Source organism: Mustela erminea, chromosome 2 (genome assembly GCF_009829155.1).
Source record: "Mustela erminea isolate mMusErm1 chromosome 2, mMusErm1.Pri, whole genome shotgun sequence".
Classification (NCBI taxonomy): domain Eukaryota; kingdom Metazoa; phylum Chordata; class Mammalia; order Carnivora; family Mustelidae; genus Mustela; species Mustela erminea.
In genome coordinates this window covers 97875270-98011869 of record NC_045615.1, presented here as the reverse complement: position 1 = coordinate 98011869, position 136600 = coordinate 97875270, and the positions used below count along the sequence as shown (strand labels likewise).

The following is a 136600-nucleotide window of genomic DNA, read 5'->3' as shown; positions in this document are numbered from 1 at the left end:
CTGCTGGGCCAGGCCCGGAAAACTGGGTCAGAGCAAGGCTGGGCAGGCTCCCCACACCCGTCCCAGCACGCACCCTGTGAAGGCAGGGGGTTCAGATCCCAGCACTCCCTGGGCCCAGGCCAAGTCTGGGTGCACACGTTTCCACGTGTGCATGGGCGCTCACATGTGCATGCCCGGGGAACACAAGCAGGACCAGAGGCTTCGGCAGACAGCCTCTGCTCAGGGCTCTGGGCCCCCGTCTGGGCCCCCTGGAGACCTGACTTGGCTGAGGGAAACCTTGGGCCAGTGTGCACTACAGGCTAGTCCAAGTCCCAGGCTAGCCTACTAAAGCTGGGTCCTCTGGTGACCCTGGCCAACCCTGGCCAGCTGGGAAAGGGCTCCCTCTCCCAGCCCCTTGGGTCTTTGGGGTGAAGGAGATGACTGAGCTCAAGTAGACAGATGAGGAATCTGCTTTGATTCAAAGAAGTTTGCCACCTGCCCTGGGCCACACAGCAGATCTAGAACCGCTACTCCTCCTCGGCATGCCTCTGGCCATGACTTTCTGGGTCCTGGTTCCTCTTGGCTCGCTGCCGTCACAGGCACCCTACCCCGATTTGCACTGACCATGTCCCCTCCTCCCCCTCTTGGCTTCTGAGAAACTTCCAGGGGTTCAATAATGGGCCTCATTAGTGCTCAAGGTTTTTCCTTCCTGTGGTAGGGGCCTACAGGCCCAGCCCATAGAGGATGGGGATACAGAGGAAGAAGGCCTGTGGCAGTCCCTCCCCCACGGCTGCCAGGCATCCAGTCCATTCCCCGGCCCATCCCTGGGCTGCTTTCTGCCTTCACATTCAAGAGTGGCTGGGGGACAGAACTCTCCATGCGAGCAGAAGAGTGGGGCCATTCACAAGACACACCGGGCTGGGGGCCTGTTCCCTAATTCCCGGTCTGGCCATGCTCTCATGCCCCCTTGGTGTGTCCATCCTGCTGGGCAAGGGGAAGCCGCCAGTCTCTGAAACCAGGAGCTGGGCGAGACTTTGCTGTTTCTGTATTCCCATGTCCCCATCCCACCCCAGCCCCATCTGGCACGGGTGGGCACGCACACGAAGCCTGGTGTATTCTCGTAAAGAGCTTACAGGTTCTGGGCCCCGCGCTGCCATGAGCTCACGGAACTGGTAGCGCCAGAAACCTGGCTGGCTGGGCAGGTGGAGACTGGATGGGGGCGGGCCCACTCTTTGGAGGCCTGCCCACTCAGGCTCTCCCCAACCTGCCCAGCCCTCCACCCCTGAAGATGTCCCTCAGAAGTGGGGAGCAAGGCAAGTGAGCCCCCTTTCCTGTGACCCCTCTGCTCTCCTGACCTCTGAATGCGCCTGTGCCCTTGGGACTTCTGTATCCACAGCCCTGGCCGCCCAGAGCCTCCACCCGGAACCCCCCATCATTCCCGCCCCAGAAGTGGGCTTAGCCCAGAAGGCATTGGGTGCAGGGGTCCCAGCTCAGCTGGTACTTGCTGGGTGGTCTCTGGCATGTTTGTAAGATGGGGACAGTAAAGTTGCCTCCCCATGGATGAGATGACGGGACTCTGGACATCAGAGCACATGGGACGGGCAGGGGAGGGGCTGACTGCAAACCCTTCATGCAGCTCTGTTCTCTCCAGTCCTGAAAGAGTCAGCCCCCTGAAGTCAGGCCCTGCCCACTGTCCCCCACCAAGACCCCTGAAAAGACCCCTGAGGGGGTGGCCCCGAGGCCCCGAGGCCACGGGGAGGAGTCACCCACCACCCCCAGCCTAGCTGATGCACAGACTCTGGGCCAGTGAGACCAAGGGGAAGGGCTGCCTGGGGTGGGGTCTTGAGGTCTCAGGGGTGCTAGAGCTGGGTGGGGGTCACCTCTGTGGTCTGTGGGCTACAACATGCCAGTCTGCTGCGTGGCAGACATCTCTGGTCAATCCCAGCCCTACCCTCCTGCTGTCGCCTGGGACGTGGTCCTCTCCATGCAGCTCGCTCCACCACCAGGTAGCCAAGAGGACTCCCTGAGCCCCCTGAGACCTGGCCCAGGCCCACATTCATGGAGGGGCTCTGTTGTTAATGGAGGGAGCTTCAAGGTGGGATTAGGAGGATTCTGTCCCCTGAAAGTCAAGACCTGTGTCCCCAGAAAAAGACTCCGGCTGCCCAGGCTGGGAAGAGCTGTGTTGGACTGCACCGGGGGCTGTTGGGGGCGAGTGTGGTCTTGAGGACAGCTGGCTCAGGCAGGGTGAGCATAGGCTCACTCTCCACTTGGGCGGGACTCCCAGAGGTCCCGGGATGCACACTAGCCCCTGACCACGGCACCCCACATTTGGGCTGTGCACGGCAGCTCGCTGGAGCCAGTGGGGACACATCTGTCCTGCCAGGTGGGCAGGTTTAGGGACTCTCGAGGAGCACAGTGGCCCATTGACACTGGCCCGAACGTAGCTGTCTTCACCAGGGATGCCTGCCAGTCCCTAGGCCCACCGAGCCCCCCACCAGTTCCCTCAAACCCAGGGCCCTGCCCTTTTGAAACGTCTTGCAGGCTGACCTTGGAGAGAAATGGGAGGCCAGGGGCTAGGGCTTGACTCCCTTCCCATTCCGCACTCAGGACGGGACTTGTCACAGAGCCCAGCGCCTGCCATCTCAACTCTACTGCCGTCTGGACATGGATGGCATCGGCTAGAGCCCTTGGGAACAGGAAACTCACCCCCGCTCAGGACTCCCCTTCCACCCGGGAGGCGGCTTAGGACTCAAGTGAGTCCCCGGTCTTGGGCCAAGGAGAGGCAGGTGAGAGAGGCGTGTGTTTATGTGGGTACAAGAAGGGCTCTGGGCCCTCCTGGGGGCCTGAGAACTAGCTTTCCCTGATGACCTGGGCCCTATCCACCCCTCGGGCCGGTTTTGGCCAGGGCCAGGGCTGTAGGTGCAGGAGGGGCTTTGGCGAGGCCCCTACCCCATCTGGGCCCCGGAATAGAGATGGAAGGAAAGCACATCCTTGGGCGCCTGGGTGGCTCAGTGGGTTAAGCCTCTGCCTTCGGCTCGGGTCGTGATCTCAGGGTCCTGGGATCGAGCCCCACATCGGGCTCTCTGCTTGGCGGGGAGCCTGCTTCTCCCTCTCTCTCTCTGCCTGCCTCTCTGCCTACTTGTGATCTCTCTGTCAAATAAATAAATAAAATCTTTTAAAAAAAAATAAATAAATAAAAAAGGAAAGCACATCCTTGTCTCTGAGCAGTAGACCCCCCACACTTGTGCTGTGTGGGTTTGAGCTCTAAGCTGCTGAGAAAACACAGCTTTTTCACCCTAGACTTCCTTAGGCCGAGAAAACAGAAACACTCCAGAACCTAGGGACGGATGGTCATTGCTTGATCCTGAGCTCCCTGGAAGCCAGGGCAAAGAGAGAAAGCAGGTACTGCTGCTCTCCATGTCCAGGAAAGACCAGCATAGGAGGTTCAGCTGGGGGGACAGCTCGGCATTCTATGCCCCCAGCCTGCAGCTATGTCCTGCTGAGAGCCTTGATTTCACTCCAGGCAAGGGATAGCTGAGGGGCGCCAAGACAGGACATCTGGGGCTCAAGGAGCTAGCCCATGCTGCCTGGGCATAAGGTGGGGCCATGGCTGGAGTGGGACCTCTGGGATGGGCCCAGCCCTGCTGGCTACTGTATCTTTCCAGGGTCACCAACCTCAGACACCTACATGGCTGCTCGAGCTTGACCTTGGGCCCTGCCCCGGGTCCTGCCTCACAGGCCACCAGGGGTCCTGCCCAAGTCTGCACAGGACCACACCACTCTCTACTCAGGAGCCCTGTGGCTCTGGGGCCCCAGGGCCCCTGACTGACTCTCGGCACAGCCAGGGACTCACAGATCAAGCTCTCTAACCACCCCTGTGCCAGTCAGTCCTTGGACCCAGGGCTCATCTCTACATCGGGGGCTTTGCACAAGGCTCCCTCTCTGTGGAGCTCTGCCCCTCCTCCCCCTCCCAGCGCCCCACCATAGCCACTCACCGCTCCTTGGGTGCCACTTCCTCCGCAAATCCATCCTTGTCCACTTGCAGCCACGGGCAAGGGCCTCTCAAGACAGCCTCCCCCCAGGGGACCTGAAGCCCCAGCTCCAACCAGGACACAGGCTGGGACCTTGGGGACCTTGAGGCAGCTGGGCAGCGGGGGGCTTAGGGTGTGCGGGCCCTTGACAGCCAAGGCCCAGCCACCACCCCTGTTCCTGCCCTGCCCCAGGAGTGTGGAAGATGGGGGCCTGCAGGGGACCCTGAGGGGTGACTTCTTGGTGGCTCACCCCCTACTCTCTAGGCCAGCTGGCCCAGGGCTTCCCCTCCAAAGTGAAGAAGTGAGGGGTCCCTGCCCCCGCAAAGCCAGAGAGGAGCGCCCTTCTCAAGGGACTCAGGTCCCCTGCCAGACTGCCTGGGCAGGGTGAGGGTGGAGGGGGCCTACTGTGGGCCTGGGTTTCTCTGGATAGTGGGACAGGGTGGGGGGTAGGCCTGGGCCCCCAGCTCTCCCCTTTATTCCCCTTTACTCCCTGCTGTGAATCAGGCATGCATTCAGTCCACAACTATCTTCCTAGCACCCCCAGTTGCCAGGTCATCTAAGGGCACTAGGGGCTCCCATGCGCCCCACGCACCAGGTCTTGCCCCCTAGGCCACAGCCCTGGGAGCTCTCAGTAAGCCCAGACCTGGCCCTCAGCACTGCGACACCTCACTTGTCTGGTGTTCCCTGGGTCCTGCCTGGGGGAGGTGGGCTGCTGTGCCTGCTTGGGGGACATTTCCAGACCTGGCAGGCTGTTGACCCTGGCCAAGGCTGCCCCCCCACCAGCACTCTTTCTCCTCCCAGCCAGGTGCACCCAGGAGACAGGCGGGTGAGCTCATCTTCCCAAGCAGGATGGAAGGAGGTATCCTCATGGGGACACACGCCGCCCATGGGCACTGAGCCAGCCCCCCTCCCGTCCCCCAGTTCTCTCCCGAGTGGGGGCCCTGGCACCCAGGGCTTTATGTCTCCCAATCAGCCACTACCCCCTGGGACTACCCTCCCTGGGCTCAGGTTCCCTGGCATCTTGCCTGACATCCTCCTATCCTGGCCTGAAACAGGGCCACTGACATGGCCACAGAGGGCCACGAAGCCTGGGGTCCTGTCCAGGTGATCCGTCTGGGTGAGGACAGATAACAGTGCGCACAGTGTCAGCCAGTCGCTGGCCTGAGGCTGGCTCTGTGAGCAGAGTGACTCCTTGGTGTCCTTGGACTCCGTGACTTCTTGGTGGCTCACCCCCTACTCTCTAGGCCAGCTGGCCCAGGGCTTCCCCTCCAAAGTGAAGGAGTGAGAGATCCCTGACCCTGCAAAGCCAGCGAGGAGCGCCCTTCTCAAGGGACTCAGGTCCCCTTGAGGGTCAAGTTCTTGGGCCATGGGCTGTCTCATGGGATGGGCCTCTACCTTTAGGGGCCCTGTGGGGAAGAACACACCTGCAACCAAGTGTCCTTCATCCCTCCAATGGGGTTTCCATGAAGGTACTGTGCTCTTTCTGGGGTGCGGGAGACCTGTCCTGGCCATGCTTGTGGGCATTAAAACCCTGATGGGTCCATCCATGTGGAGCCCCCGAAGACCAGGCCTGGGGCTGACAGGATCCTGACTCCGTGGGGCTGATGGTGTGGACAGTGAAGAGTGCACAGGGGGAAAGGTAAGGCTGGATGAGAGCTGGTGGCAGGGTGGGTGGGGGCCACCAGGCAGGGTGAGGGAGGTGGAGAGCAAGGGTGGGTGAGGGGAGGAGAGGTCAGCTGGCCCAGCTGTTGGAGGAGGGGCTCAGCCTTCAGTTTCTGCAGGCACTGGTAGCACCAAGGGCTATAGTATAGGCAGGAGTGTGACATGATCCGATTACAATTTGGCTGTGGCAAGAGGGGTAAGAGGAGAGAGGCTGTGTGGTCACTTGGTCCACCGAGAGGACCCAGGTCTGCCTGTGCCTGCTCTGGACCCAGGAAGGCCTGCACAGGGTCCCCCTAACAGCTGACATTGGGAACACTGGGGGGCGGGTGGGACAGAGGAGGGGGGCTCCTGAGCAGAGGGGCAATGACGGCTCAATCCGGCCCGTCACCGCTCAATGGGCCCTTGTCCCTGGCCATTGAGTGCTGCATTCCCGGCCCCCTGGCGACGGCCTGGCCATGGCCATCTCCGGGGAGGCAGGAATGTGGCGGGCGGGGCTCAGGCTGGGGGTGGGGGCTCCCGTTCTCACGCCCGAGGCCACTCAGGCCGACTCAATTGGAATTTAAATGCTGGCCATTGTTGTCCCCAGAATAGCCAGGAGTCAGCACTGCCCTGGGGGCTGGACCAGGCCTGGACTGGAGCAGCAGCCAATCAAGCAGACCAGCCCCTTCTCTCCTGTAGGCAATACCCCAGTCCCTTCCTCCAGGCAGCCCTCCTGGACCCTTCCATTCCTCTCTACTTGAGTCTGACTGACAAAGACAGTTAGGGCAGGGGGTTTGCTGGCCTCTGCGGGCCCTTGAGCCTCGGCTAGAGGGAGCACAGAACCCTCAGGGAGGCCTGACCTGGGCAGAGGGAATTCCCAGAGCTGGGAGGGGGCTCAGTATCAGGGGACCCTAGAAAGCAGCAGGTGGGGACCCTGCCTGCCTGCCTGCCTTTCAAGGAGCTCAGATCCTCCAGGAGGCTAAGAGTTGACTGTGGGTCCCTGCTGGGACCCCAGGAAGGTACACAGTGAGGGTGGGACTGGGCTCACAAGGGCACAGGGGAACCCATGCAGGCCTGCCGCCCCCCAGCACCCAGGCTTGGGGCCTCTGATCCTGTCTCCCCCAGAGGGCCCATGATGCATCGTGGGACAAACCAAATGCCAGACTGAGCCAGCCCCCAGCCTTTGTGGGAGCCCTTAGTGTGACACTTGATTCCTGGGCCTCATTGCCCTGAACCACCCCCATCCAGGGCAGCTCACAGCCCCCAGGCTGGGGAGGCCTGTCCCCTGGTCCCCCCACCGTCCACTCTGGCCCTAGTCTGTGTGCTCTCCAAGGGCCAGGACAGCTGATGGGAGGATGCCTGTCTGCCCCCACCCCCAGCCCGGCCCCTTCCCACCACCTCTTCCTCTCGGAGACTTCATTCATTTATTTATTTGCTGAACCTCTGACGTCCCTGAAAGGGGCCTTTGTCCGCACAGACAATCAGTGTGGCACAAATGGAAATGGACTTGTGTTTGAGGAAAGTCTAGTGTGTGTTTCTGTGGGGGTGGGGGCTATGGCCTAGGCTGGAGGTGGGGGAGACAGCCAGCCGGGGGCACCATGAGCTTCCCACCCCAGGCCACAGACACCCATGGGCAAAGGACACAGACCCAGATCCAGCCCTAGAAGCCCTGTGGGGAAGTCAAGAAGAACAAACTCTTAGCTCTCATGGCCAGCAGTCTTCCTCACAGAGGCAGAGCTGGGGGTGGGTAGAGGGGCACCGAGTAAACAGCCTGAGGCCACAGGACCCTGATGTGCAGGGAACAGTGCCTCAGGCCCAGGGAACAGCCTCACAGGATCCCTGAGGGTGGGCCCTGCTGGCAAGTATGAGGGCTTAAGGGGACTGAGGGGGCAGAGGCCAGCCAGGGGGTTGCTGCAAAGCCTTACTAAGGTGAGTCCTGGGGACCTGGCCAAGGGGTATTAGGCCAGGTTCTCCACAGGCTATGAGGGAGGAGGTGAATGCAGGGGCCCAGCGGGAGGGGCGAGGCCTTGGGGAGGGTGAGAGGGGTCAAGTGTGGTAGGTCCCCCTGACAGCAGCAGCTGCTGCGTCGCTCTGTGGGAGGCTCCCCACACGAGTGACCCCGAGGAGAGCAGGGTTAGAGGGTGGAGGATTCAGGGTTAGGCTGCCGATCCCTCAGGGCGTGAGGTCTGGCAAGGTCAGGACACTCTACCACATCCCTGCCCTGTGCTGCTAATACGTGGCCCAGCCCATCCTAGAGGATCCACCCTGAGCAGGATGGTGGAGGCTGTCCTCTTCCCAGATGGCTTCTTGGTGGAAGTGTTTGTGACTGGAGGGAGAAACAGCCAGAGCAGCACAGCTCATAGGCTGGATGGGCACCTATTCCCTCCTGAGCCCGGCCAGGGCCCTCGGCAAGCCCCCCTGCCCCAGCACCCACCACCTCATCTCAGGTGCTGCTCCAGCCAGCCCCAGCCTCCAACTGAACATGGCCCCTCACGGGCAGGAGAGGCCAAGAGTCAACAGGCATTGGTGTGGCCAGCTGGCCTGGAGGAGTGTGTGGGCCACTGAGCTGGCCGGGTGTCTGTCTGGCGGCCATTTGTCTGTCTTGCCCACTTGAGGTTGGCTGTGCTCACCTGGTTGAGGGAGGTGGGACCCCCGGCATCAGCTGCGGCCCCTGGGACTGCTGTCTCCAAAGTAGGGGCGGGAGGGCCGGGCAGGAAGCCAAGGGAAGAACCTCTCTGTCCAGGGCCAGGCAGGTCATGCGCAGGGTCCCCAGATCCCTGTGGAGGGGCTGCCTCATAAGGGGCGCTGAGGGCCTGAGGTGTGGGCACAGCTTAGGACTCAGGTCTCCACGGGTATGTCAACTGGCAGCTGGGAGCCTGTAGGTAGCTCCCTCCGGGGACAAGCTCTGGGGCTATGGATGCCTCAGTCAGCCCCTCATGGACCAAGTCCCCTGGACCTGAGCGCTCAGCAGTCTATCCTCCCAGGGAGCACCTGCTGACCTGACAAGTTGACACATGGGACTGTTGGCCACGCTGACTTGGGCCCCTGCCAACCTGTCTCAGGCCTCAGGTTGCAGAGGCCAGCGTAGAAGGCAGGCACTGTCCCTCGGGTGATCTGCATGGGGCCCCAGGGCCGGGGGACTCCTGGCAGGAGCAAGGGGCAAGCATGGAGCTCATGGAATCCCATGAGCCTTCCCCTGCCCAGCCCCCACTGCTCCACCCAAAAGCCCACAGCCACCCTCTGCCATGGCCCAGGGCATGCCTTCCTGAGAGCAAAGCCATGTGGCTGGGATGTGCTCAGACCAGCACCTGGGGACAGCGTCCATGTGGGATAGGGTCGTGGGGGATGTTGGAACTGGACTCAGTGGCCATAGGGGCTGCCCTGGGCCCAAGGGAGCAGGTCTGGAAAGCTGTCGAGGTCCAGGAGTGGCCTTTGGTCAGCCTAGGGTTGGTGTCCAGAAAGTGCCCACTGTGTGTGTGGCCCAGTTAGGGGTATAGAAGACTAGCAGGGGTATGAATGGCCCAGGACTTGCAGGCAAATCCCCAAGATGTGGGGACAAAGTGGCGGCAAGGGACAGTCTCCCCAAGCAGAAGGCCTCGCTGGCGCCAAGACCCCAGGGAGAGGCCCGGCTGGGCCCATGGCCATCAGACAGCAGCTTCTGCAGAGACAGCAGTCCTCATCAGCTGGGGGAGGCAGAGAAGGAGGAGGCTGGGCAGTGAGGCCAGCCCTGCAGAGCTATGGAGGGCACCCATGAGGTGGGGGGACCTGGTGGCCAGTGGGAGGGCTGTAGACGCAGTGTGAATGGAAAGCTGTTCTAGAGGACTCGCAGAGAGCTCCAGGCAGTCTGGCCCTGGGGAGGGCTGTGCCTAGGGCTAGAGAACAGGCTGAGCCCTCGGGGGGTTTAAAGCCCCAGAAATATGAGTCCCTCCCATGTCCACCTCACCCCCTTCCTAGAGCCCAGCACCCCACTACCCATGTCAGCTCTGGGGGATCAGAGCAGATGGGCCCTCCAGGCAGAGACGCACACCTCCATAGAACCCCCAGGAGGAGCCGCCCTCCCTGGGAACCCCCTCCCCAGCAGGGAGGGCTAGGAGGGGCAGAGTCTGGAGTCAGGGGCTCCCCAGAGCAGACCCAGCAAGTCTGTGGCCTGAGAAAGGAGGATATGTGTGCTTGGTGAGGAAGCCCAGCTGTTTGGGCAAGGAAGTACACAGGACCCTGAAGGCCCGCAGTGAGAACCCCAAGGGGGAGAGACCCCACAGGCCAAGAACGAGGAGCTGTCCTGTTGTGGTCACCCCCTGGGGACTGTGTGGGCCCAGGGTGCCCAAGGGAGGGTGCTGTGAGAGCGGTAAGCCCACACCCGTGTGCACACTCTTCCCAGCCCCCGACCTGACCTAGATCTCCTGGCCACCTGAGCAGGAAGGGAGTTGGGATGTGAGATTAAGCCTCCCCCAGCTCGGGTCCTGAAAGACCAAGCCAGGAGGGCCTCCTCCTGTCCTGTTGTCCTGCGTCCTGCCCGCCCCCACCCCCACTGCCCCGCTCACCCGCCCTGGAACCCACCTTATCTGGGGCAGATCGATCGGGGAGGGGCTGGGACAAGGGTCCTGCTAATCTCTCTCTCTCTCTCAGGGGAAGGCCTGCCAGGTTTGCAGCGGGTGGGGGTAGGGGGGTGGGTTGGGTTTCTAGTTGGCCCTGTCCCAGGCGCCGACACCTGCCCTGGGTGCGACGGGCTCATTCTGCTGCTGTCACGGATAGCACCTGTGGCGCTCACCGGCTGTCCCGGGGACAAGGGCTGGCACCAGCCCTGGCCCAGTAGGGGGGTGGGCTCGAAGGGGCAGGCCCCAAGGGAGGGGTAAGTGGAAGCGAGAAGCTGCCCCCCTTCCCATCAGCTTCTCTCAGGGGCTCAAACTGCCCCATGCTCCTTTGTGGCTGCCAGGCACCTCCCTGCCCCCAGAGAGGCAAAAGCCAGTGCCCCAAGGGGACAGCAGGGCGGGGGGACTCCTGGCAGGAGCAAGGGGCAAGCATGGAGCACACTCGGGGGTCCAAGGGGACCCCCTTCCTCCAAGAACACAAATGGCCCTTGTACCTGACTGGCCTCAAGGCCTGGGTCAGATGAAGTAGCCAGAGCTGAGGAGGCGGAAGTTGGCCAAGGGGGGCTGCCAGCTGCAGTGCAGCCATCGGACCAACACAGGCTTGGCCTCACCCCATCCCAGCCTGGCCCAGCTCCCCGGTCCGGCTCCTGGGACACCCGTCACCCGACCCTGCGGGCAGGGGGCAAAGGCACCCTCCTCCAGCCTTTGTCTTCCACCCTGGGAGATGGGCTGGCCTGTCCCGGGGTCCCTTGCCTTCGCCGGGTCTCTGGGACCATGTGTTGGGGTGCCCACGGAGCTGGCTTTGGCCAAACCCTCTGCTGGGCTCCGGCTTTTCCAGTAAACTGGGTCACCACACGGCCTCCAGATCTCTCTGTGCGGACCGTCGACCTTTTCCCTGGCTGCAACAAATATTCACGGAGCCCTAAGCCTGTGGGGGGCCGGTCCTGAGGCCTGTGGTTGTCCAGGAACCCAATGTCCACACGTATGAGCACAGGTCGGTGGTTCACGTCCGTGTGCATGGACAGTGTGCATGAGGGTCAGGCTGGTCAGGACCTAGCCTCCGGGTTCCCCTCAGGGGTCAGGTCAGCAGGGTGGGGAGCCCGATGTGCACTGCTGGCCAAGAAGCCCCCTACACTCTTGCTCCCCTCTGGGTATCTGCCCACCAAGGCCCCTGTCCCACTTCCTGTCCTGGGCCCCACAGACACAGTCTGTGACTCGAGGGGCAGACCCGGAAGTCCCAGCAGACGCTGGGGGCCCTGGCCCTAAAAGCATCCCCAACTGACAGACTGCAGTCCCAGCCTCTCAGAGGCCCCGCACACCCAGCCTGGCCTCCAAAGCTCAGAGAGTAGCACAGGACAGGCAGCAGTGTGGGGTAAGCCCGTTCCTGGTAAGCCTGACACCAAACCCCCCAGCTGGCCATCTCGGTCTGCAAGTGCCCTGTCTCCCTTCACCAACTGAGTCCTGTGTGTCCCACTCGGCCCCAAGCGCCCCAGTGACCGGAAGCCCTGGGTTGGGAGAGGTCTGGGCTGCCCCATCCAAACTGACCTGGGCTCCCCTGGTCACCTTCAGAGGTTTCTGGAAGATTCCCCTGGTCCTGATACCCATCCTCTAGGGCTCCCGTCCTGCCCCCCTCAGCCCCTCACTTCTCCCTCCCAGGGCCCTGGGAGGCTGCTCTGAATGGGAAGGATGGAGAGGGAGCCCCCTGTGTCTTAAGCCAGCTGCCAGGACAGGTACCTCTGCCCTCTGCCTCTGCCCCAGCCCCCACCCCTGCGGCGCCCGCCACTTGCCCTCCAGACCCTGGCTCCTGCCTGGCTCCTGGCCCTGGGAGGGTGTCTTGACTTCTGAGTGTGGGCTGTCAGGGGGTTTTGCACAGAGAGGGGGCCTCCTGCATCAGGTGTCTCTCCGTCACAAGGATGTCTCAGAGCTCCACTGGGCAGGTGGACACAGATAGGGGAAGGCCCGTGGGCTCCCCTCTGGAATGGTCCCAAGCCTCCCCTCCCCCACCCCGCCGCTCCTGCGCCCCCCTGGCGCGGAGCCCAGCAGCCCACGGAGCTCATTAGTGCAGCGGCAGCCCCGCCGAGCTCTCTTTAATTGGGGCCGGCAGGACGTGAGAACCTGGGGACCCTGTGCCCGGGCTGCGGGGGGAGGAGGCACCTCCCTGCGCCGCCTGCAGCGGGCCCAGATTATCTCGGCTCAATGGGCCCAGCGAGTGGTAATTAAAGCTGCCCGCCTGGGCTGCAGCGACAGAGGGAGGCTCTGGTGCCCTGCCCCGTCAGACCGTCAGACAGGCAGTGTGTGCCCTGTGCCCATGAGTCCCAGGAGGCCACCTGCACTCCCCAGCTGGCTCCCCCATCCCCGCTGCACTCACTGGCCTCCAGGACATGCCTCAGCTTCCCCTCCTGAGTGGGGGCATGGGTGAGTGGGCCATTCCAGGATCCTCTGGGGACCCCGCAGGCCTGCCGCCGCCCAGACCCCCCACAAGCTGCCCACAGCCTTGCCTCAGTGCCGGACACTGGACCCTACCAGAAGGGCAGCCCCCACGGGGCTCTGGGAGGCTTGGGCTGAGCCTAGTGTGTACAGGGTTGGGTCCCCACGGGCATATCCACAGGGCCTGATGGCTGCAGGATACCCGTGGCTGTTTGTAGCTCCTGACCACCCGAGCTCCCAGGCCATCCCTTCTGAGCCTCGAAGCCTGGAAGGCCCCAGGCAGAGGGGCCAGACTGGTCCAGGGAAGATGCAGGTGACAATGCAGGGCCACAGCCTCTCCGTGGCCTGACACCCTTTTTGCGATTGCTTCCAGAAGAGCAGCTCCAGAAGTTCCAAATGTCCTTAGGGCAGGGGAGGGCCTGGTACAGGCTGGCCGAGAGGGGTTGGGTGGCCAGGGTGAGTGAGACGCTGGGGGTCCAACTAGGGCAAACACACGCTGGGGGATGGTGTCAGAGGCCTTGAGGCCTGGCTTCTGGCATCTGCGGCCATGGGGACGTGGAGGGAATGGGGGTCCTCTGCTGCTGATAGGCCTGTGGTGGGGCCTCAGCCAGTCACCCCCACACCAAACCTGTCATTAGTTGATCGGGTTTCCCGAGGCAAACCCCAGGCTCCATGTGGTTTCTCCAGAGTCATAGGATCTGGCCTGGCCAGTCCTTGTCCTGGCTAGGCTGGTGGGGGCCCCTGGGCAGGGGAGGGTCTCGACTGCCCTTCTTTTGCCTTTCCAGAGGCAAAGAAGTGAGAGGCAGTCGCATCCTTCCGAAGCCAACAAAGGCAAGACCCCTGGATTCATCATCCCAGTGAGGCCCAGGACCCAGGGAGCCTCTGTTCTGGGCCCCCAATAGCCAGGGGCTCTCCCTTAAGGCCCAGAGGCCCTGTGCTTGTCTGCAGTTGGTCCCGACCCATCTGGGGCCCAGGGTGGTGATGGGGGGGAGGGTGGGGAAGGTACAGGGAGACTCAGGTAGCAGAGTTGCAGGCCCATAAGCAAGGGAGCTTTGTCTCTTTTAGGCAAGATCCCCTGAGCAGATGGGGCAGCCCTGGGGGCCTTCCAGGCTCTGAGAGTCCCTCCTCATGGCAGGGGGCAGGGGTAGCTCCCAGCCCCCCCCCCCCACCGCGTATGCTCACACACACCAACACCTGCCGTGTCCTACCTGCCTGCTCAGCCCCATACTCCCCCAAGGCACCTGCCCATGTGAGAACCAGGCCCGTGGAGGAGGGGGGCTGTCAATGTTTTACCACCAAACTTGAGAGGCCATCGTGACTCCAGGGTGGTAGCAGGAGAGGGGCCCACAGGCCTCCTGGGTCTGGTTTGGCCACATTTTTTCTCTCGGGAGACAGGCCTGTTGCTTCCTCTGGAGAAGATATTTACTCTTCCCAGGGTGGGGGCGCGCTGCGGAGCCCCGGTGGGCATGTGTGTGCACGCGCGTGTACACATGTGGGGCCTGGTAGCAGGTGGGCATCAACCGGACCCCCAGTCCCGGTGCTGGTCATGCGGGTCGATGTTGAGGGTCCTTGGGCCAGCGGTCGCCCCCAACAGGCAGGTGGCTAGGTGAGAGTGAGAAGGGGGCCGTGGGTGTAGAGTGTGACCCGGATGGCTGGCTCCTTCCCCACCCATCCCTCAGTTAACCCCAGTCAGTCCCGGTCAGGTGTCTGGGACAAGGTGCGGCAGGCGGGCTGCACTCAGCAAACTGTGTCATCCCTGACTCCAGCTGGGGACAGGGGCTACTCCCACCTGTAGTCTCCTTTCTGGGCCCAGGGCTCAAGGATTATTCTGAGAGAAAAGAGTGAGCCTCTAGCTGGGTGCTGAGGGAGGGATGCTAACCCACTGGGGGGACCTTTGAGCCAGGGCGTCCAGGAGAAGAAGAAAGTTTTGGAGACCCAGAGGCCTGGAGCTCAGTTTGGGAAAATCCAGGCAGGCTGCTGGGAGGAAAAGATGTTTGGATCAGGGAGAAGGTTAGAAGCTAGGACTGGAGGTGGGCGTGGGAACAGCCCTGCGGTTGTTCTGGGGGTCGCTGTTCACTGTTAGGAGCCTGAGAGACCCTGTGGCAGGCCAGCAAGCGGCATCCTCGACCCCCATGCGGAGGCCACTTTGGAGCAGAGAGCGGCTGGGGCTTTCCCCAGGTCACCCCCTTGAAGCCGTGGCAAAGAGGTTGGAGGAAGGGGGAATGGGCTTCCACCGGGTAGGGCTCCGGGTCAGGAGGCCGCTGTGCATGCTGGCCATCCGGACCCCACTGGGCAGCGGCCCTCTCGCCGTCTGTGCTGGCCGCCCCTCGGCTCCAGGCGGGGCTAACACCCTGACCCGAGACCTGACAAAAAGGGGGGACTCTTGGCCTCCCCTCCCCCAGCCTCCCGCCCCGCGGTCCGGCTTGTGCGGGGCGGGGCAGGCGGAAGGGGCGCCCCGGGCGCCGCTCAAAGGGCCGCTAATGTGCGCTAATCCCGGCCTTTCAGGCGGCCGGCCGGGCTGTTGGCCCAACAACCCGCGTCTGAAAGGGGAGCGCGGGGCTCGGGGGGGCCGCTGCCCCCGGCCGCCACGCCCCCGACCCCGGCGGCCCCCCGCCCCCAGGACCCCGAGCCCGCAGGACCCGGCGCAGGTGCGCGGGGACCGGCCGTCCTAGCTGGGGAGACTGAGGCCCGGGGCGAAGCCGCTAGGTGGGGCTGGGGTCCAGCCACCCGGTCGGGAGTTGGGGGCGAGGCGGGGGGGCGGGCCGGCCCGGCGAAAGGAGGGCCGGCCCGGCCACCCCCTCCGGCTGCGCGGAGGTTCCCAGGCCTGGTAGGGGCACAGGGGGCCCTCACGTCGCAGACGGGCCGGGCCCCTCCGGAGCGTGACCCCGGCTTTCAGCGCCGCCTCTGGCCCGGCCCCAGCGCCTCGTTAGGGATTTAATTAAGGAGCCGCCGGGGATTTGCATAATCTCCGAGCTGGGCTGGGAAGCCCCGGGACCCGTAGGGCTGGGCGGGGGAGGAGCTGGTTGAGCAACTATTTGGGCTGGGGTCTCGGGGTCCAGGGCACAGAGGGTCCCTGAGGGGCAGGCTGGAGGCAGGAAGGACCCTTTTGTGTCCAGACCAGCCCTGGAATTCCCCATCCGACTCAAAGGGTCCCTCCCCCACCCCAGCTGATTTAGCTGTAGACTCAGCTGGGCCTGGGGCCCTAGGAACCGGGAGGGGCTCCCCAGGAGGGCCCCCCCCCACCCCGGGGGCACCACCCTCCTCAGGCAAACAGTGAATGCAAACATTCCAGCCCCAGCCCAGCCCCGGGGAGCAACAGGCCCCACCCCCGCCCTCAGGTTCCCTGGAGAGGAGCAACAGGCCCCACCCCCCGCCCTCAGGTTCCCTGTAGTCTGTCCTGCATCCCGGATGGCAGCTGGGATCAGACCGGAGGGATTCCCAGCCAGAGCAGACTGATGCAGAGGCTGCCCCACCACCCCACAGTCGGTCCTGGTGGGAGGTTTCCCCGAGGCCTGCCAGGCAGTGGGGTAACCCCTAGAGGAGAGGTTCCAGAGGGGCCTGGGAGGCCTGCATTTCCTTGAACCCTTGTCAACCCTGAGGCCCACACTGCAGGGGTGGGTATGTGGGAGTCTCGATTCCACATCTTCTTGGTCTCTGTCTACTGGCAGTACAGATGGAGAGACTGAGGCACGGTCACAGGCCTTGCTTTTTGCGACCGGTGGAGAATGGTGGTACCCCCTGCCCCCACTGCCCACTGGCATCTCTGACAGGGCAAGGCCGTGACAGTGTGGCCTTGGGAGGTGGCCAGGGCTGAGCCAGGAGGCCCTTTCGGCCAGTGCCCCAACACCAGCAGCCCCCCTCCCAGTGCCTGGCATCCGTCTGCCCTGCAGGCATTCCCACAGCCTTCAAAGGGCACTGTGGGGGCCTGAACAGGGCAGGGCCAACGTACGGCCTTTCATCTCCTGGGTGGCGGGCTGGAAGCAGCATGATTCCGGGGGCACAGCCATCTCCCAGGCCCTTTCCCCTGGCCCCCTGGCGGAGACTGGCACCCTAACCCAGCCCAGGTTCTGCCTACCGTGTCAGGGAGGGGCCCTAGAGCAGCCTGAGGATACAGGAGGCTGAGTCCCAGGCCCTGGAATTTCAGCCTTCGCCCAGGATTGACCTCGACCCCCACTCCTTCCCCAGGCCTGTGCTGCCCTGCCTGGTGCCCTCCCTCCCAAATCCATGTGCCACTCTGCTCCTGCAGTGGCTCCTGTGCCCTGGCCCCTGGTTTCCCGCCTCCTGTGGCTCCATCTACTCCAGCCCCTGGGCCTCCCAGAAGCCCGTACTTCAGGGCCACTCAGGCCTGGCTCCTTCTTATCCTTCAGGTTCAACCCAAGAGTGCGCCCCTCGCCGGGCCCTCCCTGCCTGATGCCTCCAAATTGATCTCGCTCCCTGGATTCCGATATCGGGTCTGTTCTGAATACTGCAATCTGGGTTCAGTTGGGAGGCCAGCCCCACCCCAGCGGGTCTTGTTCACAGGACCTCCCACCCAGGTTGGCAGGTGTGAGTTACTGGTACCTCAAGGGGCTGGCATCAGTCATTTGTGACTCCCGAGATTCCATGCATCAGCTGAGGAGCCTGGGTTTCTGAATCCACATGGGGAGCGAGGACTGTGATCCACTGGCTGAAGCAGAAGAAGCTTCCAGCCTGATGGGGACATGGGGGCAGACGCGCTCTGGGCCCAGAGGGGGTTGCCACCCTGACCTCCAGGCCCCATCTTCAGTTGAGGCATCTGGAAAGTCCAGAGGGCACAGGCAAAGCCAATCGCCTGCAACAGAGAAGCCAGAGGCTTGGCTGCCCCAAGCAAGCACTTGCTTGCCAGATGTGGTGCCGGAAGTCTTCCTACCAGGCACTTATCTGGCTAGGGGGCTCAGGCGCGGGGCAAGCAATGCAGCCTTGTCCTCTGGCAGGGGTGTAGAAAGGAGGGAGGGTGGGCCTTGGGTTGCAGCCTCCTCTGCGGTTCATGGGGCTGGGGTGCTCTGGGGAGGCTCTGGAGGAGGCTATGGGCACAGAGGACCTCGCACAGGGGGTGTCCCTGCACGGGCAGGGCTGGGGGGCCACTGGGAGCTTCCTTTGGGAGTCCGTGTGTGGCAAGAACCTGCACTCACACACCCTGAATTTCCACCTACTCACCCTGCCAGGGTCTGTGGGACACTAGCGCCTACCTCCTGGCTGAGGGAGGAGTAGAGATAAGGCCCCTGGTTTCCATTCATTTTCACTTTAATTGTCTAAAAATTATCCTAGGCAGCTCCTAAAGCACCACACGCCCAGCCTCCTGTGACCCTGAGGCTGGGATAGCCGGGAGCCATGGAAGGCTTGGGTGGGGTGGGGGACTCCCCATGAGGGCTGGCTGGGGCTCCAGCCCCCACAGCAGAGCAGGGCCTGAGCCCACCAGGGGCAGTACAAGGCCTGCGGCTTCCCAAGCGGTCCTTCCCTGCTCCCCAGAATGTCAGTCATCCTCCGGTTGGAAGGAAAGATGGAGCTCTTGGGGATGGAGGTGGCTCACCCAGGAGCCCCACTCGGGGGCTGATGGAGGCTGGCTTTGCGGTGGGGGGGTTTGGAGGGGCCCCGGCAATATGTGGGGGACCAGGGTGGGGCCACCCAGAGAGCCAGCAGCACAGGCCCCCGCCAGTTTTGGTGCAGGAGTGGGCACCGGCCCCCTGTGGCTGGAGCTGGTCCTTCCTGACGGGCCCTTTTTCCAAGGCCCCGGGGTGCGGCTGGACCCCCCGCCTCCCCGCCTGCCCGGTGCCCAGCCCCGCTGTTGGCGCCTCCCAGCCGGGCGGCCGCAGCCCTGATGTTGCTTTAATAAAACAAAGTTTTTCTTTCGTGCGCAGCCTCCAGTGGTGAAAGGGCCGATTTACGGACACCCACCCCACCCCCGCCCGCGCTGCGGTGGCGCTGGCCTCGGCGGGTAATTTATAGCTTCAACTTCGCACACTCGCGCTGGGCCGGCTCAAGGCATGACTGGGGCCATTTATCCCGGGCCCCCCTGGCTGGCCGCGGAGGACGGCCTCTCCCCGGCGCTCACAGGCGCCATTCACAGCCCAGCGGCCACGCTCCCGCCCAGGCCACGTCCCTTATTAAGACTTTTGGAAACTCCGTGGAACCCCGTGGGTGAAAACAGGCCGGGCTGTTTGTGCCGAGGCCACTGCCCCCAGCTCGGCTGGCCTGTCCACAGGTGAGCGGGCCTGGGGTGGCCACTGCGGGGCGGCCTCTCGTCTCCTGTTCTGTTCGGTGGAAACTCAGTCCCCTCCTGGCAGCACAGGTTGCCCAGAGGAGACCTGGCCCAGGCAAATCCTGGGACCATCGTCTGACTTGGAGGTTCCTGGGCCGAGGGCCGCTTGCCTGAGGCCGGGATGTGGCTTTATTGGGCGGACGCTCATTTACTGGCCTTCCCAGAAACCCCCCACCCCAAGAAGGAAGTGCCTATAAGAAGGCATAGGGGCCTCGAGCTCTCCTGAAGTTCAGCGTTCTGAGGGCAGGCGTACTATATGGAGAGAGCTTGGGGGTTCCTGGGGAGCACCTGCACCCTGATGACTCTGGGGTGCGGGGGGGGGGTCTGCTATAGCCACACATGGACAAGCCACGTGCCTCAGTGTCAGGCACCTGCCACACACACCCACCCTGGGGACACTTCTGGGCCCAGGCCCAGCTCCAGGCCTGTGGGCACAGAGAGACACCTGTAAGCACAGGAATGTGCCCTCTACGATGTGCCTGCACTTGGATGCAGCCAGTGGGCACCTTGAGGGGGTCTCCTGACCCTAATGGCATCACACCTTGCTTCTGACTCCCGTTCACTGCCCAGCTCAAGCATGGGCTGTTCTGTACCTGACCAGCTCTCAGGCCCAATCCCTGAGTCCTCTGGGAGTCTGTCCCACCTTCCAACCACCTGGACACCCCGCGAGACCTTGGCCTCCCCGCTGGCTGGCCTCACCCACATTCTGTGGGCCATCACAGGTACCCCTTGCTGGTCTCCCTGGGCCCATCTGGCCCCACAGCATAGACATAGATGGTGGGCAGGGATCAGAGCTCAGCCCCCGGAGCAGAGGTGACCCTGCAGAGGGACCCTGGCCTCTGCCCTTCCCCAGCTGGACACCCCATCCTGAGCCCAGCAGAGAAGCTGGCCCTACCGCACATCCCTCCCCATGTGCTGGGCTCTATGACCTCAGCCTCCTGTCCCTGCCCCAGTCCAGAGCAGGACAGAATGCGCAGGTTCAGGCTGCCGAAGTGGGTCCTCCTGCCACAGGCAGCTGGCACTTGGGGGGCAGGGGGTGCCCTATCTGGTGCCCCTGGAGTTGCTTCCTCCAACTGCCACCCTCTGGAACAATGTGCCGGCCCCCTGGGGGGCTGCTCACACCTGGCCCCCACGCTTGGTGTTCTCCATGGATTATCCCACGTAGCTGAAAATCTCCATCTGTGGCTCTGCTTCTGTTCTGGGTCCTTGGACACCTGGCCCTCCAGAAAAATGAGGCTCAGGACACCCAGGGCCTCGTCAAGTCCCCACATGGCAAGTCCAAGGTCAGAGCAGATGACAGGCCCAGGCCCAATTCTGCACCTTGGGGTGAGGGATAGGAGGTGGTTTGTGGGGGATGGGGTGGGGGGAATGGAAGAGCTGGCTGGTGGCACCTCTGAGAATGTCAGGGGCTGGGGGCAGGCGACACTGGATGTGAGGGCCTGAAGGAGGAAACAAGCAGGTGGCCATCCCCTCCATGGTCTCTGCCACAGCTCTGGGGCCCACAGGGGCTCCCTACTGTCTCGCCATGTGAGGAAGAACTCTGCGAAAGAATTGGGGAGGCGTGGCAGAGCCCCTGGTTTCCCACACTGCAGGTGACCCCCCTGCAGGGGTGCAGCTCCTAGTCTGAGCTCAGGACACAGGAAACTTGCAAGCGCAGAGGGGCAGGGATGACAGACCCATGTTCCTAGCTGGCGTCCCGCTCCTGCACAGGGCCTCAGTTGCTCCCAGCTGTCTGGCAGGGGACTGGGGCACAGGCTACCTGGGTGGGGGCATTGGGGACCCCGGCCCCCGGCCCTGTTTCTGCTCGTTCTCCATCTTAAAGGGTCAGTGACAGGGGCCTGGGTGGGGGTGGGTGGCCCCAGGGAGAGGGCCCGACAGGGTTAACGAGCTCCCTCCTCTCCCACCCTTAGAGTCCGGTCATTAAAACCCCATCTCCTGCCTGTGTCCCAGCCCTCCCGGGGCCTCCCGGGCCTTTGTCTCATTTTCTAAGGCTCTGACAGGATCGGTTGGGTGGGGGCCCAGGAAGAGAAGAGGGCTTGCAGCATACAAAGCCCCCGGCCCCGGCGCCTCCTCTGCCAGGGTGCCAGCCCAGAACCACTCCCAGGATGCCCTCCTCCAGGGGCTGGCACGGGCCAGGCACGGCAGGCGTCCCCCCGGCCCGGCCTGGGATGGACCCGCCCCGGCCGCACCCCACGGCCACCCCTGTGCTGTTCCCAGGCCCTGTGGCAAGGAGCCCCCAGCCCTCCTCACATTTGCCCATGCTCGGCTGCAGGTTGCTAGGAGCTGGGGCTGGGGGTGGGGCGTGCAGCCTGCGGCAGGGCTGGTTGGAGGATCCGGGCAGGGAGGCAAGCGCCCAGCGACAAAGCCCGCCTGTGATTAAGTCATCTGCCCAATGGCACCACACATGCCCCCCCACCCCGGCAACTGAGGGCCACTCCTGCCCACACTTGGTGGCCACTGCAGCCCAGCCAGCTTCCTGTCCTGCGGCCAGCCTCGCTGTCCCCCCACCCATGGTCGGGGTGCCTGACTCTGCCTGCCTTACCCTTCTGTGTAGGCTTGACCCACAGGTGACCACAGCCAAGGCCCCCTGCCTCAGTGTGGCTATCTGTTCTTCAGGCCGACTGAGCATCTGAAGGCCCTAGTACAAGGGCTGAAGACTGTACACGCCCTAGGGACCTGACCCCCTTCCCAGTCCCCACCCTGATGCCCCAGGAAATGGCCAGAGGGTGGAAGGTGGGCCACCTCATTTAAGGAAAAGAAATAGGGAAGTCCTTATGCCCCAGCTGCCTTCCCTGCTGTCCCCAGTGTCCGTGCACAGGTCCTCCAGGGACCTCTCTCTCTGAGGGCCTCCTGGGCGGGCTGGTTTTTTCCTGACCCATCTCCATGAGAAACTATGTCAGCTCCCTCCCTGAGCCCTCACCTAGGGGCCTGCTGCTCCCCAGGGCATTTATGAGGCCCTGGTCCAGCCACAGATAAGACAAGTGGGGAAGGCCCTGGGGGCAGGGGTGGCTCTAGGACCCCTCAGTCATCTCACCCCTAAAGTGGGCAGAGAAGGCTGGGCCCTCGGGGAGGGGCTACGGGTGCATGCCAGCGGTGGTGGCCTCTGGGCCAGGCCTGCCCCGGATGGGTGGGATGACTGCCCAGGCTGAGCCAGGCTGCAGATGGGGTTTCAGGATGGGGCGGGGACTTCCTGGGATTTACTGTTAATCAGGTCCTGGGGCAGGCAAGTTTATCTGCTTCTCAGTCCCACGCTATCTCTGCTGCAAGGGGAAGGGGACATGGTGGGGGGGGGTGGCGGGAGAGGGAGGGTGCTGGGTCAAGCATAGCTGAAGCACCAAGAGCCTTGATGGGGCCTATCCTTCTTTCTTAGGCCTTGCCCTCCTCAGGGGTGAAAACGCTGGTGTGCTCTTTAGCCAGGAGGTGGTGGTTGGCTCCCTGGGAAGCCCACTCGGGGTCTCAGGGCCCCCTTCTCCCCAGGGAACTGCTCTGTGGCCTGGGGGACCTTGTGGTCATGAACGAGAAGTCCAGAGAGTGTGCAAGAGAAACAGGGGCCTTCCTGTCCCTCTTCCCCATGCTCATGAAGGGGTGGGGTTCAGCTGGACCCCAGGATTTGCCAGGACCTCACTTCCTATCCCAGGGGCTTGGCTCACTCTGCTCTTCTGGGGACCTGGGCCAAGTCTCAGGACGGGCAGAGGATTCATTCTTGGTTTAAACCCCAAGTTTTCCAGCTCCATCTCAGCAGAGCCCAGGATCTGGGGTTATGAACAGCAGCCCCGCCAGGTACCCATTACATGGCCACCTGGGTGCCTCCAGCAGAATGGGGAGGACCCCAGGTGCCCACCCTCCTCCTGACGCAGCTTTGAGTGCTGCTTGCCAGGGCCGTGGACTACCATGGACAGGGAGCCCGTGGGGCCTGGTCTCCGTGTTCTCAGGTGTGGAAGTAGTCAAGACCCTGGATCAGGTACCATGTCTGCCCAGGGGACAGGGCATTGAGGCAGAGACCCCTCACCCACCCTGTTGGAAGTGAGAGGGCCTGTCTTGTCTCCTGAGCCTGATGACCACCTCCCACTGCCTGCAGACCCCTGATTGAGGGAGTCTGCAGTCATTTCCTGGTCCTCCCAGCCTCCCTGAGCTGGTTCCACTGGTCTCTGAGCCTGGGAGGACCCAGAAGCAGTGGGGACTGACGCCTGAGGGGAGGGAGCTTTCCTGAGCCAGCGCCCTTGAGGTCCATGTTGGGGGGACACCTTCACCCAGAATCTTTCCTTTACCGCCAGGCACAAAAGCAGCTCTGGGGTGGGCTCTAGCTCAGGGCCTGTGGGGACCATCCAGGTTCTCGCTGTGGCTAGAATCCAGCTGGGCAGCCGTGGCAGAGCCGGAGAAGGGCCCGAAGCAGGCGGGTCCTGAAGAGGACGTCAGCCCTGGCCCGCCGTCTGCTGGCGCGGGTGGAAAGGACGGGGAGGGAGGTGCACCTCTGCCATGCCTCCATCATGCCTGCTCAGGCCTGTCCGCAACCCTGGGCTGCAGCCTGGAGGGGTGAGGGTAGGTGTGCCTGTGTCACCTCTCTCCCATTCCTGCTCCAGCCTTTGGTGCGGCCCCTATCCCTCTGGGTGGAGGCAGCCCCAGGCTATAGGGGCCCGGAAGGGCAGGCAAACCCTTTTTTCACCCCCAGACCCAGCTGTCTCAAGATAGTCCTTGGCTTCTTCCTTGGGGCCCCCGACTACTGTTATGCAGCAGGCACTTATCGGGTCTGTTGTGGGATTGTCTCTGGCACCGTTTCCTCCTCCTGCCTTCGGGCCCTGCTCTTGGCCTCCTGCCCTGCCTCCCTCAGAACCTGCCCCTTGCCTTCGGCCCTGCTAAAGCCCCCTTGCCCCCACCCGCCTCCCGACACACCACACCCACCTGCCTCAGACTAGGTGCCCACCCACTCTGCCCGATCCCCGGAGGGCCCCTCACTGTAGGTGTGGGAGGTCCTGAGAGCACAGCCTTGCCCCACAGGGCCGGGGCCCGTGTGCTTGGTCAGGACCTGTTTGGTGGACGCATGGATGGATCAGTGACTGGTCTGGTGGCAGGATGGGAGAGGCAGAGTGATGGAACAGGAGCCAGAGGAGTGCACACAGCTGTCTTGAGCCAGCAGGGCCGTGGGTGGTATATGGCCTGCAGGGTGAAGAGACGGCGAAGCTGCTAGCCATACGGGGCTCTGACACTTGGGAGAGGGGCGGGTGGTGAAAGTGTGGAGCGGGTATATGGAGGATGGGGGGTGGAGGGGTGAGGATTTGCAGGGTCAGGGGTTGTGGAGGGGTGAGTATGTGCAATGTGGGTGAGAGTGGAGGAGTGGTGCAGAGGTGAGTATGTGCAGGGTGGAGGGTGGGAGGTGGTGGAGTGGGGGGGTGGAGGGATGAGTACGTGCAGGGTGGAGGGTGGGAGGTGGTGGAATGGTGAGTATGCATAGGGTAGAGAGGGGAGGGACGGTGCAGGGTTGAGTATGTGCAGGACAGAGAATGGAAATGGAAGTCGGTGGCAGCCAGAATCCTGGGAATTGGCTCCCAGAGAGAGTGGAGTTTGAGCACCCAGGAGCCGGTGACCTGGGTGGCGGGAGGCAGCCTGGGTCAGCTCTGTGCTAGCATAGAGAGCATGCCCTGTGGCCTGGCTGGTGCTAGGCAGTCTCACACTGGGAGGTGGCTGCTGGCATTAGCGGTTGGGGGGCTCCAGGGAAGCGCCGGGAAGCCAGACTCTCACCAGCATTGGCCAGGGGCCGGTGAGGCAGGTCTGTGCCTCCCCCTGCTCAGGGCAGGGCTGAGGGCTGCTGGTGGGTGGGGAGGGGTGAGTCAGCAGCCTCGGGCAGCCGGGGAGAAGGAGCACCCACACCTGCCTCGGTGGGCCGAGGGAGCACCTTCACTGTTCCCAGCGGAGGTGAGGCCACAGAATGACATCACGTCTGCCGTGGGTGCCCCGGGGCCTGGCAGCGGGCGCAGGAGGTAGGGGTGCTCTGCCCAGCACTGGGCCAAGTCCCCACCTTGACCTTGCCAGCTGCAGTTCATGTAGGGTCACCCTGCGGTCATTGGGAGGGCGGGGTGCTGGGAGGGAAAGGCCCTAGGCCATCATCCTTGGGGCCATCCTGGCCAGGTCTGGGCTGCAGCACCTTGGTCCCTGGCCAAGCCTATCTCTCCACTCCCCACCCCCACAAGACCCCTGGTGGGTCACCTCTGGGATGCTGGCTGTGACGGAAGATAGGGTGTCGTGGTGGAGTCTCCCCAGAGTACAAGCCCAGGAGACGCCGTCGCCGGAAGACGACGCCACCCATAAGACCCAGCCACCCCTCCACACCTTCCTGGACATCCTGGAAGGGACCCTCTGCTTGGTGCCCATTTTATAGGTAGGGCACCGAGGCCAGGCAACTGTGTGGCTGGGGAGAGCTGGTGGGGCTGACTCCGAACTCCAACCAGGTGCATGGGCGCACCCAGCCCAGGCCAGCATCCTCGAGCCAGCCTGGAGGGTGAGGGCACCCCCACTGGGGGCCCAGCAGCTGCCCTCCCCAAACCCTCTCTATGCCATCGTGCCTCCTGGGCCCTCCCGCTTCCACCACTAGGGTGGGGCCTCAGCCCTGCGTGTGGGCAGAGATGGGAGGCCCCTTGCTGTCCTGTCCGTCCTCTGATTACATGCAAGGGGCTGGTGGGTGTCCTGCCTACTCCGGCGGGGCTGGGCTGGGGTGAGGGGTGCAGTGGGGCAGTAGAGCGGGGTGGGGGGGTGCTGGGTAGACATGGGCCGCCAGCTCCACAGGAAGGGCCAGGGAGGCCGAGCAGAGAATCTTATTACCTGGCAGAATTCCTAGCAGCCTCCCTGAGCTCCTGGGGACCTTCCTGTTCCAGTACCCACCCTGTGCGTGCCCTGCCCTATGGGGCTGGGTCTCCCAGCAGGTGGGACCAGGGCCTCCAGCAGGCCCCCAGGGGTCTCACAGCTGAGAAGGATGCTGCTCTGGGTCTGTTCCTGCCCAGAGGGAGCGGGAGGGGCAGGCAGGAGTCCTGGGACAGCACCCCAGACTCTGGGAGCCCTGGGACGGAGCTGGGTTCAGCTGTAAGCAGACCCTCTGCCAATCACGTCCCTGACACACTGGTCTGCTGCAGGCCCCTGCTCCAAGACCCGGGCTGCCCACCCCAGGGATCCCCCTGTCTGGATCAGGGTGCCACCCTGGGCCGGGGTGCCACTCTGCCCTCAGGCAGTGCAGTCCAGTAGCCCTGAGCCTCAGTTTCCCCATCTGTAAAATGGAAGTCACCAGCAGTAAGAGAGAGCTCCTCGCCTCTGGGCAGTGAGCCCTGAGCCACAGCAGCCACTGTCACCCTGGAGGGGCCCAGCCCATCCTCCCTTCTCCCCCAACCCCGGGCCAAGCACAGAGCAGCCATCATTCGGGTCCCCATCTGGAAACGATTGTGCTCATGGCCCTCAAAGATATAATTAAAATATATTGGGTTTTTATGCTCTTTTCTCGGCTGGGGTGGAATCCAGGCTGGTTATGAAACAGGATTGCGCTGACTTTGGGCACGGGAGCTGCCCGTCTCCATGGCCTCCTCTGTCCAGGCACCGGCAGGCAGGCAGGCTCTGAGGCCTGTGCCCACTGCCCCTTGTCTCTGTCCTGTTCTGGAGGAGGCATCTCCAGCCTGACTTCCACTGTGAGGTGGTGAGACCGCCCAGCCTCATCCTGCTCCTCCTCCTTGGGAGCTCCTCCCTTCCTGTTCCCAGGTCCTTATCCTCCAGGCCTTGCCTCCCCCAGGAAGCCTCCCTAGCTGGCACCCATGTTGTGGAATGGACCCCCCTTTCCCCACAAGGTCCCGTCCATGGCCACGAGTGCCTACGAAGGGTTTGGGGCTTGACAGGGACAAGGATGGGTGCCTGCCTGGCGGAGGCCAGCCCCTCCCCCCAGCCCAGCCCCTCCGCCAAACCGCTGGTTCCCTGAACTGATGAGAACCGCCGGCTGAAGCCTCTGAAACTGGCTGCCAAGGGGCAGGGCACTGGGGGGGCCAACGCCTCCTTCAGAAAGCCCTCAGGCTGCTGCTCGGGGCCACTCACCCCTCCCCGGGCTCAGGTTCCCCCGAGAGACCCAGTGTAGCCACAGGCCCTGTCCCCCTCCTACCTCCGGCCTGCCAGCTTTTTCTGGATTGAGGGCATGGCCAGGGGCTGCCTGGGAACGCCAGGAGGGTCTTGCTCAACGTGGCGGCTGTCCAGTTGCTGTGCTGGGCTCTGGCCTCCCAGCTCCTCTGGGACCGGGTGTCCTCAGAGAGGGCCCTGCAGAGACAGCAGCCAGGCCCTGGCCGCCAGCCTGCCTCTCCAACCTCAGAATGGGTGACCAGCCGGCCTGGTCACGCACCCCCGCTGCCCCCGCAGCCTGCCTCCAGCAGGTTTGGGGTGGGGGCACCTGGCCAGCCCTGCTGTGGCCACATGGCCCCATACCCTGCCTCAGAGCCCTGGCCACTTGGAAAATCCCTCCCCCATGGCCCCAGTGGCTGCTGGCCCTTGGGGCCCCCACCAGGTCTCTCCCAGGTGTCCCCACTTCCTCCCCACAGGTCACCATCCGGGCCATCCACCCTCTGAAAACCCCTCTCCCTCGCTGGGCCCTCCCCGTGGCCTGCCACTCCTAGCTCCCTGAGGCCAGGGCACCAGCCTCCGTGCCCCACACTCCCTGCCCAAGTCCCTGCACTGTGGGACACCGTCCCTGAGCCTCTGGGCTGCTGGGGGAGCCCAGGGTCTGTGAGCAGAAGTTCTTAGGGGGCATGTTAGCATTCTGGGAGATTTTCTTGGGAGGGGCTCCTCTGAGAAGCCCCCCAGCCCCCCGCAGGTGAGGCCCTGGCCAAGTTTGCCAAATGGAGCTCCATGACAGAGTGGCTCCAAGTGGACAGGCGGGAGGCAGACGGTGCCACACTGGCATGACCAGCAGAATGGCATGGCCTCACTGCTTACTGTCCCCATCCCCTCCTGCAGGGGTAGCACAGGGGCCCAGGTCTTAGAATCTGGGGACCCTAGTGTGAAGAGAGTGTTCACAGCCTGGCCAGAGCCCTGTGCCCTGGTCTGGATCCCCTTCTGCTTCCTCCTTCGCCTGACCTAAGCCCCTGTCCAGAGTCCTTGCCTACCAGCCTCCCCCTGGGCTGGTGTCCAGCGAGGCCCAGGGCACCTCTTCCAGGATGCTGACCTTCCTCAGCTGTCCCTGGCAGGAGGGAGGGGCACCTTGGGCTAGACAAGCCTGGGCTCAGGGCAAGAGCTTTCTGAGAATGTGGGGAGGGGGTTCCCAGAAGCGTCCAGAAGGCCTGGCCTGTGGCCCACAGGAGAGCCCCAGCATTTCCTGCTTGGTGGGAGGAGCCTGGGGGAAATGGGAGAGAGAAATGTGTCAACAGCAACAACCATGCCTGCCTGCCCTCCCCTTCCAGGGATCTGGACCAGACAGCGCCCAGCCCTGGGCGTCTCAAGCCTGGGGGTTCCTGAGCCCCTCTCCAGCCAGCGCTCCTGTCCACCAGGCCTGCCAGGTGCCAGGCTGTCCTGGGCTCCGTCTGGGCCCTTGCTCATGGCGGTTATGGTCCCTGTGAGAGCAAAGAGACCTGGGAACCCCCGGGCTATTCCAGGAAGCCACTGATGGGGCAGGGTGGGGAGTGGCCATGATGGCTGTGGGACCTCGGGCAAGTCACGTGGCCTGTGGGGTGGGGTATGGCCCGCCCTGCCGAGGGAGAGTGGAGTGAGCTCATGCTCCTGGCAGGCGAGCCAGCACCTGGTGTGTAGGGTGCGCTCCCGGAGGGAAGCAGTACATGGTGGGCACGTCAGGGCGGGCACAGATCCGGCTGGTGCCTGCCTGGCCCTGGTGGCCCTGGGGCTGGGTGGGGCCTCCCCAGGGTGACATGGCGACCCCCTGGGCAGCAGAGAGGATGGCTGTGTTGGGCACTGACCAACATTCAGCCTTTTCTTGGAGAGAGGCCCTCTGCTGGCCGTGCCCACCCCCCGTCCAGAGCCCCTTCCTCCAGGTAGCCCCTCAGTGCTGCGCTGGCCCATAGTGCTGCACCCCACGAAGAGAAACAGGGAGCAGCATGGCAGGGTCCCCAGTCCTGGGCCTTGTCAGCAGCATGAAGTGCCCAGGGCCTGGATGCCAAGCCCATGGCTCTCAGCTTCCTTTGCCATCCTCCACAGTGACAGTAGCCCCAGAGCCCCCTACCCCACTGCAACTCCCCCCAGGCGGTCTGCTGCCTCATTCAGGTCTGGATGCTCACCAGGATCTGGGGAAGCCTGGAGGCCCAGGCCACGGGGGCAGGAGGGCCTCTCCCCTGGGAACAAGCCTGGTCTACAGCTTTGAGGGCCCACCTCGTGCGGTCAAGGCCAGGCTGGAGGCATGAGCCTCGGAGTGGAGCAGACCTGCACACCGAGCTGGGCAATGGAGGGGCTGAGCTGGTGCGGCCTGTCCTGTTGCTGAAAGGGGGTGGGGGCAGGAAGGCGCGTGGTGGGGGCAGGGGGAATCCCGGCCTCAACTCTGCTCTGTGGGTGAGCTGCCTGAGGCCTGGATGCTGGGACATGGGGACACTGGGCCGGCCTGGCCATGTGTTTCTGATTCCTTGAGGCCAACCCAGTGTGGGGCTTGTGCAAGAGGAGCCCCCCACCTCGGGCCTGCCCCATGTCCGGATGGCTTTTGCTGCTGGGCCTGGTGCAGAGTGACACCCCCCAGGCCCAGCCCAGCTGAGGAGGGTTGGGCCTGCACCCTGGTGGGCGGCTACCTTCCAAGTTTGGAGGACCCCAAGGGTTGCTGGCCCATGACCTCTGCAGCCCAGAGAGGATGAGGGAGGATGACCCCTGCCTGGGGTCCCAAGAGCCAGCCCAGCCCAATCTTCAGCTGCCCCACCCACCTGTCCACTGGTGAGCAGCAGGGGATGGGGGTCACCTGCATGGTGTGGGAATCTGAGGTCTTGGCAGGACACGGGGGCCAGCCCACGCTGGTCCCCCTCCCATGCTCCCTACTGCTCTGGGTCGCTGGAGCTCCTGCCTGGCTGGTGTGGAGGTGGTGAGGCCCCTGCCCAGGAAGCTCCATGGAAGTGGCTCAGTGTCTGTGGTGTGTGTGGGGTGGGGCAGAAGAGGCTGTGAAGCAGCCTTGGGATTTTTCTGGCTAGAGGGGGTGCTTGGGAGCCCCCCAGGGGCACTTTTGCCTCTCAGGCCCCTGCTCTCTGCCCCCTTACCCACAGTGCTGCCACCTTCCTCCCACCCTGTTCTTGCTTATTCCTGCACTCTCTGCCCCTCACCCCGCCAGAAGGTGGACTCCAACAGGGCCGGGGCTGGACCCCGAAGGCCGGGCATGGTGCTTGGAACTGAGAAAGCCCTCTGTACATGTTTGTGTGTGCGGACGACGTGTAGGGCTCCAGAGCTCTGTGCCCTGGTCTGGATCCCCCTCTGCTTCCTGTAACTTAGGGTGTGAGGTCCCACACCCTAAGGGGGTTGTTGGGGTTGTTAGGGGTCCACCCGCAGCTGCCAGCCCTCCCCCCATCCTCAGCATCAACTTCTGGTCAGCCCTGCCGTCAGGGCTTATAGCCACGGGCCCCCAAGAGGGCCATGTGTAGCTTCAGCAACTAGCTCTGGGCCAGGGCAAGGGGCAGGCAGGCTCTGGGCAGTCCTGAGGTTGGAGGACACCCCAGGCAGAAGCGCTAGGGCCTGTCAGGCTCCCCTGCATGCCATGGGGCCGGGACACTGCCTGTGTGGGACACCCGTGGTTCAGCCCCAGGCCCGGGCCTTGGCAGCTCTCCAGGCCCCACCCGCTAACCGCCCTGCCAGCCTGGCACGCCAGGGGAAGACCGCCCTCTGGTGGGACCCCTTGGGCTGGCTTTAACGCCAGCTCTCCCCCGCCTGTATAGCTTCCAAAGCCATTCCACAGGGCCCAGGGATGCTGCCTGTGCAGCCAGTCCTGCTGGAGACGGCCCCCAAGGTGGGCCCAGTCCCATCCCATGAGTGGATGGACACTATGCCTTTGGAAACCCACGGGTAGACCGCAGGTCTAGGCCGGAATCGCACAGGCCACTCACCCCTCTGCTGCCCAGCAGAACCCCCTCCTCCTCAGAAGCTGAGTGTCACAGGTCACCTGGTCAAGAGAAGTGTATTCCCTCCCCCACAGCCCTGCCCACCCCATCTTTGCCCCTGCAGAGTAGACACCTGGGTCAGAGGATGCCAGCCCATCCTCTGATGGCGTGTGTCTGTAGGGGGTATGGGGGGACAACTGGGAGGGGGAAACAGGCCAGGGCTCCGAGGTTAGAGGTCCCCGCCTCTGGGAACCTGGCCCCCAGTGGGCTGGGTACAGCCCCTCACTCTGTCCCTCTGTTCCCACCTGTTGTCTGCAGGAGGTATGGTCCCCTCACCTCAAGCCCTGTTCCAGAGCAGGGGGTGCTGGGGGAGCGCTCACTCCCTCACCTCACTAGGCCTCGTGAGGTCTGTCTACAGACACCTGTGAGCCGGACAGCCTGGAGCCCAGGGCCAGGTGGGGGCTGGGCGTGTTTCTCTGAGTCCGGCCTACTACTAAAAGACTGAGGTGGGGGCCAAGAGCCCAGCACACCCTGGGGCCTGGCTGGTGGTGCCAGGGGGCAGGGGACCTTTGCCTTGGCCCCTGGAGCCCCGCTGGACAGGGACGGGGCCAAGGAAGGAAGGGCTAAGTCCCCGCCACAAGCCTCTGCTGGCAGGCCCATTTCAGGCTTGTCCAGACCCTCAGTGGTTGGTGATGGGCCCCCCAGCTGCTCTGGGCCCAGGTGTGCCTCCTAAGTACCCCCACTGTGGCTGGGCCTGCTATGCAATTTGTGGGGGCCTAGGTTGGTACCTGGGGGACTGCAGGGCAGAGGGTACGTGCAGGGGGCAGGACTGGTGCCCCTGTTGGCTGGACAGGGACGACAGGGAGATGACCCCTTGATGCCCCAGGGTAGGGGTCTGGGAGACCCAGTGTGGAGGCCCCGGCCCCTGGGACTGGTCACTGCTCAGCTGCCGGATGCTGAGGCCAGCCCAATGGCACCCCCTGCAGGCCGCTGGGCACAATGGCTCTCTCGCAACCTTAACAGCGGTGGGTGGAAAGGGTGAGGACAGCCCAGGGCTCCTGGGGTCTGGGGTCCTGGGAAGGGAGGCCTCTAGGAACCAGGGCCAGGGTGCGTGGGGCTGTCCCCCACGTGCAGCCCTACAGGCAGGTTCTCCACCTCAGGGACACGCCCCACACCCCAGCAGGGCCCCCAAGGCAGCCTCCGCTGAGTCAGGACTCCCTTCTTTGGCCTCAGGCAGCCCTGCTGGCCCTGGGGAGAGCCGTCTGCTCTCCAGCGTGTGGTGGCTTGCTGACCTCCATCCTGCCAGGACCTCTTTGAGAGGCTACAGGTGACAGGGGCCTGGGTGTGCACACCCCGATCCCACGGGCCCAGGCAGCATCTACACTATCTGGCCTTCTCAGAGTGCAGAGTGGCACAGTGGGGAGGGGGTCAGCCCAAGTAAGGACCTTCTGGGCACCCGCTTGGCCACGTGGAAATCCTCCTTCCCACTGAGGGGCCAAGGAGAGTTTGGGGTTTAGCCTGGGCTGGGGGCAGTTGGGAGTGGAGGCAGCACCTGACTCCAGGGGGAGGCCATGGCCGAAGAGAGCTACAGTGGCCTGCCAGTGAGGAGGTGGGGGGACATCGAGGAAGGCCGGTCCCCCTGCACCCCCATTCTGCTCCTCCCCCATGGGCCCTCTCAGTGCGGTGGAGATGGCCACAGCTCTAGGGAGGACAGGTGGGGCGGGGGGCGTGCCTCCTGCCCGGCAGTCCTGGTCACGGTGAGGGTTGCAGTCCTTGGGCTGCCCTCACAAGATCCTGCGGGTCTGCCTTTGGCGACAGGTCATTAGGTCTCTTGGTTCTGGAGGCTGAAGTTGAGCTGCGGTGGCAGCCCGCAGACCTTCTCGCAGTGGCCTCACTTGGAGGCAAGGTCTCTCCCCTCTACTCCCCACCCTCATGATCACCCTTACCTCACCCCTCACCTGAGGTCCCTCCTCCTGATGACATCTCACTGGGAGTAAAAGAGGGAGTCTCTGCAGACTTGGGGGGCCCTCCTCTCCTGTGCTCTAAGAAGGTGGGGGCAGCCATGGATCTGGGAGGCAGCCACGGGGTGCCCCATCCACGAGGCCTCAGTGGGCATGCTGCCAGCCTGTGGACACTACTTCCCTCCTGCTCAGCACTGGGGATCCGAGGCAGCGTCCCAGGCCAGCCCCCGGGTCCTCATGCCCCCATCCTGGCAGGAGGCCCCAGGATACTGCTGGTGTGGAAGTTCAGTCCTGCGGCTGTGTGCCTGGCTTGGCCATGTTTACCCGGGGAAGCCCAGTGCCAGGCCTACCCAGCCTTGCCGCCCTGAGTTAGCTCGGGCTCCAGTATAAACACCCATTCAGCTGCACAAGGCCCCTTTGTCCCGAAGAGAGGCTCCTGGCCCAGGATGCTGACCAGCGGCCCGTGTCCTCAGCACGGCCGGCTGCCCCCAGTGGCCTTCTCTGGGCGGACTCCTGGCCAGGCTCCGAGAGGCTCCGTGGGGGACAGGGTCTTGGTGGCCAGCAGGCCGGTTGAGCCCGGTGAGGAGCTAGCTATGACAGAGCCTTCGGGGCAGCCCTGACCCTACGAGGAGGAGTGGGAGCCCTGTGGCTGCACGGCCCCTTGCCCCGCGGCTGGAAGGGCCTGTACGTGGGTGAGGCCCCAGATGAGCTGCAGTCCTGAGCCCCAGGTGCCGCGGAGCCTGGAGCAGCGGCGGAAACTCTAGCCCAGGACAGCCAGGCTTGCTCTTGAGGACATGCCTTCCAGGCCCAAGTGCCCCAGCCTGAACCTTGAGCTGGGAAGCCAGATTGGGGGGTGGTGGCAAGCCGCTTGGAGGCATCACAGGCCTTGAGGGGAGGAAGCTGCTGGCCGGTGTGGCGGGTCAGGCCTGCCTGCCAGGGGCAGCGACGGGTGGCCTCTGCGTGGAAGGGACACTTCTGTGTGAGCATCGTTTCTAGGGTCCCTGGGTAGGGCTAGTGAGGGTTGTTCCCAGATGCCAGGGCCCCCAGACACACCAGGTTTGGGACTGTGTGGGGGGAAAGCCGTTAGAAGTGGCTTTAGAGCAGAGAGCTGGTGGCTGGACAGTGGTATCCTGGGGGCCCGCCCCAGGGCCTGAGCTCCAGCGCGAGGGCCCAGAGCAGGTTCTGGAGCCCAGGAACACCCTGGTGGCCATCTAGAGAAGAGACCCTATAGGAGGTCCTCAGGGTTGGGAGACATCGTGGGACAGGAGACAGGAGGGTGGGGTGGGCAGCAGGGGGGCTCCCCAGTTCCTGCTCCCAGCACTGGGCACTTTCCTTCAGACACTTTGAGAGCAAACATATCCTCCACCTGTGGGGTCCTGGGTGCCCTGGTGGCTGGCCCCACAGTCCCCTCCCACTCTACACTGAATTGTGGCTTTGGGCCAGCAGCGCCCCCTGGTGGTGGCTGGGAGGGCCCGCTGCCCACCCTGAGGTCCTTTTTGGGGAGGCCAGCTGACAGCAGGAGTCCCAGCGTGGGGTGGTGGCACTGGGGAACTCAGAGGCCTCCTACCTGGGCAGGCCTTGGCTTGGGTCTCTGTGCCAGGTCCCCTGCTCCCTTTTGCTAGCTGTTCCTCCTCAGACCTGGGTGCCAGCCGCTCCTTACCCCTGTCCAGGTACTATTTTCCTCACCTGTGCCTTTTGCCTGCTCCTTGAGGAGGTTCTGCCTGGTTCGGAAACCACCTGTCCCAGAGGTTCACCTTCACCCAGCCATGCCCTCTCTTAGTCCCATCCCCAGTGCCATGCCATATCCTCTGGATATGGTCCTGACAGCCACCGAGGGGTCACCAACTCAGACATCCACCTTGACACCTGGCTCAGGATATGCTGGGCCTTTGTGTTGAGTCACAAATGCCCACTGTGGTTGGCAGGCTCTATAGCCCAATGGTCAGTAGAGGCATCCAAGTCCACTTCTGGGAACTCCATCTCAGACTCGGCCCAGGAGGCGTGATGTCCAGCTGGAGAACCCCGCCTTTCAGATCGTGTCAGGCTCACCCTGGCGTCAAGCTGGGCGCCCAAAATGATTGCAGTTGTTCATTCACCACGACCACAAAGGACCTGAGAGCAATGGATGCGGGGACCACAGCCCCGTCGAGGGCCAACCACCCCAGGCCAGTGGCAGCACGGCCGTGCAAAGGCAGGGCTGGTGCCCCCTGGGCAACCACGAGGGGCACGGGCCAACAGCTGCAGTGGCCAGGTCAGCCTCTGGCCCAAGCCAGAAACCCACACCGGAGTCAAAATGAGAACACCTTCAACACTTGAACCAAAGGCAATCTTTATTTACTCTTCTTTTTAAAGCAGTCTAGTTTAAAAACGAGAGATCAAGAGAGAAGAACAGGAAAACTTCCATAGACAGACAGGCATGCGTGCGCGTGCACACACACACACACACACACACACACACACACACAGACAGACAGATGGGGCGGGGTATGTCAGATCTTCTCCATCTTGGAGATGAGGTCATCACAGATCCGGGTCAGTTCCTCATTTTCCTTAGTCTGAAGGAGAAAAATAAAATCCTCATTTGTTTTTCTGAAGATTTTATTTTGAATCCTCCCTACATCTCACGTGGGGCTCGAACTCACAACCCCAAGTTGTTCAAAGAGTTGCATGCTCTTCTGACTGTGTCAGCTGGGGCAGAATCCCTGGGTCTGGAGCAATTCTCAGAAGCGGCAGCCCTGGAGTGGGCCATGGGCTGCCTACAAGTTATTGGCTGAAGCCCCTGCCCCAGGGTGGATCCCCAAGCCGGTCCCCAGCAGGCAGGGCTCCTCCCCTCCCCCCAGCACCAGGGGTCCCATGTGCCCACCTTTTGCTCCACTGTCTTCTCCAGCGAGTGGATGCGCATCTGCTCCTTCCTCAGGCTGGCCTGGAAGGCCAAGGACTCTGCTTGGGCCTTGCTGCGCACCTGGGCAATCTCCTCGCTAGCCCTGGGGATGCCAAGGAGGGGGCTGATCTGTCAAGGCCAGGGGGGTCCCTGACCAGAGGCTTGCTAGGTCTTGCCCTGCCCACTCCCACCAAACTCACAGTTGGAGCTTCTCCTCCGCATGGGCCTTCAGGGCCTGGTACCGCTGGCCCTCCTTCTCTATCCTCGCAATGTAACCCTCCACACACTTCTTCAGCGACTCTTCATTCTTTAGAGAACATGCAGATGTGAACTGTGCGGTATGTCCTCTGTTGGAGCCCGCCAGGCCTCGCTTTTTGGACAGGTGTGGATGGCCTACCATCAAGGGTTTCTGGGGGTGTTTTTTTTTTTTTTTTTTTTTTTTTTAAAGATTTTATTTATTTATTTGACAGAAAGAGAGAGAGATCACAAGTAGGCAGAGAGGCAGGCAGAGAGAGGAGGAAGCAGGCTCCTGCTGAGCAGAGAGCCCGATGCGGGGCTCAATCCCAGGACCCTGAGATCATGACCTGAGCTGAAGGCAGAGGCTTAACCACTGAGCCACCCAGGTGCCCCTGGGGGTGTTAATCAAGCAGCAGCTCCGATAAGGAGGGCCACGGGGACACAGCTGGACACCTGACTTCCCCCCCCACCCCGCGCCAGATGTGAGAACGGACCCCTGGCCCCTCACAGCTTCTGGCAGGTACTGCTGACCACAGGAGGGCATATCTGGACATGGGGCTGGGGCCATCCACCTCAGGGCTGTGTGGCCCCAGCTTTGCAGCTGAGTCTGGGTCTGGTTTCAGACCATGACAAAGCCAATAGTTGAGGGGCAGGGAGAAGGCTGAAGATTGAGGCCCCGATGTGGCACCCCCACCACCCTTGGGCCTTCCAGGGCCCCCTGAGCCCTCATCCTTCATGGCAATAGGCCCCACCTTTGAGCTTTGCCCCTGTGCTTTCTTCTTCCACACATCAGGTGACACTTTCTAGGCCCCCTGCCCCCACCCCTAACACAGGCCTGTCTCAGCAGCTGTGCGTGTGGTCACTGCATGCCATGAGTGCATGTCTCGATGCTCTCTGGAAGGGGACCAGCTCCTTCAGGTGACTCCTCTTGCAGAGGAAGAAAGGGTCGGCCATGGGGGAGTCCTGCCCAGCTGTGTGCCCAGAATGCCAGGCAGCCCGTAGGCCTCATGCAGTGGGGCCACTGAGGTCCAAGGGGCCCTGGCCCTCCTCCAGGAGGCAGCCAGTGGGCATCCTAGGCACCCAGAGCCTGCCGGGGCTCTGTCTCCAGCCCAGGCCCCATGGCCCCTCTGCTCAAGTCCCTGGACAAATAGTAACCTCCGCCAACCCTGGGTCCACTGGCAAGGGAAGGGCACAGCCAGGGGCTGCCTGGGTGGTCTGCCTGGCGAGTGAGCAGCTTCTGCCCTCAGCAAGGTGAGGCCATGGGGCAGGATGGCCCCAGGTACGCTGTGTGGGAGACAGGCACAGGCCCACCTGGCACCACCTACCTTGCGGTAACCCTCGATCACCTCTTTCTGTTTCTCAAACCGTTTGAAGAGGTCAGAGAAAGACTTTTCCATGGAGCTCAGGTCTGCAGTCAGCTGCTCTTTTTCCTTTAGGATCTTCTGGATCTCTGCTTTTGCAAGTTCCTTCTGCTTCTGAGCCTCCTCTTGAGCAAAGAGAAACAAGCACCGGGGTGAGAGCAGCCCCCACATGCTGGTACCACAGGCGAGGGCCCGGGATGTGGGACACACGCGGCAGGGGAGGGGTGGGCAGCCGGCTGTGGTCCCGCTGAGGGCCAGGCGAAAGACACCCCCTCCAATGTGATCTTCCAGAGCAGAGCCTAGGGGGCCCACAAGCCAGCCCTGGAGGGGTGGGTGGACATGAACCTAGGGCCCCAAGGGATACCAGGCCAGGTCCCCAAGCCAGGGGCCTCTGGGAGCTTGAGGCTTTGCCGAGGGTGAGGACTGGTACTCACTCCAAGCCCCACCTGACACGTCCAGAGCCTGACACCCTGGGATGCCCTGGGGACGTGGGGGGCACACCATGGATACAGTGACCATGGAAGGGACCCCAGATGCCCACCTGGGGCCTGGCCAGCTTTGGGGCCAGCAAGTACCAGTCCCCCAGCACCACCCAGCTCTGACCACCAGACGTTCCCTCACTGGCCTTGGTGGCTCCACTGCAGTTGAGACCTGGGGCTGCCAGCACTCACCCATTGCCTGGTACACGATTCCCTCAAAGCCATCCATGATCTTCCTGTGGGGAGAATGGAGGTGCCCATGGCCGCCTGTGCCGCCCGCGGCAGATGCACCCAAGCCGCCCGGTGAGCACAGCGAGCCTTACCCCATCTCCAGATTCCTGGCGCGCAGCGTCTCACACTGGCTCCTCAGCAGCACGTTCTCCTCGCGTGTGGTCTCCACCTGCACACGGCACATAGCACGTAGCTGCTGGGCACCCCTCACACCCAGGGTCCAGGGGACAACGTGTCAGAGTCGGGGGAGTGGCTGTGAGGAGCCCCAGTCAGCCCAAGGACCTTGTGGCTCCCAGGTGGTGGCAGGGCCAGCCAGTGTCCAGGGAGAGAACTGCCTGTCGGACACGAAGGGGTCCCATCAGCCCCCAGGAATTGTATCTGTGTGCGGGTGGAGAGGGGGGACACCTCCTGCCATGGACAAGGCTGGGAGAGCAGCTGCAGAGGGGGAGGGGCCCAACCACAGGAGCTCCTGGCCAGCTCTGGGCAGGACAGGGGGCCACAGGCACTGAGGCTGGGAAAGGACTTAGCAGCCAGCAGACGTGGCCAGCCTGTGCCTGTGGGGGATGCCTGAGCCCCTCTGTATGTAAGCAGCTAGTCTGGGAGATGCTGGGGGGAGACACTGGGGTGCGAAACCAGTGAGCGGACATCTTCGGAGGAGAGCTGGTGCTCAGGGCTATGTACTGCGGCACCCGATGGGAACCCAGCGCCCTACACCCTGGCCTCACCGCTGCATCCAGGTCCTTCTGGCTGTACTGCAACACGTCCACGATGGAGCCCATGGACAGCGGTGGCCCCCCAGGCCCAAAGACACAGGGAGGGGGATCCAGCATCTGTGGGGGGACGACAAGCTGGGCCATATGTTCTTTTGGGAGCCACCCCCACCTCTACCCTACTGTCGGGAGGACAGGTCCTCAGAGGCCACGGGCTCCCAGGGCAGCAGGGAGTCCCCCCACCCCATGCCAAGGAGGGGTGCTGCACCCACTCGTATCATCAGGCCCGTAACCAGAGTCTTCTCTCTGCATCACAAGGGGAAGAGCACTTACGGGAGCACCTGGGGGTCCCAGGAAGTCAAGTTCCACGAGCTTTGCCTCTGGCAAGTTTCCTGAGGAAGGCACGGCCACATCCTGTGCACTGAGACCCCAGAATAGAAGGTAAATGTGCCCGTTTCCCCCAAAGGCCAGAGAACAGCCTCTGTTACATCCCTTCAACTCCACTTCGAGTCTCCGCCCCTGTGGCATGAGCTATCACCCAGCCACAGGGGCCCACTCATGAGGACAGGCAAGTGTGAGATTGGACCCACAATCCCTTCTTCCATACCCGAGGGGTCCAGAGAGCCCTGAAGTCTACCTTTCCAAGGCAGAGTCATGAATGTCCCCATTTAGTCTAGAAATCTTGGGTCAATGCCTGCCCACCCACCTGCCCTAAGCCCCAGGGGATAGAGGGGAGGCATACCTGCTGGTCTCTGGGGCTACAGGCCCTGGTCTCTGAGGGCTATCCTTTAGGAGCGGGTCAAACTTGAGGTACAAAGACTGTTTTCTTAGGGCTGACTCCTTAAACTGGAAGAATGGGCGAGTTAGCAGGTTCACCAGCCTCCCTGATGGAGGATGGCCCCAAGGCAGACCCCAGCATGCAGCAGCGTGTGCTCAAGCTCCCCTCTCCACGAGAGCTCCAGACAGGCACCACGAGGCCCCGGGGAGCCCCTGATGCCCATCACGGAGCAGACACCATTGGCATGTGTGAGCCAGCCCATCGTGATTTTGGAGGTGGGTCAGTGGCTCAGGGTTGTTCTAGAAAGCACCCTCTTTGCAGAGGTATACTCTGGAAAAGGCTGCCATGACAGTGCGGTACTCACCGAGGAACCCCCAAACTGCTCCAGATAATCCACCTCAGCTCCCGAGCCTAGAACTGAGGAGGGGGGAGGCATCAGTGCTGCTGTCACCCACCACACAGGCACCGTGAATAGCAGTCCCCTGCTTCTGGCCCTTTGGCCCTCAGGCGGGGCTGCCCAGAGCTGTGATTTGCTCCCTCCACCCCTCTCCCCTGGGGGCCACCAATCCTGGCTCACACTAAGGACCCCTGGGGCCAAGACACCTGGTGGGATTGTCCCGTGTGTTGCCGGGAGCCAAGCAGCATCTCTCCAGGTACCACAACCAAAACTGTTCCAAGGGACCCAAGTGCCAGGGCTAAGAGCTATTATTTAAAACTTCTCTAGGGGTGCCTGGGTGGCTCAGTTGTTTAAGTTACTGCCTTCAGCTCATGTCATGGTCCTGGAGTCCCGGGAACGAATCCTGCATCGGGCACTCAGCTCTGCAGGGAATCTGCTTCTCCCTCTGACCTTCTTCCCTCTTGTGCTCTCGCTCTCACTCTCTCAAATAAATATAATCTTAAAAAAAAAAAAAAAAAGTAAAACTTCCCCTAAAACCATTTTTGAATTCTGGACAATGGAACTTTCACTTAAAAAAACCTGAGGATGGCTCCCGTCATACACAAAAATTTACTCAAAATGAATAAAAATCCCAAATATAAGAGCTACAACGATAACGTTTTTAGAAAATGTAAGGGCAGACCCTTGCAGTATCACATCTGGCATGGATTCCTTAGATTTCACACCAAAAGCATAAAGAGCAAAAGAAAAAGAGGGAAACAAGACTTCGGGGTTAACATCTGTGCTTCAAAGGACGCCACTGGGAGACAAAGCCCATAGAACAGGAAACAATTCCTTCCATGTCACCTATATGGTAAAAAAATCCTTACCTAGGATAGATGGGAAATCATTACAACTCAATAATAAAAAGCCAATCTGAGGGGTGCCTGGGTGGCTCAGTTGTTAAGCGTCTGCCTTCTGCTCAGGTCATGATCCCAGGGTTCTGGGATTAAGCCCCACAACAGGCTCCCTGCTCAGTGGGGAGCCTGCTTCTCCCTCTTCCACTTCCTCTGCTTGTGTTCCTTTCTTGATGTGTCTCTATCAAATAAATAAAATCTTAAAAAAAAAAAGCCAATTTGAATCCAACAGCAGGGCAAAGTACACAAGCAGACATTCCACAGAAGGTGTGAAAGGCACATGAAGACTCTTGTCAGCAGGGGGATGCAGATCAGATCCTCGAAGGGGGCGCTCCCCATGGCTGGAGGCTGGAATTGAAGTCCCAGAGGCCCCCAGGGGGCTGCCGAGGCCAAGGAGAGTTGGGGACCTTAAACACAGATGCTGCTTTGGAAAGCAAGCTGGTGTCTCCTCAGTGTCACCCAGAGCTACCACGTGACCCGGAGTTCCCCTCCAGGGTTCGTGCCCAAGACCAACAGACACTCATGTCCAACACAATGCATGCGAAAGTTTGCGGCAGTCTCACTGAGCAGACAACCCAGACGCCCCTCAACTGGTGAACAGAAATGCTAGTTGTGGTCCCTCCGCACGGCGGCACACCCTTTGGCTGGGACAGGAACAAGCAGTGACACAGAGGACCCTTGAACACCTGATGCTCAGGGAGAGAAACCAGACCCGAGAACTCCCTTGGGACTCAGGGGTCCCTGGGATCGTTCGGTCATGGACCAACCCTGCACTCCGGTCCTGGTCTCCTCCTCTACCTGTAAGTTAAGCCTCATCAAGACCCCGGTCCTGGTCTCCTCTCTGCCTGTAAGTTAAGCCTCATCAAGACCCCTGCCTTCTCTCTCGTGAGACAAGTCCATTCTAGATTCTCACCTCAAGAGTCCAGACCTGCCCTCCACCCCCATGGAAGGGCAGTTCTCTGTGTGGACTCTGTGTGGACTTGCCATTCCAACAGGATTTCTCCACCAACAAGGCGCCCGCCGCCTGTGTGTGTGCACAGAGCCTCTTTCCGGATCTGATTTACAGTCCTGAAATCCCTTACGGCAGGGGTATGTCCTGGAAGGATCCAGAGCATCTGTACACATCGCTTCAAGTCAGGAAATAGAGCTGCCTGTAGGGCGATCTCTGGAAAAATGTCCCTGAACATGGGCATTTCTGGAACAGCAACCGCCGGCAGGAACAGACAAGTGACCTGGGGACAACGTACCCTCAGTGGGGTCTCGGAACTGCTCCTCAGCCAGCTCTGCGGTGGGCTCCAGGTCCTGTGGAGTGGGGGGTGCTGGCTCACCGCCCAGGCCACCCCTGGAGGTTGGTGCACCTGCAGGGTCCGCAGCTCCCTCCTGGAAGAAGGGCAGCTTGGTCTGGGCATCTCGTGAGGCCCAAGGTCCCGTGTGCAGCCTGTACCTCCCCCAGTCTCGTCAGGATGGGAGCGGGGGGGAATTGGGGTGCCACGCCGTGTCCCACCTGGTCTCTCCCCACCGCCCTCTGCCCACGTGCACGGAGGATGACGGATGGCCTGGGCTGAGCTCATGTCCCTACCTTGCCTGCTGCACCTGGGGTCCTGGCTGCGGTCTGCACCCCAGGCGTGTCATCCAAGGAGAATGAAGGCACCTGCCTGAAGAGATGGTGTCAACAGGGCATGTGCCCCAGGACTGAGCTGCCTCCTGCCCTGTGAACCCTCACCTTGAAGGCCAAGGGCTATGCGGAAGTTCCCAGCAGAGCCGTCCCCACCCACCTCAACTGCCCAAGAAGCATGGGCTTCCCAGGGGGACCCGGCTCATAGAGCAAATCCCAAGGGTTTACTTGTCTGATTTCACCAGGAAGCTGGCAAATGTGCCAGAGTAAGGGTCCCAGGAGGCCGGGCAGGTGCGAGGAGATGGCCTACAGGACTGTCAGGGTGCACTCCTGGCTGGGGGGGCAGCCGGCATGCATCCCACCAGAATGCTGCCTGGATGAGTGCTGGGGGGCCAGGCCCTGGCTAAGTGCTGGGAGAGCACAGCGGGAGAGCCCGAGGCACGGGGGCAAGCACGGGGAGCTGCTCCGCCGGCCCTGGACTGGCAGACAAGATCCCCTCAAGCTCCAGGGTGCTTCCAGATCATGCTCTTAGAAAGCATAAGTTGCCGTGGAGGGGACAGAACCAGGACCACTGCGTGTTCTTTCACACAATCTCTCAGGAGTCCCCTGCAGTGGAGGAGCGCACCCTCTGTGGTCTCGGGATCCAGGCTGGGCAGCTGCCTCCCACAGCCCATGTGTGACCAAGCCCCTTCTCTGGCCTGGGTCCTCCAGCACGCACACTGCTGGGCACTACCCCCCCACCACCAAGTACTCACAGGCTCGGAGAGGAGGGCCCCGTGGCCTCGGGACTAGCAGACACCTCCTTGGCCACAGGCCCGGCTGGCCTGCTCTGTGGGCATTCTGAGGGCTGGGCCTCTCCTCCTTCAAATGGGTTAAAGTTTGGGTCATCCAGCTTGTTCCAGTCCAGGCTGTAAGACCTCCGGGGCAGGGGAAGGGGCCCCTCACTGGCCTCCTCAGGGGCCTTTTCTTGCCGTGGCTCTGACATCCTAGGGGAAGGTTTAGGGCTAGGTCTCGTCCCCAATTCCCTCAGTGCAGGCAATGTTTTGCTGGTAGCATTGTCAGATAAATCAAATTCTAGCTCTATGGGCCTGCCATTCCATGAGGTGGCTCTCTGGCCATCAGCTTCTTTCTTCTGAGGACTTGGGGCTGTGGCCCCTCCAGCCTTCAGATGGCTGGCCAGCGTGGCATCTCCAGGACCTGAGGGCTCTTCAGGGCCGGCCGGGGCCTCACCAGGCAGGTCTACAGGGGACCCTTCTCCACCTGCTCCTGCAGGGTGAGTCATAGGGGACAAAGCAGCCACCCAGTTTGGGCTTTCTCTGGTGGCTTCGGGAGGGTCTTCTGTTTGGTCTGGGGTAGCCATCTGGGAAGGGTCTTCTGTGATTTCCAAGGTGGAGGGAATACTCTTTTCTGAGAAATAAGAATGAACACTTTCCTCCAAGGCTTGCTCGGGGCTCACAGTCATTTGTTCTAGAGAAGCCACTTGATTTTCAAGACGTTTTAGCATCTGGGGAGAGCTTGAGGGATCCAGACTGGCCAGGTGAGCTGAGGTGGGCCCACTGGAATGCTGCCAATCTTCAGGGGTTGCTCTCACATCTGCTGGAGTGGGGATGGCATTGGCCATCATTGGTTTGTGGAGAATTCCATTGGTCATTTTGGTGTCCACTTCCTTGGCGAACTGTTGGCTTTTTAGAAACAAGCTTAGTTAACACTAAAGAATCTGTTAATTTTTAAATTAGAACTTAATCCATGAGAAAACATTAGCTAAAAACAGTAAAAAAAGAACATTCAGTTAATTCTCTTCTTAGGATTAACTTTCACAAGTATATCCTCATAAATCAAAGCTCGTGGACCAACGAGAGCATGCAGGTTTCTGGGAGAGCCGAAACGGGATAAGTCACAGTCAAGGTTTTCTCTGCTTGCCTATCTCCCCCTTTCATTTGGTGAACACCAGCTACACAGTCCGGGGCACAGAAGGATCAAGATTTTCACTGAAGAGAAAGATCGAGAGCTCTTGACAACATCCAAGGCTGACTCGCAAACAGAAAGGAGAACCCAGTGGGTATAAAAAAAAAGAAACCTGGGGCGCCTGGGTGGCTCAGTGGTTTGGGCTGCTGCCTTCGGCTCGGGTCATGATCTCAGGGTCCTGGGATCGAGCCCCGCATCGGGCTCCCTGCTCCGCAGGAAGCCTGCTTCCCCCACCCCCTCTCTCTCTCTCTGCCTGCCTCTCTGCCTACTTGTGATCTCTGTCTGTCAAATAAATAAATAAAATCTTTTATTAAAAAAAAAAAAGAAGGGACGCCTGGGTGGCTCAGTGGGTTGGGCCGCTGCCTTCGGCTCAGGTCATGATCCCAGCGTCCTGGGATCGAGTCCCACATCGGGCTCCTTGCTTGGCAGGGAGCCTGCTTCTCCCTCTGCCTCTGTCTGCCATTCTGTCCGCCTGTGCTCGCTCTCTCTCCCTCTCTCTCTGACAAATAAATAAATAAAATATTAAAAAAAAAAAAAAAAAAAAAGAAAGAAAGAAACCTATCCACATAGCACTGGAGATGTGTGCAGACATTCCATGAAATGAGACAAACCAAAGCCAGGCTGGTGTGCTGGTAAAGGCAGAGTAAAGGAGCACGACATAAAACTTTTCTTTCTTTTTTTTAAAAAAGATTTTATTTATTTATTTGACAGACAAATCACAAGTAGGCAGAGAGGCAGGCAGAGAGAGATGAGAAAGCAGGCTCCTCGCTGAGCAGAGAGCCCAATGCGGCGCTCGATCCCAGGACCCTGGCATGACCCAAGCCGAAGGCAGAGAGTTTAACCCACTGAGCCACCCAGGCACCCCACACAACATAAAACCTAAACTTATTTGGGGCACCTGGGTGGCTCAGTCAGTTGGGCATCTGACTTGGTTTTGGCTCAGGTCATGATCTTAGGGTCATGAGATCAAGATTCTTGCTCTTTCTCTCTGCCCCTCCCTATTTGTGCTCTCTCTTTACAAATAAACCAAAAAAAGCTTAAACAAAAAAACCTTGAACTTCTACAAATTTCATCATCCACTTTTCTTTTCTTTTCTTTTAAGATTTTATTTATTTATTTGACAGACCGAGATCACAAGTAGGCAGAGAGGCAGGCAGAGAGAGAGAGAGGAGGAAGCAGTCTCCACACCAAGCAGAGAGCCCGATGTGGGGCTCGATCCCAGGACCCCGGGATCACGACTTGAGCCGAAGGCAGAGGCTTTAACCCACTGAGCCACCCAGGTGCCCCCATCATCCACTTTTCTACTAACAAGTGGCTTCTAGTGTGAGCCACTTATCATGCTGGGCAATGCCCTGCACAAGCTCACAGCAGAAACCACGAGGAACTTGACCAGATGCAACTAACGACAAAGTTGAATTTTCCTGCAGCGTCTGCTGGAAAGATTAGGAATTGCAGTACATTAAGCAGCATCAACACTTACTTCTCTTTCTGGGTCTGGTTTTGAGGAGAACTTTCTAAGCCAACAGTATCCTCCAGAGCAAAAGGAGCCTCGAGCTTGCTGCTCATGCTAGGACTCAATATCCGGTGTGTCTGTGGGTCCCGCAAAGGAGTCTGGAAAGTCACCTATTGGGGGAGGAGGAGATCTTTTCAAGAATTCCAGTTTTCACCCACTATTGTGGCAGTGCCCTGCCCTCTTCCACAAGTCCCCAGGTAAGCAAGTCCCAGAGGGACCTAATGCATGACACACAGTATATTTACACAGCAAAATGTGCTTACTTTCATAGCTTTGAGTACGCTCTTGGGTGGCACATTTTCTTTCTGTGACAGACGAAGAACAGATAGTCTTCCGGTAAGTTCCGGCGGTGAAAACAGGAACTCACAGTTCTCTGCACTTTTGTCACCAGTGACGTTTTCATCATTGTAGATCTGCAGACTCATTCTGGGAAAGCAGACAATTGGCGTCAGCATGAGGGCTGTATAGGCAGGGCAAGGAGCTGGCCCAGCAGAGCAGATGTCCCCATCCTGCACTGGTGGGTCCCATCTCAGCATGTCCTCTGCCAGGCAGTCCTTGTTTTAGGGCAGCTGTCGCCGCCCAGGACAAAGAGCCGCAAAGGCCTTCAGCCCACAGAACAAGGAAGGAGAATCGGGTCCTCAAAACAATTTGGACTCAGCGAGGAAAGGTCAGGAGACCTGGGTGTGGGCCTGTTAGAAAGCCTGGGTCTCCCCTCAGGCCTCTACTGCAGGCGCTGAGGCCACAGCACAGCTGAGCTGGCTGCCATGTTAGCTGAGAGCAAGAAAGCAGGCTTGCTCTTTCGTCACAGGCTGGGAGATGGGAGCACACTGTGGCACCATGAGGGTCCAGGCCCAGAAGAGAGCGGGACAAGGTGGAGACCAATAAAATGGATTACTTTGGTGGGGACTGGACGAATTTCAACACTGAGGCTTGGAGTCTAGAAATATACACCAGCGACCTCCACAGAGGCCCAGAAGTCCCCACTCCCCCTTCCCAAGGTCCTCATGACAGTCACTAGCATGACATTCCCAACCCAGGAGTCGCTAGAGGGCCTGTCCATGGGAATGTCTCAGGTATTTGCTGGTGGCGGGGGTGCTGGAGGCTGCAGCTTGAAGAGCAAGGCTGGGCTTGGCAGGGGCAGAGGGAGCAAAGCTGCCCTGAAAAGAGGGGAGTCAAAAAAAAAAAAAAAAAAAGAGGGGAGTCAAGGTTACAAGATGCCCTGGAAGGTATGGGGGTGGGGCCCTGTGTGTGAGCCCAGGAAAGGGCAGGAGGGAAGTGGGGGGTCAGAGGCTCCTGCATCCAGACGGGGTGGTGTGAGCAGCCCCAGCTTGGCCAGCAGGCCCACATCTGGGAGTGGGATGGCTGTGGGATACTCCAGGGAGGGGGCCTAGAGGACACTTTACGACAGTGCCTCGCCTGAGGAAGGTGGGAGAACAGCCGGGGCATTCTCTGTCAGGCCTAGCTTTCACTGACAAAGGGGAGAAGGCTCCCAGCAGAGCCGGCCAGGCCAGACCTCCCACTGAACGGAGGTCCAGGTCCGTGGGCGGAACCCAGAGGAGCTGCGCGCAGCAGCTGGGAACAATCAGCAGGAACCGGAGGGCGGGTGCAGCTGGAGTCGGCGAGGGCTCACAGATGGGAGCTCGCAGGTGGGGCGTGGATAAAGCAGCACGAAGGTGCCCCCAGAGGTGGGAGGGGCGGAGGATCGGGTCCAAGAGGGGAGGGCGTTGAGCCGGGGGCGCAGAGGATAGGAAGTGTACACTTGCAAGGCGCGAATACAGGTAGGGTTCGAGGCTGGAAGAGGTCAAAAGGTGACGGCGAGGGGAGGCCGACTTAGGAGACCGAGTGGGTACCGTAAGGCAGGAAACCCTCAGGCGTCTCCGCCCAAGGGCTGCGGACGGAAACCAGCGGACCCGCGGGGTGCCGGGGACTCTGGCAGGAGGGCGCCCCTGGGAGGGCGGCAGCAAACACCGGCGGGGTGGGTCCCAGGGGGCGGGGGTGCCGAGCGGACGGCGCACCCCGAAGCCGCGGGAGGAGCCGCGGACGGAGGAGGGCCCGTTGGGGGTAGGCGCCGCCCAGCTGCCGCGGGCGTCAGGGTGCGGGGACCGGAGGCTGGGGGGGACGAGGTGGGGATTGAGCCCCGAGCCGGGGAATCCGCCGCCGCCATCGCCTACCTGCTGGCGGCCACACGAAACCGAGGGAGCGGGAGGCGCGGAATCCGGGAGCCCGTTCGCCCGCCGCGGATTCAAATACCGACGGTTGGCGCCCGCGGCCAATCAGCTCGCGACGGGGGCGGGACGCACGCCGCGCCGCGGCCACGCCTCCCGGACGCCGGCTGTCCGCTTCCGGGGGAGGGGCGTTTTGGGCGTGGCGGCGCCGGAAGGCGTCGGGAACCCGGCTCGCTGCGCCTGCGGAGGGGCGGGGCCGCTGGCGGGCTGAGGGTGGCTGCGGGGGGCGGGGGTGAGATCTGCCGCGGACGCGACAGGGCTTCGCGGAAGGGCCAGGGCCTAAGAGCCATTGGCCCGGGTCTCGGCTTCCCCAGTTGTGAAATGGGACCGGCTGCAGCTCCGCCCCAAAGCGGATTGTGAGATGGAGCCGAACTCTCACGAGGACCGTCGCGGTCCCAACGCTTCTGGCTGAGCCAGACGCGGCAACTCCGTTTCCCAGGGTGCCCCGCGTAGATGTGACGCCTCCCAGCGCTCCTCACGCCAGCCTGCAGACGGGACCCCATCTCCCAGAATGCCCCGCGGGCGGCGACACAGTCTCCCAGAGCGCCCCGCGCCGGTGGCGCTCGCCTGCTGCGGCCCACCGGCTCGGAGTTCTCGGGGCTGTTTCCAGTCGCGGGCTGCGGGGCTCTCCCTGACGGCTTCCTGGAGGCCGCGGCAGCGCGATGGACAGCCCGGAGGTCACCTTCACGCTGGCCTACCTGGTGTTCGCCGTGTGTTTCGTGTTCACGCCCACCGAGTTCCACTCGGCCGGGCTCACGGTGCAGAACCTGCTGTCGGGCTGGCTGGGCAGCGAGGACGCCGCCTTTGTATCCTACCACCTGCGCCGCACGTCCGCCACGCTGCTGTGCCACTCGCTGCTGCCCCTCGGTGAGCAGGCCGGACCCTCCCCAGAGGGTCCTCGGGGCGGGGCACCGGCCTGTGTCCTCCTTGGTGGGCGGAAGTGGCCCCTCGGGCTGCGGCCGAGTTCCGGGACCCCAGAGGTCGGGGAGAGTCGGGGGAAGGCGAGCGGGTCCCGGGTCGCTCGGAGCAGAGGAGAGACGCTGATCCTGAGAACCGCGGCCGTGAACTAACAGCCCGTGCGCTCTGAGTTGGGCTTCTCGCGTCCCCGGCTCCCGAGAGCTGAGAGGAAGGTGCTGGCTGGCGGCAGGTGGCTGTTTGCAGGTGGTGGAAATGAAGGCTTAGAATATTGAGGGGCGGGCAAAGGGGATGATGCTTCGCCCAGCTGGGGCAGGTCCGGAGTCATTTTGTGGGGGCAGTTCCCAGGAGAGGGACATGAGTTAACTGATCGTAACAGGAAGGTGGAGAGACCTGGGAGAGCAGGTGGTCTTTTCCCAGGCTTTGAAAGGTGGGTGTGGGAAAGGAGGCAGAGATGGGTAACCCCATAGGGGCGTCACAGGTGCAGAGGATGGCGGGGCGTGTTTGTGTGGCTGGCGCAGGATGCTCACAGGTGGTACAGGGGTTGTCCCTGGGCGGAGACTCAGGTGCTCTCTGGCCTCTGAGAGGCTGGTTTGTCAGCTGGTTGGACAGGGGACTGGCTGGAAGGCGCGGTACTAGATATGTGTATGTGGTTCTCTGGAGCATACAGAGCAGAAGCAGGTCTGGAAGGGCAGGTAGCTGCTGCGGGCCGTGTCTATGGCTCCGTGGGCACAGGAGTTTCCAGCTGTCAGCTGGGCGCAGCAGCCTGGGCCAGGTGTGGAGAGCCTCCTGGAGGGGACTGGGTTGAGGCCAGACATGCGCAGGAGGGCTGCCTGCCCACCCCAAGGACACAGGGCCTTGGTGGCAGTCTGGTGGTCTCCTTTGCCACTGGTTCTGTCTGCCTGCTGTTGGGGTAACTGTGTGGCTTTCTCAACCTGAGGCCCCAGCAGCTCTGTGAGGCAGGGATGAGGAAAGTGTGGCTCGGAACCTGGGCCCCCAAGAGGGTCGTGGGTTGGGTTTCTGTCTTGGGAACTAAGGGTTCCCACAGCTTTCTGAAGTCCCTTTAGCCACACCCTTTCTGTAAGCCTGTGAGTGGCTGGGCTGTCCGCAGGCTGCACCAGGACTGAGAAGCCGGAGCTTAGGAAGCTCTGACTCATGCAGGTGGGAAGAATTTAGCCTTGTGGCCAGTCTCAGGGTCTTTTTTTCCCTTTTGACCTTGTTTTGTAAAAGCTTTGAAACTTTGTATGCATGTTTTCTACTGCTGCAGGATAAATTACCTTAAATGAAGTAACTTGATAGACAGCAAATGTTTACTATTATTTTGTGCTCTTAAACGTGCTCTGGCGGGTACCCATTATCTACTTCGTTATCTACTTCAGTCACTAGAATATGCATATTGGCCCAGAACTAACCAGCAGGGGCCTGGGAGCTGTGGCCCCCGTTGTTTTCTGCTTTCTGTTTGGAGCACAAATCTGAGTTCTTGGGAAGGGCCACACACTGATTTGCCTTCTTAGTGGGGGTGGAGTTGAGAGGCCAAGATCCCACCCCTGGGAGGCCAATGTGCAGCTTGGCTTTGGGTGACACCAGATCTTTGTGTTTGTTTTTGCGTTTTTCAGGCTTTCCTATTTCTGTAATCATGTATTACTCGTGTATGGCTAAAGTAGTACATTAGAAATGTCTTTTTCTCCTTTATTATATTACTGTCGTGGGCAAGGGTTGAGCTGGGCCAGTGTGGAGGCAGGTAAGGTGCACCTGCCCTGGGGTACCATGGCCTAGCCCTGAGAGCTGACCAAGATGGCCTTTGGTAGGCACTTTGGAGGGATAACAATGGCCTGGCAGCCCCAATTCCTGCTGAGGCCCTTCCTATCCTTGTAGGTTACTATGTGGGCATGTGCTTTGCGGCCTCAGAAAAGCAGCTCTACTCCCTCGGCCAGGCCCCAGAGGCCTGGCGGCTCTTCCTCCTGCTGGCAGTGACCTTGCCCACCATCGCCAGCACCCTAATCTACTACTGGTCCTGTGATCAGTGGACCTGCCACCCGCTGGCCCGCACCTTGGCCCTCTATGCCCTCCCACAGTCAGGCTGGAGGGCCGTGGCCTCCTCAGTCAACACGGAATTCCGGCGGATCGATAAGTTTGCCACGGGGGCACCAGGGGCACGTGTGATTGTGACAGACACGTGGGTGATGAAGGTGACCACATACCGTGTGCACGTGGCTCAGCAGCAGGATGTGCACCTGACCGTGACAGAGTCCCAGCAGCATGAGCTCTCCCCAGACTCGAACCTGCCTGTGCAGCTCCTTACCATCCACGTGGCCAGTGCCAGCCCTGGCGTGCAGGCCTTCGACATCCGGTAGGTGTGTGTGTGGCCAGGGCAAGAGTAAGGCTGGGGCATGTCAGAGGCAGCCAGCCACCGGGTTCTAGTCTTGGGCTCCTCTGGGAGGCAATGATGCATTGGAGCAGAATCCTCTGTCCACCCCACCAGTGGAACTCTCCCTCAAGGCCCGTTGTCCCCTCATGCCCCTGTAGGTACCCCCTGCTGCTGCTCTTTCCATGACAGCTCTTTTCAGGGGAGCACGTTAGGCATGTTTGGGGGGATGGTACAGGACTGAGGCTTGATGGCTGCTTTGGCTCTGGGGCCCAACCAATGTCTTCCCACCCCATTCAAACTTTGGACAGTGCATTGTTCCTCTCCTGTGACCCTCTTTGTGCCTGAACTTGTTGAGAGCCAGGCATTCTGCGTCCCACCTGCAATCCACCCACTTTTTTTGCCCCTCTCTGCATCCCTTGGGGGCAGGGAGTTGGTGCTGGTTCTGTGGGCTCTGGCCTCAGGGTTATCTTTACTGGCTGGTCTACTTCAGGTGACTGGGCTGTGCCTGGGCTCCCATGTTGTGTGTGGTTGTGGGTGTCTGTCACTGTAGAGGCACCTTGGCATCCCCAGCAGGAATGATGGCCCTGCCCTGCAGAGGGGCCTTGGTTCAGTGGCCCCAGCCCAGCAGACCCCACCTTGTGCAGGCTGAACTCCACGGAGTATGGTGAGCTGTGTGAGAAGCTCCGCGCACCCATCCGCAGTGCGGCCAACGTGGTCATCCATCAGAGCCTGGGCGACCTGTTCCTGGAGACGTTTGCTTCTCTGGTGGAGGTCAACCCAGTCTACTCAGTCCCCAGCAGCCAGGTGAGGGCTGGGTGGGGGCAGGTGGGTTCCCACAGGCCAGGCCCCCTGGGTAGGATGGAGGGGCACAGGGCTATCTGGCCAGTCTCCCTATGACACCCTTGGCCCACCCGCAGGAGCTGGAGGCATGCATTGGCTGCATGCAGACACGTGCCAGTGTGAAGCTGGTGAAGACCTGCCAAGAGACAGCTGAAGGCGAGTGCCAGCAGTGCTACTGTCGCCCCATGTGGTGTCTCACCTGCATGGGCAAGTGGTTCGCCAGCCGCCAGGACCCACAGCGCCCTGACACCTGGCTCGCCAGCCGTGTGCCCTGCCCCACCTGCCGTGCACGCTTCTGCATCCTGGATGTGTGTGCTGTGCGCTGAGCCTGCTGGCCGGAGCAAAAAGTGGCCTTGGTGGCCCCGGCGAGCCCTGCTAAGGACCCCACAGTTACCATGAGGAGCAGCCAGGGCTCCAGGCCCTCACTTGTGTTGTCAGCCAGGGGCTCTTTCCCCAGCATGATGAAGGACAGCAGTTTTTGTTTAAAAAGGAAGTTTTCTTCTGTAGCAGTGGCAGTGGGATGGGACTTCAGTGCCTCCGCTTCCTTTCTTCTTGTTTATCCAGGTGGGGGCAGGTGCTGGACTCGGAATATGGTATGGTGTGGGGCCTGTTTCCAGAGCATTCTGAGGCTGCCTGAACTGTCTTCTGGAGACCAGGGTTCTGCCCCCATGGCCCTACCCTGAACCACTTGCCTTAATTTTATGTAGCATACCTGCCTTTCAGTTACATACCAAACCCAGGTTCATCCAAACTGGTTGCAGTTTGTCCTCCAGACTCCTGTCTCCAAGCTGGCTGGTGGCCCTGTGCCCTGTGTGCCCTCTGCATCCCACCAGGCTTCTCAGCGTCTGGGGAGAGTCTGGCGGTGCAGAGAGACTGGGGTGCCACTCCAGGGTGAGAGCACTGCCTGGGACTTCCTGGGTGGGGTGGCCGCTACCTGCCACCTGCCCCGGGGAGATCCCGGACTTCCTTTTAGAGGCTGGCTTCTCTCAATTCCTATTCTAAAGCTGCATGCTTGTGGAGGTTGCTTGTCTCCTGGAGGGCATGCACCTTCATGCCTACTGCCGCCCCATGAGTCCAGAGAAAGGCCAAGCCTGACTCTCAGCCAGACAGGATACTGAGCCGAAGACAACAGCGCTGTCCTTAGAGACAAGCTTGTTGGGACACAGCACAGGGCTGGCCACAGCTCTGTAAGGCCACCTGGATCAGAAAGTGCCCTGCCTCTTCCCAACTCCTGGTGGCACACCTAGGAGGGCAGGAGCAGCCAGGCCATCAGGCCCAGCTCTGACTGATGCGGTTGCTGGAGGGGGCCCTCGTATTTGTAGCCCTAAGCCTCCTAAACCTGGCTGTTTGAAGCGGGGGTGATGGACCAAGCCGGCTTGCCTTGGCTAAGGCCACACTGAATGAAGCCCAGGGATTTGGGAGCGGAGGTGGCTTAGCCTCGTGGGTCGCCGGGGTACCCGGCCAACTGAGGCTATAAGAGGGGACGATGAGCCTAGTGTCAGCCGAGGGTTTCAGATACTGTCGAAGGACTGGGTCGGGTTATTTTTATTACAAAATAAAGTTACTTAGTTTTATAAATTTACTGTTAGCTGAGCAATACAGTATTTAATAAAGCGTTAGTCCGATGTACATACTGGAATATTGTGCTTTTCCTGATACTCGAACTGGTAACCGGCGAAGCCGACTGGGAAGTGGCAGTGCTTTGCCCATTTCTGTCTAAAATGAGGCGGGAGGCGGGCGCTGTAGGAGCCGCAGCCTCCGTTTTCCCAGCCGCCCGTTCCCGCGGCTCCAGCCGGGCTGGGCCAGGGGTTCCGCAGAAGGGGTGGCGGCCCTCATGGCGCGTGGGTCAGAGGGGCGTGGAGGGTCCGCGAAGCGTAGCCACGAGCCACCGGCCAGGGGCGGGAGGGCGGCGGAAGTGAGCACCCCGCAGCGGGGAGAACCGGCGAAGGCTGGCGGCCCAGACTGCGGCCTCCCCTTCCGGGTTCCCGATTCCCGCCTGCCCAGAGGCCGCCCCCGTGGGGTCGACCAATCAGAGGCCGTCTTGCCGGGCCAGCCAATCAGAGGCGCGTCTTCTCCCGGGTCCTGGCCACTCCGAGCGCCTGGGCCGCGCGCGCGTCCGAATCTCCCGCCAAAAGCCCCCCTCGCCCCGCCCCGCCCGCTGCGCGGAGGCTTGGTAGCCCAGGCCGTCCCAAGCTGGGACGTGGGGCAGCGTTTCCTCGGGCCTGTCCCCGTCTGGCCGCACGGCGTCGGTCCGTCGCCTTCCGGAAGGCGGCGTCAGGGCTGCGGTCCCGCGTTCCCTCGCCCAGGCCCGGGACGCCTGCGAAGCGCGAGCAGCCGCCGGGGCTCCCCCGCCGGCCTGGGCGCAATGGTCTCTCCCGCCGCGGCGCGCGCGCGGGAGCTCTGGGGGCGGGGCCGGCGCCACATAAAGGCGGTTGGGGGCGGGGCGCGCGCAGAACCTGTCAGCGCCGGAGCCGGTGAGTTTGCGGTCTCCGCCTCCATCCTCGGACCCCTGCCGCGGACCCCGCCACCGCCGCCGCCGCGCTTGCAATGGCCTGCCGGCCGCGCAGCCCCTCCGCTTATGGGAGCCGCCGCGACGGCGGCAGCAGGTGAGGCGGGCCGAGCGCCCTGGGCATTCTGGGCCGGCCGGGCGGGGGTCCGCGGCGGGCGTCCGGGGCCTCCCCTTGACGCAGTGTGTTGCCTGCAGTCCGCCGCCCCCCGCGAGATGGAGCCTCGGGCGGAAGCGCAGAGCCGACGGGAGGCGCAGAAGGCCCGACGACGCCGAGGGCCCCGCGAAGCTGGCGGGCGAGGGCCGCCCGGACAGGTGGGCCCGGAGTGCGGCGCGGGCGTGGGGCGCCCGGGGGTCCCGGCCGGCTGGGGGGGTCCCGCGCGCTGGCGGTACCCGTGCCCCAGCTCAGCCGGCCGGAGGGGGCCGTGCCGCCGGCGGGTTGGGTCGCGTGTGTCCTGCTCCGGCGGTGGCGCAGCCTGGGCGGGGGCCTGCGGGGCAGGTGCGCTTCGTGCAGAGCCTTCCCGCCGCACTCTCGCCGCGGGTGGTTCCGGGCCCCGGAGAGGCCGCTGGGAGCCGGGGGGCAGCGGGGAGGCCGGGAGCTCCTGGGGCGCGGGCGGGTCAGGCCCTGTGGGCGGACCTTGTGTGGGGAGCGGCTGACCGGGAGGCGGGCACTGGGGGGGGAACGTGCGGGCACTGGACTTCCCGCGGTTCTGCACTCGTTGGCGGGCCCTGGGTTTGGACGGGAGTCTGGGGAGACTCAAGGCGCAGGGGTGGCTCCGAACACCCTTGCTGCCCGCGGAGCCGTTTGCTGTGAAGGAGAGGGTGGGGGTAGAGCTGACCCGGCCGGGGAGGGAGGCGGCGACTGGAGCGGGCAGTGTGGACGCTCAGAGCGCCGGGTACTGCAGAGTGTGGCCTGTGCGGAGTGGAGCCTTTTAAAGACGCGCTGCTGGGAGAGCTGCTCGGGCAGAGACGCTGATGTGGCGGGCGCCTGGACGCTGCTGCAGCCGGACGTGAAGACAAGCGATGGAACCCCGTGGGGATCAAGATCTGATCTTGACCGTCTCCCGTTTAGCGGAGGAGAAGACGTTAGGTCCTTATACGCTGCCTCCAAAGTCCTCTGTATCCCCGTGGGTGGGCCTCTGGCTCGGGAGTCAGCCACCCGGGCCTTACTCCTCTAACACGGCGGCGGGAGTGCCCTTGGCTCCTCTTGGCTCTGTGGGGGCTGCTTGTCCGCTGTCCGCTGTGGTGATGCCTGGGGGGCGCACGCGGTGCCTGTAGTAGGGCCTGTAGTTCATGGTACAAGGTAGGCTTTGTTTTCCATTGGAGCACTTTCCCCTAAAAGTACTTTTGTCCTGGAATAGGATAGGTTGAATACGGTCCCTTGATCTAGAAAGGTGCCCTTCGTTCTACCAAAGGTATTTTCTATTTTACCAAACTATGCAATGTAGTGGATGATCATTTGTAAGCGCCTTTTAAGAGTTCAGCAGTCTGTCATGGCCCAGACCTGAGCCTCTTGGTCCACCAGTACGGACACTGAGGTCCAGCTGTCGACACCCTTCCACCTGGTTCCTTTCTGTGTCTGGATGCAGTTACTGAGTCACTTTAAGTTTTGGTTCTTTAAATTGACTTCAGACCCTGCCAACCATTTTTAGGTTCTGGAAACTTAGTTTTGGAAATCTTAGTTTTTCTGGGTGAGATAGCTGTAAGAAAAGAAATGGTAATTGCGCACAGGGATCATTCATCTGTTGCTGCAGTGGCATGTGGTTTGCAGCTAGGATGCATCTGGTCTCTTAGAGTGGCACCTGGAGTTGTGTCTATCTTTGTTGTGTCAGTGGTGGCTAATAGAAAATTGAGGAAAAATAAAAATGTCGGTTTGCATCTAATCTACAAATAATAGATATACCAACAATTCTGACTGCCAGAATTCTTGGTATTAAGCCTTTTTCAAATTGCTCTTTTTTTTTTTTTTTAACAATTTTTTATTTGAGAGAGCATGCGTGCAGAGGCTGAGGGACAAGCAAGACTCCCCACTGCTCAGGGAGCCTGATGTGGGGCTCAATCCCAGGATCCCAGGATCATGACCTGAGCTAAAGGCAGGCACTTAATGGACTGAGCCACCCAGGCACCCCTCCTTCTTTTTTTTTTTTTTTAAGATTTTATCTATTTAACAGATCACAGGCAGGCAGAAAGGCGGGGTTGGGGGGGAGGCAGGCTCCCTGCTGAGGCGAGAGCCCTATGTGGGGCTCAATCGTAGGACCCTGATATCATGACCGGAGCTGAAGGCAGAGGCTCAATGAGTCACCGAGTCGCCCCATAAGTTGGTCTTTTTTTTTTCTTTTTTTCTTTTAAGATTTTATTTATTTATTTGACAGAGAGGAAGAGATCACAAGTAGGCAGAGAGTTAGGCAGAAAGAGCCAGGGAAGGGGGTTCTCCACTGAGCAGAGAGCCCAGTGCTCTCTGAGATCAAGACCTGAGCCCAAGGCAGAGGCTTAACCCAGTTAGCCACCCAGATGCCCCTTGATGAAAGGTTTCCTTGATCTCTGGATTGAACTGAGCTCCTCGTTTACACTTAACCAACTCTAAGGGGTGCTGTTTCCAGTACGCTAAGTCCTAATTTGGCAGGGACTCCTATGTATATTCCTATCCTGCTATTCTAATTAGGTGATACATTTTGAATAGTTAATTAGGTACATTTAAAAGTAAACAGTAGGCACCATTTATTAAGTGCCTTTTATGTGGTGGTCACTTTTCGTAGTATGAAGTGTTATCTAGTTCCTTTTTAAAATACTGAAAAATAGTTTCTCATTTTGTAAATGAAAGAACAGGTTGTGTTCTTTTTTTTTTTTTTTTTTTAAAGATTTTATTTATTTAACAGACAGAGATCACAGGTAGGCAGAGAGGCAGGCAGAGAGAAAGGAGGAAGCAGGCTCCCTACAGAGCAGAGAGCCCAATGTGGGGCTCGATCCCAGGACCCTGGGATCACGACCTGAGCCGAAGGCAGAGGCTTTAACCCACTGAGCCACCCAGGTGCCCCGAACAGGTTGTGTTCTTGCCTGTGCTGAAGGTGGCTTGTTCATGTGGCCTTCCCCCCAGTGGACTGTTTCCTCATGATCCAGCCAACACCGGTAGATGATGGGTGCCCACAGGTTCAACAGATAAACCTCCGAGAGGCTTGAAGTGAATTGCCCAAACTCAGTGAGCTAATAAGCGATGGAGCAGAGAGTATCCTGGAGCCCATTCCCTCGACACTCTGCAGACAGCATGGGAGCATCTCCTAGTGTGCTGTTTGAAAGGATACTGAACAGAGGTGTCCTGGTTCAAACGTGCATTTTCGTTGTATTGCAGTTTTACCACTCCTGAAGGCCCGAAGCCCCGTTCTAGATGTTCAGACTGGGCAAGTGCAGTTGAAGAGGATGAAATGAGGACCAGAGTTAACAAAGAAATTGCAAGGTATACATCCCAGACCCTTGTGAAGTGTGATCCGTGGTGTTGCTGATTATATGTTAGTTTTTTTTTTTTTTTAAAGATTTTATTATTGTTTATTTGAGAGAGAGAGACAGTGAGAGAGAGCATGAGCGAGGAGAAGGTCAGAGGGAGAAGCAGACTCCCCATGGAGCTGGGAGCCCGATGCGGGACTCGATCCCGGGACTCCGGGATCGTGACCTGAGCCGAAGGCAGTCGTCCAACCAACTGAGCCACCCAGGCGTCCCTTCTATGTTAGTTTTGAGGTGTGTGTTAGAAGGATAATTCTTCAGAGGCTGGTTCCCATTCCAGCAGCATTAGCAGTGCCTGACCACTTGTTGGAAGAGCCCATTCTCAGACTTTACCTGGCCTGCTGGATGGGAAACTTGGGTGGGGTCCAGCCGTGCCTTAATTGAGTGGTGCAGATGCATCTGCTCACTGAAGGATTGTTGTCTTAGTGGCTGTCCTTCCACCGTGGCAGTAGGTGGGAGGTGGTGCTACCATGATGTCTCTAACCTACCATGATGCCTCTAACCTACCACATTGAGTTCCGCCACCCCAGCCAACTGTGTGGCTCTCTATTTGTTTATTTTTAATTTACTTTATTTTATTATTTCTTTTTAAGATTTTATTTATTTATTTCACAGAGATCATAAGCAGGCAGAGAGGCAGGCAGAGAGAGAGGAGAAGCAGGCTCCCCGCAGAGCAGAGAGCCCATTGTGGGGGTCAATCCCAGAACCCTGGGATCATGACCTGAGCCGAAGGCAGGGGCTTTAACCCACTGAGCCACCCAGGTGCCCCTATTTATTTATTATTTTTAAAGATTATATTTATTTATTTGACAGGTTACAAGTAGGTGGAGAGGCAGGCAGAGAGAGAGGAGGAAGCAGGCTCCCCGCCGAGCAGAGAGCCCAATTCGGGGTTTGATCCCAGTATCCTGGAATCATGACCTGAGCCGAAGGCAGAGTTTTTAACCCACTGAGCCACCAGGCGCCCCTGGCTCTCTCTTTAGGTAGGGAGTGCACTTTTGTCTGACACCTGGTTCAGGTAACAGCTCGGAAGTGGGAGAGCACAGGAAGGGGTCCCTGGCTTGGGGCCTAGGAGCCCCTTGCAGTTGTACCCAAAATTGTTGTGTATATCCAAATTCTCACAAACTCCAAGCCTTTGCCTCAACTCATTATGGTTCAGACGATGCATCCTAATGCACTGCTTCTCTCTCGATTACAGTTTGGTATTTTTGGGTCTTTCCTTTCGTTTGAAATATGCCCTCCAACCCAGCTGATTGAGCTTTGAATTGAAATGCTGTGGCTCATAATCAGTTCTAGCATATTGAACTGAGTCTCTTGGCCCTTAAATCTTCGGAGAAGATGCGTCGTCTGAGCAGGGAAGTTGGGCCAGCCTGCCTGTGCCACCTCTGCAGTGCTTGATGGTGCTTACAGCTATGTCAGGAAAGGCCCAGGCCACACGCGCGTTAGTTAGGGCCCCTCAGAGGGCTGCTTGAATTTCTTTTAGGTATCAAAATGTATGTGTGTGGGTGGGCGGTATGCCTGGTTAGAAATGGGCTCCAGCATTTGGAATTAGTTGTTTTATTTATGTAGATCTCATTTTTCCCAACTGTAAATCTAGGATGTTTGATTTGGTCTCTTGTAGTTTCTGTGTTCTGCTCCCAAGTCTCGTAACAGCTTTCTGCACATAGCCTATCTCTCCTGACCCTTGCCAGGGACTATTTGTGGCTCTTGTTGATGGAGACCCCTGTCTCTTTTGACCCTCCTTTGGTGGACCCCGCTTTGTTCTGCAGTTGTCTCATAGGCCTGTCTCCAAAAATTGTTCTACTTTGCAAAATAGGCCTGCTCTATTTTGGGCCATCTTGCCGATCACACCCTTCCTGATGGAAAGCTGCTGCTCTAGTAGGACCCTGGTGGTTTGACCTACTGCTGATGGTAGTCTGCCTTTTTTACCAGAATTTAGTTCACTGTACTTCAAGAAGGATAATATGCACTACACACCACCTGTCTGGAAATTGGAAAATGGGTTTTAGTCATACTTCAAGACAGTCTGTTTTATCTGGAGTCCCTGAGAGAATGAATCACATAAAGTGATACCGAGGACATGTTTTCTCAGTTCTCACAGGCTGGTATAGAATCAGCTTTTTTAGGTACACAGGAAGTAAACTTGTTCGTTACTTCCTGGTTTCCAAACTGTACTTGGTGTCTCAGCAAACTGGGGGGCCTGGCACTTTTGGAAAAGGAGACAGTAAGATATGACATATTTCAGACATACGAACTTCTAGCTTGAGGTGGTTCTTGGCTTCAGTGTTAGATTGAGCTACACTCCTTTGGCTGACGTACCTTGGCAAAGCAGGGTTCCGGTAGTTGCAGTGATAGAAATCAAATGCTTCCTGAAATCCATGAGGAACAAGACTGGGGTATGTTCAGTCTCTTTCGCAGATGGGAGAAGGCAAGCAGAACCCAGTAGGCATACATGTAAGGACTTGTGGTATTAGAAATAAAAAAGTGTTTATCTCAATTTAGGTTTTGTTTGTTTGTTTTTGTTTTTGTTTTTGTTTTTTCTTCCCCAAAAGTTGGATCTCACTACTTAACCTGAAGCTGTTAGGGGCTTTTTTTGGCTTAGGGAATCTCTCCATTACATATGGTGGTGCCCAGGGTTATTGAGGTAAGTTGTTTGCTCCCAGAGCCTGGCTGCTCTAAGCTCTTTGTACGAGCTTGGTCTATAACTGACCTTATGAGAGAAGGTGACTGAGGGAGATTGAAATAAAATGGAACCACTGTGCCATTACCCTGATTTACTTACCAGACCACACTGCTCAAGGAAATGCCTGACCTCTGGGGACTCCCTGAAAAGCACTGTGTTAACTTGTATACCTTTCTAAAAGAGTAATGTTTATTTTGTTCTCAGATATAAAAGAAAACTACTCATAAATGACTTTGGGAGAGAGAGAAAATCCTCATCGGGAAGGTAAATGCCATGTAAATGTTTCTTCCCTTAATTCAATAGGCCTGTCACTTGCTGGTGGGAAGAACTGCACATGGGATGCTGGTTTCCCAGCAGCTTGTTCTGCTTAGTCCTTTTCTCCCTGCTTTGGAATTTGTGCCTGTTATGTACTACATTCCCATGGAGACAGTCTGGACTGTTCTGGGATTAACGTGGTTTAGAATCCAGAGGACAGATGTTCTTTCATTGTTTTGTTTTAGCGTTGTCTTATGTCTTAATCTTTTTTTTTTTTTTTAAAGATTTTATTTATTTATTTGACAGACAGAGATCACAAGTAAGCAGAGAGGCAGGCAGAGAGAGAGAGAGAGAGGGAAGCAGGCTCCCTGCGGAGCAGAGAGCCCGATGCGGGACTCGATCCCAGGACCCTGAGATCATGACCTGAGCCGAAGGCAGCGGCTTAACCCACTGAGCCACCCAGGCACCCCTGTAATGGTCTTAATCTTGAGGCTCGTTTTGTCCATCTCATCTTTAGTTCTGACTCCAAGGAGGCGGGGTCCACGGTGCCAGCTGACTTAGAGACAGACGAGAGCGTCCTGATGAGAAGGCAGAAGCAGATCAACTACGGGAAGAACACCATCGCCTACGACCGCTATATTAAAGAAGTCCCCAGGTAGTCTTGTCACTGGCATGTCCTGATGGGACTGTGGGGCACTGCAGTCTAGTCTCTGGTCTGCTTCTGTGGCAAATCTTACTTGGTGTACTTCATGGCCGCTGAGGACCACTGAACCACTTTGAGGCGCTTATGTGACAGATGAGGAAGGGAGGGGACTGAAAACCCAGGGACAGGAAGATAAGAAACTAACATGGTACAGTTCGAGTCCCAGGAATGCTGGGTTTCAGACGCGTAAAGCCGTTAACATGCGTGATAGAAGAGTAAAGTTCAGGTTGTAGGTTGTAAAGATGGTGTTGGAGAAAAACATGAACTTTGTCCCCTCTTTCCCGGCAGCATGCTCTTCCTACCCTGCTCCTCATGCACAGGTTTGCAAAGAAAGCTCAGAGAGGGTATCCATTTCATGGTAGGACTAGGGGTCATATATGCTTTTCTGGAGCACAGATGGCAAAGGGAGAGTAGAGTCAAAGGGGTAGTGCTTTTTCATACATAACTTTTACTCATTTTATGATCTCAGTTGATCTACAATTTTTGATAACCCTAATCTCAAGAGTTTTGTTAATCTTAGAGCTGACGTACAGAGGTGAATGGTATGTTCTAGAACAACCTCCCTCTTTCCTGTAGACACCTCCGACAGCCTGGCATCCATCCCAAGACCCCCAACAAATTCAAGAAGTATAGTCGACGATCGTGGGACCAGCAGATCAAACTCTGGAAAGTGGCTTTGCATTTTTGGGATCCTCCAGCTGAAGAAGGATGTGATTTACAAGAAATGTATGTCTTCGTTGCATTCTTGTCCTCTGTTTCTGCAATTGGTGCAGTGATTGAAATCACGTGATCGTTTCTGTGCAGGTTATCATGGTATGGAGGGCCCCTGGGAGTTCTGAGAGCAGAGCAGCCAGCGGCCTTGGCTTTGTGTGTGTTTGCCCCATGTGCAAGTGCTGCATGTGGGGAGGGTGGTGGAGGGAGGAATCTGCTTCCTGGATTTAATTGCCTTTGCATAGCTAGAGAAAATGGAGATCAATAAACCTAGTGATATGAGAGCTGTTATTTATTTGTTCTTTAAATTTTAATAATTTTTAAAAAATTTTAAAAAAGATTTTATTTATTTATTTGATAGAGAGAGAGAGATCACAAGTAGGCAGAGAGGGAGGCAGAGAGGGAGGGGGAAGCAGGCTCACTGCTGAGCCGAGAGCCCAATGCGGGGCTCGATCCCAGGACCCTGAGATCATGACCTGAGCCGAAGGCAGAGGCTTTAACCCACTGAGCCACTCAGGTGCCCCGAGAATTAAAATTAAACATTCTGAAAGGTATTTGAGTAACCTATTGAACTATGAAAATAAAAGGTCTTAATTAAAGAAGCTTTTTACACCCTCCCCCACCTTTTTAAACATTTTTATGATGTGGGGAGAGTGCATGAGCAGGGAGGAGGGAGGAGGGGCAGAAGGAAAGGGAGAAACAGATTCCCTGCTGAGCATCAGGCCTCAAACTGAAGGTAGCCCCTTCACCGACTTAGCGCCCAGGTGCCCCTCCCTGTTTGTTTTTCAACTCAAGCCTAGTTGGAAAGGTCTTGGGCTGGATTTTTGCCCCAGGGTGAGGACACCTGTTGAATAAGGAGGTGGAAAGGACTGTCTTGCATGTGACCCCTCCTTGGGCACCAATTGTCAGCTCCCTCCTGACCTGGGCCTCTGCCTTCCTCAGAGACAGGTTTATTCATTCAGCAAATACTTGAGTTCCTGCTTTGTGCTGGGGAAATTTATTAGAAACTGTCATTTTTGAAATGAGTTATAACATGGCTTTATAGATTTGGCCTCACAGATGTTGTAACATCGTACCGATTTTTTGTCCCATTATGACACTGTTGTCTGTTCTCTAGGAGTAGAAAATTGGAAAATTAGCAATTGCAGTATTCACCTCCCCCCGCATTGAGCCTGTATTGATGCTTCTGTGTAGAAGGATGCTTGTGGGTGTGTAAACAGCCGCACCACCGTTGAGAATAGGCAGGTGGTGGTATTCTCTGAGCCAGGTGGACGTTTCCCCTTGTGGTCACTGTGCCAACCCTACCTGTGCAGGGCGGGGAGGTGGGAGTTCACCGGAAACTTCGCATTGCTTTGGGAGCAAAGGAGATACTTGGCAGTCGGTGTTTGCACGGGGCAGCGTGCTGATCGTGCTTATATTTTGTGAACGGGCTGGGAGCACCTCCTGCTTTAAGTGGTGGCTGATGTACCTGTTTGCTTTCACTTGGCAGACATCCTGTGGACCTTGGGGAGATGGAGACAGAGTCTGCGGAAAGCAGCTGCGAGTCCCAGACGAGCTCTCAGGATAACTTCGTAAGTGCCTTTTCTTAGTTTTGTCTCTCACCATGGTGTTTTGGGTTAGTTGTTGACTGCATCTTCCCCTTGATGAACTGGCATTGAAGATGGAGTTCAGTTCTGCTGTTTATGAAGGGGTTCTTTTATCTCTTCTCACATCACTGAGATGTCGACTTGATGGCATTCCTAGGTAGTAGCCTTAATTGAAGTTTTTGGTTCAATCCACCTACTCAGTCCTGCCATTTTCATTTTAAAAGTGAAAGGCCTTTTTTCCTAGATTCCAGTGTCTGTATAGGTCTTGTCCCTGACATGAATTTTAGGCTGTATGCGGTTTGTGGTGGTGATTTGCTAGTGCAAGATTATTTGTTAGTTACTTCTTTTTTTTTTTTTTAAAGATTTTATTTATTTACTTAACAGACAGAGATCACAAGTGGCAGAGAGGCAGGCAGAGAGAGAGAGGAGGAAGCAGGCTCCCTGCTGAGCAGAGAGCCCAATGTGGAGCTCGATCCCAGGACCCTGGGATCATGACCTGAGCTGAAGGCAGAGGCCTTAACCCACTGAGCCACCCAGGCACCCTTGTTAGTTACTTCTAAATAAAGGTATGCTTTGGGCCTAAGGGTTTCCCCCACATTTGCCGATTTTTAAAAATTACATGTCTTTGAGGGGGGAATAAAGCTATAAAGATTAAGAACAATATACAAGGGGCACCTAGGTGGCCCAGTGGGTTAAAGCCTCTGCCTCCGGCTCAGGTCATGATCCCAGGGTTCTGGGATTGAGCCTGCGTTGGGCTCTCTGCTCATCGGGGAACCTGCTTCCTCTCTCTCTGCCTGCCTCTCTGCCTACTTGTGATCTCTGTCTGTCAAATAAATAAATAAAATCTTTAAAAAAAAAAAAAAAAGAACAATATACAGAATTAGCTAATCTAACCTGCTGGTTGGGTGCATGTTCCTTCAGACTTTTCTGCATGTGTACAAGCAAATATATGGGAGCAGTTTATAATAAGAGCCCTTTATTACCTTTATAAGGAGACCACCCTGATATTTGCATATGGAAATACTTAGCATATTGAGTGAAAAAAATAGATTGAAACTAGGAAAAAGCAAATATTTGTTGTGAGTTACTTAGGCTTTCTGTGGGATCATGCTATACTGTATTTGGACACTTGAGAAGCTAGTAAAATAAAGGTGCATAGTTGCCTTTTTCTTTCTCTTTTTTTTTTTTTTTGCCTTCCATCTATGTCCCACCCGTGGCAAGCCTGGCATGTGTCCTTCTAGTTTTTTGGCCCATCTGCATACCTTGCCCTCTGTGTGACTGTCCCACAGGAGAGGAATAGCAAAGTTAGATCATGAGGCATAGAGCTTAAAGGGTTATTTTTGTAGACTAATGATGTGGAAAAATTTTGGAGATAAATAAAAGTGGGATATTTAGTGATGGAATGATTCCATTTTTGTGGATATTTATGTGTATGTAGGACTAAAAGGGACCTGTGAAAATCTCAACTGGTCCATCCTTAGTTTGGATCAAGGGTAACTCTTGTCCCCGCTCAAGAAACAGATTCTGGGGGTGCCTGGGTGGCTCAGTGGATTAAGCCTCTGCCTTCAACTCAGGTCATGGTCTCAGGGTCCTGGGATCGAGCCCCATATCAGGCTCTGCTCAGCAGGGAGCCTGTTTCCCCCTCTCTCTCTGACTGCCTCTCTGCCTACTTGTGATCTCTGTCAAATAAATAAATAAAATCTTAAAAAAAAAGAAAAAGAAACAGATTCTGAACATCCCACCTGCAGAATCAGGAGTTAGAGGGAGATGCTCAGGCCCAGGGGGCAAGGAGCTGGATGGTGAAGATTAGAGGTAGGAGCCCTGGGGGTCAAGAGGAGATGGTTCAGAGATGGCAGGATATGCTGAAGGGAGGAGAAGCTCGGGACTAAGCCCTTTATTTAGTATTAGGCACACCCAGGTAACTGGGTCCGTCAACCATCCCAGTAGACATGGACACAGCCATGATGTCATTGTGCTCCAGAAATGTCATGTTGACAGAGTACTCCTGTCTAATCAGCTGTCCGTGTTCAGGCCTCCTGGTTGCCCTAAAAATGTTCTTTTTACAAGTCTTTTTTTCTTTTTTGATCCACAGTTAGATCAAGGATAACTTGTTTAAATTGCCATTTCTTACCTCTTAGAATAGTCTTCCTCCCTTTTTCCTCCCATTACATTAGCTTTTTGGGAAGGCTTCAGGCTAGTTTTGTAGCACAGAGTTCCTCATTTGGAAGTTCTATTGTTTCTTGCAGAACCAGATTCAGAGCGAACACTTAAGGCAAGACCATGGTGGGAGTATATGGCCTGTTGTCCCATTATTGGGGATGTTAAGTTTATAATATGGGGGTGCCTGGGTGGCTCAATGGGTTAACCCTCTGCCTTTGGCTCAGGTCATGACCTCAGGGTCCTGGGATCGAGCCCCACATCAGGCTCTCTGCTCAGCAGGGAGCCTGCTTCCTCCTCTCTGCCTGCTTCTCTGCCTACTTGTGATCTTTGTCTGTCAAATAAGTAAATAAAATCTTTAAAAATAAAAGTTTAGGGCGCCTGGGTGGCTCAGTGGGTTAAGCCGCTGCCTTCAGCTCAGGTCATGATCTCGGGGTCCTGGGATCGAGTCCTGCATCGGGCTCTCTGCTCAGCAGGGAGCCTGCTTCCTCCTCTCTCTCTCTCTCTCTGCCTCTCTGCCTACTTGTGATCTCTCTCTGTCAAATAAATAAAATAAAATATTAAAAAAAAAAATAAAAAAAAAATAAAAGTTTATAAAATATGATTCAAGTGGTATCAACCGGATTTCTTCCTTACAAAAATAACTTTTTTTTTAAAAGATTTTATTTATGTACTTGAGAGAGAGAGAGCAAGAGAGAGCACAAGCCGGGGAGGGGGGCTACAGAGGGAGAGGGAGAAGCAGGCTCCCCACAGAGTGGGGAGCCACATGTGGGATTTGATCCCAGGACCCCAGGATCATGACCTGAGTGGAAGGCAGACACTTAACCTATTGAGCCACCCAGGCGTCCCTAAAAATAACTTTATTTTTAACATTCATTTAAAATTTTGGTTTTAGTTGGTATAAACATTGGGTTTCCCTGGGTCTAAATGTCCTAAATCATAAACTCTCTTAACCTTTGATAGTATGAACTTGTAATTAAGCTTTTGCTTTTTTTAAAAAAGATTTTATTTGATGAGAGAGCAAGAACATGAGAGGGGAGGTCAGAGGGAGAAGCAGACTCCCCACAGAGCAGGGATCCCGATGCAGGACTCCATTCTGGGACTCTGGGATCATGACCTGAGCTGAAGGCAGTGCCTTAACCAGCTGAGCCCCCCAGGCGCCCCGTAATTAAGCTTTTTTAATGAAAAAGCAAAACCGCTTTAGTAAGGCACTTTAGTAAGTGCTTAATCAAACACTGCTCTCTCCTGGCCTGAGAGCCACTGTTCAGTTTTGTCCTGTCTTTCAGCAGTATTTTGTGTTCACAGAAGGTGCACATGGGCGTGCACATCTGTCTTAGCTGCTCACTTTACACAGTGCTTTGGATCTAGCACCTATGCTCCCTTTGGTAGTGTAGTTATTGGGAATTGTGAGTGAGTGCATACGCTTGACATATGCTCTGTCACGTGATTCCCACAAGTTGTGGGGTGCAGGATGGGCTCAGCGGGGGCTCTGTCCTCTGCTCGGTGCTAGAGTAGCTCAGCCAGGTCCTCCTCGTCCGGCAAGCGCATGCTCCGCGGTTTGGGGGGACTCTGCTTCACAAGTCACAGGGAGCGGGTGGTGGTGCCCCCAGTCCCCAATGCAGCCCCCTGAGGGTCAAAGGGCTGGGGCTCAGACGCTGTGAAGGGTCTGTGAGTTTCTATTGGGTTGGCTGGTGGGTAGGGATTTGACCTATCCACCGTGTGGAAGTAACTAGGAGATGGATTTGAATTCTCTCTCAGTAGCATTCCAGCACACACAGACCTTCGCTGGCCATGCTCTGTCTGGGTCCTGTAGAGCTGTGGGCGTGGGAGGCGGTGGTCATAGCCTGTGCTTAGTGCCTGCAGCACCAGGCTCCATGTGCCTTGGGAGCTCGCCCTGACTGTGCTCCTGTCTTCTAGGACATGTACTCTGGCACACCCACTAAAGTCAGGCACGTGGACTGCCGAGTGGAGGACGAATTTGATCTGGAAGCTTGTTTAACTGAGCCCTTGAAAGATTTCTCAGCCATGAGCTAACCGATGCCACCTGGAGGCTACTGGGAGCAAGAGTTGCCTCCACCTGGCAGGTTGGGGGCCGGCCAAGCATGTGTCCTGCGTTGGTAACTGGAGGGTTTCTGTTCCTAGTTCATTACTGCATTATCTCATGGTGAATTGTTACTCTTGCCTTATTTTCTTAAGAAACGTTAATTTTATGTATAGTGAGTATATTTTGCATGTTTTAAATTGTAAATGGAACTAAATCCAAGGAAAACTGAACTTGAAGCAGTCTTGGAAACTTAGTTGCTTAATGTGTACCATCCAAGTTAATCTGACAAGCTGATTTTGACTGGTTTTCCCCCAGTATGTTAGACATTAAGTTTTTACTTGTCAGATGGCTGGTTTGGGGTTAGCCACACATTCATGGGGCCAGTCGTGCATCAGCTTTCTTTACTGGTATCTGAGTATTCTCATAATTGGGTAAATTTAATATCTTTATGGAAATTTAATATGGGGCCTTTTGTCAGTATGTCAGGGTGTTTTGTTTTTTTTTTTTTTTTTCCCTCATACAGAGCACTGGATAGTCAAAGATAGTAAATTAAGCTGTTAAGGGATTTTATGTAAGTTATACAGTCTTAATTTGGTACTTGTAAATAGCAGTAGGTAGGCCTTCTACCTGTAATACTCCAAGAGTTAAGGCAGCGGAGGGGTTTAGAAAGAACATTTTTTTTACCGTCCGTTAATTTACCATGTAAAATTGCTGTAAATGATGTGTACAGATTTTCTGTTCAAATATTCAATTGTAAACTTCTTGTTAAGACTGTTATGTTTCTATTGCTTTTGTATGGAATGATACTGCAAAAATAAAAAGAAAAGAACCTTCTCTAGCTGATTTATTATGTTGCCAAATAGGCTGACTGCCAAGTGAATTCCTGTGTTTGGAGGACCTTACCATGTGGCGCTGGGGAGAACAGTGCACGGTGGTGAAGGAAGCTTGGCCCTGGCTCACTGAATTCTGCCCAGTGAGGAGGACCTTATTTTATGTTTGGAGCTCTGATGGCAGATCTTGGTTTGGGCCAGAGTCCCATCCAGATCTCCTGTCACTTCAGAGCCTGGCCATACTTGGTGGCGTGTGCCCAGTAGACTTAGGGTAGAAGCCAGGGGATCTAGGCTTGATACTCATTCAGCAGCGGAAGTGGGTGGCAGGGCTTTCCCTGTTTCCTGAGACAGACCAGGGCTGTGCAGTCTGCCTTGGAGCAGGGTAAGCATTAGGTTTCGAAGGGCCACCTTGACCACTGTGTATCTTCCATAATTACACCTGTGAACCCTGGAAACTTGGCCCACAGATGGTCTCTCAGACATGATGCAAAGGATGGGTTTTGGCAGCTTTGTTCAAGGTCTTTCAAAAAGGCAGGAGCCCTTCCTTGTTCACTTTGTTGAGCCCATACTGTTGTGTCAGACACAGTTCTGGTAGGTCTTGGAGACCTGCAGGAGACCGGGTGCTCCCTTTAAAGTGTGCACTCACACTCTGCTGGGTACAGAAGACTATAAGTACAGTGTAAGCATAAGGGGTAAGAACAGAGATGGGTAGGGGGATTGGGGAGGACTGGGAAGTGGGAAGTTGTCATTTTTTATAGGTTGATTGAGAGATACCTGATGAGGTGGCCTTTGGACAGACATGATCTCAGGGAGGAACAACCACCTCAGAAGGCAGCAAGTGCAGAGGCCCTGGGGTAGGCATTTGGTGTATAGACTGCTGGCAAATGGTTCATGTGTGGGAGAGATTTTGTAGCTGGGCAGGAGCTGGCAGGACTTAGAGGAGGAAAGTGCCAGCAGTGCCTCTGTGGCTTTGAGGAGACCTGGGGTCAGGGACTTGGTGGGAAGGTGTGCAAATACTAGGAACTAGAGCAACATGGTCCTGGCCATGTGGCGACGGAGTTGAGCAGCACTGTTGCGTGTAGGGTGGGGCTGGAGGAGGACCGGCTAGATGGGCTGCCCGGGTGTTCCAGGCGGTGCCTTGGGCGCCCCCGCTTCCTGTTGGAGCTCCGGCTGAAAGGCCTGAGGAGAGCAGGAGCCCTGGGAAGGGCTTGTGGGCAAAGGAGCAGTGCTCACTGGTCTCCCGTGCCTTCCGCCTACCTGGGGACAAGCAGGGCTCTTGTTGAGACCCAGGGTCCTGATGGCCAGGAAGGTGTGTGCTGGGATGAAGCCGCAGCTGTGGTCTTGGCTCATTATGACCTTAAAAAATCGGGACCCCTTTCTAGGTTTCCCAGAAACTCTAGGGCCTTCCCCAGTGGAAGCTCAAGACAGAGGGGCTTCTTCCAAGGAGACCTGTACGAAGGCCAGGACATTTCACAGGAGGCTCAGAAAGCTTTGGAGAGAATCCCATTGTCAGAAACACTGCTCATTTGCACTTGAAGGGATAGTCAGGAGGAAGTAGAGAGGGGCCCCGGACCCTCTGGATTCCACTGGCAGGACCCATGGGGAGGAAGCTTCAGGGCTGCAAACACCACCTGCCTTTTTTTTCCCTCCCTTTGGAGGTGAGAGCAGGGTGGGGAGAATCTCAGACTCCACGCTTGGTGCACAGCCAAACCTGAGGCCTGACTGGGGCTCGATCTCACAACCCAGAGATGACCTGAGCTGAGATCACAAATCTGCTGCTTTATTGATGGAACCACCCAGGCGCCCCAAACATAGGCTGCCTTTTGTGGAAAAAGAATAATTCAGAAGGTGGACCCAGGAGCCCAGAGGCAGAGCCAGGAAGCCTGGAGGCCCTGATGGAGCAGGACCAGGCCCAGGGGCTCCTGTATGCTGGACCCTCAACTCTGAATAGCAGTGTCTGGAGCAGTTGGCCCAGGTGGGGCCCATTGTGCATTGTGTATATATGTGTGTGGGGGGGGTGGGGTCTGGGGTTAGAGCAGGCACAATGTCTCTAGCTCACAGGTCTTCAGACTGAGATGATGTCCACACCAGAAGAGTCCTTCTTGGGGGATAGATTCTGGTCTTGGGGCTGGTGTTGTAGGATGAGACTTGGAGGCCTTGAGGGGCTTGTCTCTAACCTGTGGCCAAAGGGTGGACTGGAGTGGTCTTAAACGAGGGTGAAGAGGCTGGGTTGGCTGGAGCAGGGGTGTTACACACGTAGACTTAGGCTGAATGAGGTGGGCAGTAGCAAATGTGAGATCTGATTTAGGTTCTAGAGGAATCATTCTGGCTTTTAGCTTCATATTTAAATTCTTGGAATGCTTTTAAACAACAAGGAAATCAATCTTCAGACTTCAGTTCTTGCCTTTTGATGCCGTTAGCATAATCTAGTATTTTCTATATGAGTGTTACAAATAACCAATAGGCTAGGATCCAGTCCTCTTTATTCTTGGCTCTTGTACATCAAATGAAGAAGTGTCAGAACTAAAGTTTGTCCTGCATGATTAATTCTTCACACTTTCAGGCTGATTGCTATCTCGCTTCCATTGGTGATTCATTTTCGTATCTCCCCATGTGTAGACATGGTCAGCTTATCAGGATTGTCAGCCTGTGTCCCCCAACTTTTTTTCGTGTGTTAGAAAGCCGCTCTTGTTTCTTCCTGCTCTATCAGGAACCTCTCCCTTTGTAGGAAGACATCAGTGGATCCTCAGGTGAGTCAACGGTCTCTGCCTGAACCAAAACCCTGCACTTTTGGCTTTCTGGATCATGTGGGTGGCTTTTCTGTTTAACAGAGGTCTTTTTATTCCATGTAGGCAAAGTCCCATCACGGTGCTATCACTTGCATGATAACAGGTGAGCAGTCGTCTTTGAACTGGGCTGGCGAGTGGGAGGAAGTGTGCCTTTTTGATCATCAGTTCTGCTTATTTTATTTAAGGGTGGTTCTAATATGTTTTTTCTGTTTGTGTGCATGCGTGTGTGTAGACATGTGTTCTTTGCTTTACTGTCACTGTTTCCTTTGCTTTCCAGTGTGTAGGCTTTACTTGGACCTTATGCCACTTTGTAAAACTCACATTTTAAAGATGCATGTTGTTTTCCAGAAAAATGATTCCCTCTGTGCAGCATACGAACCCAAGTCTCCAAAAATCCGCACTAAGGACCTGGATGACTGGATTTCCAACAAAGGCACCAACTGTAGGTGTCCTCAGCTCTCTGCCTGGCCGCATGCGCATTAGGGGCCGCTGAGTGTGGACAGTGGGATGCAGACCTGTCCTGTCTCTAAGAGCAGGATAATAATATCTACCCCGTAGGATGTCGGGAGTTCAGGGAGACCCTGAGTGCCACGTGAGCAGCCGTGGTTGCCAGGAGACCCATGTACTGCATCACCACAGCCCTGCACAGTGCTGCACGGCGCTTCATCCTTCACCACCACTCAGGGCAGGGATGGTCTTCGGGCAGAATAACCGGCCCTTGGGAAGCAGGAAGCCAATGACAGAGGTGTCCTAGCCATTTCATGGAGGCTGAGATGTGGGTGGGTGTGCCTGGGGAGGGGTCCCAGGGCTCAGTCAGGTGTGTGCTGCTCCCTCAAGTCTGTGCCACGCCATGTGTGGGGCATGTGGTATGTCCCCATGTGGCTCTGAAGGTGATTCTGAGAGTGCTTTCCAGTGTGACAGCTTTTCGTGTCCTTGGCATGCACTCTGGGTAAAAGGCAGAATTTTAGTTTCTTTTTCTTTTTTTTAAGATTTCATTTATTTGACAGAGAGATAGCACAAGTAGGCAGAGCAGCAGGCAGAGGGAGAGGGAAAAGCAGGCTCTCCACTGAGCAGGGAGCCTGATGTGGGATTTGATCCCAGGACCTTGGGATCATGACCTGAGCTGAAGGCAACTGCTTAACTGACTGAGCCACGCAGGTGCCCCAGAATTTTAGTTTCCAGAGGAACTTTTTTCCTATCCTTGGGCAGAATTGGGCCTCTCCTTGGGCCTGTGGTTGACGCAGGCAGGCGAGATGAGGCTGTACGAGTTCTCTCTCGATGCACAACAGGTTTCCCCCAAACTTAGTGGCTCATAAGAAGGATATTCTCAAAAAAAAAAAAAAAAAAAAGATATTCTCTCTGTTTCTGTGGCTTAGTGGGGTCCTCTCTTTTGGGCTCTCACACGACTGTAGTGGAGAAGTTGGCTGGGGCTGGGGTCCCATCTGAAGGCTTGACTGGGGAAGGACCCATGTCCAGCCACACTCACAGATACTGGCCATGGATTGCCCTCTGTTCCTCAGCGGGTGGCTTCTCCATATAGCAGCTAGTGTAGAACAGGCAAGCAGGGAGGGAGCCAGCCGGATGGAAGGGTGGTGTAGCTCAGTTTCGGAAGGGATGACCTGTCACTTCTGTTGCTGAACACCTGGTTGCCGGCCAGCTGACACCCAAGGAGAGGGGATCAGCCAGGAGTGTGAAACTGGGTGGGGATTGCTGGAGCCACTTTAGAAGTCAGCCTATGGCAGGGGCGCTCTTGGATGGTTGGGCATCCATGACCGTGGGCCACAACCGCAACCTTATTGTTGTACAGAAGTGAACTTAGAATGGGCCACAGACTTAAATGTAAAGTGTAACACTGGTAGAAAATCACTGCACAGTTCTTAGTCTTGACCCCAAAAGCATGATCTGTGAAAGGAAGCATTACTGAAACAGACCTTGTCATAGGTAAAAGCTTTTGTTCTGTGAAGGAGCTTGTTAGGAGGATGGAAAGACAAAATGCACAGGAGGAGAAAAACCTTTGTAAACGACACACCTCACAGGACCTGTATCCAGAATATATCAAAAGTCTCAAAATTCAAAATAACTCCAGTTGAAAAGTGAGTGAAAGGGGATGTCTGGGTGGCTCCATCAATGAAACATCCTTTTGGTAGTGATCTCAGGGTCCTGGGATCGAGCCCTGTGTTGGGCTCCATGCTCAGCGGGGAGTCTGCCTCTCCCTCTCCTCACTCGTTTTCTCTTGAATATATAAATAACCTTTAAAAAAATTAAAGAAAGGGAGCCAGAGGGTGTGAAGGGGGCATGGCAGAGGAGCTGGAGGAGGGGACTGTCCCTGGACGCTCCTGCTTGTCCAAGTGGCTGGCATACACCAGTGCGGACACTGAGTGCTGCTGAGAACCAGGTGGGGGGTCTGGAGGCCTCCTGCAGCGCTGGTGGGAGGTCCACCACTCTGGAGACAAGCTTGACTACTTCTTAAAAACCGAACATGCAGCCCCCATAAGCCCTGTACTTGTGTTCCAGACTTTAATCCCAGAGGGAAAACACACATTCACACAAAAACCCGTACCTGAATGTTCACTGGGCTTGTGATCGGAGCTTCCCCAAACTGGAGACAACCCAGATGCCCTTGGACAGGCGAACAGGAAACTGGTGTGCTGCGCAGGCGGGATCCCCACAGGGACGGGTGCTGTCGCCTTTGCTGTAGTGGGTGTGAGAGTGTACTCTTATTTTGCAAGACCTTATCCTACAGGGAAAGGACCATTCACAGAGACTTCTCTGAAGTACAAAAGATTTGTAACCACACGTTGAAAGCACACCGCATTTCTGAACACATTGACCCAGAATGACCAATGCCAAGACATGTTCTAGCAAAATTACTGGACTTGAAAGAAAAAGAAAATTTATTTGGACATTTTTTTTTTAAGATTTTATTTATTTATCAGAGAGAGAGGGCGAGAGAGCAAGCACAGGCAGACAGAATGGCAGGCAGAGGCAGAGGGAGAAGCAGGCTCCCTGCCAAGCAAGGAGCCGGATGCAGGACTCAATCCCAGGACGCTGGGATCATGACCTGAGCCGAAGGCAGCTGCTTAACCAGCTGAGCCACCCAGGCGTCCCTCATTTGGACATCTTATTAAAAAAAACAACCTACGGAAAAGCAGTAGATTATCAGACTTATTGACAGAAGTATTTTATCCTAGGAGATGGCAAGTGGTAGCATGTTTACAAGATGGGAAGAGTGAAAATGTGCATCGAGGAATTTATGCCCAGAAAACACAACTTGCACGTATAAAGGGCACAGGGCATTGTTACCCACATGGGAGAACTCCAAACAACCTGCTCCTGGGAGCCCTTCCTGAGGAATCTGCTGGAAAATGAGCTCTGATGGCCAACAAGATCAGGAAACAATTTTTGCAGTGATTGTGGTGGTGCTGCTGCAGGCTCGGGCTGCTGCTGACGTGGAGAGGGGCATCCCTCTGCCTGCCGCTGCCCCTGTTTGTGTGTGCGTGCCCTCCCTCTCTGACAAAATCATGAAAAAAAAAAAAGGGCAGGGGAGGACGGGCAGACACAAGGCTTGTGTTTGTAGTGATCACATTGTGGGTGCTAGCCTTGGTACCCAGATACTGTATCCTCTGTGTGGGACAAAGGACACATACTTGCACCCGGTGAAGAGCTTCCAGAAGAGCTGTGTGGTCCAGGGTCAGCCAAAGTCGGCGGGTGAGCAGCTGCCAGACCGCAGAGTCTGATTCAGCAGTAGAGAGGGGTGAGCTGTGCAGACGCCCAGCCCCAGCGAGTCTGAAGGAATCCTCCAGTCCAAGAGGCTGTGTACTGCATGGGTCCTTGTACAGACTGGATGGGAAGGGAGAATGACAGAAGTGGAGGGCAGATCAGCGGCCAGCAGGAATTCTGTGGGTATCGTGCACATCCATCTGTAGCTGAGCATTTGGTCTGAATCTTATCTGTAATCTATACTTTATACTTAATATCCGTATCTAATCTGTATCATCTTTACCTGCCCTCATGCTCTTGCTGCTGAGAAGCTTTAGAAACAGTGACCATCCTTTGCCCTCATACTGTGATCTTGAAATCCCGTTAGTCACCTCTTGACAGAATGGCCAGTCCAAGGTGTTGGGATGTTCGTGATGAGCCTGGGCGAGGAATGTCTGGGAGGGTCACACCCAGAGGACTTGGCAGTGACCTGGAGAGACCTCCTTGCTGGCCAAAGCTGGGACAGTTTGATCTTCAGTGGGGACAAGAAATGTAACAGATGAAAACCCATGAAAATGTTTTACATTCACAACTTGATAATGCTATTTTGGAAAAAGCATGAAATGGGCCACTTTCGGGAGATGTTGAGAGCCACTGGAGAGTGGAGGGGACAGTGTGTCTGGTCTGACCTGAATGAGCTGTGCCATGGGGCCGGCAGGCTTACTGACAATACCCACTCCCTCTCTGGCCCTCTGCCTTGTCCACTGGAATGATGTGTTCTGGGCCCCTTAGAGACTGACAGATGTACTCAGACGTGCCGCCAAGGCCAAGAGGCTTGGAGGCATGCTTCTGCCTCCTGTCAATCTGCTTGAGAGAACAGCCTTACCCCTCCTGCTGCGCAGGTGGGGCTGTGAGATCTGCTTAAAGGTCTGGTGCTGAGTTGATCTGCACTGCTCCTCTGTGTGTCCCTGGTGCTCTACGAAATTGGGGACTTTCAGAGAAGAACCACAGCGGCTGTGGATCGTCCTCTGCATGGGGTCCTCTCTGTTACCCTGCATGAACCTGAGACGGCCTGGACTGGCTTGCCTCCTGGTCTTCAAGAGCCTTCTCAGTGTGGGGACGCTTTCCCGTCCCTCCCGCACCTCCTCACAGGGTCCCCATGTGGGGCAGTGCCACGCCAGGATTTTAGTAGATAAGTGCAGACACAGCTACTGGAATAAGGGCACATCCGCATGCACAGCTCAACCGCACCAGGTGTCAGTGGCCGCTTGGACCTCACAGTGAGTGGCAGCGCCTGGCATCCCTGCCGCCCCTGACCTTGTCTGCCAGCATCGGTGGTGTGACTCGTGTGGTCAGAGTGGAGTCGGATCCAGGCCCTGGATCAGTCCGCCACCAGCAGGAAGTCAAGAGGAAGGAGACTGTTGGCTTTGCCAGAGGACACAGCAGCCACATCCAGGCCTTGGGCACCTCTGTGGCTCCAAGTCACTGAGGGGACATCAAGTACAGACACAGGCAGTGTTGGGGCAGTCGCCTCGGGGCTCCAGCAGTTTTTATTTTTATCTTTTTTATTTAAAAAAAAATTTATTGCATGATGTTTTCTCTTTTTTTTTCTCTTCCTTTTTAAGATTTTTTTTTTCTTTAATTTGAGAGAGGGTGAGCCAGTGTGAGAGCACCAAGACAAGGGAGTGTCAGAGGGAGGAGCAGGCTCCCCGCTGAGCAGAGAGCCCAGTGTGGGACTCCATCTCGGGACCTGAGGATCATGACCTGAACCGAAGACAGACCAACTGAGCCACCCGGGTGCCCTATCCAGCAATTTTTAAAGGCAAGGAAGTGAGGATTTTCAAGTCAGGCTGACGGCGACCTAGCGAACCAGGGGCATGTCAGGGGTTGTGAGCACTTTCTGGGGAGCCTTGTGATAAATAGCTTTGAGCTATCACGCACATACTATATAGTTTGCTCATTTAAAGTGCACAGTTCAGTGGCTTCTAGTATACTCAAAAGAATGGGGCATGCACTGTGCAGGCTGGCTCCTTCCTTGGCCACTATTGCCTGCATCCCCTGTCCCTGCTGCTCAGGACACTGCAGGCTGGTGGCCTCCCCCGCCTGCTTGCTGTCTGCTGAATGCCGGTCTGGTCCCATGTCAGGCCTGGGGGCACTGGCCGAGCCCTCTGGCTGGCCCACACTGCTTGTTTGCCAGGTACCAGGCCAGCAGGAAAAGCCACTGGGTGCAGATAAGGAGAATGGAGGTGATGGAAGTGCCTGCCCTACACGAGGGGTGCAAGTGGGAGTGGTACACGACCCCCAGGGGGTCGGCCAGCCCTCGGAAGACTCTCATGTGTTATGGATATAAATGTAAACAAAACTTTAGAAGATGATTTTGGAAAAAGTATGTATAACTTTTGGGATGAGAAAAGGAGACCATCCAAAGCAAGGAGAATGAATTTAAATAAAAAGTTTTTGAGGAAGATGGCCTTGGGTCTGGCTGGAGGGGCCACCACCACCCCTTTCCTTCCTCTGCCTTGGCACAGCTGAATCCACCAAACTGGCCCAGCGGAAGGCAAGCAGAGGCAGTGGGTGACTGGAGGACTCTGGAACCCTGAGCCCGAGGCAGAGAAAGGTGAGCTGGTGGAAGTTGAGCTGTGGGATCTAGGACTCACTGCAGACCTTCTTCCCAGGGTCTGATACACATCTGTCCCTGAGGCCAATGCCCTGTGCCTCCTGTTCCTAATTCAGTTATCAGAAAGCAAACAAATAGAAGCCAGAGGTGAAAAAGCTGCATCATTTCTTTACTACGTAAATATCAAAAAATGAGTGAGCGTCCAACTGTGGGACATCCTGGGAAAGGCAGAACCACGTTCATATGGTAATTCTGTGCTTGGTGAAATAAGCCAGACACTGTCAAATAAATAAATAAAATCTTTAGAAAAAAAAAAAAAGGGGCGCCTGGGTGGCTCAGTGGGTTAAGCCGCTGCCTTCGGCTCAGGTCATGATCTTAGGGTCCTGGGATCGAGTCCCGCATCGGGCTCTCTGCTCGGCAGGGAGCCTGCTTCCTCCTCTCTCTCTCTGCCTGCCTCTCTGCCTACTTGTGATCTCTCTCTGTCAAATAAATAAATAAAATATTAAAAAAAAAAAAAGACCCAATCTTCAGTTCTTTAGTGTGTATATCCCCAGAGGTGCAGTTGCTGGGTCATATGGTAATTCTGTTTTTAGGGTTTTGAAGAACCTCTGTTCTGTTCCTTGTGGCCACCTCTTTGTTTTTAAAGCAGTGTTTCTTTTTTTTTTTTTTTCTTTTTTTAAAGATTTTATTTATTTGACAGAGAGAAATCACAAGTAGATGGAGAGGCAGGCAGAGAGAGAGGGAAGCAGGCTCCCTGCTGAGCAGAGAGCCCGATGCGGGACTCGATCCCAGGACCCTGAGATCATGACCTGAGCCGAAGGCAGCGGCTTAACCCACTGAGCCACCCAGGCGCCCCTAAAGCAGTGTTTCTTGAAGAGCAAATATTTTCAATGTTGATAAAGTTCAATTTGTCAGTTTTTAAAAACTTTATGATTTGTGCCTTTTGTGTATTTTTTTTTAAAGATTTTATTTATTTGACACAGAGAGAGATCATAAGTAGGCAGAGAGGCAGGCAGCCGGCGGGGAAGGAGGCTCCCTGCTAAGCACAGAGCCTGATGCGGGGCTCGATCCCAGGACCCTGAGATCATGACCTGAGCCTAAGGCAGAGGCTTAACCCACTGAGCCACCCAGGCACCCCAACCTTTTGTGTATTTTTGACTATATTTCTGTTACTGACTTCTTGTTTAATTCTGTTGTAGTCATGGGATGTGCTCTGTAGGATTTCTGTCCTTGCAGGTGTGTTCAGCAGATGGTAACTGGGCACGCAGCTGCTCGTGGAGAATGTTCCAGGCGCGCTGCAGAATGCATTCCACTGTGGATGAGCTGGAACTGGTGGGTAGTGGTGTTCACATTCGAGGCATCCTTCCTGAGTTTCCAGATTCCTCGCTCTGCGAGCCACTGTCTACAGGCCGAGAGGAGAGCTGAAACCTCCACATGTAGTTGTGGGTCTGCCTCTTCCTCCCCTTAGTTCTTTTGGCTTCTTCACGTATTTGTGAACTCAGCTGTTAGGGTCCTTGCATCCTTTTTTTTTTTTTTTTTTTTTTAAGATTTTGTTTATTTATTTGACAGACCACAAGTAGACAGAGAGGCAGACAGAGAGAGATGGGGAAGCAGACTCCCTGCTGAGCAGCGATCCTGATGCGGGGCTCAATTCCAGGACCCTGGGATCATGACCTGAGCTGAAGGCAGGGGTTTTAACCCACTGAGCCACTCAGGCGCCCCAGGGTCCTTGCATCTTTCTGAAGAAATGACCCTCTTCTCCTTAGAAAATGTCTTTCTTACTGCCGGGTAACTCTCCCTGATATACCCACGCCAGCCTTTGTCCCCCCATGGTAAACAATTTTTGCTCACAGGGTGAGAAAGTAAGATGTCCTTAGGGAGAAGCACAGACAAGCTATTTACAGAGATGAAGAAAATTCACAATGGCAAGCACGTTTGTGAGGCAGGCAGACCGGGCAAGCTCACCAAAGCTGATGGCGGAACAGAATCAAGGCAAGAGCCCTATGGATTTGTTTTTTAAAAAAAAAAAAGGCACTTCTGAAAAAGCCTGCAGGAAGATAAAAAGAAACAAACCAGTTACTTCAGGCCTCTTTAATGCGAAGAGCAAAACCACCCAGGTTGGGTGTCAAGGACATGGACATTCAAACAACAGCTCTGCTCCCAACACTGGTGAAGTCGGCTGGTTCTGTCCTCTGAGGAACATTTCACGGGGGTGGCACTGGGAGTTCTTGCAGCTGCCTGAGGGGCCTTGGCTCCTGTGTGCCTCTGTGTCTGAGCCCTACGCCCTATGGCCCCCCCAAATCCAAGCCCCACAGTGATCTGAGCAGAGTGGCACCCCCTCCCACCCAGCTCCTCCCCATCTCCCCGTCTCGCTGTGGAGCGAGGGCCGTGCCTGCAACACTCTTTTGACTGGAGTTAATGTGGGGGTCTCTTTTTCTAGCCTTTTACTTGATGCACATGCATCTGTGTGTGTTCTGGGATGGTTCCCATGTGTGGGTGTGTGACCAGTGAGCCCTCTGGGGCTGTGTGAGGTGAGGTTTGCAGCTGGGCCCCCTCCCCCCAGGGTATCACAGCACCGCTACAGGGCAGTGGGCTCTTTGTCCCTGCCAGGACCCTGCAGTTGTGGGTGTGGGGAGGGGCACAGACCCAGCCCTGTGGGTGTGCTGCTTGCCAATAGCAGGTGTTTGGAGACCCGATTGCCCTTCACAAAAAGCTGCTCTGCCCCTGCCGCCCCTTCCACTCCGAGCCCTTGAGCCCTGAGCTTCACCTGCCTCAGGGCCTTTGTCTGGCTCCTGTCCTGAGGGCTCCCTGCTGGGCATCCAGACCACATAATGACTCCTGCTGTTTCCTGGCAGCCCCTGCTTTCATTACCTGTGCCGGGTGATGGTCCTTCTCTCAGCCCAGCCTGTGCACCCCTGCTCTGGAGAAGAGCCTTTCCCCAGAGGATCATCCCATAGTCCCCATCCCGATTCCTCAGATACTGTGCCTACTTCTTTCCAGAACACAGGACACATTATGTGAACCAAGGTCATAGAAATGGCCCAGAGCCCAGAACTCTGAGTGTGGCAGGCCCGGGAGTGAATCCCAGGATCTGCACAGGGTGTGGGGCATGCACGGTGCCCTGGAGTCATGGCTGAGCCCTTGCTCGGTCCAGACATATGCTCTCTTGGCCACCCCAGTGGTTGCCAGGCTGGTGCTGGTTTCTGACCCCTCCTCTGGGCCCCAGTTTTCTCATCTGTAAAATGGGAAACGAGCACACCTAGGACTGACTGGATGCAAGGACACTCTGGCCAGGGGACGTGGCTGCATGCATGGCAGAGGAATTACTGTGGATACTGCCAGCTGCTCCCGTGATTCCTGGGGACAGCAATGGAGCGAGGGCGGGACAGGGCATCCCAGATTGGCACTCAGCTCCTGAGTCATGAGCTCTCCTGTCAGAAAACTGTTTAGTTTAGTGCACCGCCCTCTCCCCACCCTGGTGGCATTTATAAAAAGCTTCCTTCAAAGTCTAGCCTGAGAGATGCTCTAGGATCAGAATTTCACTCAACTCTGACAAAGCAGCATTCCACATCTCCTTAGAACTGTCCAGTGACAACAATGAAAATACAGAAAGGGAAATTAGAGAATCAATTCCATTTACTATAGCACCAAGAACCATAAGATACCTGGGAATAAACCTAACCAAAGAGGTAAAGGATCTGTACTCGAGGAACTACAGAACACTCATGAAAGAAATTGAAGAAGACACAAAAAGACGGAAAACCATTCCATGCTCTTGGATCGGAAGAATAAACATTGTTAAAATGTCTATACTGCCTAGAGCAATCTATACTTTTAATGCCATTCCGATCAAAATTCCACCGGTATTCTTCAAAGAGCTGGAGCAAATAATCCAAAAATCTGTATGGAATCAGAAGAGACCCCGAATCGCTAAGGAAATGTTGAAAAGCAAAAATAAAACTGGGGGCATCACGTTACCTGATTTCAAGCTTTATTACAAAGCTGTGATCACCAAGACAGCATGGTACTGGCATAAAAACAGACACATAGACCAGTGGAACAGAGTAGAGAGCCCAGATATGGACCCTCAACTCTATGGTCAATTAATCTTAGACAAAACAGGAAAAAATATACAGTGGAAAAAAGTCTCTTCAATAAATGGTGCTGGGAAAACTGGACAGCTATATGTAGAAGAATGAAACTCGACCATTCTCTTACACCATACACAAAGATAAACTCAAAATGGATAAAAGACCTCAACGTGAGACAGGAATCCATCAGAATCCTAGAGGAGAATATAGGCAGTAATCTCTTCGATATCAGCCACAGCAACTTCTTTCAAGATATGTCTCCAAAGGCAAAGGAAACAAAAGCGAAAATAAACTTTTGGGACTCCATCAAAATCAAAAGCTTCTGCACAGCAAAGGAAACAGTCAAAAAAACAAAGAGGCAACCCACGGAATGGGAGAAGATATTTGCAAATGACAGTACAGACAAAAGGTTGATATCCAGGATCTATAATGAACTCCTCAAACTCAACACACACGAAACAGGCAAACATATCAAAAAATGGGCAGAAGATATGAACAGACACTTCTCCAATCAAGACATACAAATGGCTATCAGACACATGAAAAAATGTTCATCACTAGCCCTCAGGGAGATTCAAATTAAAACCACATTGAGATATCACCTTACACCAAATGGCCAAAATTAACAAAACAGGAAACAACATGTGTTGGAGAGGATGTGGAGAAAGGGGACCCTCTTCCACTGTTGGTGGGAATGCAAGTTGGTGCAGCCTCTTTGGAGAACAGTGTGGATATTCCTCAAGAAATTAAAAATAGAACTTCCCTATGACCCTGCAATTGCACTCCTGGGTATTTACCCCAAAGATACAGATGTCATGAAAAGAAGGGCCATCTGTACCCCAATGTTTATAGCAGCAATGGCCACGGTTGCCAAACTGTGGAAAGAACCAAGATGCCCTTCAACGGACGAATGGATAAGGAAGATGTGGTCCATATACACTATGGAGTATTATGCCTCCATCAGAAAGGATGAATACCCAACTTTTGTAGCAACATGGACGGGACTGGAAGAGATTATGCTGAGTGAAATAAGTCAAGCAGAGAGAGTCAATTATCATATGGTTTCACTTATTTGTGGAGCATAACAAATAGCATGGAGGACATGGGGAGTTAGAGAGGAGAAGGGAGTTGGGGTAAATCGGAAGGGGAGGTGAACCATGAGAGACTATGGACTCTGAAAAACAATCTGAGGGGTTTGAAGTGGCGGGGGGGTGGGAGGTTGGGGTACCAGGTGGTGGGTATTATAGAGGGCATGGATTGCATGGAGCACTGGGTGTGGTGAAAAAATAATGAATACTGTTTTTCTGAAAATAAATTAATTAAAAACAAAACAAAACAAAAAAGAACTGTCCAGTGACATCAGCACATTAAAGGCTCTGATGTGTCCTGCAAGGAAGCTGAAATAACATGGAGTTGCCAAGTGAACACCTATGGTCAGCACACTGAACGAATGGCTGAAAATACTGTATTGTGGCTCCTTCTGGGATAAGACAGGGCAAGTCACTTGAAAGCATACTCGGCCTCATGTCCCCATTTGCACCTCCCTCTATCCCGTGCAGCAAAGCTAAGTGACCGGACTCTTGCTTCCTGCTGAGTCATGGCCTTGGCAGTTTTGGCCGGTTGTGGAGTCAGATGATGGCCACTGGCAGGCTGGGCCATCTCTCCCTTTGCCTAGTGAGGCCTCAGTGGGTCTGCTTGTGTTCCCCAGTGAGGGCTGGTGAGCAGTGGGGGGACCATTTTCCCTGTGGGGGCTGGCAACTGAATGCCAGGACGCATTGAAGGTTGAGGGAAGGGAGCAAGGGGGACTGTAGGAACTGTCCTTGTGGCAGCAGGGTGTGCAGGCTGTGTGGAGGGAGCTGCACACAGGGGCTGTGGCCCCACACCATCGTTCTGAGGGCTATGACCCCAGCCTGCAGGGCCCTGGCTTCCTCTTTTCAAATGGGGCTTTTAATTCCTATGTCAAAGGTCAAGCGAGTTGACTCCCTTAAGCATGGAGAGAACTACTAAACCATGTAAAATGAAAACATAAGGACGTTTATCTCCCTGGAGAATGTCAACAGCCTCCCCTCAGTAGGGTCTGCCAGTGACATCTCAGCTTCTCCCCGACCAGGGGCAGAGGCAGGCAGCAAGGAGCTGGGTTAACGGCCCGCTGCAGAGTGCTGAGTGTGGGTTCATTCCTAGAGCCTTGCTCGCTGGGAGCTCGTGGTCCAGATTCTGTCCACTCTGCAAAACTGTAAGCACTCTAGTTTCTAGGCTGGGTGATGGCTGTAGCCACGGATCGTGGCAAAAATGTGTTCCAGGAAGCCCCCAGGGGTGAGGGGAGCTGTAGTACCTCTGGTCTCCCTGCTTCAGGCCCGCATTATTCAAGGGCCCTTCCTCCAAAAAACAAAACAAAACAAAAATCGCATCTTATGGTAGCATTGGTCTAAAGACAGATTGATATTGTGTTCTTTGACCTCAAGTTTCACTTTTTTTTCTGACTTCCCTTTACTCTAAGCTCCGCTTACTTGTCTGTAACATGGGGACAATTTGAATCCCTCCCCCTGGCTGAGGCACAGCATGGGCCTGACAGATGACACTGTGGTAACTGGGCTCCCAGCCAACATGGGCCGAGCCCGACACAAAGCCATGGCAGGCTGGAACACATTCCATCGTGCTGGACAAGAAACTTGGGTCTCCTGGTCTGACCCTCCCACATGTGAGCACTGAGCCCCAGTGGTGACCTCTGGTCTGCTATTCTGTCCCTGAAGCTTCACCTCTGGCTGCAGGAGGGTTTGGAATGATCTCACACCATCTCACAACCAGCTTGATCAAAGACGTTACTGTAATGTGGCAGACGGTATCTCTTCCACTGGAAGCCTTCAGGAACTGTCCCAATCAAGGCTGAGAGAGGCAAGTGGATAAAATTTACCAGTCACAAGCCTTTTGATAAGCACAAAGGTGCCCTTGGTGACTTGAGGCTGTCACTGGTTCAGGTAGGCTAGGAAAGAAAACCCAGCTCCCCTTTCCTGGAACAGGTGCTCCCAGGTATCAGGTCCTGCTCCAGCCTGGATCACAGAGCCACTCGTCTTGGCTAGTATGGATGGACTCTTGGAGGGCCTAGAGGGATGGCAGTAAAGACTTCTGTGGCTTTGGGGGTCTGCCTGTGGAAATGACCTGAGCACCTGCCCTCATGCCCATGTGTGGCTGGCTGGGTTCCTGCACCAGACCCGCAGGGACTCCTGCTCATCCAGACTGCCACAGGCTGCATCCTTCCCTCCAGTCCTGGCCACAGCTGGCTTGGCTCCAGAGTCCTCCTCAGACCTTAGGGGGGCCCCGCCTGGTGCCTGGGAGCCGCATCCCTGAAACCTCGCCTTACCCTACCCTGCTGTCCCATCCTCTGGTGTCTTCCTAAGTGCCACTCCCTTTCCTACCTAAAAATAGGCCTCCTCCCCACTTCATGCCCTATCCCCAGGCCGCCGTGAGCACACATCTAACCCCTCTCACTTCCCCCGGCAAAGCTCAGGACCTCCCATTGCAGAGCGCCGGGCCACATGGTCCCCAATGACCTCTCCAGGCCCAGAGTGTAGAGCAGCCCCCCAGGAACGCGCGTGGCAGGGACAGGGACCAATCCCCACCCCGGAGGTCCGGTCACAGCGGGAGGCCGTGCTCAGGAGGGCCGGGGGCTGGCCTCCACTCTCCCTGCCCGGGAGGAGCCCTGGACCACCACGGTCCTCGGGCACCGGCGCGCGCAGCCGGCTTCCACCGCCCTGCCGGACACACCCGGCCAATCTGGAGGGAGACCCGAGAGGACAAGCGCCTTGCCCAAGGTCACACAGCGGGTCGCAGGCCGGCCGCAGCCGCCCCTGCCAAGGTCACCGCCTGCATGCCCGACCAGCCCGGCGTACGGCCCGGGAGTGGGGACCCTAAATGACCCTTCACGCCAGCAGTGGCCAGGCACCCCCACTCCCGCCGAATCCGTAGGTCACGGCCTCTGCCAGCTTTTACCGCGAGGTACCAGGACGTCACTTCCCCTGCAAGCCAGAGTGCGCGGTGGGCGGAGCTCCGGCTGGGGGTCGGGGGGTCAGGCGGCGCACGCGCCCTCCGGTAGCCCGCCGTGGATGCGCGCTCCCGACAGGGCCGACGGTGGGCGGAGTTGCGGGCGGGACGCCGAGAGGCCGCGCCCACGCACCGGCGCAGGGCCCGCCCCCGTGCGCGCGGCGCCGCTGAGGGGAAGGCTCGGCGAGGGCTGGTTGACGGGCGCGGCGGCGGCCGCAGCGGCCGCGGCGGCCAATGAGCGGGGCCGGAGGGGGCGGGGCGCAAGCCGTGGTTGTGTTCCGACGCTGCTGAGGCGCCCGGATCCTCGCTGGAGGGACGCGGCCTGCGGGGCCCGCGCCTCCCGCGCTCCGCCGGTCCAGCCGTGGCCGCGGCCGCTCGGCCGCCCTCAGGTACGCCGCCCGGCGTCGGCCCGTGATGCCCCGACTGGGTGCGCGTGCCCGCGCGCCCCGTGCGCGCGCACCGCACGGGGCCGCGCGGGAACTGGGGCCGGACAGTCCCCGTGTCTGTCGGCGCGCGCATGAGCGCTTTCGCGGCTGGACTTGGGGGGCGCGGCGGGCGGGCGCCGCGGAGCTCGGGACTCAGCTTGGGGTGTCCCGGCCACGCCGGCTGCAGGGGCCGTGTCAGCGGGGGCTCTGTTCTCCGGCGCGCGACTGTTGTCCCGTGGCGGGAGCGGGCTGCCGGGCGGCCGGGCCGGACAGCCGGCGGGTCCGGGGGAGGCCGGACTTTCGCGGCTTCGGCGGGTGCGGCGCTTCTGCCGGGGTTAGGGCCGGGCTCGCGGGCTCCACGGTGCCCTTTGTGGCTCATTTGGAGCCGGCTGCAGGGCGGTCTCCGAGCGCTGCGAGCTGCGGACGGGGGTTCATCGGGCCGTGGGCTCCGTGAACGACGCTGGACTCAGCGTAGATTCTGCCGCTGCCCCAGCGCTCCCGCGCCGCGCGGGTCGGCGTGTCCCCAGGGGAGCAGGTCCGGGATTGCGCGTCCGGTCGGTGGAGGAGCAGGAGAGTGGACATATAGACGCCCTGGCTTCTCCCTCAGCTGCGTCCGTGGGTGCGGGGTCCGACCACGGTTCACGGAGGCAGCCCCACCTGCAGCCCCTCGTCCGGCTCTTCGTGGCTGGGCCCTGGCACCTGAGCCTGCCCCGCGGTTGTGCGGCTCGGGCCCTCTGTTGGGCTCTGGGGTGACCCCTGGAGGGTGCCACGATGGCGGTGGGAGCGAGCGGTGTCAATGGGCTGTCCTAACATTCTGCCCGGGGTTCTCTCGACTGAGGTTGAGTGCGCGGGCCTTAGAAAAGAGAGCCGTTGGGATGGCTCCTGCAAGTATCGGATGGAGGAAACACCAAAGTTATCATTTTTTTTTTTTTTATTATTTTGTAAACGTTTACTTATTTGACAGACAAGTAGGCAGAGAGGTACGCAGAGACAGAGAGGAGGAAGCAGGCTCCCCGCTGAGCAGAGAGCCCAATGCGGGGCTCCATCCCAGAACCCTGGGATCATGACCTGAGCTGAAGGCAGAGGCTTCAACCCACTGAGCCATCCAGGCACCCCGAAACAAACTTTTAAAAAAGTTATTTTATTTTTGTGAACGATTTTATTTATTTATTTGAGAGAGAGCCCAGGAGAGAGCAAGCACAAGTTGGGGGGAGCAGCAGCAGGAGAGGGAGAAGCAGACTCCCCACTCAGTAGGGAGCCCCACATGGTGCTGGATCCCAGGACCCCAGGATCACAACCACCCCCCCCAAAGGCAGTTGCCCAACTGACAGAGCCACCCAAGGGCCCTCAAACGTTTTTTTTTAAAAAAGCAAGTTGAAATTTTTATAGAAATCCCTTTGGCTTTTTCTGCAGTAATGTTTCTCGAAGGAAAGTTGACTCACAATCTTTTGAGCCTCTGTTACGAGTGGCCACCATTTTAAACGTGTCCCAGGGACCTGGGCATATTCATGTATGTTATGGTATTTGATTCCTTGTGGCCTCATGAAGTGTGTGAGTCTTTACTGTTTTCAGTGTAGGAAGATAGGCCCAGGGACGTGCAGTCTCCTGCTTGGGGGAGCCCAGCAGGGCTGAAGTCAGGCTTCCTTCCCGCCCACCAGAGCCCGCCATACGTCCCTCCTCTCAGAATGAAGTTTGTTTTTCTTCAGTGTGCTATACTTTCCCCATAGTAGTTGGGGGAACAAAGATGATCTAGTTTACAATGTGAGTCTTCTTTGTTGACTTGTGGACGTGGTTTTGTTGCACCTATTTATTTATTTGAGGGGGAGAGAGAGAGAGAGGGAGTGCAAGCAATGGGGAGCGGGCCGGAGAGGGAGAGAGAGAAGCCCAAGCAGACTGCATGCTTGGTGAGGATCCCGAGGCAGGGCTTGACTTCAGGACCCTGAGATCCTGACCTGAGCCAAAGCCAGGAGCCCAACACCCAACTGACTGAACCTCCCAGGTACCCCTTCTTTGCACCTTTAAACCTCACGTGTGGCTCTCCAAACTATCTAGTTGCAGGTGTTAATATTAGCTATTGGTTCATCAGGATGGGTGATGCTGGTCTTTTTGTTTTGAAGTCTCTTCAAAAAGATGTCATGTGTTTCAGTAGCACCAGTTTTGTGGGGCCAGCACAGGGCTTTGCCTTAGGGTTTTCCAGGAGCTACTGAGTATGGCCCCTAAGCGTGCCCTGTTAGGAAAGGTACGGACCCCTCCAGTGGAGCTGGACCCCAGGCTTCACCAAAGGAAAACAGTTGAGTGATTTTGGTGGTCTGCTTGTGGCTATCCCTTGTGGCTTGTACCCAGGAGTGTGCATGTAAGGACGTGGCCCCTTCCCCTTGGTCCCCAGCCTCTGTGTGTTGCAGGAATAGTGCTGAGGCCTGCCTCCTGCACACCAGAGGGGTGTTTGGCCCCGTCTGGCTTTGTTAGTTGTGTGGCAGCATTAATGGAGCCTCCAGAAGTGGTGGCTTCAAACAACGGGAACCACTTACTGTTGCTCACAGGCTCAGAGGTCCAGAATTCTCAACAGCTGGTCTGACTGTCTTTGCTGGGGGAAAGGGGGCTTGTGCAGGTTGGTTCAGTGCTGGCTGGGGCCCGAGCGTCTCCTTGCGGGCATCCCCCTCTTTGCCTCCAGTACCTGGGCTGGGAAGGCTTGAGCAGCGGGGCCCCTGGGGCTCTTGGTCTCCATGAGTGCAGCAGCCTTGGGACGCATCCTGCAAGAGCCGGGAGGTGGGAGGGCTTCTCCCACCCAAATCTCAGAAGTCCCGTTGAAGGGGAAGTTGAAGTCGGCCTTCTTGTGGGAGCTGTGCCAAAGAATCTGCAGTCACGTGCTCAGACCCGCACGGTACTGAGGGCTGGTTCATAACGAATGTCCAGCCAGACCATGTGGTTGCCTGGGTGCTCCTTGAAGGACAGTCCGAGACCTGGACTTGGTTGTCCTGCATGAGCTGTGTGGTGGGGAGTCCACATGGTACTCCTGGAGTCTGGAATGTGCTCTGTCTCACAGTGTTGGTGGGCCTACTTCCTATGGTTTTCTGTGGAAACCACCTTGGGCACTTGGTGGTTCTGGGCTGGGAATAGGGCCTGGCTCTGGCCTTTCATTCCTGGGGACGCTTCCTGTGACTGAGGACACTCACTGAGCGTGTGCTGTGTGGCAAGCTCTGGGCACAGCACACTGACTGGGAACTTAGAGCTGTTCTCCCGGTTCATGCTCCAGAAAGCAGCATGGAGAAGCTGGCCTGTCTTGTCCAGGACCCAGATTTGAGCTCAGGGGTCTGACTCACGGCCAAGGCAGGGCTCCAGGTTGCGGGCCAGCCAGTCCTCTGCCTGGGACTCGGGAGGCTGAGAGGCTGCATGTGGATCCAGCTGGATCCACACACCAGGCTCCTGGGGCTCTGGCGTCTGGCTGTCAATGCAAGCTCCTGGGTTTGCTTATTTTATACATATTGTTAAAGATTTTACTAGATATATTTATTGGAGGGAGAGAGAGTGTAAACACCAGCGGCCGAGGGGCAGAAGGAGAGTCAAGCTGACTCCCTGCTGAGCACAGAGCCGGACTTAGGGTTTGACTTCAAGGCCCTGAGGCCATAACCTGAGCCGAATCCAAGAATTGGACGCTCATCAGACTAAGCCCCCATGCGGCCTGTAGATTCCTTTATTCTGCAAGTTTCTGTGTGGGACAGCCTGCTGCTGCTGGCCTTCTGAGGGGGCATGGCCCTGGTCATCCCTCTGCCGTGAGACCAGGTCATGCAGAGCCCCTCTCAGCATGAGCTGGAAGGCAGAGATGACAGGCATGGAGGAAGCCACCAGCCTGAAAGCAGAAGCCAGGATGGGCAGAGAGGACTGAGGGAGAGAGATGGTCCAGTGCAGGGAGCGGAGAAGCTGGGGCTGGGTAGCCGCAGAGGCCAGGGAGCCAGGGGAGGCTGGCACAGGCAACTCATACAGATGCGGTAGGTCCTTGTGGGTCCTCGGTGGGCACACTCCCAGGGCTTTTGAGATAAAGCATGTCCCTGGAAGGCTTGCAACATGAGGTCGGGGGCCACTCCTGGAAGCCAGTCAGTAGCAGCAGAGCCGCAGAGACTGAAGGCAAGGGAGGGTCAGCCTCGGCGTCCTGCGTCCAACCACCAGCTGGTCTAGAAACAGACCAGGGGATGTGGGTGGGCAGCCCTCCACAGTGACACCAGCAAATCCTATTAGGAAGACCCCGCCCCATGTGCTCCTGCGAGTTTTCTGACCCCTGACTTGGGGAAAAACAAAACCCTGTGAGCCCCGCAGGCATCTGGGGGGGGGACGGGTTGTGGGCACCCCCCCAGGCAACCCCCCACACTGAAAGCTGCCAGATCAGTGCAGTTCCGGGCCGGGGGGTGGCCCCCCCTCACCTGAGTGGAGGCCGGAGGTATGGAAGGGCTGAGTTGTTTTTTGAGTTTTATTCTTCTGGGGAGGAGTTTGTATTGGGCAGGGACATGGCATGTGAGAAAAGGCAGGTTGTTAACTTTGGGGAGCGACTCTCTCTGTGCAAGCTCAGCCAGGAGTGCTATTTATGGGGACTTGATAGTGTCCGTGGTGGCTCGATAGAGTGTTCAGACAGCTGTTCTGGGAGGTTTGGAGGTGGAAGGTGGGGAGACTCTGGCCCTCACTGTGTTGGTTAGGGGAAGAGGGCATCCCGGGCTTGGGCGGGTCGGGTCACATAGGACTGGTTCGTGTTCAGGAGCTATAGGAGAGGTCTGGTAGTTTGTGCTCCCAGAGGTGCCCGTGAGCCCAGACACACATCCTCTGTCAGTCCTCCTGGTGGCTCCTGCGGAGTCCCCATCCCCCACCTTTCACCTCTCTGTCCCTGGGGCCGACTGGTCTTCTCACCTGGTCCCCAGCTTCTGGCCTGCCTGTGTCTGGGATCGGTGCCCAGAGTCCTGGCTTTGCCCGTTTCCTAGCGGCACCTGCTCAGTCTCAGTCTTGGCTTTCTTCTCTGAGCCCCCACACCGGCTGCCCTACTACTTGCACCTGCCCCCACCTGGCTTTGTTTTGCTTGTCTCTTGCCTTTGCTGCAGGCCGTGCATTCCCTCAGGGCCAGGGCACTGTCCTGAGTGGCTCCATCTCTGGCTGTCTCTGCTGTGACTGTGTGCTAGGCTTTGTGACCATGACGTTCTATCCTGATGGTTCCATGAGGAACTGGCATGGCGTTGTGGATTGAATTGTGTCCCCCAAAAGAAAGATTCAATAGGACCTGTGCATATAACCTTATTTAGAACTAGGTCTTTGCAGATATAACTAAGATATAAATTAAGGTGAGGCCACCTACTACTTTGGAGTTGGGGTGTCCTTAAAAGAAGGGATGTGGGTACAGGACAGACAGGAAGAGGGCCATGGGAACATGTGGGGCAGCTGCAAGCCGAGGGCACCAGGCATTACTGACCACAACCAGGAGCTGGGGGAGAGACAGGGAACCCGTCTCCTGTGGGGTGCCCAGAGGAGCCAACCCTGCCCGTATCTCGACTTCGCATCTCTGGCCTCCAGTTCCCGGCAGCCCCAGGAAGCTACTACACTCAGATTTCAGTGAATACCCAGTGGTCCCCCGAGCTGTGGCTTTGTCTTCGTGGTTTCAATCGCTCACTGTCAGCGCGGTCCAGAGGGTGGTGATCCTCCTCCTGACTGTGGCCAGAAGGTCAACGGTAGCCTGACACTAGGTCACGACACCCATGTCATGCTCTTTCTCCATCTCACATGGGCAACTACATTAGTTCTTATTTTTTACATTTTTTAGAGAGTGGGGGGGGAGGGCAGAGAAAGAGACACTGGCGCAGACCCTCGGCTAAGCGTGGAGCCCCATGCAGCTCGATATCAGACCCTGAGATCATGATCTGAGCTGAAACCAGGAGTCAGCTGCTCAACCGACCGAGCCCCCCGGACGCCCCTCATGATAAAATGTGGGCACTTTATTACCTCACGTTGTCACAAGAAGAAGGGTGAGTGCAGGACATTTTGAAAGAGAGAGAGAGAGAGAGAGAGACCACACTCACACTTGTAGCACAAGGGTATACATTACCCTTGTGCTAGTATATTGTTATTCTTTTTTTAAAAAAATATTTTGTTTATTTATTTGACAGAGAGAGAGAGATCACAAGTGGGCAGAGAGGCAGGAAGAGAGAGAAGGGGAAGCAGGTTCCCTGCTGAGCAGAGAGCCCAATGTGGGGCTTGATCCCAGGACCCTGAGATCATGACCTGAGCCGAAGGCAGAGGCTCAACCCACTGAGCCACCCAGGCACCCCATATTGTTATTCTTGTTAATCTCTTGCTGTGGCAATGTGTGAATTAACTTCATCACAGATACGCATGCGTAGGAGAAAACATAGTACAGTTAGCCCTTGAACAATACAGGGGTTGAGGGGTCGAAAATCCATGTAGAACTTAGGAACCCCCCCAAAACTTGCCTGCTGATGAACTCCTGGTGTCTGCAAGTGTTACCGATGGCATGAACCGTTCGGGAACACCCGTCTGTGTGTTCCCATGTCTCGCGGGCTGTGTTTTTGCAATCAAGTAAGCTGGAGAAAAGGAAATGCTACTAAAATTGTAAGGAAGAGACATTTCCAGTGCTGTCCTGTGTTTATGGATGAAAAGTCCCCTGTAAGTGGGCTTGTGCTGTTCAGACCATATTGTTCAGGGGTTGACGGCATCTGTAGGGTTTGGTACCGTCTGTGGTTTCAGGCATCTCAGGGGGGCCTTGGTATCCCCTGTGGGTGCGGGGCACGCCCGAATGGCCACCCGATACTATGCATTTCTTCTCACAGGAAATGAAACTTGCATGCACAGCACTCCTACCCCATCTCGGTGGCCTCTGGAAGGTGCCGCTAGCTGCCCGGTGCCATCCCTTCCACACGCAGGTGCACCCTGTGCCCCACTGTGGCCTCCACTCGCCAAGGTCACGCTGGCTTCCCTTGCATTTGGACACCGTGCGCTTTGTTTTATTCTGTTCTTTTGAACCTCTGTTGAGAGTTGTGATAGAGCCGTGTTTGCTGTCCCCCTGGCCTGTGCTGGCCGGGGCCCCTGCTCCTGTCTGACAGGTGCCTGAGCATGTATGGGAGTGTGTGCCGGTCTGTGGGGCTCCTTCACATTGCGGTGTCTGCCCTGGAGTCCGCTCTCTGACCGGGGCAGGAGTTGGGGGAGGTCATTAGGTCCCTTCTGTCCCCTCCAGGCTGGCCCCTGCTCCACACCTGTGTTTCGTGCCCCTGACACTGTGGGAGAACAGTGACCAGTTCTTTCATGCCCTCTACCTCGTGTGGGTCTGTCGGGCATTTTCTCAGTCCGGGTAGAACCTCTGGGTGTAGGCAGCAGCTGTGTCCCACCCACATGCCACACGCGGTCACCTCTCCACGGGACTGCCTGTTCCACTGTTCCAGGTGCCATCTGCCATCTCTGCAGACGCAAGACCAATTCCCTCTGTGTCATTAGCCAGTATCTTGTTGGGGGAGGCTTGGACACCATGTGAGGACACCAGGGTGGTGTTCACGATGACTCTTGCCTGAAGCAGCGTGAGGTGTTGGTTATACGCTGACCTGAGTAAAGACAATCCCTCCTTCCCTCTGCACTCCTTGGTCTGCATCCTGCCTGTAGGACCAGCTTCCCTCCCCTACTTAAGGATCTTTCCTAGCTGTTCATGTCAGATTCCTGGGCTCTCATTTTATTCTGTAGAGCAGAGCACTCACGTCTGGGAGCCCTGGCCCCATTCTCTGCACATATCCTGGCTTCCTGGTGCCCCAAGACCCCCGGGGCCTCTGTCCGTGCCCTAGCCCTGGAAACCAGTGGTCTTCCCAAGGGATGCGCGACCTGGTTTTCCAGTGAAAAGTTGGTCATGTTATAGTTTCTTCAAATTTTGCTGTGGCTGCTGTAGTTTTTCCAAGGTTGCGCATGCCTTGTGCTGCTCAGAGGGTCAGATAGGAGGCTGGGAGAGCCCCTGAGTGCTGGGCATGGCGGGCACAGGAGTTGGAGGGTAGGGCCTTGGCCCTTGTGGGTGGGTGTAATTGCAGCAGAGTTGGTCGGCCTGGAGGGCCCCTGGTAGTGCCCCTGTCCTGTGAGGGAGGTTCTGAGTTGGGGCTTCAGGAGAATTTGTGGGGAGAGGCAGAGAGAGCCAGGCCAGCTTGCGGGCTCGGTAGGTCCTGCCCAGGGGACCGTGGGTGAGTGGTGCAGGTGTGGGGATGGGGCAGGATCTGAACTGGCTCCCTGGAGATTACCTTCTGTCACTGTTCTCATTTCTTAATTTCTTTTCATTTTTCATTTTTAAAAAATACTCTTTTCATTTTTCTTTAAATACTTAAATTTTTTTTTTTTTAAATTTTATTTATTTGACAGAGATCACAAGTAGGCAGAGAGGCAGGCAGAGAGAGGGGGGAAGCAGGCTCTCCACTGAGCAGAGAGCCCTATGCTGGGCTAGATCCCAGGACCCTGGAATCATGACCTGAGCCTAAGGCAGAGGCTTTAACCCACTGAGCCACCCAGGCGTCCCTGAATACTTGTTTTTAAGGGCATTCTGATCTTATTCTGTGGACTGGGTGCCTTCTCCCTCTGAGGGCAGGCCTGATGCTGTTTCCTCTGGGTGGCTGGGGCCTTCCTGTTAGGCTGGCACTCTCCATGGCTTCCAAGGCAGGTGGTCCTACTCACACTAAGCAGCGGGCCGCTGAGAAGGGTGAAAGCTGGGGTTCTGAGTGGGTGGCAGGCTGCACGGGTGCTCAGGAGTCTCCCCCTGCTGGTGTCTGTGGGCAGCCACGTCCCAGGTGCAAGCTTGAGTGCCCACTCCTGGGCTTGGAGGCCCCCTCAGCTGCCCCTACAGCCTCCTCACTGTGGGCCTGGGGCGGGCCCTGCACCCCCTGTGGCCTCCCACATGGGGCCAGCTGGATGGACTAGGGGAGGACTGTGTAGCCGCTGGGGGGACCGTGGTGCACAGGGGTTCAGTAGTTAGTTCTCATGTAGCTGGTTCTTGGGGCAGGCTGTGGCTTCCTGCTCCTGCCCAGCTTCCCCATGTCTCCCCTCCATCACCGTCTGCTCTGTCTGATGTGGTGGTTGGGGGAGGCGGGTTGGCCTTCAGGGCTGCTTCCTTGGGGCTTCAGGAGCACTGGACCTCAGCTATGCATGTAACTTACCGTCCTTTGACCAGAACGGCGCTTTTAGTGGTTTCTGGGCACTTGTATGGTGGTTGTGAAGCAAGAGGGTTTTTATCAACCGGAGATAACAGAAATATTCTGCACACAAGGTACTCAGCATAGAGTAGGAGCACCGACCCAGTGGTTCTGCACATAATTACTTCTCTCTCTTCCCCACAAACACAGAGTCCTGAAGACTACCTGGAAATGGATCACTCCTCTGTAAAGCGGAAATCCATCTGGAGGGTCAGCTCTGACCCAGCAGTGGCCCAGGCCTCCTGAAGCTTGCTGTTGTGCCCCCCAGGGCCCCTTGGTACCGACACAGGCCCCTGACCATGGTCACACTCATTACTGAGAAGCTGCAGAACCAGAGCCTGGATGACCTTGCCCACAAGAGCTACGATGCCAGCCCGGTAAGCTGGCTGTGACGCCCATAGGCAGGACCCTGTGCCTCGCCAGTGGTCTGGGGGTGACTGGCTGGGCTGGACTGTGCAGCCAAGGTCTGTGGGGACGTGGTAGGAGGAGGCTGGAGGGGGCTGTGTCCTGGGGCCATGCTGGGTTTTTTAGCCTCATTAAAAACAAATCCCAGCTTTTAGTGAATGTCCACTCAAGTCCTGGAGGTGTGCCAGTCCTGAGTGTGCAGCATGCAGCTCTCCGTACCCATCACACATCTCTGAGCACGCGGTGCCCACACCCTGACACCCCTTGTGTCGGTGCCATCCCTTCCGATGGCCTCTCTCTCGATCCGCCCCACAGCTTCCTTACCTGGCTTGAGGTTCGCATAGGTGGAGCCGGTTTTCCAGGGTCGCATGAGCTCGACCTTCAGGACTATCTGGGTTGGGCTGTAGGTGCGGGTGGAGGTGGCTGGGTGTGCAGCCCACACGGTGCTCAGAGGCCTTGAACAGTCTTGCTGATGCCAGGTGCCCAGAGTGCTGTTGGTGCGGCTGGGCTGAGAGTCAGGGCTCCCTGTGGTGGCAGGAATCTGGATCTCCAGGCCTCTGCTCATGGCCCACCGTCACCATCACCATCACTGTCACTGTGGGTGGTTGTGAGGTTCCGAGTCTCAGTGCTGCAGATGGGACTGCTGGGGCCGGGGGCGTTGGCCTGTGTCTGCAGCCTGGGGGTTTAGGGGCACCCAGGGGCCTTTGTGGGGTGTGACTCTCCGGCCTGGAGCTTGGGGCCCTATGGGATTCTGGCGGCATGCCGTGTACGTGTTCTCACCCTCCCCTGTGCTCAGTGCAGTGACTGTTTCCTGGACAGTGACTGAAACCCAGGCTGTAGCACATCACGCATGGTGTCCAATGGCCATGTGCCCTTCAGACGGTGTGGCTGGAAGCTGGCGACCAGGTGCTATGTGGCTTTGCTGGGGAGAAGGGTGACAGATCGGGCCTGCAGGGCCCCCATGGAGGAGTGGACATGGCTGGTCCTACCACGTTTGGGGAACATGTCACCCCTCTGGGGGAGAGAAGGGCCGCTGGGAGCACCCTGTCCAGGAGGAAGGCCCACATGGTCAGCCCGTGGCGCTCCTGGCTCCGTTCTCTGCCCTTGGGGGCGATCTGTGTGTTTCCTCAAGACGTGTGTGTGTTTTTTTTTTAAAGATTTTATTTATTTATTTGACAGACAGAGATCACAGGTAGGCAGAGAGGCAAGCAGAGAGAGAGGAGGAAGCAGGCTCCCAGCTGAGCAGAGAGCCCAATGTGGGGCTCTATCCCAGGACCCTGAGATCATGACCTGAGTCGAAGGCAGAGGCTTTAACCCACTGAGCCACCCAGGTGCCCCAAGACGTGTGGTTTTGATGAGATAGCCTGTTAATTACGTGGTAGGTCTTTCTTCCTGAAATAGGAGCACAGGCCTTTCCTGTCCCCAAGACGAAATCTACAGCAGCCGTTTTGCTGTTGGAAATGGAGGTTTGGTGTGTGTGGAGTGAACTGTGGCCCAGGGAGGTCACTGTGGGTCAGGGCCACTGTGGGGTTGGGGCTACGAGCTGTGGGTCCACGGGGCCCGCATGCAGGTGTTCATTTAGAGAGAGGGTGACGGCAAAACAAATTTTACCTGTGAGTCTTCCCATCATGATGCAAATAGATTTACTTGGTGTCAGTTCCCAATGGAAGAGAATTGCCTCATTACCAGTGGGCCTTTGGCCGACCTCCTGGGGAGGCTGGTCCCTGCGTTTGCAGGGTTTCTGCCCACATCTGCTGACGCTTTATTTATAGAAACCTGCTGTTTTAAACTGTTCACTTTTAAAAAACCAGATGTAATTTATAGGCAGTGAAAGGCATGAGTGGTCCTGTCTTTTCGAGCCAGAAGTCTGTTGTCTCTGTCACGTTTGACGTTGGGCTTTAGTAAGGCTGGTGCGGTCAACTCTGCAGAACTTGTCAGGGTCCCTGGAGGTCAGCGATTTACCTGGGGACCATCCCCTCATGCTGCCTGCGTGCATCTCAGTACATGGTACTTCTAACGTTCACGGAAACAAGTCGACAGTTTTAAAAGCCAATTTGTTGTCTAGGAATAGAAATCCAAGTTTTTGAAGGTGACTAATGTTTGTATTTTCATGGCAAAATCATAACACAGGTAAGAGTAGAGTGTTAGAGACCTTGAGGTTGTCACTGTCAGGCCCTGGCCTCTTGTCCTGTCTGTGCCGTCCCCTAATAGCCTGCCTGCGGTTGTCTCACAGTGAGTTCTAGACTGTTCTTCTCGGACTGTTTCTGTGTGTGTCTCTATAGACGTCTTTTTGGGTGTCTCCTGTCCCTGGTGTGTTGCACAGATGGCTGGTAAGAGCCAGGCTGCCCCATGTGACAGCCCCTAACCTGTGTGGCTTTTTAAATTGAAATTAAAGCTAATTAAAATTAAACACAACATGCTATTTTTTGTTTGCACTAGACACATGTCAGGTGCCCTGTGTCTTGATGTGGCCAGTGGCTCCCACAGCAGGCAGTGCATTGGCGGCACCTCCTCCCAGGAGGACCTTCAGGACAGCGCTGCCGGGTGTGGCCAGAGACCCGTTGGATAGACTGCATTCTGTCTGTCCGTTTGTCGGTTGGTGGACATCTGGGTTGCTTCTGCCTGGCAGCAGTTACCAGCACCACTGCCTTAAATGTTTGTGTACAGACGTCTTTGTTTCTCTTGGGTGTACGTCCAGGAGTGGGACTTGTGGGATGTGTTGTGACTGTTTACCCTGAGAAACCGAGCTCTTTCCTGCAGTGATCACACCATTGTGCACCAAGAGTCCTTAGTCTCCTCATACTCCTTAACACCTGCAGCCATCCCGCTGTCTGACTCCAGCCGCCCTGACAGCTGCTGTCTCCTTGTGGTTTGATCTGCACTTCCCTCCCAAGTAATGATGCTCATCCTTTTCTCATGCCCTCTGGCCATCGGTGGCTCGTCTTTGAAGAAATAGGTCTTCAAGTCTTTTGCCCATTGAAAAACTGGGTTGACTGTTTTTTAATTTTTGAGTTGTTAGGATTCTTTATATATTTTGATCCATAATCAGATATGTGATTTGAAAAAACATTGTTCTGTTCTGTGGATGTCTTTCTTTTTTTTTTTTTTTTTTTTTTTTTTTTTTAAAGATTTTATTTATTTATTTGACAGAGAGAAATCACAAGTAGGCAGAGAGGCAGGCAGAGAGAGAGAGAGAGAGAGGAGGAAGCAGGCTCCCTGCTGAGCAGAGAGCCCGATGCGGGACTCGATCCCAGGACCCTGAGATCATGACCTGAGCCGAAGGCAGCGGCTTAACCACTGAGCCACCCAGGCGCCCTGTGGATGTCTTTCTTGATAGTGTTCTCTGAAGCACAAAAGCTTTATTTCATCGAAGTCCAACTGATCTCTTTTTCCTTTTGTTGCCTGTGCTTTTCGTGTTGTATCTAAGAATCCTTGGCTAAATCCAAGGTCATGAAGATTTACTCTTCTGTTTTCCTCTATCAGTTGTATATTTTTAGCTCTTACATTCAGGTGTTTGATCCCTTTGAGCTACTTGTAGTGTGTGGTGTGAGGTAGGGGTCCAGCTTCGTTCTCTTGTGTGTGGATCCTAGTTGTCCCAGTACCATCTCTTCACAGGACTCTTCCTTCCCCCTGACTGGTCCTTGGCGCCCTTGCCAAAAGTTTACATTTTTAAAAACAAAGTCCCTGAAACCTACTGTGTACTTTACACTTACAACAGATCTCAGTTTGGACACCAGGTTCTCATTACAGAAATGTCTGATCTGTGTTTAGGTTTCATGGAATTTATCATTGAAGAAGTAGATTTCACACACTCCAGTTGTTCTAAGGGCACTGAAAAGTTTTCCAAAAGTTGAATCATTTGTTTTAAAACTAAAATTCAAGATACTTGTAAACAAAATTGGAAATCACTAAACACTCGGTGCCTTTGTCTCTCCAGCCATGTGCTGCTCTGGTCACTCACTCATCCCTCCCCAAGTACTGCCACCTGCTGCGTGGTCAGAAGTAGGTAGTGGGAGTGGAAGGCCTAGAGGGGGCACCTTGTCCAGTCTCGAGGGCTTGATCCATTTGAGGGTCTCTGCCCTGTCAGAGAGCTGACATGTATCTCGAGGGTCAGTGCCCCTGTGTAGCATGGTTCATTCAACACAGATGTGCTGAGTGCTCTGTGTGCCTGGCCATGCTCTGCTTAGTGCCTCCTCGTGGGTGTTCTGGTCGACCCCATAGCCACTCTGTCCTCACCCATTCAGTGGGGATAGTTCCTTTGTTTTATATTCCTTTTTCTCTGGCCTCAGGTGCATTCCCACTTCCCGCCAAGGCCCCTAGTCTCTTACAAAGCCTTCTGAGCATGGGGGTGGGGTCAGCTCTTCTTGCTTTGCCTCTGGGACTCTTGGGGGACAGAGGCTAGTCTAACTCTGACCAAAAAGGCCTAGAAACACATGAGTTTGTGTCCGATTCCCACTGTCCCATCCCTTGCCCAGACAGGACTGTGTCTCAGGTTTCTGGTGTTTTCTGTAGTTGGTGCTCTGGGTCATGTCAGCAAATGCTGTCTGTCCCCATGAGTGTGGATGGGGGACCTGGGGCAGTCCATCCAGGGCCACAGTCTGTGGTGATAGAATGCTCCCTGCTGGCTCAGTATGTGGCTACTTAAAGCATGGGGTTACTGAGCCCACGATGTGGCTGGGGTAATGGGGAGCTGGGAGTGTTTTGTGTAATTGAAGTTCGGATTTTAGTCGCAGCCCGTGGCTGCTGGCTGTTGTGTGGGGCAGCGCAGACAGAGTGCGAACTCCATTCCCTGAGGGTCCACCGCTCTCTCCTGTGGACTCGCTGTGGATACACCTGTTCCCTCCAGCCAGGCTCTTCCACCTCTGTGGCTTGTCGTTCAAGGATGGTCTGCACCAAGTCCATGACCTTTGGGGAGACGCTTGTTTTGCTCCTCATGGTGCCCAGAGTTGTGTCTGGGTGGTTTTGGGGTCCATGGGGATAAGGGGCACTCACATGAGGGTGCAGTTTGCCTGCTGTAGGGTGGTCGCAGCTCTGGTAAAAACCCCATGGTGCTTGTGGAGCCGGACCCTGCGGCTCTTGAGTGAGCTGTAGATTCTGGGCTTCATTCGTGGATGGCCTGTGGCCACGGTGGGGTCTGGGAGTACAGGGTGCTGTGTGAGGCTGCAGGGGCAGCGAGGGGGGTTGGGGGTGCGTGTTGTGGGGGGTCGGGGCCAAGGAAGAGGGTCGCAAGCTGGGGTGCTGGGGGGGGTGGGCATTCAGCCTTCTAGTACTGCCAGCTGTGGTGTGGGCTGTCCATAAGCCATGTGCCCAGCTGCACAGGTACGGGCTTGGATGGTGGGGAGTTTGGCTTTCAAAAACCTTTCGTGGAAAATTCATTTTTTTAGTGAGGCAGACTTTGCACATGGTGGACCGTGACACGGGCTCTGCTGTCCTGTTGGGTGAGGTTTGCTGGCTGTGCACACGGGTAATGCCACCTCCACCACCCAGATGGGTTTTGACCTTCTGGGGGCCCATATGGCCTAGCCCGTCCTGGGTTGTCTGGGCTGTGCAGCCTGTCCTTTTGGAGTCCGGCTTCTTTCCCTGGTGGGAACTTGGGAGACTCGTCATGTGGATGGTCGTTGGTGCTTCTGTCCTTCCTCTGCAGTGCGGTCTCTGTCCTGCTGTCAGTGGACCTTTGGGCCCTTCCCAGGCTCTGGCCGCTGAGACAGACATTGCTGAACAGCCCACGTGTGGTCCCCAGGGGCTGGTTTTGTCTGCAGTGCCCTGGTCACGCACGGCACTGTGTCCCCAGGCTCTGCCTGCTTTCCCCAGATGACAAGGGAGATCGTGCCTCTTGTTCTGCTCAGTGGCCAGTTGTGAGTGACTTAGGTCTTTGGCCATTTTCCTGTTGGGTCGTGTGCCTTTTTTTTAACTGGTCTGTGGGAAGTCATTGATACATTCTGCTATGAGCCTTTTCTTGGATTCCTGTTTGCAAATATTTTCTCCTGTCTTGTGGTTTGCTTTGTCTGATTTCAGTGTAGATGGAAGCATCCGTTTAAGTTAGGGTGTTTGTATCTCACTTAAGAAATCTTTGCTACCCTGAGGCTTGAAGATATCCTCCTGTTTTTTTCTAGAAGCATCTGTTTTCCTTTAGCTTGAAAACTGCACTCTCCCTGGAGCTGAGTAGTGTGTGAGATGAGGCCAGGCTAAGGGTGGGTTTTCTTTCTTGCACCCTTTCTGGAAATGGTAGTCCTCTCTCCACCGTCAGCTGGTAGGTTCTGTGCTCTCACATAGCCCAGGAGCTGCCCCATGTGTGCGTCCCACTCTCACCCTGGCCCAGGTGGGGAGACCGAGGCTTACACAGAGGAGCTGTCCTGCCTCTGTCAAGGATGCTCAGGGGAGTGGACTGCAGGCCACGGGCTGCATGGGCCGACCCCGGGCTCTGGTGGATGGTGTCGTGGCAGGTGTGGTGGGGCTGGGCCTGCCTCGGTGCCAGCCTGTGGTCTCGTGGCCCCTGGCGTCCTGGGAACATGTTCGGAGGTGGCCTTGTCTGGTCGAAAACATCATGAAGTAGGGTGTACAGACCCATTCTGGACGTGTAGGCCCATGCCACTGCAGCTGTCCTGCCACAGAAAGGCCCTAGGCCAGCCCTGCCCCACTCCCCAGCACACGCGCAACCCACAAAGCCCATGCCCTCTGGCTGCCCCATGTGGCTGCTGCACCTTCACACTGGGCTGGAGCCTGGGCACCTTGTGTGAGAGCCACTGGAATCTTTCCTTGACAGACGGTGCTTCTGTTCAGGTTTCCTGTTTGTGGGGATTACAGCCCTTGGAAAGTGCTTGTGCCTGGTGCTCACCTGGGGGACAGCAGCTGGCCAATCCAGCTTGTGGGGGGGTGGCATGGTGGATGGGGGCTCTGGGAGGGCCATGGAGGGTGCTGTAGGGCACAGGGGGATCTAGGAGGGCCATGAGGGTAGCTGTGGGGGTGCTGGGGTGCTGGGAGGGCCTTGGAGGTGCTGGGGGACTGGGAAGGCCTTGGGGCCACTGTGGGGGTGCTGGGATGCTGGGAGAGCCTTGGGGAACTCTGTGGGGGTGCTGGATGCTGGGAGGGCCTTGGGGGTGCTATGGGGGTCTGGGGTGCTGGGAGGGCCTTAGAGGCACTGCGGAGGTGTTGAGGTGCTGAGAGGGCCTTGGGGGATACTTTGGGGGTGCTGGGGTGCTGGGAGGGCCTTGGAGGTGCTGGGGGACTGGGAGGGCCTTGGGGGCCACTGTGGGGGTGCTGGGGTGCTGGGAGAGCCTTGGGGGGCACTGTGGGGGTGCTAGGGTGCTGGGAGGGCCTTGGGGTGCTGTGGGGGTGCTGGGGAACTGGGAGGGCCTTGAGGGGCACTGTGGGGGTCCTGGGGGACTGGGAGAGCCTTGGGGGACTCTGGGGATCTGGGGTGCTGGGAGGGCCTTGGAAGCGCTGTGGGGGTGCTGGGGTGCTGGGAGGGCCTTGGGCGATACTTTGGGGGTGCTGGGTGCTGGGAGAGCCTTGGGGGTACTGTGGGGTTCTGGGGTGCTGGGAGGGCCTTGGGAGCACTCTGTGGGGACCGCAGGTCCCTGGGGAGGATTTGTAGTCATAGAGAGGTATGATTCCTGATGGTGTAAATGACTGGCTTCTGTGTTGACCATTTCCTGGAAGTTAGAGAGCTGCTTCCTCCTTGTGCTGCCTGACCTGGGTCTCAGGTCTGTAGAACTGCTGGTCCCCTGGTCCGCCTCTGGTTGGCCAAGTCTCTCCAGGTCTTTAGCCCTGTCAGGTGATGGAGGCCTGGCTCCAGAACAGCCATGTGTCTTTGCCATGGCTGGCTGTTGATGAGCACTTTTTCTGGGTCCTGAATGACCTCTATCCCTTTATGAGAATCAGCAAGGATCTCCTTCTAATTTAGCACCAGTTCAAAGGTCGCAGGGCCTGACCCCTTAGGAAGCTGGCCTCAGGAGAGGTTTCCTGCTTGTGGAGGTGGAAAGGCAGAAACCGTTGAGCAGCTCCGGGACCCCACAGGATAGTTCTGTGTCCCCACAGCACCGGGGGCTTGCCCTGGGGACCCAGCCGGACGATGATGGTGCCTCTGGGACAGGTGGGGAGAGCCCAGAAGAGCAGACAGACCCAGGCGAGCGTTACTGACCTGCCAGGCAGCCCCTCGGGTGCCCCAGGGAAGATTGCAGCCGAGACACAGAGCTTTGCGGGTTCTAGGGAGACCCCACTGCCTTTAGGGCCTGCCCTGTGGGCTGGTATGCGTGGGAGACGGCCTGCATGGGGAGGCCTTGAGGATGGCCCTGGCTGTGGGAGGTTGCACTATCTGCTAGAGCACACAGGGGCATGCATGTGGCTTTTGATCTTCCTCCCTCAGCTGAGTGTTGTTCAGCTTTTAAGAATCTTGATTAAGAAAAAAAGGTATTCTGGGATCCATGCTTTTCTTTTTTCTTTCTTTCTTTTTTTTTTTTTTTTTAAAGATTTTATTTATTTATTTGACAGAGAAATCACAAGTAGGCAGAGAGGCAGGCAGAGGGAGGGGGAAGAAGACTCCCCGCTGAGCAGAGAGCCTGATGCGGGGCTTGATCCCAGGACCCTGAGATCATGACCTGAGCCAAAGGCCGAGGCCCAACCCACCCAGGCACCCCTGCTTTTCTTTTTCATTGCCAAAAAGAGTGTTGGGGAAAGATAGAAGGGGTTTCCAAGATGAGATCATCACATTAGCTTTGACTTGGTGTTGCTGTGTACTCGGTGTCTGTGTCCACGGTGTTCATACTGGTTTTTCTTGTTACTTTCAGCGTTCTGCTGGGGCACTGAGCAACAGTGGTCATTTGTTCCCTTTTGAGAGTGATGGTAAGTGTTCCAAAGCCCAGACCCGTCTTCCTGGGCTTCTGTGGCCACGGGAGGGGGACGTAGAGGGCCTACACAGAGGGCATGAGATGTGGAGCTGGGGTGTGGTGCTGACTTCCGCAGCAAAAGCCGGAGGGTGGTGTGTCTCCTGTTGCTTCCTGGGGAAGGTCACCAGCAGCAGGCCTCTCCCCGCTGGGCTGTAGGTCAGGGCGCAGCCGGGTCTCTCCCTCTGCCAGGCCAGGCCCTCCTGGAGAGGCCCACCCTCTGGGGCCCTGTGGCCACTGAAGGGAGAATAGGGCGGGATCGGGTGCACCTCAGAGGGCGTGTGCATCTCCCATGTGGCTCATGCTGGGCCATCAGTGTGCGTTGGGGCTCAGCCCCCTGCAAGTGCATGCGCCCCCCGAACATCTAAAATCCACCCCATGTGACTGTGTAAGTGAGTGTGTGCAGAGCCTGTTGCCCTCTTCTCTCACTAACCTCGGCTCTGGGTTGCAGGCTGTGGCGAAGCCTGTTAGCTGGGCTCTGACTTGAGTGCCTGTCCTCCCTCGGCCGGCCCTGCTCATCATGGGTGCTGGGTGGCACTCAGAGGCCACCAGCAAGGGCGCTGTGTTACGTGGCTCTCTAGACTACTGAAGTGAAGGTTATTTACCAAATTCTTTTGTGATCTGGTAGAGGTAGGAGTGTGAGCCCAGCACCAGGCCCTTGGCTCCGTGTCCTCAGTGGGAGTCCATCCTGCACACGGGGCCAGTCCTCAACAGGCATTCCCGGGGGTCTGACCTTGCCTCTTTGCTGCCTAGGGTCACTCCAGGGCCTTGGCCCCTGCTTTTCCCTGCAAGGGTCCTGGCCTACTCTCTTGGGCCCCACTTCCTCCATGTCCAGGTCCCTAGCTGGTAGTGACTGTGAGTGGCCGCAGTGGTGGGGGCTGCCGAACTGACTATTGGTCAGGTCAGTGGGAGTCAGGGTGTTGTGGTGAACCTTGCCTCCGCATGAGGAGTCCCAGGAGACCACTCACCTGACTCTGCCCCCAGTGGGGCTCAGGGAGATGCAAAGCTTGCGACTGCTGCCCTGGTGGGTGCATCTGGGCTCTGGGCCCTCAGGGTGTGTGAAGGAGAGTCTGAAGAAGGGCTGGGGTGGGTGGGCTCCTCCTGGGGCATTGGGGGCGGGTGGGCGGAGGGAGCCCCTGTGCTCGCATGGTGGGTGCTCACTTGTGGGTCTGCCAGGTGTGGAGTGCAGACTGTGGACACTCGTGTCTTGTGGGAGGTTGGTAGCTGTGGGACGTGAGCACGTGGAGGCTAGGGGTGGGTGTCTCTGGCGCTGTGAGTGGTCCCTGCTGCTGTGTGCCGTGGCCATGCCTTGAGGTCCTGGAAGCTGAGAGCTGCCTCCTGGAGAGGAGGGGGGGGGCCCCAGCTGCCAGGAAGCAGCGGCCTGGTGGATCTTGCAGGTGAGCTTGCACACAGGAGGAAGATGTTGCTGCAGACAGGGAAGGTGACACCGGGCAAGTCTTTCCATGAAATGAAAGGACAAAAGCGTGCTCTAGTCATTTTCAGGGAATGACTAGCTGGCCTCATTGACAGGTGTCTTCCTTGGAAAAGTGAGGCCAGCTCCTGGGCTGAGCTGCCCCGGGGAATGCAGGTGGGTCTGGGCCCAAGATGCCATGTCCCCTGGCATCCACATGGCGTGAGGCTTCATGTCTGGCCACGTCCCCAACTGGGCTGGGGCCTCAGGGCCTGGCATAGACCGTGCCTGGTCCCCTGCTCACCCATCTCTTCTCTTTTGTGTTTCCTCAGAAGACAGGTGCCCCTGGAAGGTCTTAGGTGGCAGACAGCCCGTCGGGAGTCAGACGGTCACGGGCACACGGGGCCCCGACGCAGGCCTGGGGGCCGTGAGCGCCACAGACCTCAGGGAGAGCGCAGGGCCCCCTTTGGCCCCACCAACCAAGCGCCACTGCCGCTCGCTGTCAGAGCCGGATGGGCTGGCCCGCTGCCGCTCCCCCTGGCGCCCCGGAGGCTCCAAGGTCTGGACGCCGGTGTCCAAGAGGCGGTGCCACAGCGGCGGGAGCGCCACCCCGCAGGAAAGCCTGGGGCCCAGCCCCACCTTGCCCCCCGCACCCCAGCTGCCCTGGGCCAGCAGCGGCCACACAGATGGCTGTGAGAGTGGCCCGTGCCCCCCCTGGTGGCGCCGCCTGTCCCTGTCCCAGGAGCACCTGGCGGGACTGGGCACAGCCCTGGCGTCCACCAGCAGCAGCCGCTCGTCCACACCCGAGCTGGGCCGGCAGCTGGGCCTGCTCCGGTGTCGCTCACAGCCATGTGTGCTTGTCGGGAGGAGATGGCGGCGCCGGCGAGAGGAGCGCACTCGCTGGCCGCGCCCGTCCTTGGACTTTCTGAAAATGACCCGGGTGAGGCTCATCTTGTTTCCTGTGTGCTTGGCCAGTGGCACTGGTCCTGTAGTCTCCGCCCCTCTGCAGGAGCCCAGCGGCCTGGGGATGCGCTCTGGGCCTGGCTGTGTCCCCTGCACCAGCTCCTGTGGCCATGCCGACTGCCTGCCTGTGCTCACCCTGTGTGCATGTGTGTGCTTGTGTGTGCGTGTGTGCATGTGTGTGTACGTGTGTGTGTGCTTGTGCGTGTAGATGTGTCAGGATCCTGGCCTCACCCTGTGTGCATGTGTGTGCTTGTGCGTGCGTGTGTGCATGTGTGTGTACGTGTGTGTGTGTGCTTGTGCATGTAGCTGTGTCAGGATCCTGGCCTCACGTGTCCCCATGGCTCTCGGGGCCCCTGCCCTCCCTGGAGCGGGATGGCCATGACCACCTTTCGGTGTGGGGAGCCACGGAGCAGAGTGGTGAGCTGGGGGGCAGGACGGGGCAGACCTAAGTGGGGTTCAGCAGGCAGGGGGGCAGGGCGGCTAGAAGCAGGAGGGCAGGGTACAGCATCGGGTGGGGAGCTGAATCCAGCAGCCTCAAGGAAACAAAGCCCAGGAGATGTGAAGCCTGCTTGTCTGTCCTTTTTAGAGAGCAAGCAAGATAGCATGAGCACATGAGGGGTATGGGGGCGGGTGTGGGGGCGCAGAGAGAAAAGAAGAGAGAATCTCCAGCAGATGCCCCTGCTGAGCTCAGAGCCTGGCTCGGGGCTCAATCTCACACCCTGAGATCCTGACTTGAGCCAAAACTGAGAGTCAGACGCTCAACCAACTGAGCCCCAGTTGCCCTGCTTGTCTTTCTAAAATATTTTCTGTCATTTTTGGTAGATTGCTGGGTATCCCCTGCCCCCCGCATCCTCGAGGGCCCCTGTGCTGGCCCCTGGTTTGGAGAGCCCCTCTGCCCGAGTCCCCAGCCTCACCGTCCTGTTGCCTTGCTTTACCTGTGTAGCAGCCCTCAAGGAGTCCATACGGCTTCATGCTCAGTGGGGCGGCTCTGCTCTGTCCCCCATTTGCTCTCGCTCCGCGGGGCTGTGTCTCCCGCCGGCTCAACGCGCCAGATGAGCCACGTCCCAGCCATCACATGCTGTTTGCTGGGGGCTCACTGGGACGCCATCTGGGCCTGTGTGTGGAGGTGAGCGGACCCACACATGCCATGTCTCTGGGGCAGTCTGCCGGGGCTTCCTGAATTGATGTGTTTCTGGGAAGTGGCATTGCATTTAAGGTGTCCATTTGGGGCACAAAGTTGCTTATTGTATTTTTTAGGGCTTTTAAAATGTTTGGTGCATTTTTAGCTTTTTTATTTCTGATGTTTTGAATAATTAAACGTAAACAGATAGAGGCGTCGTGAGCCATTGTGGTAGCTGATGGACATGTCCCATGGTGACCTGGGGGATGGAGGCCAGCTCTGAGCCCAGCCCTCCGTCCTGCTGCAGCCCCGTCCCTCCCCAGCTCCTGGCCGCCCCTGGTTATGGTCTCTCAGTGTGCTGTTCATGGTCAGGGCACACTGTCAGCCTGTGTTTCCACTTACACTGCCTCTGTGCCGGGCATGCAGCCTCCCGCCCATAGGTCTCTGGTCTGCAGATGCTGACAGGGGTCTGACAGTTGGTGCCCCTCTGACACTGGCTGCCATCAGTGCAGACCTTGCAGGCTGAGGGCTCAGCCTCACAAGACCACCCCTCCTTCAGATGCCTCCTGTACCTCCCACCCACTGTCTACAAATCAGGGTTCCCACGACCTCCTGCTCAAGCTCGCAGAACTGCGGGAAGCACCCGAACTAACTCATGACCCATTTATCATGAAGGACACAACTCAAGATCATCCAGACCAAAGAGACTCACCCTCGAAGAGGTGAGGGTCAGGAGGTGCAGAGCTCCCACCCGCCCAGTCCCCAGACATGCTCCCCAACCTGGGAGCCCTCCCGCTCCCCCCCATCCCCTGTGCGGGGGTGTTTTATGGAGGCTCCACTGCCCAGATGCGACTTTTGAGATCGCTGGCCTCTGAGATGGACCACCTCTCTATCCCCTCTCCATCCCTGGGGGTGGGGGTGGGGGACTTGAAGTCCAACCCACTAAGCCTGGCGTGGTCATTCCGTCCACTGCCCCATCCCAAAGCTGGCTAGGAGTCCCCAGGGGTTATGTTAGTGTAAACCCAGGTGTAGTTGAATGGGGCTCGTTACAAATCACAAAAGACACTGCTCACCCCATCACTCAGGAAGTTCTAAGGGTTTAGGTGGTAGGAACCAGGAATGGCCAAAGGCTAAACCCATACCTCTTGCTGTGTCAGCAGGAATCTGGGAAGGTCAGTTGTCTTAACCGAACAAAGAGGTGGAAGCAGCAGCTGAGCTGTTAAGGGCTAAGTGGCCAGGTTTGGTGATGTTTTGGACGAGACCTATGGGTTTCTCTCGGGTGCAGTGTTCACCTAGATGTCTCCTACAAGTGGGGTGGACACTCATTTGTGGTCAACATGTAACGGAAGGGAGCAGAAAACTTAAAAACACTTTTGGAAGTGTGGATGTGACCCTTGAGCACTGGAGGACAGGAAGTGTGTAGGTGGCTGGGGATGGGCTACTGGGGGCTTACGTGGAGGTGGGTAGGGGCTGCCAGGTTCTGGGGGTGGCTGGGGTTATGTGTGGGAGCAGGTGGGGGCCGCCAGGCTCTGGGGGTGCAAGTGCAGGGCAGGCAGGGGCTGCTGGGGTCTGGGGGCACAGATGGGTGGACAGGGGCCGCCAGGCTCTGTGAGGCGCATGTGGGGTGGACAGGGGCTGCTGGGCTGTGGGGGGCGTGCATGGGAGGTGGGCATAGGCCGCCGGCCTCTAGCTGCCGCTGGGGATGCAGAGGCCCCAAGCGTTGCCGGGGGCTGCATGTGTGCCGTGACATCTTGTGCACCCTGATGTGCTTTGCTGCTGGGGGCAGGGGTCCCCTCCAAGAAGCATGTTGCCAGTTGTGGGAAGTGGGCACATCCTGTCAGGTTCGTGGCTGGAGACCCTGAATGTTCCCTTCTCTTGAGGTTTTGCATGTACACAAGGCTTCTCAGAACCGGCCTGGGCAAAGCGCCATGGGGGAAACTGAGGCAGGACATGGCAGGGTTTGGATGGCTGTCCCTGGGGCCCGCCTTCGGACACGTCTGTTGTCCACGTGAAGGTGCGGCTATGAGCAGGGACGGGAGCTTCTCAGTGGCTCTCACATCCTTCCTGTGTGTGCGTGCCATGGTCTGATGCTCCTGACATCAGCAGGCCACTTTTGTGCGCTTGAAGCCGGGGGTCGGAAGGGTTGGGGGGCGGGTAAGAATGTGGGATCTTTGACTGCAGGCCGACACTGAGCAGCCCACTGCACTGCCCCCTACAGTGGCCACATGGCAGGGTCACCCAGCAGCCCCTGAGGCTTGGCTCTGGGCCACCCTCCTCTGGGCCCAGCAGGGCCTGAGGCTTGGCTTTGGTCAGCGAGGAGGGGATACTGGCTAATCCTTGTTCTGGGTAAGCGACCGTTTCCACAGGAAAACATAAAGAGTTTTTAATTTTTACTGGCAAAGTTAGGTTTCAAAGTTGAAATTAAAACATCATTATAGAAAATGTGCAGATAGTCATGATTCCAACCGAGTATAGGAACAGGTGCTGTTTTTTTTTTTGTTGTTTTTGTTTTTGCCTTTGTTTTTATGAAATTGTGTGTTTTCAGAAGCCTTTTTGATGTGTAGGACATTCTGAGCCATCTATGGCGTGATCGCAGAACTGCTCCAGCCTGTAATTCGGACGTGTGGCTCCCTGCCTCTGGGTCAGCGTGGCCTCCATGGCAGACTCAGCCCCCGAGGAGGGCGGGTGTAGTCAGGGTGGGGCAGACGGAAGAATGTACACACTTCTGCTGCCTGGAGCCATGTGCCAGTCTGTGGCACGTGGCATGTGTGGCACGTGCCGTAGCTTATTGGTCACCTGTGGCTTTCTGTCACTTTGTCATCTATGATGTTGGTTCCTGTCTTTATTTTTGTTATACCTAGTACTTTAGGGGTTTTGGCAGGGACTCTAGCTGTGACTTCGTGAGGGTCCTCTCATGAGGACAAGGGAACCAACTCGCGGCCTAAGTGGACAGCTGGGTGGTGACTCATGGCATCTCGTCCTAAAGTCCCTGGATAGGTTGTTGAACGAGATAGCTGTGAAAGAGAAAACAGCTGGCAAGCAGTGGGTGGCCTGGGTTTGAACACGCGGGGGTGTTCACGAACTTTCCACGCCCGCCTAGACAAGGGTGGGCAGAGTCCAGAGCCCCTGCAGGGCGGAGGAGGGACACCCCATCCTCCGGATCAGGCAGTGTAGGGGTGGCTGGTGGGGGGCTGCCCAGGGACATGTGGGTGAGTGGGTCCTGCAGGCGGAGTGACCCCTGGTTCTTCAGGCTGTTGTGGTTACTGGAGACCTGGAACTTATTGAACAGACCGTGGCATCCACGGCCCAAGAGTCAGGAACTCAGTTGCCATCCTGTGGCTGGGGTCACATCTTGTCTGCTCCAGCAGGCTTACTGCGACACTCCCTGGGGGCTCGCAGCAGAAGGGGCGCTGGAGAATGTGCGGGTCTGCAACTGTCACCACTCTCCACGAGGCACAGCCAGCGAGGTGTGTCGGCGCATGTGTGTGCACGGGGGCAGGGGGTCCTTCCTCTGCCACCCACTGGCATTTGGGGTGGGCAGGCCGGGCTGTGTCGGGACGCCTGCAGTGTGGGGCTTGTCCTCCATCTGCTTAGGGGCTGTTCCTGCCCCATGTGCGAGTCTCAGTTTGAAAACTTGATCCTTTCATTTACGCATTAGCATCGGGGTGTCACATCTGCTGTCCTTTAACTTTTCTCCTTTCCTTGCTCCGTTAGCAGGTTATTTTGTTAATTACAGTTAGGTGGGAGGCGAGGCTATGAGCACTGCACCGCTCTATGGGCAGAGGGATGTTGTTACCCTTGTGGTGACAGCAGGCCCAGGGTCACACTCTGGTCCCCACTTTACAGTCAGTGCTGGGGTCAGAGGTGGGCGCCGGGGTTAGGTGTCAGGTGTGGGTACTGGAGTTAGGTGTGGGTGCCGGGTCAGGTGTGGGCGCCAGGGTCATGTGTCAGGTGTGGGCTGTGGGCTCAAGGGTCAGATGTCAATGGTGGGGTCAGGTGTGGGCACCAGGGTCCAGAGCAGACGCTAGGGTCAGGCATGGGTGCCAGGTCAGGCACAGTGTGGGACACACAGGCCCAATGGCTGGGGCACTGGGAGTGTGCAGCTCCTGGGCATGAGGTGGGGGGAAGGTTGTGGGAATGGGTGCCCATCAGGCCACTGCAGGCTTCTCCTGTGGGGTCAGCACAGATCTTTGAGTGGTGATGGGAGTGTCCCCAGAGGCCCCAGGCAGCCCAGTTTGTGCTCTGTTGGTGGTGTGGGTGGGAGGTGTCCAGGTGTGTGTGTCGTCCAGCTCTGCACTGGCCCTCTCCACACATGTGGACACCTTTCCTTGCTGTGGTGTTATTTGGGGAAGCAGCTTCTTGGGTGGAGCCTGCCAGTGGGGGAGGTTTGGGAGACAGAATGAATCCAAAAGTATTTCTGTCCTACTCTCCGTGGAGCAGTTCCTTTGGGCTCAGGGGGCACTGCTGGCTGCTGTGAGGCAGGTGGTGCGGCTCGGACTTCCTCTCTGCCCTTTGCACTCTGGGGCTTCTGGGTGACAGACCTGGTGTGTCTGTTTTATGGACAGTGCCATGTGCGGGGCTGCATCAGTTAGTTTCCTGGATTGTGGGGTGGGGGATTGGGTCGGCGTGCACATTCGCCGGCCCTCCCTGCCTTGGTGCCCGCAGCCTCCAGGACCCCAGCTGTCCAGGCATCGGGGCTCCTGCAGGCCATGGGTTCCCTGCTTGTCCCGCTTCAGGGCTAGAGCCCTGTCTCCGGGGATGCTGGCAGTGGACTTGGGTTTGGGGCTGTTTCTCACCCTTGTACTGCCTGCTCCTCCATACTGTCCTCTCTGGTTTCCAGCCTCACTTGTCTTCCCTGTTAGAGGCCACGGATGTTCTGTGACACTTCATGTCAGTTGGGTTTTGGACCACAGTCTCTGTCTTGTGGGTGTGGCCCTCTGGCCTGAGGTTTTTGGGGGTGACCTGAGTCTCCCACATGCTGGGAGCGCCCATGTCCCCATCTCTCTGAGTTTGCTGTGGGGTCAGGTTCCATGGAGAACACATCTGGTCCCCACCAGGGCAGGCTGGGAGCTGATGGGACCGGGCTCTGTGCTCAGGGTGTAAATGTTCGCCGGGCATCTGTTTGCCCATGTTGTCCCTCCCCCAGGCTGAGACCCACCAGTCCTTGGTGTCCTGGACTGTCCTCACCCCTGTGCTGGCCCATAAGTGGGGGCAGGGTCGAGGGATCCCATTGCTTCCCAGCCAGCTTCCTCATTCCAGCCCTCTCATCCAACACACTCAGACACACTCAGCACCCTGCACACACATACACCTGCTGGTGTACACCCCATGTGTGATGTGGATCTTCAAAGCCCTGCAGGCCTTGGTGGCTTGAGCCAGGCCAGCCTCCTCCCTCAGCTGGCCGAGGCTGGCACTTGGGTTTGCCACGTGGGTCCACGTGGGGCGTCTTGTTGCTGGGCGTCTGTATCTCTCTCCACAGCCGGAGGCCTGGTTGGACCAGTGCTCATGGGTGCTGGGCTCCGGGTGCCTGCAGGCAGCTGGGCCCCCCCAACTGGGGCTCTTCTTCAGCCCTGGCCTTCAGGATGGCTGGGGCTCTGTGGGGCCCAAGGGCAGGGTCTGGTCTGGCTGAGCAGAGGTGTGAGGAGCTCCCACCCGTGGCTGAGGCTGTGCCGTCCAGGAGTGCAGGTCCGCATATTGTGGTTTGGAGATGGCTTGACACCTCAGTGGGTGCCCTTGGGGCTGGCTGTTTCCCGGAAAGTCCTTGAAGGGAACTTGGGATGGCTTACGGGCGCCTCTCTGTTCCTCTTCAGAGTCTCACTGCTTAGCGGGTGCTGGGACGTTGGCTTGGGGTGGTGGAGGCACTGGGCGCCGGCTCGTACCCCCAGGAGGTCAGGGCCTGGCTCTGGGGCTGCAGCAGATGGCACACAAGCTGGGGGACCCTTTCAAATCAAGAACCCCTCATTTATTATTAAAGTCTTGACCTTTGACTTTGGAAAAAACATAGTTTATGTTCATCTGCTTCCGTGGGTGACCTGAAACTAGAGTGACGATAGCAGTGGCGGGACTGTCCAGGCAGAGGGTCACATGTGGCCACGTGGCCCCAGCCACCCCGAGGGGGCCTTATAGCCTGGCTTCCCGTCGTCCCCAGTTAAGTTATGTGGGGGTGCACCCCGGGCATGTGGCTGATGCCGAATATGGGTCATAGCTCTGCGTGTGTGGCTTCATCAGCGGCCGCTACGTCTCCCAGGCAGCCTGAGTGGTCATGCACAGAGCCTGCCGCTTTCCAGCTGCCACCCATGGGTGGGCTCCCAGCGCAGCAACAGAGGACCTCTCTGCAGCGGTCCTCCCGCCAATGTCCAGCCACTGCTGGCTCGTGTGTGTGCCATGGGGTTGGGGGCCAGGCAAGGGCCCAGCAAGGCTGCAGAGACAGGCCGTGTCCTCAAGGAGTGACCCTCATGGTCACATCCACCTCAATTTGAATAAAGAAGTTATTTCATGAACCCTTGTTCTGTGAGCAGAGTGTATGACCAGTTGCATCTTTAAGGATTGAATCGTTAGAATTTTACTTTTCTGTGGCTTAAATATCATAGAACAACAAGGAAAGTCTGACTGTTTCCTAGAGCCAAATAGTTTCCTTTTTTTTTTCTTAAAGATTTTATTTATTTATTTGACAGACAGAGATCACAAGTAGACAGAGAGGCAGGCAGAGGGGGAGAGAGGAGGATGCAGGCTCGCCGCTGAGCAGAGAGCCCAATGCGGGGCTTGATCTCAGGACCCTGAGATCATGACCTGAGCTGAAGGCAGAGGCTTTAATCCACTGGGCCACCCAGGCACCCCCAAATAGTTTCCTTAAAAGTGCTGATTTCAAAGAGGATTTCTACTCTCCTAAGGGGCAAGTGTTTATTTACTTGAATTCATGGTGGGACTGTTTCTAGGAAATTTTCTAGCCAAGGAGATGGTCTGTTAGGAGGCAGGTCCCGGCTCTGGAAGGTTTGGGACTTGGCTGCGTGGCATTGTTTCGGCTTATGCTCTGGGCTCCCAGAAGTAGGTGCCAGGGCCCCGGTGAGAGTGCGGGAATGGCTGCGTCCCCAGGACCCACCCCCCTCTGTGTCCTGCAGGTGACCTTCAGGGACCCGAACCACGTGCTGACCCCTGTGTGGGGGTGGCCCAGAGGGGAGCCTGACTCCAGAGTCGCTGAGGTTACAGCTGGGCAGATGGGAGGCTTCTCCAGCCTAGGGGTTGGCACACGGCAGACCCCATACAGGTTCTGCAGGGCTAGGAGTTCGGGGCGAGGCCAGGGAGTAGTGTTGGTGTTGGGGAGACGGGGGCCTGACTGGACCAAGGGGGCTGCTGTTGTGTGTGGTCTGGAGGTGGGCTGTGACTAGGCGTGAAGGGGAGGAGGCCAGTACATGCTCCCAGTTCCTGGGTCAGAAACCCTTAGCAGGGCTGGGTGGCCTGCTGGTTCTTAGGGCCCTTGTGGAGTAGCTGAGGTGTGTGTGGGGGGTGTGCCACTTGAGTGGGCAGGGCTCTATTTGCAGCTGGGGGAGAGTGCTGATGTTGGACAGGATGGCTCTGGGTGCCTCCATCTCTAACAGCACAGGGAAGATTTGGCTGGAGATTCGAGGCAGTGCCGGCCCATCTGGGGAGTGGGTCTCAGTGGTGCAGCTTCCTGGGTCAGCGCTGGAGGCCTGTCACTCTGGGCAGGCTTGAATGTGGTGTGTGGGTGACACGCAGGAACCCAAGATGCTTTATGTGAATGGGGGGATCTGTTCCTGGGTCCCTGGGACACTGCCTCCTGTGTAACCCTGTGGAAATGCTTTTAAGCCTGTATCTTTTCTGTTGCAGACTTTAAAAAATTCAAAAAGCCTTTGCTCCCTTGATTATGAAGATGAAGAGGAGGATGACAGCCAGGGGAAGCTGGCCCCGTATGACCCACATGGCCTCATGGGTGTCGTCACGCCTGGCTCCAGCCCATGGAGCGTGCACCCCAGCCCCCGCTGCACTGGCCCTGGCCCTTGGGCCTCTTGGGAGCCCGTGGCCGCTGAGAGTGAGGGCGGCAGCGGCGGGGACCCCAGTGATGGGGATAGCGCGGGGGAGGAGGGCGCCTTTCCTCCTGGCCGTGGTGAGCTGGACCTGGGGCAGATCGAGAGCAACTGACCCCAGGTGGGCGGGGCGGGGGTCTGGGCTGGCAACGGACAGGAGCTGGGCTACGCAGAACTTTGAACAATAGGTTTAATTTTTATCTAGTCTTTCCTAAAGAAGTATTTTGGATTTTTATGGCTATTACAGTTCCGGAGAAAGCTGCTTTATTTTGAATGAGTTTTTGGAAGGGCGTTCTATGAAATGGGAGCTGCGGGCTGATGGTAGAGTGGGCGGGTGTCCCATTTCTGAAACCCCTGCCATGCAGGGCACGGGGGGCCGTGGGTGCTGCCTGGCCCACCACGGCCAGTTTCCTGCCGGCTCTTCAGAGCTTGGACGGTGGTCTGATTTCAATAAAAGGAGTTTGCTTCCCCATGTTTGTTTCTGGCTGAAAGCCGTCGGGCCTTGAGCCTGTGGGTCTCACACAGCACAGGGATTTCATTTAATGAAATGGGGGATTTCTGCCCAAGACACTGACCTCAGGAGGTTTGAGTAGGAGGGTATGGTTTGTGGTAGTGAAAGAAAACACTGATAACCTTTGGAGACATTTTCTTGATTTATTCACGCCAAAGAACATTCACAGCGGCCACCATCCCTGGTGCAGATGTAGATGGAAGGTGCCGGTCTGCAGGACGCTGAGCTTTCTGGGGCCTGGCCGCCAGCCCATTCTCTGCAGGATGGGGGGACCTTTGGCCCACTGACCTGGCTGCGTGGATATGTCCCACCGCACCAGGGCTGACACGTGCATTCGCGGAAGTCGGAAGTGGCCATTATGGCTTCTCCAATGACTGTGGAAGAGCTCTTTTCCTCCCACCCTGGGTTGCAGTCTGAGGGTCCCTGAGACTCTGGGAGTGCTCAGTGCATCCTGTTTGCTCCCTGGAGGGCCTCCTGAGGGAGCAGGCACTCTGAGTCTCAGCAGTTGTGCTCTGGCCATATGGGTGCAGAAAGCTGCCCGTGTTTTGTTCTAGAACAGTCCACTTGTCCAGTTAGTGGCTCTCAATCATGGGGGAGTTTAGAAAACATTGGCATCTGGGCTCCTCTGGGGTGTTGCCTGCACGGGATGGGGACGGGAGCTGTTGGGAGGTATCCAGGTTTAACCCAAAGAGAAGAGAGAGATGATGCAGGTGTGGCAGAGCTGTCCCCCCTGCCCTGGGACAACGAGTCACCCTTGGTCCTCAGTGGTCTCTGGGGCTGGCAGACCTTTGGCCACGTGTGGTCTGGAGTGGGATCAGAGCCAGCAGGACACCTGCAATGCCAAGTAACTTTTGGGGTCATGCTGGTGCCCACGGGTGTCATTGGCGTCCCCAGAGCCAGCACCTTGCCAGGCAGGATGGGGAGGGGCCCAGAGAGCCCCCGGGACCCGTAGGCAGGCCCTTGGTGGGCATGTGACTTGGTCTCGGGTTCACTGCACTGGATTCCCAGCACAGCTGCCAGATTCTACCCTGGGAGGTTGTGTTTGGGTTGAGTTTCTGGAGATGGGCTCTGTGTACTTACCTGCTTAGAGCCAGCAGTCCCCACTCAGAACTTTGCTCCAGGGTTGACCCATGGATCTGGTGGGGCAGGGTCCCTGTGCTGGCAGAGCCTGGCCACAGGGATATGGGGAGCAATGGGTGGTGGGAGATGGGAGGGGGCCTCTGGGGACAGCATGGAAGGGTACTGGGCTGCTAGAGGGGCCTCCCAGATGAGTCCTTGGCTGCTGCTGGCTGGGGGTCCTGGGCTGGGAAAGGACAGGAGAGCATCAGAGATAGAAGGTATGGACTGTGGGTGGGAGCAGGTCCAGGTGGCCCCCAAACTGGGGACTTTTGGGACAGGCAGGGCGGGGGTGGAGGGCTCCTCACATCCAGCAGGCTGGGAGAGTGCCAACCGCTTGTCAGTGTCTAACTCTGTGGATGGGCAGTTGGGATTGAGTGGGCAGGGGAGGGCTGGATCAGGTAAGGTCCTGCAGTGGCATGAGTGTGGACATGGCAGGGCCATTCATCCCCTGTGCCATGGAGAAAGCTTGCTATCCCTGATGCTGACCCTCCCAGAGTACAACTCTGGATCAGCCCAGTGTCCCCTCCTGTGGGGAGGTGGGCTGGCTTGGAGGGGCTCCCCAGCTCAGTCCCCCTGGAAGCAGCCCCTCATCTGGGGCTGCCCCCACCCCGGGGCTCCTGCTCTTCCCCTGAACCCTGTTCCCTCTCCTGGGCCCTCCCCCACTCCAGGCCTCCTAGGGCAGGGGGTGTTGGCTTCTAATAGGGTGCTAAGGCTGGGAGATGGGAGATGGGGCCTCTTGGCTGAGAAGCTGGACAGCAGCCCCCCCCACTTGCCCTCACAGCCCAGGCTCCCTGTACCCTCTGTCCAAGGCCTCATCCATCACCCTCCACACTCCCCCAGAAACCCCCCCCAAACCTTGGGGGTTGGCCTCACTCTTGGGGCCAGTGCCTGCCCCCTCCCGTTGGCCTCAGTATGTCCCTGCTGAGCGACCTCCAGAAACCAGGCCAGGGAAGGCAGCCATTCGGGATGGGTGGGCCCTGAGCCCCCTGTCCACAGCCTCAGCCACCTGTCTGCTGGCCTGTGCACGGGGCCCTCATGGCCGTGGTCCTGGCCAACTATGCACCTGCCCACCAGGCATCTCAGGGGGCTCTGAGGGAGGAGGCATGGCCAGGGGCCTTGGCCATGATGGGCAGTGCTGGGGCCAATGGGGGCAGCGCTCTCATCCCTTGTTCTGGGTTTTCCCTGGCCACCTCTGCCTGAGTGCCAGTGCCCAGACCCTGCAGACCTTCTGCCTCCCTGCTGGCCGGAGCCAGGTGACAGAGGGCAGTGGTGGCCGGGGGCGGTGTCTGCAGCTCTTGCCTTTCTACCCAGCGGGAGAGACGATGCTTTCACCTTCTGTGAAGGCATGGGTTGTGATCCCTTGCCTGTCTGACCTCTGGGTGGAAGAGGACCCCCCCCGGAGGACCCTGCACCCCATGCTGGTCCCAATGGCCTCCTGACACCTGGCCAGGGACACAAATGCAGACCCCTCTGTGGAAACATCAGAGAACCAGGTCTCAGGGCCCCCGTCTTGCTTGTTTGACAGATGTTGCTAAATGACTGCTGGGCGCCAATACAGGCCTGGGAAGGCAAGGGACAGGTGCTGGTGTGGGCCTGGGGAGGAGGGACGGGTGCTGGCATGGGCCTGGAGAGATGAGGGGTGGGCGCTGGCGCGGACCTGGGGAGGCAAAGGACCAGCACTGTCAGGAAGTCGGTTCCACCGCACGCACAGCTCTGGGAGGGGAGCAGCCTCGGGGCTCCAGGGTGGCCTGGGACTTGGGGGGAACAAGGGTCCAGATGCCCTGCCTAATGCACTATCTGAAGGTGGACAAAGCCCATGAGCCGAAGGGAAACCTACAAACTATTTCCAGAAGTTATATGCTGCAACAAAACCTGACAAAATTCCAAGCAGAAATCCACAAATCCGACCTAGCTGGAGGGTTTTATTCATCCCCTTGTAGCAATTAAGGGGACCCCAGAGGAAACAGTACGGACGTACAGGATTTGATCACCCAGTGGGTGAGCCGCAGCCCGTCAGCGGAGCCTCTAGCAAGGAGGTGGGTGCTGCCGGGACTCGGCCCTGGGGAGGCCAGAAAGAAAATATCTGTGTAGTTCCAGGCACCGGTATCACACAGACTGTGTTTTCTTGCCCCAACAACAAAAAGCAAACAAAACCTCGTGTGTTTGGGAAATTTTAAAATGCACTTTATATAACTCATTGACCAAAGAAGGAATCAACATATGGGTTAGACAATACTTAGAACTGAATGATCCTGAAAATGGTACACATACCAAAACTTGTTAAATATATCTTAGGTTGTAGAAGGGAGAACATCTAAAGCCTACATGATTATATTAGAAAAAATAAGAGTGGGAAGTGAGCCAGCCTAGCTTCCAACTGAAGAACGAGGCAGAGGTCAGCAAATGTCCTTGAAGGAAGTAAGTATTTTGGATTTTGAGGAGCGCAGGTGGTGTCTGTCCTTACCCCACTCCCTGGTTTCATCCCTGCACGGTCATCTGCTGACCCCCAGTTGTGGGGAATGAAAGAGAAAAGCCAAAGGGAAAAGCGGGAGTGCGATCCTGAGAGCAGGCAATGAGAAGGCAGCTTGAGGAGACTGCTTTGCCAGACGGGATGCGGGGAGCTGCACCAGGAAGGGCTGGGGGCCAGATAGGTTGTCCTCGGTAGGTGGAGTTGCTGCTCAGGCCGTGAGGAGAATGGGGCTGGTATGAGTGATGTGGAAGGAATGGACATGTTCCTAGAAGAAGGGCATCAACAAGTGAGTGGAGAAGAGAGGGACGCCAGGGCTGGTCCCGGGCCATGCTGTGTGATGAGAAGCTGTGCTTCAACACCTTCCTGTGTGGAAAGCACCAGCACAGGCTGACCTTTAAGGCCAGTCTCGAGAAATATGCAAGTGTGACCCTGACATGGAATTGGACACGGGCAGGGATGAGGGTGGTGGGGCTGCTGATGGCCGACCACTGACCACTGTGACCACAATGGTGGAGAAGCCCCGGGGTGGGCCTCTGAAAGCCTCCTCTCCCTGCTCCCCTGCCCGCCCTTCTAGGTGGCTGGAGGGGACTGGGGCACCAGGGATGGAGCCCACAGGGCCCTGGGGAGCCTCAGCTGGGCCCGCCTCGGCAGTGGGCCCTGAGGGCACCGTTCCCACTTGCTCTCCTGCTGCCTGCACAGCCTCCCTTGTGTGTGAAGAAGTTCAGGGCACTCCCACTGTGCCCCAAGTTCAAGGTCATGGGCAAGCAGGGTCTGGCTCCTGCAGCCTTCATCCCCACCCTCCAGACAGTGGGGGAGGAGGCCCTGGTCCGCTCACAGGGGTGTCAGCCCGTGGAGCCAAGCTCCTCACTCCCTCTCCCTGTGCCTGTGACCTTGGCCCTCAGCAGGGGCCAAGTCCTCTCGATTTCAGCCCCGGCGTCTTGTCAGACAGGAAGCCTGACCCAATCCCCCAACGTCCAGTCACATGCTTTTTCTAATTGTCTGCAGCTGTGGATATGGCTTATTTAAGCCTTGTTAAGTTACTTTTGTTAATTTATATTGTCCTAGAAAATGGCCCATTTCATCGAGATCTGACGTGTTGGCTTGTCACTCTGCGCCTCTGCCCCCCTCCCCCTCCCTGTGCGTGGCCCTCGAGGCCCCACTTCTCCCACTCTGTGGCTGGAGGTTGCTTTATTTTGTTTCTTTATTTTGAGGACTGGCTCTTAGATTTACTGATGAGTTCTTCCATTTTTCTTGTTTCCAATTCATTAATTCGCCTTTATCTTTACCCCTCCTGCTCCCATGGATTTACTTTATTGTTCCGTTTTCCCTCCTCATGTCGAATGTTTACGGTGTTTATTATCAGTCTTGCTTGCTCAGTAGTAAAAGCATTTAGGGTTGTGAATTCTCCACCAGGCCCTCCCGAAGCCAGCTCCGCGGGTGTGTGGCCTCTCTCTCCTGGACGGCTGTAAATCACCCCGGTGACTTCTACTTACTCTCTGACCTGGGAGTTATTTAGGGGAGAGCTTCTGAATTCACAACTCCTCCTGCTTCTTTCTTAGCTCCTTGGATTAATTTTTGGGCTGGTGGCATTGGTTTAGGTAGCGAGGGCTGCAGACCTTCTGATGGTTTGGGTTGCAGTGAGGCACACGAAGGCACGTGCACACACACCCGGCCTGCTGCTCTGCCCTTGTGACCGCACACACACACACGTGTGCATGTAGCCTGTAGCGTGTTCTGTGGTTCCCGACCAGGCTGCTGCTCCCCGGTCAAGGGTGTTCATGGGAGGACCACAGGCTCTTGTCCTCACTCCAGTTTTGCCCTCGCTCCTGGGTCTCCAGTGTGGTCTGGGCTGCGCACGGTGGTCTGGCAGGCCAGCATCCTCATGGTGGAGCTGGGTTCTTTGCTGTGCTCACTACAGACACTGCTGACCCCACACAGCATGCTCGGGGCTGGATGGCCAGGTCCGCTGCGGATAGGGCCCTGTGGCATCTGAAAGGCCTGGCACCCGCAGGCCCGTCCGGGGCTCACATCGTCCCTCCCACCTTGAGGAGTGGCTAGAGCAGGTGCGAGGAGTGCTGGAGAGGCCCCAGGCAGTTTTCATACAGAAAGTTCCATTTAATTCCTAGTTTGCTAATTACACGAAATTGTGAGTAGACGCTAACTATATTATTTTTATCCATCTATGGAGATGATCATATGATAGTTCCTCTTCAGTCTGTATATGAGTTTTCTAGGACTGCTGAAACAATGGCCATGGCCACAGGGGACATGGGTTCTCTCAGAGCCCTGGGGGCTGGGGGGTCTGAGATCCAGGTATGGGTAGGTGGGTTCCCTCTGAGGCCTCTCCCTGTGCTGTGGAGACAGCCATCCTCTCCCGTGTCCTTAGGTGGTCATCTTTCTGTGTGTGTGTGTGTCCTAATCTTTTCTTAAAAGGACAGCGGTCAGATTGGATTAGTGCCCACCCCAGTGTCCTCATTTTACCTGAACCACTGCTTTAAAGACCCTACCTCCAATGTTTACATTGTAGCAACATACACATAATATGAAATTTACCACTGTGACCTTTTTAAGTGAGCAATTCAGCGGCATCAGGACGTTCACAATGTTGTGAACAGCCTCCCCCACCTCCAGAACTTTTTCCTCTTCCCAAACTGCCCCCAAGAAATACGAGCTCCCCATCTCTTCCCATCCCCCAGCCTGACATCCACCATCCACACTGTCTCTATCATCTGATTCCTCTGGGGACTCACACAAGTGGGGTCACACAGTGTTGTCCCTTTGTGGTTGCTCATGGCACTGAGCACAGTGTCCTCGGGGTCCATCCCGGTTGGGGCAGGTGTCAGAATGTCCCTCCTGTTTAAGGCTGGAAAATGTTCCATTGTGTGGGTTGTGTGTCTGTTTTGTTTATCCATCTGTCCATCCATCCTTTTATCTGTCCAACTGTCTGTCTTCCATCTGTCCATCTATCCATCCTTCCTTCCTTCCATCCATCCATCCATCCATCCATCCATCCACCCATCCACCCATCCATCCTTTTTTTTTTTTAAGATTTTAAAAAAGATTTTATTCATTTATTTGACAGAGATCACAAGTAGGCAGAGAAGCAGGCAGAGAGAGAGAGAGGGAAGCAGGCTCTCTGCTGAGCAGATCCCGATGTGGGGCTCGATCCCAGGACTCTGAGATTATAACCTGAGCCAAAGGCAGAGACTAACCCACTAAGCCACCCGGGCGCTCCCACCCATCCGTCCTTCTATCTCTCTATCCATCCACCCATCTGTCCATCCCTTTGTCTCTCTATCCATCCTTCCATTTGTCCATCATCTATCCATCCATCCATCTACTGTCCATCCATCCAGCCATCCAGCCATCCTTCTATCTCTCTATCCATCCACCCATCCATCCTTCATTTGTCCATCATTTATCCATCCATCCATCTACTGTCCATCCATCCATCCATCTGCCCGTGGACACTCAGGTGCCTCCCTGTCTCAGCTGTGGGGCCTAACACTGCCATGATCGTGGGGGTGCCAGCATCTCATTGAGACCTGCTCTCCGTTCTCCAGGGAACATGCCCAGATGTGGAACAGCTGGACCATGGACTCATCCTGGATCCTCCATACTGTTTTCCATGGCGGCCGCAGCCCACAGTGCACGGGGCTCCTGTCTGCCCACGTCCTCGCCACGGCTTGTCGGTGTCTGCTCCTCTGAGAGCAGCCGTCCTGCAGGCTGTGACGTGGGGGGTCTGTGGATTTTTTTTTACTGTTTATACTGAACACCTGTGTTATAGTAAGAAATTTATTGAGACTTTATGTCCTAACGTGACCAATTTTTATAGATATCCCACTTGTGCTAAAAAAGAAAGTATATTCTGGAAATGTGTGCAGCATTGCGCATGTGTCTGTTAGGTCTGGATTTACCATGCAGATCTACACCCTTACAGAATGTTCTGTCTACCGGACGCATCGAGTCCTCATGCCTGGTAGGCTCTGGGGGCTGATTCGTCTGTCTCTCTTGGCGGCTCGTGCTTGCGCTTGCGTTTAGAATTATTACACGTCTCTCCTGCATCAAGCTTTCATAAGTACATGCTGACGCTGTGTGTCTGTAGCTGTACTTCGGCTCACATTCTCCTTGGCCTCGTGGTATAGATGCCCCACCTATCTTTTGGCCCCCATATTTGCCAGCCCTTCCTTCCTGCCAGGGGCTCTGAGTTTCCTTCAGGCATCATTTGTCTTCAGCCTGGAAATTTTTCTTTTTTTCCCTTTTTTAAAGATGTTTTTAAGTCTTCTCTACACCCAGTATGGGGCTCGAACTTAACAACTCTGAGACCATAAGTCTCATGCTCCACCGACTGAGCCAGCCAGGTGCCCCTGAAAATTTTTCTTTACCATTTGTTGTAATCGGGAATGCTGTCTCAGCCTTCACGTACCTGAAAATACATTCCTTTTCCCCTAATTTTTGAAGGCTTGTTCTCCCAGATCCAGGATTCTGGCTTGTCTCTTCCTTCCTGTCCTTTGAAGAAACCATCCATTGCCTCCTGGCTTGGCTGGCTTTCCACGAGAAATCAGAGTGGTTTCGCTGTTTTCCCTGTCTGTAATGTGTCCTATTTTGTTTTTTTTTTCCCCCCCTGGAATCTTTTGAGATTTTCTCTTTATTTTTGGTTTCCAGCAAGTTGGCCCCGACATATGTAAAAACGACCTTCTTGTGTCAGTTCAGGTAGCTTCTGCCGCAGCCGCTTCAGCCGCAGCCGCTTCTGCACTCTGAGCTCCAGCTTCACGTGTATCCCTCCGCGGAGTAGTTCATCCTGGGCCCAAGCCTGGTCAGCCCCCCAGTCCCTGCAGGTGGGACCCCTCCTGGAGGAGCTCCCCAACTGCCTGGACGCACACTTAGGGAGCAGAAAGCCACGATGCTAAGTGGCAGGTGAGACCCCATGGCCCTGTCCCTGACTTGCAGAGGATGTAGTCATGTCGCTGGTGCCTGGGGTGAACTTGAAGGCTTGGGCATCAGGTGTCACCTATGGGCAGGGATGATGGCCACACTTGCCGTGGGCTGCAGGGGTGTGGCCATGCGGGGAGGCTCATGCTGCGGGCGCCTGGGCACCACTGGTCAGCGGGCTGAGGACACCGGGCCAGGGTGGATGTGGCAGCCTCGGGCCACAAGCCATCCTGTCTGTTACATTATTGTGATTTTATTTTATTTTATTTTAAATTTTTCTTTTTTTGAAAGATTTTATTTATTTGACAGACAGAGATCACAAGTAGGCAGCAAGGCAGGCAGAGAGAGAGAGCCCGATGCGGGGCTCAATCCCAGGACCCTGGAATCACGACCTGAGCTGAAGACAGCGGCTTTAACCCGCTGAGCCACCCAGGCACCCCCATTATCGTGGTTTTAAAGTGATGCGATCTTTCACTGGAGATGGGTACTTCCAAACTTGTTGTCTTCTTCTAACCTCTGAGGTGCTGCTCTTACAGTAAGAGCAGCTGTGGCCGTTTGAAGGCGGCCTGTAGTGTGCTTGCCTGGCCTGCGGGCGCCCCCGTGTCCCCCTGCCCTTGGCGGTCACACCGGCCCCCCTCAGTGTGCCCCGACAGCGAGGTCGGTGTGGATTTGCGTGTTCTGGACACTTTACAGGAAGGGACTCTTGAACGTGGTCCCCTGGGTCTGGAGAGTCAGCGGAGATGGGGAGCCTCGGGGCAGCGGCCTGGTGCCAGTGCCGGTTCTGGCCCGAGCTTGGCCCGCGGTGTGTGTTCCTAAAGCTCGTTCCTGCAGTGTGCACACATGCTCCAGGTGGGGGGCTGTGGCCCAGGGGCCAAACCCAGCCCACTAGTGTTGAAGATGGAGACCTCTGTGGGACACGCCTGTCTGGGGCTCGCAAGAGAGACCATCTGACCCAGGAAATGGAAGTAGTGGCTCTGCCCTTTACCAACCCTGCAGTCCGCACTGTGCCCTTTAGGCGCCCAGCCTCTGTTGCCGACAGGCCCAACTGCCTCCCCAGACGCGCGTCCCTGAGGCTGCATGTTCAGGACCGGAGCCACTGTGGTGTCATGGCTGGGCCTGTACTAGCTGAGGCTTGGGGCCTGAGAGCCTGCTGCTACGTCAGGGTTTGCCGGCTAACAGTGCCAAGGGCACGCTGTCACCGTGGCGCCTGCGTGGTGCTGGCGGCTCTCTGGGGACTCTTGGGGTTTCCTGTGCTCCAGGGCAGGCCAGAACCCCCCCCCTGCAGGAGCTGGATGGTGGACACCTGGGATGGCGGGAGGCTCCCCTTCTCTTGCTGGACCTGGTGGAGCCAGCATGGCCCCAGGCAGTCCCGGGAGGGTGCTGTCCTGTTCTGCCCAGAACTGGCTGACCCCCAGCCCCCACCATCCTCAGTTGCCCTTGGGCATGGCCTGAGGTGCACAGTGCAGCCAGAGGCGACTATCGAGGCCCAGTGCTCTGCCCCCGTGGGCTGGTTCCTGGAGGCCTCCGTTGTCTCCCACCCTGTGGCTGGGTGGCCCTGCGGTGGCCTGCAGCCCCAGCCGTGCTGCCCCTGGCAGCCACTGGGTGGCAGCAAAGATCACCCCTGGCTAGGCCTGCTCCCTCAGTCTGCCGGGGGTGGGAGGTGGGGGTGTGCTGGAGCCCAGGGGCTGGGGGTGCAGATCCTCTGGGGCCCCAGGGAAGGTGGCAGTGGGGATCTTGGTCAGTCCCGCCAGCCCCACTACCCCAGGCCCTCTGGTGGCTCCTTCTACATCCTAGCCAGTGCTAGTCCAAGGAAGGGACTACAGTGCTGTCCCCGAGGAGTGTTTGGCATCTAGGGGGACATAGATGGGGAAGAGACAGCCCTCCCCACCGCCCCCAGTGAAGCCCAGCCTTCCAAGGGGATTGTTGAGTGCACCAGCTCTGGGTGGGGGTGAGTTGTGGCTGTGGGTGTGGACCCAGGTGAGTGTGTCGTTCCAGGTGGGTTGTGAGTGTGGTCCTATGTGGTTGTGTAGAATTTATGGAGGGGACCCTGAGCCCAGAGAGTTGGGGTGACTTGCCTGAGGCCACATAGCTCATAGTGGAGCTAGACTCTTCCAGGGATCACTCCATGGTTGGTGGGGAGCCCCGTGGGTTCTGGGGAAATTGAGTTTCAAGCCCTAGGCCCCCACTGACTTGCCCTGTGACCTTGGGAAGAGTCCCTCACTGAGGGGAGACCCTGGGAGGACCTGCTCCTGGCACCACAGGGGAGGATACCAGTAAGGGTGCGAGAGCCCCCTTCCCTGGGTTCTCTCCCCACTCCACGCTGGCCTCGGCTGCAGGTCCAGGCTCCCTGGGCTAGTGTGCACACTGGTTCTGGTCATGGGGGAGCACAAGTAGGGTCAGACCCAGGCTGCACGGTGGTTGGGCTCAGAGGGTAGTAGTCTGGGCACCCCCAGTCTCCCTGGTCCTGAGGCTGTTGGAGAAGTGGTCATGACACCTAAGGGTCCTGGGAAGTATGCCCTACATGAGGGATCCCAGCTGTCACTAAAGGGACAGAGCCACCAGCCAATCAGTCCCTGTGGCTCGGGCATGGTCAGGTCTGGCCAGACCAGATGCAGCACTGTGTGGGGGACACCCCTCTACCTTCTGGACCAGGTGGGGTCCTACGTCCCCTGTGCAGGGAAGCCGTGGGGACTCAAGGCCAGGTGGGGGCAGGGGCAGGTGGGCACTAGGCAAGGAAGACCTGGTGGGGGCCAGAGGCAATGCCCAGTTCATGTGCACATGTGACCCCCAAGTCCTCCTGGCCTAGCACCAGACACCAAGCCCTCATGTGTCCTTCGATGACCCTCTCTGGAGCCTCTGGGGTCGCCCTCAGGCCCTGGGTCCCGCAAAAGCAGCGGGCCTTTCCTTTGGAAGATGGGCTGTGTGTGTGCAGGGGGTACTGCCCAAGGCCCACCTGGGACCCCAGCCCCAACCACAACAGTAGTGCCAGTGCTGACTCGAATCCCCAGCTGAGCCTGAACGCCAGCCACAACCCCCACCCATCCCAAATCCCACGGCCACCCTGATCTCTTACCCTGACCCCATGCCACCCTCCATTTAACTCACTGGGACTTGCCACTGCTGGGATCAGGCACCCAGGGCCCTCCTGCCCTCCCCAAGCCTTCCAAATGGAGGCAGCCCACACCCAACTGGCTGCAGCCCGTGGAGATGGAGCGAGACAGGTTGGGTGGGCTGGGGGGCTGGGTGGGGGGCTGGGTAGGTGCTGCCCCAACCCCCTCTCCTGTTCCTGTTACTCCAGCTCTTCTCTCAGTGGGGGCCTCACTCTGTTCTCTGGGGCCACTCCATGCCAAGCCTGGATACCGGTCCTATCCCATAGCCCTGCCCACCTAGGGGCCTGGTGGGGGGGCTGGTTCCTCTCTCTTGGACAGGTGCACAGGTACCCCATCCCAGCCCCTGTGACCAGGACATTGTCTCTGGGTCTCTGGGGGACCCCCTCCCCGATCCTGTGGCAGGGTTTTCCTGCTGGGTCCGCCCAGGAGCCCAGGAGGCCTCTCTGGATGGGTCAGGTTTCTGTCCTGCTGCTGCTGAGGGGCTAGTGGCATTGATCTCTCACGGAAGCACAGGCCCGGCCCATGTGGCTTCTCCTGGGCCAGTGCGTCATGGCCCCTTGAGTCCTGTGGGTCAAGTCAGCTGTGATGGCCGGACCCAGGGCCAGCGGGTCTCTGGTACTGAAAGGCTGTGGCTGTGGGGTCCTGGATCAGGGATGGGCATTGGGAGTGTGGCTCCCTGGATTGCCCCTGGCCACCCGGACTTGCCCTTCCGGCCACGGCCACTCTGCCCAGGCCATGCCAGCACTGAGCACGCCGGCCTAGAGCCTGGGCTAAGCTGCTTCCCATGCCATGGCTGACGTTCATGAGTGACCCCTTCAGGATGGCGCTGCCTGCCTCTGACCCGAGGGGCAGCTCCACTCTGAGAGAGTTCTCTGCCGGCTTTCTTGGAAAGATCCAGCAGGTGGCCTGTGCCCTGCAGGGGTGTGGGGGGCCGGGGCTGCCCGGCTGCCATCATCTCTCCCCTTTGGTTCTTGTGGAGGAGGGCTTCTGAGGGCGGGAAGCATCTCCTGGAGGGCCCTGGGTGGGAATCTGTTGGTGGGCTTTCCTGGGTCCCCCTTGGGCCCCCTGGGCTGTCACATCTGGGACTCAGAGTGGGTGGTCTCGCTGCCTCATGAGCTCCGTGTCCTCCTTGGGCAGTGGGGGCCTGGACCTGCCTGTACCCTGCTCTCCTGTCACCCGGGGCTCATAGAGAGTTTTCCCAGTGCCACGTGGCTGCAGGGGACACCGGTTACCCACAGGCTCCTGGCGTTGCCGTATTGAGGCTGTGCTCTGGGGCCCCACCCTCCCTCTCTGCATGTTGAAGACCATCTCTGGACCCTCCCAAGGGGACCCTGGGGTGCCCAACCTTGGAAGTCCCTGCAGGAGCCCTTCCATGGCCTCCTGCCCACCCCCTGCCAGGCCCTGGGGGTGGAGCCCATTGTCCCCTCTGCGGACAAGGAGCTGAGGCCTGGCTGGGGTGGGCAGGCCTCCTTGAGGGGACCAGTGTCCTGCCAGCCCCTGCCAGTCCTGCAGGCTAAGTGGCTTTTCCACTGCGTGGCTTTGGGAGGGGACTTGGCAGGAGGCAGCTGGCTCTCCCCACAGATGCGGGGAGCTGGATTGTGGGACAGGCCACCGGAACCCTGCCGGGAGCTGCCGAGGCGGGACGCAGGGCCCACACCCTTCCCAGGGGGGTGCTGGCCCCATGCCTGTGCACCTGCTGGGGTCTCTGCAGAGGGGATGCCCTGTTCCCCGGCCCAGGGGCTGTGCCCGGCCAGGCATCGAGCTTCTCGCCGCCTGCCCGAGACGCAGCCCGTCAACGCTGCCCCCTCGACTTTTTTCTCCTCCCCAATTAATTAATTTAAATTGACCATTAAGTCAGCCGAGTTTTTGATTGATATTTTCATTAGCAGCCCTGTCCGACGCCCCAGGAATGTATGGTAATGTCCAATCTGCGGGCGGGCCGCGCTCCTCCTGCCGTGCTGAGTTATGGCAGGCTCCGGCGCGCGGCTCCCGGGGTAATTTGAATTCAGATGAGCTGCCGCAGTGTTCCGGAGCCTGGCGGCCGGCCGCTGACGGATGGCACTCGGGTTATCACAAGGTCACGGGCGCAGCCGCCACCCGCCGCGGGAGGGGCTGGCCGGGCCTCCAGCGCCAGGGAAGGTGGGCGGCTGAGTGGACTCCTGAAGCGGCCCGGCCAGTGGCAGATGGAACGGAGCTGTCCCTGGCAAACATGGGCAAGTAAGCCCTGGGGCCCGTGGAGCCCGCAGCCGTGGCCAAGCCTCACGAGGGATTAGAACTGGGCTGGGCTTCTGCTGACGGCTGCTCCTCTGTAGAAGTGGCTGGGGCAGGACGGGGGAGCTTTGTCCCTGGGGAAGGGCTGACTGGCACGGAGCAGCTGTCCCCACAGGGGCATAGCGGTGATGGAGGCTGGGATCTGGCTATAGCCAAGTGACTCTGTCCTGGGAGGGGAGCTCCGGGGACCTGGGCATGGCCAGGGTGCCAGTTCTCAGCATAGAGACTGGCCAGGCAGATGGCCACCATGGGGGGGCTGCCCACCTGAGTGACCATGCAGGTAGCTTTTGTGTTCTCTGTCTCAGTTTCCCCACGTGTATGATGGAAGAACATGGTGCCTCCCCTTTGTAGGAGGTCAGCACGGGCAAAGCACGAGGTTGTCTCTGGACACTCCTGAGCCCCTACAGGGGACCTCTCCTTTGGCCTTGTACTATCCAGGCCCCTCCCACTGCATGCTGATTGGTGGGGGCAGATGGCTGCTCCTGTCCCACCCCTGCCCTGGGAGCGTAGAGGGGCAGGTGTGCTGCCCCCCCCCCCCCCCCGACCTCAGGCCTGAGGCAGAGTTCTTAGAGATTCTCAGCGTGTTTAGAAATGTGGAACCCTGAGGCCTGGTCCTGTGTGGGTGGCCCTGGGGGCTCAGTGGGGGGAAGGGCAGAGCTCGGAGGTGGGGGAAGTCCAGGGGAAGAGGCAGTGGGGTGCCAGCCCTTGAGGGCCCAGATGGGGGCCGTGGGCCTGGAGGGTGTTAGTCCAGGCATCTAGGCCCGAGCTTTGACTGTCCCATGGCTGAGCAGGGTGACTCAAGAGTGGGCCTGTGTCCTGAGCTGACTGCAGGGTCCCAAACCGTGGAGCTGGGGGGACATCAGCCCTGAGTGCCATGTCAAGGATGGTGCAAGCCCAGATGTTTGCCCGATTGGTGGGCCCTCCTGGGGTCTCAGACCTGGAGCCGGGGTGGGGGCGTGGGTCAGTGAGGGAGAGGGCATGGGGGTTGATCAAGTTCCACAGGGTGGGGCTGGTGCCAGCCCTATGTCCTTGGCAGGGACCCTGTCCTTGCTCCTACAGCTGGGGGGACAGACTTGTGCCTCGGGACCCCCAATCCCCAGCTGCTGGGGCCCTTGCTTGTCAGGATCAAGCCAGGTACCCTCACAGGACTGCATTCCCAAGTCTTCCTTAAAGCTGAAGGTGGGGTCCTTTGACTCTTCTGGCCCATGGGAGTACAAGTGCTGGGCAGAACTTCGGGGAAAGCTCCATACAAGTGACTGACCTGACTGGGAAAAGCCCCCCTACCCTTGTATTTCATTTTTCCTGCTTCTTCTTTTTTTTTTTTTTAAGATTTTATTTATATTTCTGATAGAGAAAGGTCACAAGTAGGCAAAGAGGCAGGCAGAGAGAGAGGGGGGAAGCAGGCCTCCTGCTGAGCAGAGAGCCCGATGCGGGACTTGATCCCAGGACGCTGAGATCATGACCTGAGCCAAAGGCAGAGGCTTTAACCCACTGAGCCACCCAGGCAGCCTTTCCTGCTTCTTGAACAGAGGTGTGATGGCTGGGGCTCTGGCAGCTGTTTGCACCAAGAGGTGACCTCGAGGCAAGAGGCCACGTGCAAGGTGATAGAGCAGAAAGACTGAGGCTCCTGGCTCTCTGATGCCCATGGGACCTAAACCAACCCTGGTTTGGCCACCCCCGGCTCTTGTCTCCTCCATGATAAATGAACTCCTAACTTACTAAACCTACTTTTGTTGGTGGTGTTTCTGGGGTTGGTGTTTTGGTGGGTAGGTCAGTCAGCAACATCGTCGACCAAGGCAGGAATCTGTCCCACATGGACACAGCTCCCTGGAGCCTGACAAGCCTGACTTGTCGGGCTCAGAGGGAAAGGAATGTGCTTGGGGTGGGTCCTCTTGTTCAGTGGCAGTGGCCAAAGACGCTTGGACTGCTCTCCCTTGAGAAAATGAAACCACGTGTATGAGGCATTACTGGGTTTTTAACTTATTGTTAGGAAATGTGGAGATGAGACAAAACATGGAGATAAGGTGGCTGCATGAGACATTGGAGGGGAGCCACTCGGGTCCCAGGGATTCCATGTGCTGTGGGACCGTGGGACCACTGAGGCCCCCCTCCCTTGCCTGTCTGCACTCCTGGCTCAGGGCCCTTTGCTGCCTCCTGGCCCCCAGTGGACACGTGGCTTCCCTGGCCTGTGGGCGGTCCCAGGGCCCTCCTGCCTGAGCCCCAGAGATGGTGGTGCGGTGATGGGGGGGCGGTAGGGGAAGGGGTGACTGCTGCAGCTTTAGGAAAGGGGGGTCTAGGAGGTCTGGAGGAGAGCAGTGTTTCAGAGGTGGGCAGGGCTGACAGCCCAGGTGATGGAAGAAGCAGAGGTGGCAAGTGGTGGCCCAGAAGAGGACCGTGTCCTGGAGGGCACAGCCCCTGTGTGCACAGGCCAGAGGGCACACGAAGGTCAAGAGCAGCCTCCCCCTAACCTGCACTCGGCTGGACCCTGGGGTCCTGCAGGCACCACATGCCCTCCAGTGGTTACAGGGGCCTGGGGCAGCCAGGGTCGGGGGTAGGCAGTGGCCACTGCACAGCGGTCTCAGCCCCCCACCTCATTCCACATGCTGGGAGGGGTGAGGGGGGCCACCCGCTAGGGGAGGGTGCCACAGCTGAACAGCACCCTGGCTAGTCCCTCACTGGCACTTATTTGTGAGGTGGGGGGGAATAGCCCCCCCCACCGTGTGCTAGGACCGCTGAGCTGTTCTGTGTAGAAGGTGCCAGAGCCCAGGAGGGCGGTCGTGCACCCCTGAAGCCTCGAGGGAGGATGAGGACACAGGCCCCCCGTGTAGCTGCTCTGATGCTGTGTCTACCTACAGGCTGGGCGTGGCTGGGGGGTCCCCAGAGGCACCCCTGAAGCCTCCCACGTATCTGCAGCTCAGGTCGGGGCGTCCTGAGTTTGAATAATCTGCTTATGTATTGGGTTAATTCATGGTGCACTTCACAGCTGCTGTGGACAGCCCCTGAGGCCTCGGGGCCCCCACGAGTCTGGGCTTGTTTCTCCTCTCGGCATGCCTGGGGATGAGGTTCCTTCCATTGCCAATAGGAGACTCCCAAGGTCCTGCCCGAGGGGGACACAGGGAGGTGTGCACAGCTGGTCCTGGGGCTGGATCAGTGGTCCTGGGATATTCCCCTGTCCACACCCAATGGCAAGTGTCGCTCTGTGCGGGGGGCAAGGGAAGGACAGGGTGACCGCTTAGCTGCTGGCTGGTCTACCGTGAAGCCATCTTGGTGCACACCAGGCCCCGCTCCCTGCCAGCACTGGGCAGATCCCCAGCTGGGCTCACTGGTCGGGGTCGCCTCTGGTGGGCAGCAGGGGACACTGGGGTGCAGAGCTGGGGCTCACATGGTCAGCGGTTTGCACCCTGGGGCCCCACCTTGGCCCAGTGCTCCCTTGCCACCAAGCCCATCTGCACACATGCCCATAGCAGCCACCGCTTTGAGGCCCCAGTCAGGTGGGAGGCACCCCTGGCATGTGCTTCTTGAGGGGCTGGGGCTGCAAGCCTGCAGGACTCCTGGGCCTCCCTCCCCGCCTCCAGTCCTGAGCCAGCCACGCTCCCTCCTGCAGCTGCCTGCCGCTGAGCCACAATGCGGTCCTGTGATTCTGGATGGGGAAGCTGGTGCGGTGTAGACGCAAGCAAACTGAGGAGCCACCACTAAATGAAAACCTCAAAAGCCCTACAGATAAACCCCCAAATGACCCCGCACGAAGACATGAAGATATTCTCTGGTGACTTTTTCCTGGAAGATTAATAGTTTTGCTTATAGATTTGGATCTGCGCTCTATCGTGACTTAATTTGGGGAGTGTGTGAGGGAGTGGACATATTCACCTGCTGTCCCAGCACTGTTTTCGGAGAAGACCTGCTTTGCACCATTAACGAGCATCAGTGTCTCGTCAGAGTAAATTGGCCATGTGCATTCATGGGCCTGTTTTGTTGCCTTGACCTATGGTCGAAGATGGTGCTGGCCTGTCTCAATGCCCTGTCACATCGCCAGGACTCCTGTGGCTTTAGAGTAAGCCTTGAATCTGATGGGGCCGTCCTCCAGTCTTTTCCTTTCTTTCAAAAATTTTGGGCCGTTTTCGTCTTTCTGTGTTTCCAGATGACTCAGCAAGTTTTACCAAAAAAGGCTATTGGTAGTTTGATGGGGATTGTGTTAAATCTATGTGCCAGTTTAGGGAAGGATTTCTGTCCCAACCTGACTGAGTTTTCCGGACACAGTTTGTGTCTCTGTGTATTTGTCTCTGATTTGTCAGTTATCCACATGAGATCTTTCACACATTCTGTTGGGTTTATTCTCATGCATTTCATTTTTGGTGCTGATTTAAACAGAATTTAAAAAAATATATATTATTTATTTTAGAGAGAGAGCACAAGTTGTGGGGAGGGCAGAGGGAGATGGAGAATCTCTAGCAGACTCCCCATTGAGGACAGAGCCCAACATGGGGCTCAATCCCATGACCCTGAGATGGTGACCTGAGCTATAACCAAGAGTCAGAGGCTTAACCAATTGAGCACCCCAGGTGCCCCTAAATAGATTTTTAAAAATTCATTTTCTGATTGTTAACTATCAACTTTCAGAAATTAAACTGAATTTTGTGCATTGACCTTGAGCTTGTGATCTCACTAGAGCTGTTTGTCAGTAGTCGTTTTGTGGATTCCTCGGGGTATTAGTTATCATTCCCAGAAGTTATTTGCTTAAAACAATAGCTATTTACAATTTCAGTTTCTAAGGGTCAGTAGTGGGTGTGGCTTAACTGGGGGCCTCGGGTTCATGGTCTCCCAAGTCACGCTGTTGGCTGGGGTCGTGGTCTCATCCAATGGCTTCCTGGGGTGGGTGGGGATCCACTTGAAACTCACCCACCTGAGGCCCATCCCCGGCTGCCCCTTGATGTGGCTGCTGTTCCCCCAGGTGAGTGGCCCAAGAGAGGGGAGGGAGGGGATGTGCGCAGAAAGGAAGCCACAGCCTTTCATGGCTAAATCCCAGAAGCGACACCCATCCCCGCATGATTCCACGCATTACATGCGAGTCACTGGGTCCAGGGCACATGGAGGGAGGCAGGTGAGGTGTGAGCACCATGACGTCCTCCAGTCCGCCCGCCAGGTCAGGGGTTCCCACGTGAACAATAGTGTCATCAGTGAATAAGTGATAAGATTTTG

General features: G+C 57.4%; 4 protein-coding genes and 1 long non-coding RNA gene across 14 annotated transcripts; 4 read left to right on the top strand and 1 right to left on the bottom strand.

The window, feature by feature from the left end:
- Positions 1 to 35238: 35238 nt before the first annotated feature.
- On the bottom strand, positions 35239 to 48256 carry TACC3 (transforming acidic coiled-coil containing protein 3). 2 transcript variants are annotated; one of them, XM_032333558.1, is made up of 16 exons: positions 48166 to 48256; positions 46258 to 46420; positions 45962 to 46104; positions 43272 to 44198; positions 42481 to 42556; positions 42149 to 42281; positions 39973 to 40025; positions 39573 to 39676; positions 39164 to 39251; positions 38846 to 38950; positions 38213 to 38289; positions 38082 to 38125; positions 37375 to 37535; positions 36013 to 36221; positions 35795 to 35915; positions 35239 to 35486 (listed from the first exon to the last, which is right to left on the bottom strand). In XM_032333558.1, exons 2-16 carry the CDS (start codon positions 46417 to 46419, stop codon positions 35421 to 35423), a joined length of 2469 nt encoding a protein of 822 aa, XP_032189449.1. In that variant the 5' UTR covers position 46420; positions 48166 to 48256; the 3' UTR covers positions 35239 to 35420. The 2 variants fall into 2 exon arrangements, with proteins under 2 accessions (XP_032189449.1, XP_032189450.1); XM_032333559.1 differs by having other exon boundaries at positions 36013 to 36119.
- A 479-nt stretch (positions 48257 to 48735) lies between these two features.
- TMEM129 (transmembrane protein 129) lies at positions 48736 to 53975 on the top strand. 3 transcript variants are annotated; one of them, XM_032333561.1, is made up of 4 exons: positions 48746 to 49086; positions 51010 to 51484; positions 52147 to 52306; positions 52420 to 53975. In XM_032333561.1, the coding sequence occupies exons 1-4, from the start codon at positions 48882 to 48884 to the stop codon at positions 52666 to 52668; spliced, it is 1089 nt and encodes a 362-aa protein (XP_032189452.1). In that variant the 5' UTR covers positions 48746 to 48881; the 3' UTR covers positions 52669 to 53975. The 3 variants fall into 3 exon arrangements, with proteins under 3 accessions (XP_032189453.1, XP_032189454.1, XP_032189452.1); XM_032333562.1 differs by lacking the exon at positions 52420 to 53975 and having other exon boundaries at positions 48736 to 49086; positions 52053 to 52277; XM_032333563.1 differs by lacking the exon at positions 52420 to 53975 and having other exon boundaries at positions 48737 to 49086; positions 52073 to 52241.
- An 804-nt stretch (positions 53976 to 54779) lies between these two features.
- SLBP (stem-loop binding protein) lies at positions 54780 to 69313 on the top strand. 3 transcript variants are annotated; one of them, XM_032333569.1, is made up of 8 exons: positions 54780 to 54948; positions 55047 to 55163; positions 58195 to 58299; positions 61228 to 61287; positions 61796 to 61933; positions 62558 to 62707; positions 64182 to 64263; positions 68353 to 69313. In XM_032333569.1, the coding sequence occupies exons 1-8, from the start codon at positions 54890 to 54892 to the stop codon at positions 68467 to 68469; spliced, it is 828 nt and encodes a 275-aa protein (XP_032189460.1). In that variant the 5' UTR covers positions 54780 to 54889; the 3' UTR covers positions 68470 to 69313. The 3 variants fall into 3 exon arrangements, with proteins under 3 accessions (XP_032189460.1, XP_032189461.1, XP_032189462.1); XM_032333570.1 differs by lacking the exon at positions 58195 to 58299; XM_032333571.1 differs by lacking the exons at positions 54780 to 54948; positions 55047 to 55163 and adding an exon at positions 55326 to 55347.
- Positions 69314 to 86135: 16822 nt separating this feature from the next.
- Positions 86136 to 117463, top strand: FAM53A (family with sequence similarity 53 member A). Of its 5 annotated transcripts, XM_032333568.1 has the most exons (6): positions 86136 to 86498; positions 96319 to 96545; positions 105360 to 105414; positions 107199 to 107806; positions 112318 to 112416; positions 116795 to 117463. In XM_032333568.1, exons 2-6 carry the CDS (start codon positions 96468 to 96470, stop codon positions 117104 to 117106), a joined length of 1152 nt encoding a protein of 383 aa, XP_032189459.1. In that variant the 5' UTR covers positions 86136 to 86498; positions 96319 to 96467; the 3' UTR covers positions 117107 to 117463. The 5 variants fall into 5 exon arrangements, with proteins under 5 accessions (XP_032189459.1, XP_032189456.1, XP_032189458.1 ...); XM_032333565.1 differs by lacking the exon at positions 112318 to 112416 and having other exon boundaries at positions 86137 to 86498; XM_032333567.1 differs by lacking the exons at positions 86136 to 86498; positions 112318 to 112416; positions 116795 to 117463 and adding exons at positions 86789 to 86932; positions 108136 to 108530 and having other exon boundaries at positions 107199 to 108037.
- Positions 117464 to 124478: 7015 nt separating this feature from the next.
- LOC116584792 lies at positions 124479 to 135777 on the top strand. The gene is made up of 2 exons (XR_004283330.1): positions 124479 to 126008; positions 135009 to 135777. It is a non-coding gene; the product is annotated as an uncharacterized LOC116584792 (long non-coding RNA).
- The last annotated feature ends 823 nt before the right edge of the window (positions 135778 to 136600 follow it).

Coding starts and splice junctions, on each gene's coding strand:
- TACC3 (XM_032333558.1), bottom strand. CDS start 46,419: ATGAGTCTGCAGATCTACAATGATGAAAACGTCACTGGTGACAAAAGT. Junction 46,105..46,257: donor GCGTACTCAAAGCTATGAAA/GTAAGCACATTT, acceptor CTCCCCCAATAG/GTGACTTTCCAGACTCCTTT. Junction 35,487..35,794: donor AGAAGACAGTGGAGCAAAAG/GTGGGCACATGG, acceptor TTTCTCCTTCAG/ACTAAGGAAAATGAGGAACT.
- TMEM129 (XM_032333561.1), top strand. CDS start 48,882: ATGGACAGCCCGGAGGTCACCTTCACGCTGGCCTACCTGGTGTTCGCC. Junction 49,087..51,009: donor CCACTCGCTGCTGCCCCTCG/GTGAGCAGGCCG, acceptor CTATCCTTGTAG/GTTACTATGTGGGCATGTGC. Junction 52,307..52,419: donor ACTCAGTCCCCAGCAGCCAG/GTGAGGGCTGGG, acceptor GCCCACCCGCAG/GAGCTGGAGGCATGCATTGG.
- SLBP (XM_032333569.1), top strand. CDS start 54,890: ATGGCCTGCCGGCCGCGCAGCCCCTCCGCTTATGGGAGCCGCCGCGAC. Junction 54,949..55,046: donor CGCCGCGACGGCGGCAGCAG/GTGAGGCGGGCC, acceptor TGTTGCCTGCAG/TCCGCCGCCCCCCGCGAGAT. Junction 61,288..61,795: donor AGAAAATCCTCATCGGGAAG/GTAAATGCCATG, acceptor TCTCATCTTTAG/TTCTGACTCCAAGGAGGCGG.
- FAM53A (XM_032333568.1), top strand. CDS start 96,468: ATGGTCACACTCATTACTGAGAAGCTGCAGAACCAGAGCCTGGATGAC. Junction 96,546..105,359: donor AGAGCTACGATGCCAGCCCG/GTAAGCTGGCTG, acceptor TGTTACTTTCAG/CGTTCTGCTGGGGCACTGAG. Junction 107,807..112,317: donor ACTTTCTGAAAATGACCCGG/GTGAGGCTCATC, acceptor CTGCTCCAGCAG/GCTTACTGCGACACTCCCTG.